The following is a 144,179-nucleotide window of genomic DNA, read 5'->3' as shown; positions in this document are numbered from 1 at the left end:
TCAACGAAGCTGATGGTTCACAACTATCTTTCCAGGTTTTAATAATGTGTTGGACAGTTTTTAACCCAATTCTAGTGATTTCAGCAATCTCCTTAGTTGTTTTCTGTGCTCGATGCAGGCCAGTAATTTGCCCCTTCTGAAACACAGTAACATATTTTCCATGACCACGGGATATGTCTTCCGACATGGTTGTTAAAGGTCCAATCATAGGCTTTTAAGTATCTGCTTATTTTAATTCAAATGCCAAATTATTATTTTTTTGGCCAGGCAGTGTATATAAACTCAGCAAAAAAAGAAACATCCCTTTTTCAGATCTTTATTGTAAAGGGTTTAAACATAGGCATGCTGCATGGAGGCATGAGAACTGCAAAAGTGGCAAGGACAATAAATTGCAATTTCTGTACTGAGAGAGCTACAGGGAGACAGGAAGGACAGCTGATCATCCTCGCAGTGGCAGACCATGTGTAACAACAGGAACAGGATGGCAACAACAACTTCCTGAGTTACACCAGGAATGCAAAATCCCTCCATCAGTGGTCAGACTGTCTGCAATAGGCTGAGAGAGGCCAGACTGAGGGCTTGTAGGCCTGTTGTAAGGCAGGTCCTTACCCGACATCACCAGCAACAACGTCACCTATGGGCACAAACCCACCTTGGCTGGACCAGACAGGACTGGCAAAAAGTACTCTTCAATGACGAGTCACAGTTTTGTTTCACTAGGGGTGATGTTCAGACGGTTTTATCATCGAAGGAATGAGTGTTACACTGAGGCCTGCACTCTGGAGCGGGTTCGATTTTGAGATGGAGGGCCTGTCACGGTCTGGGGTGTCACAGCATCATCGGACTGAGCTTGTTGTCATTGCAGGCAATCTCAACGCTGTATGTTACAGGGAAGACATCCTCCTCCCTCATGTGGTACCCCTCCTGCAGGCTCATCCTGACATGACCCTCCAGCATGACAATGCCACCAGCCATACTGGCTCATTCTGTGCATGATTCCCTGGAATATCAGTGTTCTGCCATGGTCAGCGAAAAGCCCAGATCTCAATCCCATTGAGCACGTCTGGGACCTGTTGGATTGAAGGGATAGGGCCATTCCCCTCAGAAATGTCCGGGAACTTGCAAGTGCCTTGTTGGATGAGTGGGGTAACATCTCACAGCAAGAACTGGCAAATCTGGTCCAGTCCATGAGGAGGAGATGCACTGCAGTACTTAATGCAGCTGATGGCCACACCAGATACTGACTGTTACTTTTGATTTTTTACGCCCCCTTTGTTCAGGGACACATTATTAAATTTCTGTTAGTCACATGTCTGTAAAGCTTGTTCAGTTTATGTCTTAGTTGTTGAATCTTTTTATGTTCATACAAATATTCACACATGTTAAGTTTGCTGAAAATAAAAGCAGTCGAATGTGAGGGGAAATTTCTTTTTTTGCTGAGTTTACATAACCAGGTTTGGGGAGTAATGGAATACATGTAATGGGATTATGTATTTAAAATACAAAGTATAAGTAACTGTATTCCACTAGTTGCAATTTAAATCATTGGTAATTAGAGTACAGTTACATTCAAAAAGTATTTTGATTACTGAAGAGATTACTTTGTATTTTATTGTCATTTGTTTAATTTAATATTTAGTCCTTTCAGATGGAAAACATTTATACAGATAAATTATGTGATCCAAAGTGCATTTGAACAGCGGTGAAACACTTTCTTATGATGTGTTACATTCATACGAGCAGACAGAGAAGTAAGTTTGAAGGAAGTTTGGAGCAGAAAAAATAGAAATAAACCTTGTGTAAATTATCAGCTTTACGCTAAGCTAAAATGCTATTTCTAGCCATTTTACATGCATGCGTTACCAGCACAATCATATTTTTTTATCAAGAAAATTCACGTTGGATTATAATTTCTTTTTTTCTAGTAAGAACTTTGATATTAGGGCAAAAATCGTATTCTTGATAATACATTTTGTATTTTTTTCATGTAAAAATATCTATAAATCCTTAAAACAAGATCAATTTGATATGTCTTGTTTTAGAAACATCACTGCATAAGATATTTAGGTTTTTCAGAGAATGTATTTTTAATGTGTATTTTGTTTTACTGTACTGGCAGAGTTTTTATAGTCAAAACAAGTGAAAAAATCTAAAGTATTTAGAATCTGTTACTGACCTTGAGTAATCTAACGGAATACGTTACAAATTACATTTTACAGCATGTATTCTGTAATCTGTAGTGGAATACATTTCAAAAGTAACACTCCCAACCCTGTCTATACCTATATAGAACTCCCTGTTAATGCCTTTGAAAGAACAGTCTTGCAAATATAAACCCAGTGTTAATTTTCATTAAATATTTTAGACCATCATCAACACAGAATGTACTGTGCACTGGACCAAAACATTCTCACAAAAGGACATAGCAGTTGCACAAATGTACCAGAAGGGGTCTCTATGTGATTACCTCATTCCTGGGGCTCTGGAAAAGGATGACAGCTAGACAGCACCCTGAGTAGGTTTTGTGAACTGAACCGCTGTCAAAGGCACTTTTATTATTTATTTTCCATATAGTGACTTTATGCCATACCAGGTTTCTGCACAGTTCCCCACACCAACCCCCATCGCTGTGCGCTAGTCACTCCTATTTTGCCCCTTTGGGCTCACACATGCCCATTCAACCCTACGCCCACTCACAGAGGAATGCTTGTGTGTGGGTGCATGCAAAGGGTACAATGCAAAAAAAACTCCATCCCGTTTTCCAGTACAAATACCAAAACTTCCTTAAAACTAGATACATTTACCTAGAAGCATAACTGCTTAAGATATTAAGATATTATATATATATATATATATATATATATATATATATATATATATATATATATATATATATATATATATATATATTTTTTGAGAATATATCTTTAATTAAAGGGACAGTTAACTCAAAATTAAAATTCTGTAAGTATTTACACTCCATCATGTTATTCATACCCGTTTGATATTCTTTCTTCCATGGAACACAAAAGGAGATGTTTGGCAGAATGTTAGGGACTGACAGCCTCAGTCACTTTTCATTTTGATAGGATGGAAGAAAAAAAGATGCAAAGAAAGCAAATGGTGACTGAACATTTTGTGTAACATCTAATTTTTGTTTTCCATGGAAGAAAGTCATACCTGTTTGAAACAACTCTAAAGAGAGCAAGTAATTTAAGAATTTTAATTTTGGGTTGATTTATCCATTTATGTTTGATTACCCTTGAATTTCTTTTGTTTTTTCTTTTAATCATAAACCTAACAAAAATTTTTGAGGTTAATGCTTGAAAATAGATGGGCTAAGGTTGTCATGACATGTTGTGTAGAATAGTTTAAAATCGTTTTAAATGGTTGAAGTTTAAAAGTTATAGAGGCCTTAAGCACAGACAGTCAGACAGTTTCATCAGTAAGTGGTTGTAAGTTTGTTCTGGATGGTTGCTAGATGTTGCCACGCTGTTTTCATTGGTTTATAGGTGTTGTTAGGATTTTCTAGTGGTTCTGTCTGTTGCTAGGCATTGCTATGGTGTTCTAGCTAGTTGTTAGAGTTTTACCCGCTAGCTAGCTACTCGATTGTTCCTTATGGGAAAATCATAATTCCAATCAGTAAGAAAAGACATAGCGACCCGTGTCAGAACAGTCTAAAGGTCTGTGCCAATTTTGTTGGATGTAGCTTGAAAGCTTTAGGAGGATAATGGTCTTGGTTTAGGACTTTGGAAAAAACCCTTAGCCCAGTATATAGAATATTAGTATTTTGGCTTTGTCAAGGCAAAATAACAACTATAAATATTTGATAAAATTATATATTCTCTGAAAATATATTTTAGAACACAATTTAGCTTCTCAAATTAAATGTATCTTGTTTTAAAAATGTTGAAAAAAAAAAAAATCAATATACAAACAAATAGCAAGAAAATGAGAAAAGATGGGACCAAAGAGGGGAAGAAAAAGCAGTGAAATTGGTGAATGTTTTAAGTCAATAAGAACAAACGCAGGGTTTTCTGTATATCCCTGTTCAGTGACTCATGCAGCGCCTGAGCTTGTTTTGTCATGCGCAGAAATGGACCCGCAGGTTATGCTGCATCACACTGCACACACATGGGCTTTTTTTCTGATGGAAAACAGTGTATTTTTATTGCATACAGTCTTATTCTTTGTATACTGTAAATTTTATATTATTAGGTGTATATTGTATATTGTGTTGTGTAACAAGATGTGTAAACTGTGTTATGTGTAAATCAGATGTTTATTGTAATTAACATTCTGCTATGTTTCTTGGAACTGCACCCAAGGCTTTCAACCACTGTTGCACTTGTGTATATAGTTGAGTGACAATAAAGGGATTTGATTTAGTTAAAGATACACATATGTAAAAAGGGACCAAAAATATTGTTCACTGTTAGTTCATGAACATTAACTAATATTAAAGTATAAAATTATATGGACATCCCAGCGGGTCCAAAGGGGGCGCTATATATTAAAAACTAAATATGCTTAAAACATTAAAGTCCTCGTATACATAAGTCAGATATATGAGGTATCATTTGAAAGATTAGAATCTGAACTTTTAATAAATAACCATCACTTCTGCATTAATGTTACACAAAATAACAAAATAAGACCTCAAAACATATGCGGCACGAATTAGTGCCCCTAGAGGTAATGTGGTAGGAATATTTATATGAAAATAAAAGTTTTTTACAAAACACCTTAAAGGACAAGTTATATAACAAATGAAAGCTCTCATTCTTAGGACTGTGACTATACGTGTGATTATATGTGACTATAGTTTATTTTGTTGCCCTACCACATTTCAAACGATTTTCAAAATAATTCACTAGTCCACTCAGAGGCCGAGATATTCAATGAAACAACGAGGGTGGTGTATGAACAGAAAATTAGACTGAACGTCTATGGACGAGCACATCCGTTAGGGCTCAAATGCGTTAGAGCGCCACCTACATTTCATATCTGTACATTGTGATGGAATGTGATAAAAAAATATATTTTTTTCTATGGCTTGCTGCCATCTAGTGGAATTAAATAAGATTTCAAAATGAGGTAGAGTGACCAGAACCAGAATGACATGAAAAATAAATCAATAAGAAAGAAAGATTACCAAGGAATGCCGTCAAAGAAATACCAAGGAATAGCCACCTTATTTGGTATGCAAGGCTGGAGATTTCCAAACGGGATGCTAACAACCTTGAACGCACAAGCACACACACGTAACCTACCCTTATGCACAGCTATGCATGATGTATAAAGGTTTGGCACTGTGTGGGAGTCATTCAAACTCAGTCCACACAAGCCAGGGCAGGTGGTGTTGACAGAGGACATAATGACCCCTCTTTAGGCACAGGTGGCCTGGAGCAAGGCCTCTCCTCACTGGGTATCCTACAATAAAAGGGTGGAGGATGAGGCCATTACTATTTCAATCAACCCCAAAGAACAAGCTGCCCTAGGATACCATACATCCAGAACCACGGAGCAAATGCTTACCAAACCGTGGGTGGTGAACCGTGCAGTTTGTTTTTTTACAGAGAACCGTCAAGACAGTTCTGTAGATTCTCTGGAACACCATACATCATTTTGATGGGACACCAGTAATATGAACACTGGGAAGGGTAGCCCATTAAAAGTTTTACCCTTCTGTTTTTGTAAGTCATTCAGAAAATACTTTGTATTTACACAAAACCTTGCAGTAATTTAGCTCTATAAAGGCCAAAGTATACTTTGTATAAAAGTGTACCCCAAGAATACATCCAAACAAGGATACGTGTTTTCCAGGTGCTGCGCACAGTGCGTGCAACGCAAATTCTGTCATCAGCACAGTACACGCGTATTGTCCACGTGCAGCCCAGTTTTTGTAGACATGCAGACAGTCCGTGTCTTTTCGTGCCTGGTGTTTACTATGCTATGGCTTAGTTCTAATGGTTTGTATTCCACTCTAATGCTATATCGTATTGTATTAAAGGGGTCATGACATGAGAAACCAAATTTGCCTTGATCTTTTGGTATATAAGAGGTCTTTGTATCATTAAAACGTCCTGCAAGTTTAATATTTTAAGACGTCCTCCCCATTCTAAACGAATCATTTATTTAATCAAGCTCAAAATACAGCTCGTTCTGGATTCATGGTTAGAAGTGACGTGTCGGTTAGAAGTGACGTAACAGCGTTTGCATATGACCGCCTCCAGCACAAGATAATTACGCTTTAAGCGCAAGACAACTACGCTCATTTCAGTATCGCCGTCGCCTCACAAGTGTTCAGTCGATGGACAGCGAGCTCTGACAGAGACTACTTGTGCACAGGAAAATTACGATGCCACACAGATGTGCTGTTCCTGGCTGTGGTCAAACAAAACCTCTGAATAAGCTGCCGAAAGATCCAGACGTCAGGGAAAAATGGATGCAGTTTATTTTTTGCGGACGTCCCAGTCACGGCAGTGTTAACTTAAGCGTTTGTTCTGTACATTTTAAGGATGACTGTTTTGAGAACAAATCTCAATATGATGCTGGCTTTGCCAGAAAACTGTTGCTCAAAGATAAGTCCGTGCCGACTATTCTGGGAACAACGACGACGCTAAACTGTAAGTAATCTATTTTAAACTTTAAACTACTTTTTAAAGCGCAATTTCATTCATTATGAATAATCACAGTGTTTTTACTTAGTTTACTTGCATATTGTTCTGGCTGGGGGCGTCAATAATTGATACATAGGCACTGACGTTAGCCAATCATAACAGTGGCCGTTAACACTGAAGTCTTAAATGGAAAACGCCCCCAAAACAGACTGTTTGAATCAGAGGATGAGAAACAGGGTGGGAAAAGGTCATAAATCACTAGATTTTAAAAGTTTTTCTTAAAAAAAACTATATTAATACTATAATTGCACCTAAGGGAACATAATAATACAATAAAAAAACCCATGTCATGACCCCTTTAAGGTTAGGGTACACTTTGTTTTTCCGCATGCCATTCCACTCTAGCACAAAGGCTGTTATAGTATACTATGGACGCAATTGACACATGCTCACCACGATTTCTTTGTGATACACTTTTAAAATCAACAGTAGGCACATGCACCGACGAAGCTGAAAAAGGCACGGACTGTCAGTGCTTACAGTGCTGAGGAGGAAATTTGCGTCATGTGCACTGTGCATGAGATGTACCATGAGGGAAAACTGAAGTATACTCTGGCCTTTAGGTGGCAGAAAACTTAAACCCAGCTGTCTGCCCTTCCATTAGTACTCACGCATCGCATCGCTGTACATTTGCAAAACGTTGAATCTGCTCATCTTTTTTGCATCGCCTTTCTTGCATCGTCCCAATTCGCCTCAACTCTTATCTAAAAAAAAAATATATATATACTGTATATATCCAGTTCCTTTGTTTTAGCAATGGGAACACCCATTATTGATGGTTCTACACACCCGCTCCTTCTTGCATGTTTGTGTATTAAATACTTGGTCAAATTTGATAAGAATTCTGAAGATTTTCATCCAATATTAGTGCAGAAAATACAAAACGGAGACAAATTCTGTTTGGGCCTAGTCATATGTAAAATTGAGCTTGTTTATATTGACGTCCTTACACTGATAATGCTTACACGACAACGTGTGTGTTAATGTGAATGCCTTAAACGGGGTAAGGTCTTAGGTTTCAGCATAACCTATCAGCACAGGTAGATTTTTGCCCATTTCCCTGATTTTGCGTTGCATGTAAACACCTTTACCTGCTTCCCTACCTTAAATTTTGACATCGAAAGCAGAGAATAATCCAATAATTTGAAGTCTTGCGTAAAAACGTTTTTCTTACGTCATACATTTCTTTTAATAAGCTGATTTCTGGTAGTCATCAGGTTATTGGTGTGCACATAAACATGCTCAATGAAAAGAACATTTAGCAGTTTAGCATCTTTAGCATTTTAGAGTAAAACTTGAGCGAAAACATGGAATGTGATACTCTATATTTAAGGTAACTTTAATTAATATACATAACAAATGTCTGAGTGTAAACTGTGTCCTTTGTATCCCTATCTTCCTCCTTACCTCTGCCAAGATGAATTTTTACAGCTGCTTTAATATACATAACGATGAGTCAAAGCTAAGCTGGTAAAACACACGTTCAGCCCTTGATTAACATCAAGCATATAAATCCATGTTTCGAGAGAGTCTATTTTTTCCCACTCACTTCATGCCTACTCAAATTGAAAGTGCCTTAAAAGACTGTGCGCATCTCTTTGGCGGAGGCCGGACACCTCAGCCAGACGCTTGCTTTCAAAAAACAGGTGACGCCAGTTAACGAGGGGAAAGAGAGGGAGCAGCACTCCGCTTAGGGCACCGAGCGCTGGGTGTAGGCGGGATGGTGCTGCATGGGTGTTTCTGTGCAAAGGGCAACGTCTGCGCGGAGACGATTCAGCAGCCATGAGCCTTGTCACCTTTGAGCTGGACGTTCATGGTGGCTACCGCCCACTCCCCATTCGCAACCCCCCCTGTTTTCACACTCCAACTTGGGCTCTGAATGTGTGTGTCTGTACTGTACTCAACCACCCCCAGAGAGGCTGCTGGAATCAGTATGTATGTCTGGCTGGGAGAGAGAAAACAGTACAATTGTCTGACTGAACTTGAGTCACTTAAAATCGCCTGAATTGTTGATGCATTTCAGATTTAGAAAAGGGAACTCTCACGTGCCTGTGGTTGCAAACATGAAAAGGTCATGCGGTGGTTTCTGCATGTATAAAGATGGCCCACTGACCTTCTAGTATGAGTCTAAATACATTTTTTCAACCTGGTCTCATTTTAGCAAAATAATTTTTACATGCCTCGTTGAACATATTGTGACAGTTTCCTGGTAAAATGAACATAAGAGGCGTTACAACAATAATGACTTTCATGTGAGTCGACATGTATGCCAAAAGTGTCATAGAAGCACCACAGAATGACGTTTTTTTTTTTTTCAGCAAACCCGTATTTTTTTTTTTTACACTATCGGATAAGTTTAGGTTTAAGGTTTAGGGTAGAGGGGTACATTTTTGTTCATTTAGAACTTGATAGAGCATTAAATTACAAAATTAACTCGCTTTTAGTGCCACTCAGTGGCACACCTCGGAAATGCTGCAATTTGTGTAAGAAACCACGTAACATCATTTTGCAAAAATTATCACCAGTCACAAATTTTCATGAGATCAGGCTGAGATTTTTTTCAAATCAATGTGGCTTAGTAGTTCTCAACGTTTTGTTCTCAGTTCTCAGATTTTACATTGGACATCAATGTTGTATTTTCAAAGATGAGGAAATGTCATGTGACCTGCCCATGTTGGCATCTGCTTAGTTTGACAAGCTTCTACAGAATGACAGATGAAAATGCGGCAAAATACCAAAGAGCTTGTTTGGATGAACAACTTTTGTTATAAAAAATACTGGAAGCATGTTCACCCAAAAATTTAATTTTTTGAAGAACATCTCATCTCTGTAGGTCCATACAATGTAAGTGAATGATGGATAGAACTTTGAAGTTCCAAAACGCACATAAAGGCAGCATAAAAGTAATTCATACGACTCCAGTGGTTTACTCTATGTCTTCAGAAGTGATATGATAGGTGTGGGTGAGAAACAGATCCATATTTAAGTAATTTTTTTACTATAGATTCTCCTCTCTGCGCAGTAGTTGGTGATATGCACGGAGAATACAAATTGCCAATAACACTAGAAGAAGAATGCGAAAGTGTGGATTGATCATAAAAAAGTATTGATCTGTTTCTCATCCAAACATCTCTCATATCGCTTCAGAAGATGTGGATTTAACCACTGGAGTCTTATTGATTAATTTTCAAGCAGTCTTTATCTCCTTTTAGGACCTTCAAAATGTTGGTCATCATTCACTTGCATTGTATTGGTCAGAAAAGACCAAATGGGTCAAGACCCACCAGTTCAAAACCACTGCCTTACAATTTATATCCTAATGGCAGATTTGAAAGTACTGCGGGTCGGAAGTCATACACAATGGGAAGAAGCCGGGACCAAGGAGCACATAGAACTCCATGACCCATTCTTCAGTGAGAATTATGCAACAGGTCGGCAGACAATGACATTTGAATGTGCTGACTCTCTTGCAGGCAGAACGCACGTGTATGTGATGGAAAAAGATGACCTTCTCGATAGAGGCACTGTTAACACCGCATTCTGCATTCCTGCCACTGCAAGTAGACTCACTTTCTTTCTATCTGCCAAATGTTTCTCTTTAAAGGGATAGTTCAAACTAAACAAAAAATTCTGTTAAAATTGACTCACCTTTAAGTTCTGAACACAAATGACTTTCTTTCAAAACAAGTTATACATGCACTTGCGGTACTGAAATGTTTATCTGAAGGCGTATGCTTAAAGGTTTGAAATGAGTTTTGTAGACAAAAATATATTTCTGCCACCATATTAATTTATTTCATTATAAAACTAAAATTGAATAATAAAAAAAAGTTTTGAAATGGATGACTTGGACCGAATAATAAAGAAAAGCAGCCAATAAGTGCCCAACATAGATGGGAACTCCTTCAATACTGTTTAAAAAGCATCCCAGGGTGATTCCTCAAGAAGTTGGTTGAGAAAATGTCAAGAGTACATGTCTGCAAAATCTAGGCAAAGGGCGACTACTTTGAAGATGCTAAAATATAACATTGTTTTGATTTATTTGGGATTTTGTTAAGTCACAACATAATTCCCATAGTTCCATTTATGTTATTCCATAGTTTTGATGACTTTAATATTATTAAATATTAAAGTTTAACTTCATTAAATATTAAATAAGTGTATATGGTATATTTGTATATAAAGTATGTATAACTTATTATAGTATGCTGTAAATTATCTATGCTGTGTAAATGTATTATATTGTGTGGCCAGCTTAGAAATGAAAACAACAAAAAAACAACCAAATGTAGACATTCTTTTGACTTATAATGAACCAAAACATACAATAATACGATGAATAAGAAGCACTCTCCAAAATGTCACCTCTCAAAGACTGCTATTGAGTTGTATTTTCCTCAAAAATTCAGTGTGTACTTTCTATTTTAACTCCCTGACTTTAATTTCCAAGTCTAAGTCCTTAAATGGGAATAATATGCATTTAAAAAAAAGGAATTTTAGGATGGTTGAATGTCATTCTTGAACTTGGTGAGTGGGATTGAAGCCCACTTCCAGTACGACGTCCATGTAAACACAGCACGTCAGTGTGAAAGAATGCAGGGGGTGCACGGGGCCCTGGGGATGGGGCCAGGGGGCAAAAGAGTAGGAGGAAGTCTGTCAAACAGAAGAGGGGGTGTAGCGCCTGTGGGCAGAAAGACAGAGCGAAAGGGGAAGAACGCAGAGGAGTAAAAAGGTAGCCTCGAAAAAAATAAAAGAAACAAGAGAAAGAAAGAATCCATGTGAAGAAGGCTGTCTGGCTGAGGAAGAGGCCCTAAACTTCAAAAGCCAGTCGAGGTTTTGCTGTTTTAATTATTTAGTGGTGGTGCCCTGCTGAAAACAATTAAAGAAGACCTTCAGAAGACTCTGCTGATCCCTGGTCAGGCCCTCTGTTGCCTGTGATGAAGGACAGGGCTGCTGGAGCATGGAAAACTCAGGCCAACATCCTGCAAACATAAATGACCCTGTCCAAGCAACTGCTTGTTGGTTCTTTCCAGACGCAATGGTTTAAATATTAAAGACAAACATTGGGTTCGTGAGCTCCGCATTCTCTGGACGCCATGTCAGGGTGTTAAAAGCATATATTTGTAGCGCTGCATTTAGCGTTTTTTTCAGTATGCAGTTGTCATTAATGCAAAGACAGGACCCAAACGCAGAGGTAAAAAACAGGGAATTTATTAAATAAAAAAAAGGAAAACTCAAACTCCCACAAGGGGGGAAAACAATAAACATAAACTACCCCGAAGGGGAAAAAACTAAGGAAATATATGTACAGGCTGAGGCAGGGGAAACAGGAAACTGGACCGACCGGACCAAGGTAGGGATGGGAATAAAAAACAGGACAAACAGACCAACAAGACGGGACCAACTGGAGGATTAAAGAATGACTGGATGCAACAGCACACAAGACAGGAAACAAGATGAACCGGCCTTGGACAGCAAACACGAGGAGACTAAAATAGGGAGAGAAATCAAACGGGTTAACAGGGGATAGGTGAGGCAAATTAACTAATAATAAGCAAACAAGGAGGTGGATATGACGTAAGACAGATAATAAAACATCGTTTAATATGTTTTTTAAGCTATTTAAATGATGGGGACACTACAAATGTCCTCATAAACCACATTTATAGCACACATACATACCCACACACACACACGCACACAATGTATATATATAATATCATCCAATATGAGTGTATAACACATTTTAAGCCTGATCTCATGAAATATGTGTGACAATGACAACATTTTTGCAAACCTAAATGAGGTGCTTCATTACACGTTTGGCTGCAGTTTCCTAGTGAAATGTCCAGCAGGGGGTGCCAAAAGCTAGTGAAATTAAGCTGTAATCAGAGGAGGTGTTTAAGGTTAATTTTATGAATGTTTAAATTAGTAAAACTTACCTCCCTAACCGGAAACTTTAACATAAACTTACCAACAGTTTCTTAAAATATAAATAAATATGAACAAAACAGACATCCATACACTTAACCAACACCTAACCAAATGTGTTTTAAAAGCAAATTCGAAATGAAAAGCACATTTACTGAAGCAACCACGTCATATTGTGTCGCTTCTGTGGCACATTCGCTTCAAGCGTCCTTGGCTGGGCTTGAGGCTCGGTCTCAGAGTTCAAAGTCCAACACTCTATCAGGTGAGCTACTGTAGAAGTTCATCACATTGGAATAAGTGTGTAAATGTAGGTTGGTCTGTAATACAATCATTAAAATGATATAATATCATATCGAAAAATAAGTGTTTGTTTACAGCCATAGCACCCGTGATTTGTGTAAAAATGAATAAAACATCCAGTTGTTTTAGTGACTCTAGTGTTATTTTCACCAGGAAACTGCAGCAAACGTTGAAAGCAGCAGGTAAAACTTAGTTTGCAGAAATTTAGCTATAGTAACATTCATTCTATAAGACTAGGTTGTACATTTTAACAAATTAAAATCCATTCTGCAGAATTCCCTAGATTTTCCCAACCCTTACAAAAATTGAGAGTTCATGGCAAATTTCCAAACTGATAATCTTCACACGGAAATGAGCTTTGCGGCAAATTGTCCATTGTTGTCAAATGTTTGCTGCAGGTTCACCACTATCGGTAAAGAGCTGCAAACTTCTGGCAAACAGTTGCGGCAAATCACAAGCTAATTTGCATGTCAAAATAAGGAGGGCACATTTGCAGCAAGTTTGCGGCTAGTTTGCCAGAATTCTAGATTTTTTTGCAAGGAAAAGAAGCAAAACAGAAAATCCAAAAAAGATTCAGTCTTGACTTACTTATGACACATTGTCCTTATCCAAACAGAATCAGAAAATCGCCTCTTCATAATAGAATCTCTTCTCTAGAATACGTTTATTTCAATTGGACAGCATTTTCCAAACTACGGGAAGAGTGACTGGCAGTAGTGAATCATAAGCTGTGCGGGCCAGCTCATAAAAAGCAAGTCAGGAATACGTGATTGAGGCCTCAAATGTGTAAGAACTGAAAAGTGTATGAAATGGTTGGCGTGCCCTTGACTACAACAGTTCAGATTGTATGTGTGTGTGTGTGTGTGTGTGTGTGTGTGTGTGTTTGTGAGTCATACATTGTTAAAGTTGTTGAGCTGCAGCATTAGTCATCATCAAGGAGTAATCTTGATCTGTTGGGTTGCCTGGTCTCCAGTGGAGGAGGGAATTGAGGCAAAAGGAGGGAAAGAGAGAATTAAACCCATTCACCTTTCCTCCTGCTGTCCCGTGACTGGAAGATATAAGGGGGAGTTTTGTAGACAAAGAGGAAATGAAAACAAGGCTTGTGGCAGATGAAAGGAATAGTTAATCCAGAAATTAAAATCTGTCATCTTTTACTCATACTCATCTCATTCCAAACAAGTATGTTGTTATTTTTTGGGTGAACTATCCCTTTAAGTATTGGGTTGCATATTTGGTGTGTGTGTGAGAGGAGGTTGGATGTCTCTCATCCATGTCTGTTTCCGTGTCCATGGCATGTTCCTACAGTTTGTGAGCATTTGACTGTGTGAAAGGGTGTAAATGCCTGCGGTCTGCCCATTCCTGTTTGGGGCATGACAGGATGTTCATGTGACTGGTGTGTGTGTGGGCGGGTGTTACTCTGTACTGTGTGGGTTTATGGGTGTGGGTTGTGATTATAGCCATATCATGCCAAGAACTCACAGCACTCCAGTTTGACACAACAACAACAAACCGACAGCAGATGCAAGCAAACTGATAGGAACATGTCTTTCTCTCTCTCTCTCTCTCTCTCTCTCTCTCTCTCTCTCACACACACACACACACACACACACACACACACACACACACACACACACACTTGGTGCAGCTATCATTACGAGGACTCTCCATAAACATAATGATTTTTATAATGTATGAACTATAGATTCTATTCCCTAACCCTACCACTAAACTTTCTGCATTTTTCATTTTCAATAAAACATAGTTTTTAAGCGATTTGAATTATGGGGATACTAGAAATGTCCTCATAAACCACATTTATAGCATAATACCCATGTAATTACCAGTTTGTAACCTAAAAACAAGTCCTCGTAAACCACTTAAACCTGCCCACACACACACACACACACACACACACACTCGTATATTGATCATTTATTCACCCTAATAGTAATAAGTGAAAAATCAGAGATGAGGCACTTTTTAGTGGTTTAGTGTGGGAAACGGTTGATTGGAGGTGTCCACCATTGTGAATTCCCCTAATTAAGCATTCAGTCATGGCAAACACCCACATTAAAACACCTTTAGAAGATATGCCATTGTATATGAAGCATGAGTGTAACGGTTACCCTGTCTTGTCTCACTGTTGCCCTTTGTTTGTAATTTTGTCACTTTTGTTATTCCTTAGTTTTCACTTTTGTCACCCTTGTACCTCCATAGTCAGTGACGTGCGGTCTGGGTAGGCAAACTAGGCACTGCCTACCCTGCCAAAATTCAAAAATAAAATGTTTATTAAATAATAAACTTGTATTTGTATTTTTACTTTTTATTCTTGTGATTTTTATATATGCAATATGTGTGTTATTACAATTGTTTAGACGTTATGATGACAAATGTAGCAGTTACGCATAATAATCAACTAAAAACAAATGGTAGAATAAGCAGTGCTTTTACGGTCCATTCATTGCAGATGACAAGCGGAAAACCCATGTTGCGCATGCGCGCCGATCCTGTATTCTTTAACATGTACGTCAAAAAGCACAAATCTGCTGTGCCTTTTGACGTAAATATGTTATGCCCGTAATCATCTCCGTTACGTATCAGACATGGACCAATTCAAATCGAGATATTCCTGGACATTTGCGTAGCTAACGTCATTACACAACAGCTAGCGTACATGCCTAATCCCGCCAAAATCAAAATCAAAATAACAGCACCGGCCGTAATCACGGAATTAAGACATTTTTCCAAACTCGATTTTAATTCAAAATATGAGTTAATTGCAAGAGGGAGGTCTACGCCAGCCTTAGATGGACTAGTACAGCAAATGGGCCCAAAAATTATCCGATCATTTCAAACTGATTGCCTGTAAAGAGCGAGTTTTACAAAGCTGTGATCGGCGTCTTCACGAGGAAAGAGCGGCGGATGGATTTTATGTACAAGTAATCTACCGATTGGTGAGTCAAAAACTATTTTGGGCTTAATATTGAATTGATAAATGTGGTTGAATTAATGCAAGCCATTTGCCTTCATATTCTATTGAGCAGTGTGTGATTTTACTTTTGCTGACTGACAAACATAATTGGCCGCTGTGATATTTCTATATAGCATTGCTTGTTCCACCACCACGTAATGACTGTTTTTAAGGTGACAATCTGTTACACATTTGAAGATTTACTGTATCTTGAAGATTGTTGTATTGTATCTTCTGTTATAAAGATGAAGATTGCACATAAAAAAAATAAGCACATAATGTTGTAAAAATAAACAACTTATGTTCTGTTATATGTTCTGTGTTTTGACAACTGAATTTTGTATAATAATATCAAATGAAGATATATTAACAAAATCGTGTATATTATATATAAAACATATATAAAATACATATACATTTCTTGATATGTACACGATATACATCCTGATTTGTACATTTCTTGATATGCCGCACTTGTGCGTAATGTTCACTGTTATTACGTATTATTAGCTTAAACAATAAATCAGGTAATCTGGCTTTCATAACTCAGTGCCTAGCCTCTTTAAGACATCACCGCACGTCACTGTCCATAGTCTTGTTTTCCCTCGTGTTCACTGTTCATTGTTTTCACCTGCCCTTGTTAATTTGCCTTTGGTTTCTGTTAATCACCTTGTCACCTAGTTTGTGTTCTGTTTGTTCATTGGCCCCTTTTTCTCACGTTTTTGTATTTATATCCTGGTTTTTGGTTTAGTCCTTGTCTGTCGTTGAATGTTGTTGCACGTGAATGTTATGGTTGGTTCTCCTGCCTGTGGATGTTTTTCATGCTCATGTTGTTTTCCCCTCGTGGATATTCCTGTTTGTTTGCCCTCACTTTGTTTTATAATAAAGAACCTGCTTTTGGATCCGCACCTCCTCGTCTGCCTTCACTCCTGCATTCGTTACAGAACGACAGACCACACTATGGATCCAGCGGTTCAGCAAGCGAACTACCAGCTGCTTTGCCTAAAGCAAGAGGACCGACTGATGGAGGACCACATCCGTGGCTTCCTTGAGCTGGCAAACATCTCCGACTTCCCGGACTCGGCCTTGGTGGTTTTCTTCTGGGGTAACCTGAACCCCTCACTGAAGGAGCGGTTGCCACCGGCGACACGCGGCTGGACGCTCTGTGATTTTGTGGCGGAGACGCTGCTGGTATGCGGCTCGCCACTTACTGTGGATGTTGTGGATGAGGATCCTGCCTCCCCTCCCACGGCGGTGACCCTCCAGTCGTCCCTAGCTCTCCCTGTCACGCCAGCCCCTACGGTCAGTGTGCAAACCCCCACGCCTGTTGCCGTCATCGAGCCTGCACGGTCCACTTCGTCTGCCCGGAGGAGGGAGAGAAGACGGGCTTCCGCCTCCTGGCCCGCGCCAGCCCCGGTCTGCGAGCTAAAGCCCACGCATGTCACTGTGAGCGAGCCTGAGTCCTCGTCAGCAACGATGAGCGAGCTAGAGCCCACGCATGTCACTGTGAGCGAGCCTGAGTCCTCGTCAGCCACGGTGAGCGAGCTAGAGCCCACGCATGTCACTGTGAGCGAGCCTGAGCCCTCGACCGTCCCCGAGCCAGTGCCTGTAGCCTCGACCGTCCCTGAGCCAGCGCCTGTAGCCTCGACCGTCCCTGAGCCATCGCCTGTAGCCTCGACCGTCCCTGAGCCATCGCCTGTAGCCTCGACCGTCCCTGAGCCATCGCCTGTAGCCTCGACCGTCCCTGAGCCATCGCCTGTAGCCTCGACCTTCCAAGAGCCAGCGTCAGTAGCCAGGTCCGTCCAAGAGCCAGCGCCAGTGGTCGTGCCCATCCTAGAGCCAGCACCTCTCGAGCCTTCCAGGGCTCCTCCTCCCGAGTCTTCCAGGGCTCTGCCTCCCAAGTCTCTCAAGTCTCTCGAGTCTTCTAGGGCTCCTCCTCCTGAGCTTTACAGAGCTCCGCCTTCCGAGTTTCCCGAGCTTTCCAGAGCTCCGCCTTCCGAGCTTTCCAGAGCTCCGCCTTCCGAGTTTCCCGAGCTTTCCAGAGCTCCACCCTCCGAGCTTCCCAGAGCTCCACCTCTCAAGCCTCTCGAGCCTCCCAGGGCTCCGCCCCTCAAGCCTCTCGAGCCTCCCAGGGCTCCGCCTCTCAAGTCTCTCGAGCCTCCCAGGGCTCCGCCTCTCAAGTCTCTCGAGTCTTCCAGGGCTCCGTCTCTCAAGCCTCCCGAGATTTCCAGAGCTCCGCCCTCCGAGCTTCCCAGAGCTCCGCCTCTCAAGTCTCTCGAGCCTTCCAGGGCTTTGCCTCTCGAGCCTACCAGGGCTCCGCCCCTCAAGCCTCTCGAGCCTTCCAGGGCTCCGCCCCTCAAGCCTCAAGCCTTCCAGGGCCCCGCCTCTCGAGCCTTCCAGGGCTCCGCCCCTCAAGCCTCTCGAGCCTTCCAGGGCTCCGCCCCTCAAGCCTCTCAAGCCTTCCAGGCCCCCACCTCTCGAGCCTTCCAGGGCTCCGCCCCTCAAGCCTCTCGAGCCTTCCAGGGCTCCGCCCCTCAAGCCTCTCGAGCCTACCATGGCTCCGCCCCTCAAGCCTCTCGAGCCCACCAGGGCTCCGCCCCTCAAGCCTCTCGAGCCTTCCAGGGCACCGCCCCTCAAGCCTCTCGGGCCTTCCAGGACTCTGCCTCTCGGGCCTTCCAGGGCTCCGCCTCCAGAGCCTCCTACGGCTCCGCCTCTTGAGCCACCCGAGCCTTCGACGGCTCCGCCCTCAGAGCTTCCCGAGCCTCCTGCGGCTCCGCCTCCAGAGCCTCCTGCGGCTCCGCCTCCAGAGCCTTCCTCGGCTCCGTCTCCTGATCCTTCCTCAGCTCCGTCCCCGGAGCTTTCCAGGCCTCCGCCTCTAGAACTGCCTACGGCGCCACCGCCCTCGGCTCCACCTCCTGAGCCATCCTCGGCTCCACCTCCTAGGCCTTCCTCTGCTCCGTCTCCTGAGCCTTCCTCTGAGCCTCCAGAGCCTCCCTCAGCCCCGCCTCCAGAGCCTCCCTCAGCAACGCCTCCAGAGCCTCCCTCAGCCCCGCCTCCTGAGCCTCCCTCAGCCCGGCCTCCTGAGCCTCCCTCAGCCCCGCCTCCTGAGCCTCCCTCAGCTCCGCCTCCTGAGCCCCCAGAGCCTCCCTCAGCTCCGCCTCCTGAGCTCCCAGAGCCTCCCCCAGCTCTGCCTCCTGCTCCTCCAGAGCTTTCCATGGGTCCGCCTCCCTTGGCTCCGCCTCCTGGGCCTCCAGAACCTCCCACAGCTTCGTCTCCAGAGCCCCTCTCAGCTCCGACTCCAGGACCTGCCCCTGTCCTGAGGTTGCCTCCCAGGCCTCCTGGACCTGTCCCTGTCCGATGGCAACCTCCCAGGCCCCCCAAACCGGCCCCTGCTCTGCGGCCATCTCCCAGTCCACCTAAAACCGCCCCTACCCGGTGGAAGCTTCCTAGGCCACCCGACCTGGTTCCCAGCACACACCCCCAGAGACTGCTAATCTGCCCTCTCGCCCTCCTTTGTCTGTCTCCGTGTCCCTTGTGCCCCCCTTGGCCTGCCTGCCTGCCCCTTGTTGCTCCCTGGACTGCCTGCCTGCCCCTCGTCGCCCCCCGGACTGCCGGTCTGCCTCTTGTTGCCCCCTGGACTGCCTGTCTGCCCTTTGTGCCCCCTGTCATTTGTCAGTTGTTCTTCCTGTTTTTTGTTTTGTTGATCGTCTGGTATCCGATCCTTGAGGGGGGGCTATGTAACGGTTACCCTGTCTTGTCTCACTGTTGCCCTTTGTTTGTAATTTTGTCACTTTTGTTATTCCTTAGTTTTCACTTTTGTCACCCTTGTACCTCCATAGTCTTGTTTTCCCTCGTGTTCACTGTTCATTGTTTTCACCTGCCCTTGTTAATTTGCCTTTGGTTTCTGTTAATCACCTTGTCACCTAGTTTGTGTTCTGTTTGTTCATTGGCCCCTTTTTCCCATGTTTTTGTATTTATATCCTGGTTTTTGGTTTAGTCCTTGTCTGTCGTTGAATGTTGTTGCACGTGAATGTTATGGTTGTTTCTCCTGCCTGTGGATGTTTTTCATGTTCATGTTGTTTTCCCCTCGTGGATATTTCTTTGTTCCTGTTTGTTTGCCCTCACTTTGATTTATAATAAAGAACCTGCTTTTGGATCCGCACCTCCTCGTCTGCCTTCACTCCTGCATTCGTTACAATGAGTAACTCCTTTTGTTGATGCCACAAGAGTACATCGTGATGCCATCCCAATGATGACACAATGATTCTGTGGCTTCGCTGCCACAGAAGTTTAAAATTTGTGGGACAGTTTGGGAAATCCTAATCCGGGTCATCCCGCGCACTCTGGAAAAAGCAGCCTGCATTATTCCTGTTTTGCATGCCTGCTGTGAGAAGCTTCTCACTTCAGAATCACATTAAAACAGCCTTGCATTGTCGTTTTCATATGTCCAAGCTATATAGAGACTTACTGTATATGTCATCACTAATGAATCAGTCTGGTCTAGTCATTTATCTAGTCCAGATTTAGAGTGGTTGAGAAATGTTTGAAAACCTTTGGCTGACTTTGCTAATTGCTAGCTTTTATTGCTAGCTGATCACAAAATCCATATATAAGCTCTGTTCTAAAACATAGTGAGCTGGCTTGCTGTTTGTTGCCCATATAGGCAGCTCCCAATGGCTAAAGTATACTTCGGTTTGATGTGAACGCTAAGCGTCTGCGTACAGGATGTGTTACGCAAATGTAATTTTGAGCACTTTTTTTTTTAAAGGCACGTACTTTGAACGTGCAGTATGCACATGCGCCTGGAATTATTTGCACTAATTAGTGGGTCCACAAGGTGTCAACACTCACAGTTGAGTTGTTGCTGTCACAACGAAGTGCTAGAAGATGTAATTGCTGGTAAACAACAGGAGACGAAGGTGAAAACAACAACCGTGGATATGCACATCAAGAGTGCATGTGTGAGCATTTGTATAACTCGAGTCTAAAGGATTTAAAGACACATTTATAGGTCTAAACTCTTGAAGAGACATAGTACAGTATCTCATAGCAGTCATGGCTCACATGTGCCAACCAACTGTGTATGTGCGCACAGTCAAATGGAGTATACTTTGAAAGGCTGAGCGGTACGCGGAGACACGCTGGAGACTCCACTCGCTATTGATGTTAAGGCGAGGTTATACTTAATTTTTCTGCATGCTGTTTTCTGCATGTGCTCTAGCTTTTCAAATTATTCTCTTTTGACTGAGCTAATGGCGAAATTTATGTCTCGCGGACCCGGGTTGGGAAAACCAAAGTATATTTTTGCCTGAATAGAGATTAGAGTTAGCATGTTGCTAAGCTAATTCTGTGATATTCCAATAAGCATACAATGTATTGCCAAGCACACACATATTGTGTAACATACTACATTTGTACATTAAACTATTCATTTCGAGATTCGAGCATTGTATTTTTATTTTCACTGAGCGTGGTGAAGTCCATTTGCAGCTTGTCCTGATTATGATAGCTCTTTGAAGACTGTAATAAAGCATGTTATGTTGACAGGTGTCAAAGGACAAATGCAACCACACCTACAAGAGTCTATTTCTGGACCTAAACTCATCCATATTTGGAACTGTGAGGCATAAACAAACATCCCAAAGGTCTTGTATTGACCCAGATGAAGTATAGGTTTGAAATCTGTCTACTTCTGTTTCAGTAGCAAAAAAAGCTTTTTCATCAGAAACAAAATGTTGGGAGACACATGTATGTGAGACATACTGTAGCCACTGGTTTGTCTTACTGTATGAAATATGTCTTTGCATGTATGTGTATATTTAGCTAAATATATAATTTGCAGCCCTTTGAGAGTTCACATAAGTCACATAACAGCTGGCAAAATGAAGTCCATGCTGTTCACACTATTCCAGAAAATGAGGTCTGTTTCAAGTCAAGTCAAGTCAAGTTGTTTTTATTTATCATTTCATGTACATTGAAATGCGGAAAGGGATGTTTCTGCCAAAAATTTTAATCCTGTTTTCATTTAGTCACCTTCATGTAATTTCAAACACTAAGACTTTCTTTTCTTCAATGGAACACCAAACTTTCATCGTATGGAAAAAAGATCAAATGAAAATTAAAGGTATGTTTGCTCTTGTTGCACAAAGCACTGAAGTCCTATGAAGATGAATAACAAACTTAGGCCATGTCCACATGAATCTGTTACCATTTGAAAACACAGTTTTCAGTTTCTTAACGTTATTGTTTTCAAAGGTTTGTGGTAATATAGAGCATATTCAAAAGTCATAATTTTTGGTGGAGAAAAACGCTGTTCTAGTGTGGATAAGAGGCGTAAACATAGCTAAATTCATGCATTTTCAAATAAAAACACACAAGTGCGGACATGGCCTCAGTAAAAGATTGTTATATATATATATATATATATATATATATATATATATATATATATATATGTAACAGTTTTGAAACGACATACATTTAAAGGTGCTGTAAGCGATTTTTGCCATTTTGTAATTTCCAAAAGCTGAGTCATTGGATTAGCCCCACCCCCTTTTTTCCAAAACCCTGCACTCCAAAGATTTACATTTACATTTATACATTTGGTAGACGCTTTTATCCAAAGTGACTTACAGTGCACTTATTACAGGGACAATCCCCCTGGAGCAACCTGGAGTTAAGTGCCTTGCTCAAGGACACATAGGTGGTGGCTGTGAGAATTGAACCAGCAACCTTCTGATTACCAGTTATGTTCTCTAGCCCACTATGCCACCACAACTCAAAGATACCTAATGAGCTTTGATACCAACACCAAGCAAAGGCAGTTGTCAAAAACAACAGCAGCAAAATAGCGCCTTCAACTGATAACTGTTATGCACGTGGCATAAAAATGGCATTAAGCCCCAATAATTCACTGCAACTACAATACTATGAGAGAATGATTGACAGGCACAAAGCGTCAGAGACCGTATACACATTTTTTTTGCTGTTTACAGAGTCTAATGCCGTCACAGAGACTGGTGAAATATCTCAGGACACTTATTTCAGTAATATCTTTCATGGTGTTGGAAAATCTTTTGCATACCTTTCCATGTAAAAAGAAAATGGCTTACAGCACCTTTAACATAAATAATTGCAATATTATCATAATGCGAACCAGATATCCACAAACAATAGTTTATGGCAAGATCCCTGCTGATGCCCACCCCTAAAGATGAGTAGTGACAATATAGCATCCTCACTTTAAGGAAAGTGATATTGCAGTAAGTGACAGAGTGCTATTTCCAAACTGCGACTCGGCATGTCCCATTGGTAGAGTATTACTGGAAAGATGCTTGATCATGACTGGACTTGCTGTAAGGGGCATGTGATTGGCAGTGCCTCGGGTTGGTCATCTCGGAGGGTTAGGGTAAATGATGAGAGTAACATGTTCTTCCTTTGAGTCACGTCAAAAACAGTGTGGTCTGAATGCAATGTCATGCTTTCTGACTTAGTCTCCAGTCTGTTTCCTGCTTCCTGTGTTCTTTGCATGTATTGCAGGTTGCGACACGCTCACCTCAAATAGTGCATTCACACCATGGAAACACATGGAAAAAAACAATGTTTTTTGGTTTCCCAGGAACTTTCTTGAAACTAAAGGAATAGTTATTATTGAATGCTATGAAACTATTTTGTTTGCTCAGTTTCCTCATCCAAGGCACAAAAGGGCATATTTTCCCAAAGATTTCTTGCGTCATTGGTCTCAAATCCTCAAACTTAGCCTAGCTAATTCACAACTGTTGTGTGTACAAGAGGTTACTATTGTTGAGACGTCCACTAATCGTCCAAAAAATGACCTGTTTATTAGAGAAGTTTTCTAGTTTATCTAGAATTTTTCATCAATTGTATTTTTTATATTGTTAGGCGTGTAAAAAATAGTTACCAAAATTGTTTTAAAAGGTGTCACAAGTGTCTTGCAATCTGTTTCATTCTATTTGACCAAATTATCTGTTTATGAATGCAAGAATGTATCTTATGTAAATGCCCTCTAAAGCCTAATTTTATAGAATGGAAGAAGCCAGACTTTTTTCTAGTAAATGAACTAAACTCGTAAACAGCTTAACAAAGTTTCCGTTTGGCTGATAAGTTTTGGAAGCCGTGATGGCACAGAGAATCACCTGCCTGGATGTGTAGTAGCCATACTGCGACATACAAATGACCAATCGCAGTTCGTTATTATTTTACTAACCAAATATCACTAAACTAACATCTTAGCATAACAAAAACATAAGTCATTTCGTCATACTTTTATTGATGAATTAAAAGAAGCCTGTTCACCCATTAAATATTGATTTAAACTTTAAGAATCTTGTCCGATTGAGTGTAACCCAAGATTAAAGACCACTTACAGGGTTAGTTGTTCAGGCAACCCATCTACTGACTTCGAAAATATTTTGTTTGCATATCTCTAATTGTGAGAGGTTTGGTGGTGTTTATTTGGGAAGATGCAACTTTCCTTGACCCTCTGTGAAGTCCAAGATTGCTATGCTTCCTTTGGCTGTGGATGACACTCTTTTACCGAAAAGCTGTGGCTCAGCGTATTCTCTCAACCTTGAAATGGCAATTACCTATGATCAGTACATTAATTAATTAAGGGTCTCCATGGGTGAATAATGGTAAGATTTTTCGACACCCTCTACGTGCTACATGTGATGATGTTAGTCCACTAGCCTTTCATAAACCACAAAAAACTTGAAAGGAATAAGAGGCAAGACAGTGATCATGAACCAAGGTCCCGATATACTTTCAGAGAAGTTCTTCTTTTTTTAGGGGTAAAAAGAATTCACAAAAATCCTGTTTTCATTTACTCACCTTCATGTCATTTCAAACACTAAGACTTTATTTTCTTAAATGGAATACAAAATACATGAACTTTTATCGTATGGAAAAAAGATGCAATGAAAGTGAAAGGTGACCGAGTCTAATGAGAATTTATATGTTTGCACTTGTTGCAAAAAGCATTGAAGTCCTATGACGATGAATGACAAACAAATTAGGCCAAGCATGTGATTGGCAGTGCCTCGTGTTGGTCATCCAGGAGGGTTAGGGTAAATGATGAGAGTTACACGTTCTTCCTTTGAGTCACGTCAAAAACAGTGTGGTCTGAATGCAATGCCATGCTTTCTGACTGAGTCTCCAGTCTGTTTCCCGCTTACTGTGTTCTTTGCATGTATTGCAGGTTGTGACACGCTCACCCCAAATAGTGCATTCACACTATGGAAACACATGGAAAAAAACAATGTTGTTTGGTTTCCCAGGAAATTCTTGAAACTAAAGGAACAGTTATTCTATCAGAAAGACTCGCAGACTTGAGTGAAATTTAAGATTCCATTTATTTGATGAATGTAAAACAGAAATGTAATGACTCTCTTTGGCGTAGGCCCCGTCTGGCGGTCCGAAGAGGTTGTACTTGGAACTGTCATATCCTGCCAGACATAGGAGGCAGGGGTGAGGCGCCTACCCCTTGCGGGATGGGACTCGACTGGTGGTTGTGGGGTGGTGGAGGTTGCCATGTTAGCACACTGAAACAGCAATGTGATTGTGAGTAGACTTATAAAGCATTGGCTTACATGTGACTAGCTAGGAGTTACCTAGCTAATGGTGCAATGATGTACAGCTGCTAGACTTTCCGCTAGAACTATGCTGCATATACATTTATTGTGCACAACTATTTTGTTTGCTCAGTTTCGTTATCCAAGAATTTAGTGGCACAAAAGGGCATATTTTCCCAAAGTGTTCTTGCGTCATTGGTCTCAAATCCTCAAACTTAGCCTAGCAAATTCACAAATGTTGTGCGTTCGAGCGGTTATGATGGCTGAGAAGTCCACTAATCGTCCAACAACTGACCTGTTTATTAGAGAGTTTTACTAGTTTATCTAGAATTTTTCATCAATTTTATTGTCAAAAATATAAAAAGGTGTCGCAAGTGTCTTGCAATCTGTTTCATTCTTTTTGACCAAATTATCTGTTTATGAATGCAAGAATGTGTCTTATGTAAATGCCCCCTAAAGCCTAATTTATAGAATGGAAGAAGCCAAACTTTTTTCTAGTAAATGAACTAAACTAATTAAACAAACTAAACTCGTAAACAGCTTAACAAAGTTTCCGTTTGGCAGATAAGTTTTGGAAGCCGTGATGGCACAGAGAATCACCTGCCTGGATGTGTAGGAGCCATATTGAGACATACAAACGACCAATCGCAGTTTGTTATGATTTTACTAACTAAATATCACTAAACTAACACCTAAGCATAACAAAAACATAAGTAATTTCATCATAACTTTTAAAATAATTTAAAAAAAAGCCTGTTCACCCATTAAATATCGATTAGCCTTAAGAAACATGTCCGATTGAGTGTAACCCAAGATTAAAGAACAGGGCTTAAAGACCACTTACAGGATTAGTTGTTCAGGCAACCCATCTACTAGATGACTTTGAAAATACTATTTAAAATACAAGTACTATTTGCTGTAGAAAATGTTTAATTTGTCTCGTTTAGATACTGAATTCATGACACAAATGCGCTAACGCACTATACGTGGCCATAATATGCACCGATTACACTCTATGATTGTAATTTATGATGACACTGAGACTACCGCAAAGATAAGATCATAAAAGTGTTAATATTCAGAATAAAGACAAAAGAATGGTGATAAGATTTCGTACTTGTGGCAGATGTGTGAATGGCTTTTGCTGCAGATGGCACATGAATGAATGGACACTTCCCAATTGAGTATTTGAATAGATTTGATTCCTTTTGTAGACTAATTAATACATAGTATTACATGGTAACATGTATAACATGGTCTTTCACGCTGGTGTGTTCAAGTTGAATACTGACTGAAAAACATTTAAAAAAACATAGATTTATGGCAATAAAAACAGACAACTCCCTTCTTTTTAAATGTTTGTGGGTTGCTTTGGTATGGTGCTGTTTCTCATGAACAGCATAAAGGACAAATACCATCAACATGGTGTGACCTCTTAACCCCATAGTAGGAAGGAAAGTGGGAGAGAGGGATGGCGCTAGAGATGAAGAAATGGAATGGTTGACAGAGGAAGGACAACACACTTGGCTTTCCCTCCATGGATGGAATTATGGCTCAGCAGGATGAGTGGGTGTTAGAGTAGGATTAGAACATCATCCATTTGTTCTCTTTTGTTTCTCACTCTCCCTTTCTATCCTTCCCCCTCTTTGACCCATATGCCTTTGTTCTGCTTTACGTCTCTTACAGGAGTGTAGAATGTCAAATTAACTTTTTGTCAGCATGGATAATCAAGATTTATTTTAAAGTGGTCCATGTATTTATCATATTTCTGCAAATTTGTAATCCAACCATATACATGGTATAGGATCAAATGGCATCAACTGTCACTAATGTTTATCATATGTGTATCCAAATTGCAAGATTAGCTATAATTCACCTCATGACATGGACCAAAGAACATCTATGTGGTAAAGGAGGCTCCAATATCATTATGAATGATCTTTTAGGCTGTTCATTGTTGTTACTGGAGGTCTCTTCATGATTCACAATTAAACTTTTCATAGCATTCCAGACTGAAGATTAGCCAGTTGCATCAGCTCTCGCAAAGTTAAGCCGAAAATAAAGCGATGTACACAGGACTCACATTTACATCATAATACTATTAAAATACCACTTATATGAAAACAATTACGCTGGTCTTTTCAGTAGGATATTGAATATAACTTGTATTTTCATTACTGTCCTGTTCTGCCATTCTGATGCTTGTGCTACTCACAGAGTTATATCAGTTCAATATAATAGGTTGAAACTCAATTTTTAGACAGTCTCACAGATGTATTAAATTAGCGCTGTCGATTTAACGCGTTAATTCAGTGCGATTAATTTTACAAAAAAATAGTGCGTTAAAAAAAATAACGCAATTAATCGCACTTCCCCCAGACCATAATAAGGAAGAGTCCTGAGAAATGCAAGCTTGTAGTACCACCTGTTTACTCCAGAGGGCAGTAAGAGAAATTTCAGCTGTATGAGCAACACGCAGTTTATACAGTGAAGAAAACAACAGTTCAATAGGCAGAACAACACAGACATGCGTAAGGTTCTTGCGTTCAAAACACTTGAAGGAGCGTAAATGCGAACTAAGAGATCTCAAGATGTGTTTAAAGATTGAGTATTAAAATATATTTAACTGCACACAGTGACCTAAACATTTTATGTTTATGATGCAACGCACCCGAGACGCTACACAAGCATATCTGACGCAGGGTGAGGCTGGTTTGAGATGGTGCAAAATTTGGAAGTTACCCATAAATATATAATCACGAATAAAACAAAGACATTTCCTTCAAACTTATTCATAAGTACTACCCCACTAATTATTTTCATGTAGAGAGATTTAATTGTGATGTCGATATATTCTGTACATTTTGTGGTCTGCAGGCGGAATTTTTTTTAAATTTATTTTGGAGTTGTCTCTACTCGACTTGTTTTTGGTCTGATTTCTGCAAGATTGTTAGAGATATTTTTCCCAGCTTTCAACTTTGTTTTGAAAATATTTTATACATTTTTTTTAGCTATGTCATGTCTCTTCATAAGGAATATTATTTGATTAATGTTCTGCTTTTGTTGGCAAAGTTTAGTTTTCATAAATGTAAGTATGGTGGTTATAAAGCCTTAGTTTAAATTTTTAATTCAGAGGTTCAGCAATACCTAATAACAATTTCCAATTTGAGTAACAAGAAAGCTATAAAGTGTATTGAAATATGTAAACAATTTGATATTTTTATTAAACTGTTTATTTATTTATTTTCCTTTTTGTTGTTGTTTGTTTTAATATACCTCTTGGCTCTAGATGTAAAAGTTTGGTAAGCATTAATAAAAAATTAAAAACAAATGTCTGACGCAGGAGTAACAGTTGACGGTCCTTAAACAAGCCCTCATAATAACTCTCGAACTGATTGACAAATTCACTTGTGAAATGGATTGCTGTGAATTGTATGCCAATGATTGACTTATGATCAATAATATTGTAGTAAACGATACATTGTATTCTAAAGCCGCTTTTTGTCTTATTAATGATGAACTCTTCTGCCACAAGAATGTAATGCATTTTAATTATCTGAATTTTTATATATATATATATATATATATATATATATATATATATATATATATTTTTAAATATTTAAAGATAACTGTGTATAATTATATATTGATATAAATATGTATAATCATTCTATATTGAATTATTGTTATATGAGGGGCTTTCTCAGCAAATATATGTATATGCTATTAATCGCGATTAATTAATCGGGACACCATGTAATTAATTTGATAAAAAAAAATTACATGCAATGTTAACTAAAAAATATGGATATTTTTTTACAATACAGTAATGAAAAATAGATTTATTTGCATTACATTAATGAGAATTTGGGGGGGTGGGTGTGTAGGTATGTGGCGGGGGTTGTGCTGGAATTTGTTACAATGCAAAGCATTTTTTTTTTATAGTTTTCAACATGATTCATTTTGCGTAATGAATAAAGAAATTATGTTTCACCCTTATGTACACCTTTATAATACATTCATTTACACTATTAATTCAGCAAGAGGAGGTTGGAAGTTCAGATGAAATCGGTCTATAAGACGGCGTTTTAGTGCCTTGTCAATGAGCGAGAAGCGATCGACTGAGCGGGGAGGGGAGATATGCGTGAAATGAGTGTGAAGCGACCATCTGTGTTCCGCAACTGCTTTTGGGTCCTTGAATAACGTATAATGTGCGAGTAAGGGCAACGGTGGAATTTCTGGTGCCCTCCTAGGGTAAGATGGTGCCCCCCTAGGGAGTTGGTGCCCTACACAGACCGCATAGTCTGCTTATAGATTACTATATATTGATTACTAAAATTGGAACCACTGCCCCCAGTGGCTAAAGCTGAAATTGGAGTTGAGCATGTTGGCACGTGTGCGCACCAGTTTCAGGGTGAAACGTCCACTGAGTGGCGTCAAAATCGAGTTGTGATGCGAATTGTTTTTATTTGTAAATTATGTAATACAGTCAACAGAATTGCATATTTTATTAATCATACACTCTAACCCAGACCCCAACCCTAAACCTACCCCTACAAACTTGCCTCAAATTTGCTGATCGTTATTTTCACATGCAAATTTGCATTTGATTCGCCACAGATGTTTGCCAGAAGTTTGCAGCTCTTTGCTGGTAGTGGTGAACCTCTGGCAAACATTTTGCAACACTGGACAATTTGCTGCAAGTTTGCCGCAAAAGCTCATTTGCATGTGAAAATTATCAGTAGCAAATTTGCCATGAACTCTCGATTGACGTAAGGGTAACTGTCAGTGTAGTAATCGTTTAATTTTAAAGTGAAAATGCAACCTCCGAATCACGCTCATCATTGTTGTTGTTAACTTGAATACTTCCTGGTTCCTATGGGACTAGATCTTGTGTCTTGTGTTGTACAATGTGCTATCAGAAGCATCACAGGTTAATGAAAATATCTGATGGGAAATGGTGCTTGTTAGCATTTCAGCAGCATGTGGTCAATTTCAGGATACCGGAACATTCTGTAGCACCATGCCGATTTTCTTGTGTGATCATGTTGAAGCTCATCATATTCTAGTAATCCTCCCATATTTAAACTTATTTCCTTTATTATTTACATATTGCTGTCTCTATCATCCATTCTCCTGCCTAACTTCCAAATTCCATCAAAATTTGTTCCCGCAGTTCCTAATAGTAGCAGCTTTCCCACGATCTCCATTGTTTTGCATTCATATTAAGTCATTACTTCTGTCTCCAGTTGTGTCGTATTTGACATCAGTCACCATTGTAACACTCTAAAATGTTTAATAACAGTTTCTGCTTTCCACTGCTTGTTCTAACACATGTTGTCTCGGAGACACACAGACATTGCCCCCGTATCCCCCGGAGTCTTTGCTCCGAACACGCAAGGAGTAAGAAAGCATTGATTTCTTCCCTATCAGTCAGAGTAAAGTCTTTTTTTCACTTGAAACTAAAACTTAATTATTTATTTCCTCATTCAATTTGTATTGTGCTCTCCTGGTGGAAAAAATAATGCTTCCTCAATTAGATCCCAGATCTTCAGTTGAATGTGACTGAGCATCACAAGGCATGAAGTGTGACAAAGAGCCACACACAGAGAAGGGAATTAGATCATGTAATCTGAACTTCTGGCACTGGTGTAACTATAACTAACCGTATTACACACTGACCATCTGTAGCGATCACGTTCTAGTGGTTGACATTGGACTAACGTCTAAAGAGGAGAGGAATAATGCTTTTAAAAGAGAACCCAGAGGATGATGTTAATGTAAATTGGGTGCTCTTTCATAGCAGAGGAGACTAAGGAATTTCTCAATTGTTTACGTTAACCATCAACTTTGTCTCAGATATAAAAACAGAAAAAAAATAGGAATAAAAATAGACCAAAAAAATGAGTGTTAACATACACTCATACAGAAGTGTTATAACACTCATGTTTATAACTTTATCTTGGAAGATTTTGATTACACATCTTAGAGTTCATATCACAATCTCTGAATTTGTACATGGAAATAAAAAAGGCAATTTGCCAAATGATGACATTTCAGAGATAGAACAGAAATAAATGGAATTCTTGCAAATGGTGTGTTTACACATACTTTTTAGATGCATAAATGCAACGTTATATCTTTAACTATATATTCAATACAATTTCTGAACAAACAAAAAATGCTTTTATCATTTATTTTTATAAAATGCATATTCACTCTCTGAGCACTATATTAGGAACACCTGAACACCTACTTATTCATGCAATTGTCTAATCAGCCATGTGGCAGCAGTGTAGTGCATAAAATCATGCAGATACAGGTCAGTAACGTCATTTAATGTTCACATCAACCATCAGAATGAGGAAAAAGTGTGGCATGATTGTTGGTGCCAGTTGGGCTGGTTTGAGTATTTCTGTAACTGCTGATCTCCTGGGTTTTCATGCACAACAGTCTCTAGAATTGACTATGAATGGTGCCAAAAACAAAAAACATCCAGTGAACGGCAGTTCTGCTGACGGAAATGCCTTGTTGATGAGAGGACAACGGATTGGTTCGAGCTGATAGAAAAGCTACGGCAATTAAATCAACCAATTGTATTGAGCAGAATAGCATCTCAGAATGCACAACACGTCGAACCTTGATGTAGATGGGCCACAACAGCAGAAGACCACGTTGGGCACTTTATGAGGACTATAGTGTTCCTAATAAAGTGCTCGGTGAGTGTATTTTATATATTTTTAACTATACACTGCTGTTAAAAATTTGGGGTCACTTGACTGAAATGTTCCTCATGATCTTAAAAACCTTTTGATCTGAAGGCGTATGCGTAAATGTTTCAAATGAGTTTTGTAGACCAAAATATATTTGTGCCAACATATTAATTGATTTCATTAAAAAACTAAAATTGTATTTAAAAAATGAAACGTTTTTTGAAATGGATGACTTTGACCGAATAATAAAGAAAAAAAATGGAACCGGATCTGAATAAGAACCGGTTCTCAGTTCCCAATCATAATGGTAATAAACACAAACAAAAACATTTAAACCAGGATGTCAGCTGCCTTGGGGAAGAAGGGTAGAATTAAAAAAGAAAAATATTGTGGGTGGATGGTGAAGGACACGAGAGAAAGAGCTTGTCTGCTCACCCACATGGTTTAGCCAAAGCGTTTCAAGTGTCCCTGTGTTCACCTGACAAGCAACATTTGGATAGCTAACCGCTGAGTGATCAGAGCCAGAGAGCCTCCTTTGACCGCTGCAGGTGCTTGGGTGATGTGGTCAGGTGTGCATAACTGTAAGAGGATGAAGTGGATGAGGATAGAGAAAGAGAGAGGAAGCAACGACTAATGGTGACTGAGAAACAGCAATGGCTCTCCAGGCAAGAGATGAAATATTTGCAATTCTGTCTGGTCCCTGGGCTGCAGGCCTACACTCCATTTATATGGAAATGAGTTTGTCTTTGCAAAGGTGGGGATGGAGAAAGAGACAGAGAAAGAGAGAGGGTGTAGGATCTGAGGAGTCACTCTGATTTATTGTTATACGCTTACGTCGTCTTGGATAATTCTAGAATTTCAGCTTAAAGCTGCGGTCACATTAGGTTTTGAGTTTGCAAAAATATTTCAGACAGCGCAATGTTTAGTATATGATGTCATGCTCGAGGGCTTCTGGTTTTAATAAATACTACATCACAAATAAAAAATAATGTTATATTCAAAATGGTCAAATATTTTGTCTACTCATTTTCCTACAGCAATAAAAACACACAGCTTTGAAATATGTGTTCTTTGAATTGATCCAAGAGGTCAGCGTGTGACTTTCCATCATCTTATCACACATCTTTTGCAGGTCGGAGTTCGCCAGACTTAGTTTCATGCAAAATGTTTGTGTTTCTTCGTAATCTGCCATAAAAATGTAATAACTTGCTCCAACTCTGAAAAGTACCTTAGAGGACAGGGTGGGAATTTTTTGTACTGAAATATTTTTGCATTCCCTCGCAGTAAGTTTTGTTTGCCCTAACAAAAAATGTTTCATTCTCTCACAGTAGTTTGCTTTCCCTCGCAATAGTTCTGCATTCCCTCGCAATAGTTCTGCATTCCCTCGCAATAGTTCCGTGTTCCCTCGCAATAGTTCTGCATTCCCTCGCAATAGTTCTGTGTTCCCTCGCAATAGTTCTGCATTCCCTTGCAATAGTTCTGTGTTCCCTCGCAATAGTTCTGCGTTCCCTCGCAATAAGTTTTGTGTTCCCTTGCAATAGTTCTGTGTTCCCTCGCAATGGTTCTGCATTCCCTCGCAATAGTTCTGTGTTCCCTCGCAATAGTTCTGTGTTCCCTCGCAATAGTTCTGCGTTCCCTCGCAATAAATTTTGTGTTCCCTTGCAATAGTTCTGTGTTCCCTCGCAATAGTTCTGTGTTCCCTCGCAATAGTTATGCGTTCCCTCGCAATAGTTCTGTGTTCCCTCGCAATAGTTCTGCATTCCCTTGCAATAGTTCTGTGTTCCCTCGCAATAGTTCTGCGTTCCCTCGCAATAAGTTTTGTGTTCCCTTGCAATAGTTCTGCGTTCCCTCGCAATAAGTTTTGTGTTCCCTTGCAATAGTTCTGTGTTCCCTCGCAATAGTTCTGCGTTCCCTCGCAATAAGTTTTGTGTTCCCTTGCAATAGTTCTGCGTTCCCTCGCAATAGTTGTGTTCACTCGCAATAGTTCTGTGTTCCCTCGCAATAGTTTTGTGTTCCCTTGCAATAGTTCTGCGTTCCCTCGCAATAGTTTTGTGTTCCCTCGCAATAGTTCTGTGTTCCCTCGCAATAGTTCTGTGTTCCCTTGCAATAGTTCTGCGTTCCCTCGCAATAAGTTTTGTGTTCCCTTGCAACAGTTGCATTCCCTTACAATAAGTCTGGCGTGCCCTTGCAATAGTTTGAATTCCCTTGCAATAAGTTTTGTGTCCCCTAGCAACAGTTTTGCCTTCACTCACAATCAATTTGGCATGCCCTCGCAATAGTTCTGCATGCCCTCTCAATAGTTCTGCATTCCCTTACAATAAGTTTGGCGTGCCCTTGCAATAGTTTTGCATTCCCTAACAATACTTTTTGTGTTCCCTAGCAACAGTTTTGCGTTCACTCACAATAAGTTTGGCGTGCCCTCGCAATAGTTATGCATTACCTCGCAATACGTTTTGTGTTCCCTTGCAATAGTTTTGCATTCACCAACAATTAGTTTGGGGGGACCTTGCATTAGTTTGTGTGCCCTCGCATTAATTTTGCATTCCCGAGCAACAAGTTTTGTGTTCCCTCTCAATAGTTCTGCATTCCCTCGCAATACTTTTGCGTTCCTTTCCAATAAACTTTGCGTGCCTTCGCAATAGTTTGCGTTCCCAGTAAGTTTAGCTTTCCTTCGCAATATTTTTGCATTCCCTCACAAATACCACTACTATAAATACCTTATTTTAACTATGGTTTTACTACAGTAATATTGTAGACTGTAGTAACCATATTTTTTGGCAGGAATCATGGTTTCATTATAGTAATATTATAGTAACCATGTCTGTTAGGCTTACCTTTTTTTTTCCATCTTTCTTTTTTATTTTTTGGGAAAAAAATCATGGTTTTAACACTGAATACTGTATCCATATTATAACCATGGTTTTACTATAGATTAACCATGCTAATTATTTTGGTTACTATGGTTTTACTTTAACATACCATTTGTAGTAAAACTATAAAAACCAAAAAATTATAATTTCATTTATATAGTTTTGATTTTCCTGTATTATTAATATGGTGTTAAGGTTAAAATATGGTTACTACAGTAAAACAATGGTAAATTTATTGCGAGGAAATGCAAAACTTATTGCTGGGGAATGCAAAACTTTCAGAAAAAAATAATTCCAACCCTGTCCTCAAAGGGGCTCTGTAGAAAATGCATCCCTATTTGGTTGATACCACCAGTCCCTCTTATATTTCAACCCCTCCCCTCCTGTAACAGAGATTGCTTTCATATTCAATTCCTCATAGATAAAATCAAGTCCTGCCCTATATTCACATTGAATATCCTCTTTCACTCAGAAATACTGTTGATGACTGTTTACACTTTGAGCTGTTTTTGACCACCATCTTTAATGCCATCCCGTTTCAAACAGATTATCCAAAACACATTTTAGTACCAGGTTTTAAAGGAATAGTTCTCCCAAAAATGAAAGTTCCCTCATTATTCACTTACCCTGATGCCATCCCACACTGTCTTTCTTCAGCAGAACACAAAGAAGATTTTTAGAAGAAGACAGAGCTCTGTTAGTTCATTTTAATGCAAGTACATGGGTGCCAGCACTTTGATGGTCCAAAAGTCATATTTAGGCAGCATTAAAGTAATCCACATTACTCCAGTAAAAAATAAATCGATAATTAAAACATGATTAACTTTTAAAAAGCACTTCCTGCCAGCAGCTGATGTGAAGTGGCGAGTTAATTTGAGAATTCCGAAGCGGTGTTTAACAGTAGAAAGAACGTCACTCGAGAGTTTGGCCATTTCAAACAGCATGAGAGCCCTGGATGGAAGCGCAGATATAAAATTAAAAATGCTTTAATTACTGACATAATCACTTCGGAAGACATTCAATGATCAACTGGAGTCGTGTGGATTACTTTTATGCTGTCTAAATGTGACTTTAGGACCGTAAAAGTTCTGGCACCCATGTACTTGCATTATAAGGAGCTGACAGAGCTCTGTCTTCTAAAAATCTTCATTTGTGTTCTGCTGAAGAAAGACAGTCATACATATCTGGGATGGCATCAGGGTAAGTGAATAATGAGAGAATTTTCATTTTTGGGTGAACTACTGGCCTTTGATGCCATGTTGTCATGATGCCACACATAGCATGTGCCTCTGGTGTGGACATCATCTGGAGTCTCCAGCTTTCACAGTACTCTTGATGAACCAACAACGTCCCTCACCTCCAGGCCTTACAGTGGCACTGCTGGATAATCAGCAGATGTTCAATAAAGTCTGCGTTCCAGATCAGTCCATTTTCAGTCTGCTCCAGAGCCCAGTCGAATCTCTCTGGAGCGTTCATGTCCAGCTGCTCCTCTGTGATGCCCAGGGCAGCATTGCTAGTACCAAAGCCGAAGTGCACTCTCTTTTCATACATTCAAGCTTTAGTCGGGTGTACACTGTATGATTTTTCTCTCATGATTGTTGCTTGTCAGATTGTATGATATGACCCAAGTGAGATCTTGAGGAAAAGCCAAGGCATATTGTATGACATCAGTCTTTTATGTCAGATAGTACAATATAGGCTACATCATCTTCACTTTTGCTCACCATTGACAGTGTTAACCAGCGTTAAGTCACCATTCCACATTCCTTATGACATCCATTGAATTTACACGAGAAACTGAAATGGAATTGATTGTCAAACTAAGCAATTCAAGAGTACGACAACAGAAATCTTTTACGATGCCACAAAATGGTCTCAGAAGGCAAAATCATGGCAAAAATTGCACAGTGTGCATCCAGCTTTAGTCACGACACCAGGACCCACAAGACCACATTGGATGAGTCATGTGAGGGTTAGTTACAGTCATGCTCAAACCGAGAGGCAGAACACATCACTTAGGAGTCAAACTCATGCAAGGTTGAGTTTCGACGTTCATGTTAACATGAGAAAGGAGCCCCACCGGGGGGGCTTTGTTTGACTTCAGAGTTTAAACGTCCTCAGGGTGGTCTCGCAGTTATTGTTTGTTCATGGAAACACGGTCTGTCTTGTGCACTGCCTCATAATCTGTGCCTCAGTGCTTTTTTGAAAGGATGAGAGTGTTTGTTTTTGCTCTTCACAAAGAAGGCTCGTTTTTGTACGAGAACAAGGCCCTTTCTTTTGCTGATCTGGTTTCCACTGAATCTTTCTCACTTCAATGGAGATGTATTGGTGAAAGTCACTTCTTCACCCTGATCTCAGATTGGTTTTGAGATTACCTTCACAATGGTTTTCATTAAGGTTTCTCTGGAGATGCTGATCTCGGATCCGAAAAGGAGTGAGGAGCTTTTCACCGCCATAGAGACAGATGTGACATTCTGGATTAACAACGAATAAACACACTCATGTCATGTGTTGAACCAGAATGAGCCAGAGAGACCACACAAGAATTCAGAAATTAAAGGGACTGTTCACCTAAAAATGAAAATACTCTCATCATCTTCAGAAGCGATATGATAGGTGTGGGTGAGAAACAGATCAAAATGTAAGTCCTTTTTCAGTATAAATCTCCACTTTTACTTTTTTCTTCTTTTGTTTTTGCCATTTCGCATTCTTTGTGCACATCGCCACCTACTGGGCAAGGCAGAGAATTTATACTAAAAATGCAAATACCAGCAGAGAACTTTGCACATAAAGTAACATGTGTTTTAGCTTTGTGGCCATTTATATTTAAATGTACTCTCTAAAACATTTTAAATGTACTCCTTATATTCTAGGAAAACAAAAATATATAGATAATTCTTGTATCATCTATGCATGTGCATATACACCCTTTTATCCAATCAAATATTCTCTAGAATGACAAAAGTATATTTATATTATCCTCCTAATTATCCTAGATATATTATCATAAACCAATTAGCATACTGTAGAAATTATAGCAAGTAGCAAATCATGATTGTTTGTGTGTGTTGGTTGTTTCGCTTGTATTAATGCTCATACTTTTTCCATTTACTAGGTTTCATTTTCCAATCATCAATTGATTGTAAAAGAAGTGGCTTTGTGTGGTTTTGCCTTGCCATGACATGAACAAAAGGCTATTGGCTATTTAAAAAATAAGGGACAAGCCCTTCAGTATGTCCTTCCCCACATTCCTCTTTCAGTAGGCAATGCAGTGGTATTGATTAGTATTCAGTAGCCTTGGTTCAAGTGAGAATTCTGTGGTTGATCTTAAGCATACCCATTGCTTGGACCTATATTTCTCCCTGCAGAAATCAATACATTACTTCTTTATCACATAACATTTGGGGTTAGAATATTTTCAATAGATACCTGAGTTCACTCCGTGTGCACATATCAATTTCAGATAGGACTCACCATATGAATGCAATCTTTAATATTGATCAGATGGTCAATATTAAACCATCACCAAAAGAGAATGCACAAAGGCATCAAATACAGTCTATTCAAGCCCTAAAGGTGTTTACACATTTACTATTTCTATTTAAAATCAAGCTTTACAAATATAACAAACACATAACTATTCTTGCTTCCAATCCATCTTTGTAGCAATAATTATTGTTTTTGTATCAGAGGCACATCTTAAATGTGTGCATTACCCTGGACATTTTGGCCATGCTCTCTGTAAAAGCTGGATTCTCATTCGTATTCTGGTGGAATTCTCTGGCAGTGGAAGTGCCCCAGCTCTGCAGTCACTCAGAGCATCCGTGGTCACATGGGCTGCCTGGATCCAACAAAGTACAGGGCGGGGGATGAAGACAAGGAGAGGGCTGGGGGAGGGATGGTGAGAAGGGGGTAGAGGGGATGAGATGCTCAAAATGGAAAAGAAAGAGACAGTCCCTGCTGGAAAATCCATCTTAAATTGATAGATGTGTTTTGGAAGATGGTAGCTTGTTTCTTACTGGTTCAAGCTGGTCATTAGCTGGTCCAGGCTGGCAGACCTTATTAGACCTGCAACACACCATCTACCAGCTGGTCATACCAGTTAAAGGGGGGTCAAGGAGGTTTCTGGAACATGGTAACTGGTTTCTAGCTAGTCTAAGCATGTCCAAGCTGGTCATTAGCTGGTCGAAGCTTGTCCAAGCTGGTCCTGGCTGATAGACTATATTAGACCAGCAATACACTACCAGCTAGTCAAACCAGCTAAAGATATTCAAGCGGGATTCTGGAACATGGTAGTTGGTTTTTAGCTGGTTTAAGCTTGTTCAGGTTGTTCATTATCTTCTTGATATTAAGCTTATTGACAAATTGACAGCTGGTTTTTGGAACATGGTAGCTGGTTTCTAGCTGGCCTAGGCTAGTCAGTAGCTGGTTAGTAGCTAATCCAGTATGGTAGACCATCTAAGACAAGCAACACACCAGCTACCAGCTGGTCATACCAGCTAAAGGTGGTCAAGCTGGTTTTTGGAATATGGTAGCTCGTTTCTAGCTGGTCGAAGCTAATCATTAGCTTGTCCAAGTTGGTAAATTGACTATATTGGACCAGCAACAGACTAGCTACCAGCTGGTCATATCAGCTTAAGGTGGTCAGGCTGGTTTTTGGAACATGGTTGCTGGTCAAACAGCTAATAACCAGCTTGCACCAACAAGAAATCAACTACCATGTTCTAAAACACAGCTCAAGGGGGTGTCAATAAAAGAAAGGGTTTAGGGAATACAAAGAAAGATAGCTGAGCAGAAATAGTAAAATGAGTGAGTGAAAACAAATTACATTTGTGTTGGCCTTAATGTGCAGTGGGGTCTAACTTAAATTGAATGAATTGCATGCATCACATGCTAACCTCAAGCTTCTGCTACTGAACAATTAAGGCCCAAACCTGTGTGTATTCTGTGTTTCTTTTTCCTTCTCTCCCCATCTCTCCTACTCGCTCTCCCCCTCCCTTCTGTTGTCAGAGAGAGAGAGGTGTGTGGGCAGCATTGTGATAGGAATAGATGTTCCCCTAAGCGAGACCTGCAAAAGCCATTTGAAATGTGCTCGATGGAGAACAGTAGGTAAGAGAGTGGGCTGCCTGCTTTTTTGCACTCTCTCTCTCTCTCTCTCCTTCCCTCTTTATATCTCTAACCCCCCGTTGTTCCCTTCTGCCTCTCCCTTCGCTGTCCTCTTTTTCACCCTCTCTCCTACATCGAGGCGTTCTGCCACTTAAACGTTCCTCCATCTCAGGTGGCACTGCCGTCCCGCCCCACCCCACTCGTTTGCCCTTTCTCTGTCTATCCCTGTCTATCACACACACACACACACACACTCCACCTCCTCCACTTTCTTTCACTTTCTTTTCTTTTTTATCTGGGCACGCATTCCTTTCCACCCACACTCGACATATTCTCTAAATTATTTCAAGTGTCTGGGCCCCAAGCCTTTTCGAACAGAAGTGCATACACACATTTACACACACAAAGCTTGGAAGAAAAAATGGGTTCTTGAAGCCTTTTCTAGTATTAACCCCATTTACTGCAGTCCTCGGCTTCACAATGTCTCTTGGTAAAACTGACGATAATAAAGACCCAGAATTCAGTGACTGAAACGATGCTTTTTAAAGTTCCCATGAATTGGCTTAAAGTTTTCCTTCCTGTGTTGATATATTTATTATTGAAATTGAAGTTGGGGTGGGGCATATCCTTTTTTTAAATAACCAGTAAGTTATGCTTTAGTTCACTGAACCATGATTTGCTAGTCAGTTGCAGGTGGTATGAGGGAAAGGGACATTCTCATTCTAGAGAACATTTGATTGGACAAAAATTGTGTAGTGTAAGATTAGTCATCAGTATTTTGCTCTGAGAAAGACTGTAAATTTAAAATGTGTAAATCTGCTATAAGTGACAATTTATAAACAAAATAATTGGGAGCAACTTACTGCATACTGCACAGTATACACTAGTACTAAACAGAACTACTAATTAAAAAACAAATAGTATGCAAATATTATGACCTAATAATAATGAGTCAAGAAAAACACTTTAAACAATTGTGGCTATTACGTTTAGTTTATTCGTCACACTGGAAATAGAAGGTCAAGTTGAGGGCATTGCATTGTGCAATATGGCACTGTGTGCTCTGTTGTATACTGCATATTTTGAGAAATATAGGAGGTCATCCTAATGTTCCATGAACACCAAAAAGTTATTTATTATGCACAGCAAACATGCTACACACTGCAAAATGTGTAAGAGTAGTATTGTAGAATCCAATTCCAAATTTAGCCAATGCTTAGTAAATGTCTTGCTTTGACATTGAGTTTATTGAGTTTCCACATTTCCCCAGTGTTGCATAATTGTTCTTTTATATGCTTTCTCAAACAGTTCCTTACTTTCTCTAATTTTCTATTTTCATCTAGGTTATAATTGAGATTTTGAAGTTTCCATGAATAATGCACAATGCAATGCTAACATACTATGCACTCAGCCTATAATTTAAGCTATAATTTATGAACTATTAAGAAACCCTATTTTACGTCAACAAAAATACCTCTCAGACCCCTTTTCTTTTCCCTTTCTGCACGTGATTTCATTCTCCTTTCAAGCTAAATACAATTTTTGCTCCTTCTGTCTGTCACTGAGATTACATGCATGTGTGACAGAGTCCTTTTGGTTGAAAGGAACAACACAGAAACTGGGATAAGCACCAGTGCCAGACAGGGGATTTCACTCAGACTCCCTTTGCTCAACAATGAAGCCCACATCCCACTTCCTTAAGAGTCAAAGCATTCTGGGTGTTGTGTACAATGTGGCGATGTTCAGTTCATTTTGGAAAACGCTGTATTCTATGACATTACTACATATATATGTAGTATATACACTTAAAAGAATAGTTCACCCAATAATGAAAATGTGCTGATCATTTACTGACCCTCAGGCCATTCAAGACTTATCTGATTTTCTTTCTTCATCAAAGCAGAATTTAAGATTTCATTTCAGGCCTCCTCTTTTAAACAATGCAAGTGAATGTACTCCATTTTTTTACGGTCCAAAATGCATATTTAGGGTGCATCAAATTAATCCACACGACTCCAGTTGACAAAAACATTTCCGCTGAACCCAAACGGTTGATTATTTTTAGGAACAAAACAATACTTACATACTTTTTAACTACAAATGTACAAATGGGGATTGCCTCTCTTGATATCTGGCAACCCCAAATATGTCGAAATCTAATTCTGATTGGCAAATTGTGGTTAAAGTCTGTTGTTTATCAAACATAGAGAATTAAAATATTTTATTTGCTTGATTAGTTCTTAGTAATACATGACACAATTAATCTAAACGGGATGGTAAGGGGATTGGTGGTTTTACAATGGGGATGCTTTTTGTGATTTCTTTCAACAAGGGGACCTTCTCAGCTCGAGCCCCAATTCTGAGATGCTATTCTGCTCACTATTGCACAGATCGGTTATCTGAGTTAGCTAGAAATACTCAAACCAGCCCGTCTGGCACCAACAATCATGCCACGGTCAAAATAACTGATACATTTTTTCCCCATTCTGATGGTTGATGTGAACATTATCTGAAGCTCCTGACCCATATCTGCATGATTTTATATATTACACTGCTGCCACGAGATTGGCTGATTAGATAATCACATGAACAAGTAGGTTAAGTGCTCAGTCAGTGTATATACAGAACAATACAGTATATATTGACATTTTGATATATACTGTATGTATTTTGAAAATCATTTACATTTACTACTTTGAAGAATATTCTGGTCACTCTTTTCCTAATAACAAAAGTTAATGAGGTATGGGGCTAGTTTCAAAAAAGCACCATTAAAAGTTGTCCATATGTACAACTTGTGTATATAGCTTTGTGTGTAACTGGCCGAAATGTAAGTAGCGATGCCTGATTTGTGACACATTTGTTTCTTTGAGTCCGATATTTTCAGTGAATCACTTGATCCAGTTCCAAAAACTAATCTTGATGATTTGTTTACAAATCAGACTGATTCGGTTCTCAAGTGAGGGTGAGTAAATGTTGCCAAAAGACTTTTTATTTTGGGGTAAACTATCCCTTTAACAGTCATTTTGATTATTCATATCTTTGAAGAACAGTAGCAAGGCAAAGTAACAAATGTCTTTAATTTAATATCAGTTCATTTTCTATTAATGTTCTCAGGTAATGAGGATTGGCACTGTGCTGGTTTGTGACTGAAAACAGCAATTGTTGGACTTTCACAGCAGAAGTGATGTGACAGAATTAAGATATTGAATTACATGGTTGTGATTAGTCTGCATGAAACAATCACATTTCAATGACACAATCAAAATAATATGCTTTTCCGAAGACTATGTGCATCAGTTGTCGGCATCTCGCATACTGTAGAGAACTGATTGTCAACAACAACTCCAAGCCTACAAACTTATCCCAGATTGCCATTTAAACCTCTAAATTTAACTAACATAATCAAAAGCCTGTTTAAAATGGAGCACAAAAGGTTGGGCTTGGACTTGGTGCAAGGAAACTTAAAAAATAAAGGTGAGTAAATAATGATAGAATTTACATTTTCAGATTACTTCCCCTTTAATACAGTTGTTCCTTCCCTTTCTTTTCACTTCACTCTTTCCCCACCTCAGCCGCAGTGTTTAGTTTCACGTCATGTAAGAATTCACCACAACCCTCCCTGGAGGATGAGTCTGTTTACACTTCACACCAAAGGCACTTTGGTACAACCCTGACAACTCTCTGAACATCGGTAAACGTGTATACGCAAAGCTGAATGACGACTTATCAGTATGTGATGTTTGTTTGGTAAATAAAGCAGTTCTGTGGCGGGAACCTTCTAAGGAGCCTTGTACTCGCCATTACCATTGAGAAAAAAAGTATATATATGTGGTCATGGGACACTTTAAGTATTGCTGACTAGTCCGTTGCCAGGCTTGTTGGAGAACATCACTCAGATGTTAGTAATAATGGTTGGAAAAGATTTGGTGGAGAAAAGAAAACGAGACTGCTTCTAATGATCTAACAACAACAAAACGTTTGATTTTGTTTTCCTTACTATCTGCAGCTCCTCTCGCGTTTCCGAACAAAAATAAATCCTTGTTAGCGAAGTTTGTCTAGCAAAATACACAAGGCCAATCCTCCAATCAGCCTGTGATGTTTTGAAAAATAAACAAAGGAGACATGTTGAACTCCTAAAAGGCGCAGGTTTTGTCACATGTAAGTCAGGGGTTGAGTTTGAAAAGGCTTTGCTTCATGGTTGACTGGTCTTGTGTGGCTGACTGCCCAATGATAAAAACACACTACACACTCACAAAGGAGAGGTCTGAGAAGTGGGCAAACAGATGACTGCTCTTTCAAAAAGGTTGAAGGGGCCATTTCACTGAAGCTGTGCTCCAGGAACCAGCTTGAAGGTCAAACCGAAATGGCTATGTGCCGGCTGCTAACGCCTGTGGTGTGTGGTCAGCAGTATTGCTCCCATTCAGGGCTTCACACAAAGGGAATCGCCTGAGCTTCCTGTGCTGGGGACAGTACCAATTTCTGCACATCAGTCTTTTTTGCTTCGCAGGTTGAGGGTGCATTGTTCTGGCGGCCTTTCTCAGCCTCTGTGGGTTGATGTGTCAGCGGATGAAGCGCTCAGATTTTGGCGCACATGGCTAGAAAGGTCAGTATCTAACAGGAAATGGCCTTCATCTACATGTGCAGTGAGCATTGCTTTGTTCTAGAGTGTGCTACATTTTGTACCCAGACTACAGCTCTGTCGAAACCAGCACATGTTGAGGTTTGGATAATGGTCACCTGCATGAGGTACTCGTGCTTTTTAACTAGCTTTTAAAATTTTTCCATTTCAATATTTTCATTAGTTTGCACACTATAGAAACTTTAGTTTGAGTTTTTTTTCAGTGTTTTGTAGTTACAGTTTAGCTTTAACTTGTAGTATTTTACTAACATAAGTATTTTACAAGTATTTTAGGTAACGCATTAACTGATATTGTTTAATTATGTTACAACTGTTATATTTAATGAAGCAAGTTGTAAATGGTTAAAAACTAAACTTACACCCTGTCTTCATCAGACGCATCGCGCGGACAGTAAACGGGTGTCTAGTTCCATTTTGAACTGCACACGCTGGTACTACTACTACCAACAACACACATAAATGGTTTCGAACATTCGTTTCGACATGAATTGATGGTTATTTATTTAAATTTAGTCATTTTTGGAGTCATGAAAATATATTATTGTTTGAATTTTTCCAATTATTTTATGAACAAAATTATGAACAAAATGAATAAAAATTTTAAGGCTAAAGTGAGTCATTTCTGTGCCACCAAACAGAATTGTAGAAATAAACATTCTTTTTCAAAAAGCTGTCAGAATACGGCCATCTTATGTTGATCAAAAAAGCAGACAGTCGCACCCCCAACTCATGCCATTGTTTGAGTCCATGTCCTTGTGTCCAGCTGGATGGGTTACTCAAAACAAACAGAATAATGTTTTTAGTGCCATAGTGTTTACCGTTTTTGAGAAAAGGAACCTAGGAATTGCTTTCTTGCAGTTATCTCTGCATATTAAGCTGGGATAGGAGAAAGTATTTCAACACCACAAAAGTTTCACACTTCAGCTTAAACAATTAGAAGGACTGTAATGAACCACCCTGGAACATTATGGTCATTAATACTGGTTTGAGCTTGTCTTCTCAGCAGTGAGTATAGATACCACAGCACGAGTGAATGTTTATCTTTACTATATCTGACCCAAGGCCTATTATGTAAATTGCACAACTCACGTTAGTGCCACGTCACGGCTGTCCTTGGCTTGCAATAATGGCCAATTACATGCGGCGTGTCCCGCTTATCTGCCTACGGGCTGTTTTAGCTTCACTGCATGTCACCGCTGCATGCCACACTTTTCATTCCCTTTTTGAACAGACACTTTTAATGCGATGGCTTTTCTCCCAGGCTTGGCATACCAGCAGCTTCCTCCTATATCGCCACTGGCCAGATTCCCAGCCTGTGTACTCTGGCAGAGTGGCCCTGAAGCGTCAGCCGCTTCCTTGCTAAAGTAGCAGCCAAAACCGTTAGTCACCAGACCCGCTGTGACACAGTGATGGCTGAAAGGGCCCGGGGCCAGGCCTGAAGAGGTGGCTGCTTGCGTGTGTAGTCGGTATGTGTATATGTATGGCTGATTTCTGGAGGAGAACACTTTGCATGGAAAACACCTATATCGTAATTTTTTCAGAAGCTGGGCTTAAATGGGGCCAGTGAATAATGAGTGGCTTTCAACAACTGGTTGTCCTATAACCGGTCGGCAAGGTGAGATTGATTCAAAGTATGGATGTCTAAACTGGTTTATGCAGGTTTTGTGCTGGTCTATCTAGTGGAGCATGTCGAAAATTCTGCAGCTGAAATTGGTTTGCGCATAGTGAAATTTGAACCACTGTCCTGAGTGGCTGAAGCTGGAAGAATTGTTGAACGTATGGGCACGTGTGAGCTCCAGTTTCCTGGGAGAAATGTCCACCAGTGGCACTAAAAGTGAGTTGTTTTTATAGTTGTAAATAATGCCATACAGTCAACAGGAATACAAAATTATGAACCCAAACCCCAACTCTAAACTATCACTGGAGTAAAAATAAATTTTCAAGTGAAAATGCTACCTCCAAATCACGCTAACCATTATTTTATTTTTTAGGTTTTATTTTTTTGACAATATTCACATTTATTAGGCAGGTTAATGGAGAGAGACAGGAAATGACTAAGGAGAAGAGGGGGATCAGGATTGGGAAAGGACCTTGAGCTGGGTCGCCCAGGATGCTACTGCACTATATATCTGAGCACTCGGCCACAGGGCTATGGTTCTCACATGCTCACAATAGTTTGCGCAATTACTTCCTGGTTTCCATGTCCCAATGTCTTGAAGGTTGGTTGTGCAATGCAGTATCATGTAGAGCCACAGGAAAATGAAACACTTTTGAATTGATGCAAAAACATCTGATGGGCGAAGGCACTGGTAAGTAATTTGAGTACATCTCAGGGTACATGAATATTCAGAAGCAACAATCGCCATACCATCTCAACCCAGCCAACCCATTAGACCTCACGATGGCTTTGAAATCCAACCTGCATCTGATGTGAGCACTTTGTAACAGCAAAGCTGCAACTTCCTCTGTGATGCATTATGACAGTAAAAATGAGAAGGAAGAAAAACAGAAATGAAGCAAAGCAACACACTCAGTCAGTCACCTTCAGACGCTGTATATCAACAAAGTCAAAAGAACAGAATCATATGAAGGGACTGGGTGGTTTGTTATGACACCAAACAAGGGGCCTTCTGGAAAAACAGATAAAAGTGGAAACCAGAGACGTAGAAACACAGAAACAAAGAATAAATAACATCAAGCAGTTAGAATAATATCCACCTATAAATTCTCAGCGCGTTCTTGCTAATTTATGTTAGCAATAATATACAGTATAACTGGCATGAATTTTATGTATTTGGTCCAAATAAAAGGGGTTTCAAACAAAACATAAGGAAACTTTCCTTGACAAGCAAAACTGACTGATTGTGAGTACTAACTGTTGCTTTTTGTTCTCAGAAATACTGGCAACCGCATTATGTAAAACCTTTTAAGGTTTCATAATATCCTGTTTGTCTTTAGGGGATTGTTCACCCAAAAATGAAAATTCTGTTATAATTTACTTGCCCCCATGTTGTTCCTTACACATATGACTTTCTTTCTTCTCCACAACACAAAAGGAAACATTTTTATGATATTAAAATTGCAATTACAGTCCATATATTCCATAAAATGGCAGTTGTTGGGGATTTTAAAGCTTAAAAAAGGACCCAAAACCATCATAAAATTAGTCCATGTGGCTTGTGTGTCATTTTGCATGTCTTCTAAAGGCATACTGACTCTAACCCTGAAATTGAAGTGATTTTTCAGTGAAGATCTGACATACATTGCACATTCATGCACACTTTGAGAGAAATGTGTGTTCAAGCAAGAACTTGAGTTGTGTAGCACTCAGGAAGGGATGCAGGGGCGTAACTACAGCTAGGGCAGGGTGGGCAACTGCCCTAGAGCCCAGGGTGAGAGGGGGCCTGCAACAGTTGACCAAAAGGAACCATAAAAATGACTGCGGGCCCGACAGGTGACGATAAATGACCAGGGGCCCCAAGGAATGGGCCCGACAGGTTTTTTGCACTGGGTATAAGTTACGCCACTGAAGGGACGTCATCTTATTTCACCACAAAATCACTGAAAATGTGTATTTAGATAAAATTTGTGCCATACAGGTGGTTTATGACAGAATTTTAATATTTAGGTGAACTTTCCCTTTAAAAACACATTGTGTTAACTGCCATCAACCACAAAAGGAATTGTTTTTATCACAATATTCTTCAACATACAAACCAAAAAAAACTAACTCTTAAAAAACACACAGCTTCCTTAAACACAGCATAAAAAAAGCTTCCGAGACCTTATTTTTATTGTGTATTTACGATTTCACACTGTCGTTAGATATCCAAATGTTAGGTGGGTAAATTAGTGGGACAGTGTATAATGACTTTCTTGAGAGTGTGTTTAAGGTCAGGACCCTTGCATGTGTTTACACAGCTGCCAGGGGGACATCACGGAAGCAAGACACAGGGAAGTTTATGTAAGGCTTGCCTGGGCTCAGGGTCAGGGGCAGTCATGCAATGTGTGTGTTTGTTTTGTTTTTTCTTCCTGCATGCAGATATTAATGTGAATTCTGGCTGTTCAGTACCTTCATAATAGACATCAACTCTGTGTTGGCTTCGTGGCTTGGCTGATTTGAGCATTTATGTTGCAGGACCAAAGTGTTTGAGGATGTGTGAGTGTTTGTAAGGTTGTGTTAGTGTTAGGGATTGCCAAACCACATCATGGGGGTAGGGCTGCGCTGCTACCTGCATGTCTAGGCTCCATTGTCCAGATCATTGCCTCAGCACTGTTACTGATACAGCTCAATCAGCAACACTTGTCCTTCCCCAACTTCTTGTAGGTGTCTGTCTATATTAGAATATCTGGTCTGTGAGATGAAAAATAACCACTGAGTGGGTCATCCAATGATTGCTAAAGCAGAAATTGATATTAGCATAACAAAAAGTTCAGCAGCTATATCCTTACAAAAAAATCTAGAGTTCTGGGCAATCTAGCCGCAAACTTGCTACTTATTATTTCATAAACGTTATCCGAAATGCTCGTCGGTAATCACACAATGTTCCATGCATCATTATCTCAATCATAACAGCAGGCTGTCCAGCGATCTGTTCAGACGCATCAATGATCAACGTGACACGCTGTAATTATCTTTAAGCTTCATAAATGCTTGATTTTTGGAGTTGGTTTATCATACAGATGTCACGCTGTGATGAGGCTCACCTATGTGAAATTGTCCATGAAGAGACAAGCTGATATGTCCTATATCTCCTGATCAACTTTGCCTCAATTGACATTTTGCTCCCATTGTCTTTGGCTGCCTATGAAGGTAATGGATGGGACAATTCAGGTCTTGGCAGTGATGACATTTGGATGAATGGAGCAAGCTTTGCTTTGGAGAAGTGTTTCCTGTGCTTTTGGACTTCTCACCACCATGAAAAGCAAAACAAACCTTCAAGATATGCTCAGTCAAATAATGGTCTTCTGGAAGTCAGTGTAGAAACCAGCAAGAGGAACAATAGAAAGTTAGGAGAGAGGAGGAGACAACATTATTTTGCAGCTAATGGAACATATAGTGTCTCGAGATGTGTTTTAAAAGCTGAAGTTCTTGTAACTTAACACTGCATTTTAAAAACGAGATGCTGAAACAGCGCTTTACACTGTTTTTTTTCAAAGCGCTTTACACTGTTACTCATTCTCCCATTCATACACACACACACCAATGATGGTAGAGCTGCCATGCAAGACACTAGCCTGCCATTGGGAGCAACTTGGTTCAGTGTCTTGCCCAAGGACACTTCAGCATGTGGAGTCATGTGGGCCAGGAATCAAACCGCCAACCCTGCGATTAGTGGTCGACCCGCTCTACCACCTGAGCCACAGCCACCCCAATGTTAATCCATATTCAAGCATGGGAAGCATGCTGTTTTAATAACATTTAATATTATAAGCAATTTCTGTAATTTTTCACAGATAGGTTAAAAGAATAGTTCACCCAAAAATGAAAATTCTGTCATCATTTAATTACCCTCCACTTCCAAACGTGTATTTGGAAGTTGCCTACCAGCTTATGGCCTATAAAGGAAGGAAGCCATTTGAGTCCATGTATTACAGTGATTCTACCATTTTATTCTATTATAGTATGACTTACGTTTCTTCTGTGGCACTCATATCCTCATTGCATTTTCAATGCCATTTGAACTTTCTTTGCACCTCTACTCTCTTAAAGGGGACCTATTATGCAAAATTCACTTTTACATGGCGTTTGAACATAAATGTGTGTTGGCAGCGTGTGCACTCAACCACCCTATAATGATATAAATCCACCCAGTCCTTTTTTCAATTCCAATTAATCACAAGAATTGTCTCAGAACAAGTCGTTCTCAGCTTCTGTACAAAGTGATGTCACATTGTACAGGCAATTAATTAATACACAACCAATTAATAAGTGAACATTACGCAACATGTTCAACATGCTTGTTTGTGTGTGTTGTTTCGTTATAGCGCATAGCGAACATTGTAACAGTATTTGTGTGTGTGTGTGTGTTGCTCATCCATCATTGCAAAACAGCTGAAAAAACTCTACAACAAATAAATAGATTTATCAAATAACCATTCGGAAAGTTCCTGGCTCATTCTCAAAGTTGTTAATTCTGACGAAGTCGCTCCCTCATCAGTGTCTGACTCCGGTTCAAACATATAGGGCTGAACGCCACTATTTTCACTGTCAGTAATATTGCTTACGATGTCTAGTTATCCGAATCATAGAGGTCAAAACTCCACCCTATTCTGGATACGGGGCGGGGAGCACCAGCTCATTTGCATTTAAAGACACACAGCTCGTTTTTATTCCCACCCAAAAATTGCCATTTTCAACATGGTATGATTAATGATCTGTAGAGTATTTTGAGCTGAAACTTCGTAGACACATTCTGGGGACACCAAAGATTTAAATTACATCTTGTGAAAAGGGGCATAATAGGTGCCCTTTAAAGAATAAGCTATATCATGTTTATCATGTTCACACTTTGTGTAAGTGTGAGGACAAGTACCCCCAGGGTTTTCACCTTTAGTTTAACGTAGAGTAGGGTATTTTTTTTGGAGATACTTGTGAGTCATGTGACCACTAGTACATGGCGACTGGAGATACTGAAGTGAAATATTAACATGAAATGGTGTTTGTAACTGATTTTACTTCTGTTATGTGTTGTATTTGTATGTGAAACAGGATATTCAAAGAGTAAAACATTTAGGGCAGGGCTTCAACTGTAAATAAAAAATGGTGACATCAACTGTTAAGCAGATACTTTTTTAAGAGCCAGAGCAAGTTTTATTTTAATACAAGGCCAACTTTTTTCTATTCAGAATAATGTACACCGATGAATTGTTCACAATGGGAATGTGCATTAAGAAAGTGCAGTTTTCTTTTTTGTGTTGATGTATTGGCTTAAAACAAGAAGTTGGGGTGCAACAAATAACATATACAATATGCTGATATCTACCAAAAATCAGCTTGTTTGTATCTGACAAATAAAAAATAAATAAATGTGTTTACATGAGACTTGACCTCAAGACATTGTTGGCTAATTCAGCATAATCTGTATAAGCTTCTGCATGTAAAAGCACTCAATGTTTTGCTAATTGCTAGTCAGTTGCAGCCAGGTAGTATTAGGGAAGAACATTCTTATACCTGAGATCATTTGACTGGCTGAAAATCTCCGTAGGGCATGATGAGTCATCAATATTTCTGTTTCTGTTATGAATATTAGCTGCTTAAAAAAATAATTTTGTCAACGAGTACACTAGCATACAAATGTAAGTTCACATGGACTAAAAACGACAAAACTTCCATTTTGAATGTCTTCAGCACTGGATTACTCTGTCTCTATTGTGTAATAATTCACTGAGATGTTATTTCACCCACATACTATGTGCCGCTTGTTTACCTCAAGCCGCCTTAGTGTAGCATTCCTTTGTTGTCTCTTTTGAAAGGGAATCTAAATGGCTGCATTTCAGAATTAGAGACAGGGATTTGTTTAGAACAGCATGAGATAGATGGCAGTGCTGTGTTCCGTATGCCTCAGCTCCTCGGCTGTGCACTCACCGTGAGGTGATGCTTCCCTTTATGACGCACTAGCCCGCACACTGACGTGCTCCATGAGATTACAGTCACTGAGGTAAATGGAAGAAAGAACGCCAGGCAATGTCAACAACAGAGTGTGTAGGCGTGGGTACACACACAGGTGAATATATATGCACACACACACACACACACACACACACACACACACACACACACACACAAATAGGACTGTGAACTCTACAAAAGGAAGCATAACAATAAACCCATCTTTTGATAACTTTTCCTTTCCATTCTCCCTCCAAAAACGACTCACCGCACTAGATGTGAAAATGTCAAGGGAATTAGCTGCCACTGAATTTATTAACCGGCACCCACGAATGAAGCACTGACACTGATAGGGAGAGGACAGGCACACACAGGTTAAAGAAGTGCACTTAACCTCACCTTCAAAGAAAATAAAACCTCTCCACTCCTTCCTGTGGGTGGGGGTAGAACAAAATTTTTTCTAGTGCCGCTCTTTGTAAATACTTACGTGGAAGTCCATCTTTTACATCACAATAGCAATCCTTACTGCACGCTTACTGTTGTTACAACATCACACTGACAAATGCTAAATGTTTACTCTACATTCAAGTTGAACAGTGTCTTTTGATTAAAAGTGTATGAGTTACACGCAGGTGTTAAATGCTTACTTATATACATGTATTACCCAAGTTTTCAGTGGTTTCTATCTATCTGGTGCCCTGAGTGACAGATGAGTTCTGTTCGGTATCGCATAATTTTTTATGCTAAAATTTACTATACCAATCTAAAATAACCCAATCACATCGGTTTTTATAGACAGAGTTTTTAAAGAATGTTGTCAACTCAACTACAAGCAACTGAAACAGTTCCTTCAGTTTCCTGTCAAAATAAAAGCTTCTGCCAAAATAAAGACTTGAGGGTTTAACTATTCTGCATTGCATTACCACAAGCTAGATAAGAAATTATTAAAGAAATAAATTGGTAACACTTTACAATAAGGCACCATTTATAAACATTAGTTAATTCATTACACTTACAAAAAAATCTAAACTAGCCGCAAATTTGCAGCTTGTTATTTTCACATGCAAATGAGCTTTTGATTCTCTGCAAGTGTTTACCAGAACTTTGCAGTTCTTTGCTGGTAGTGGTAAACATCTGGTAAACCTTTGGCAACAATGGACAATTTACCGCAATTTTACCGCAAAACTCATTTGAATGTGAAAATTATCAGTTGTGAATTTGCGGCAATTTTGCATAAAATTTTCGATGAACTCTGGATTTTCGTTAGGGTAGGTATCATGAACAAATAATGAACAATATATTTTACGGCATTTATAAATTTTTGTTTACATTAGTTAATATAAATACACATGTTCATTGTTAGTTCATGTTAGTTTATAGTTCATTAACTTATTTTAACATATACAAATTTTGATTTAAAAAATGTAGTAGGATATGTTGAAATTAATATTAACCAAGACAAATAAATGCTGTAAAATAATTGCTCATTGTTAATTAATGTTAACTAGGGGTGTAACGGTTCACTCATCTCACGATATGGTTTGGTTCATGATACTGGACTCATGGTCAAAATAAGCCTGAATCAAGAAAAGTTAAGATTGAAAGTTTGTTTTATTATTATTATTACTTTATAGTCATATGCAAAACAGTTTGTTTTCCATTCATTAGGCTCTTAATAGTTTATAGTAGGTCATATCTTTAAATATCTGAAGGTAAACAGGGCCAGTTTGTTAGAACAGGAGGAAATCTTTGTCTATAATTTGGCCAAAATTCATGAAGGTCCAGATTTGAAACCTCTTCATTCTACAATTTGTATTTGCCCATATGAATGTTTAGCCTGTCATAGTTCTTCCACTGTTTAATTGTCATTGGTAGCCAAATAATAGGGCCATAACCACAATGGATGCTCCTTATCATTACCTTAGTAAGGTCAGTGTAGCTAGTCTTTCTACAAAAATGTATAGCCTAAACATTTACATAAAATACTTTAAATAATATAAAAATGAAGATTCCTCCTAATGGATTTAATATGAAACTCTAACTTTTATATCATTGTGTTATTGCAGAATAAACATGATACATTTTAGTAAGGGTGATGATTTGCATTTTAAAAAGCCTAATAAGTGATGGTTGTGATGAGGAGGAGGGCGTGGCCGGGCCGAGAGGATTCACGCCCAGCGCTGAGTTGCCCAGTCTGCAAAAGAGAGATAAAAGTAGGAACCGCTGCCATTCGCCAGGGGACAGAGGAGCCACTATCGGCCGCCAGGAGGTGGAATCCAGTGCCATCACCTGGTGTCATGAAGGATCACTGGGTAGTTGGCTGAGGACCGAATGGTGCCGTGGTCGGGACGTTTTTTTTCTTTTCTTTTTTCTTTCGCTCTTCCTCTCTATCTCTCCCGCTAAATTTCTCTCTCCCCTCCCTTCACCTCATCCTACCCAGGTACTCGGGAGTTGGGGAAGACCAGCCGGCGACGGAATGGCCAAAGGGGAGGCGGGAGAAACTCAGACTGTAGGATTCCCTGGCCTGAATCAGGAGGTGCGGGTATATGACGAGGAGGGGGGCATGGCCGGGCCGAGAGGATTCACGGCCGGCACTGATTTGCCCAATCAGCGGGAGAGACATAAAAGGAGGAGTCAGGGACGCCAGAGAGAGAGAGAGAGAGAGAGAGAGAGAGAGAGACGCACGCAACAGTGTTTTGTGTGCGTGCTTTTGTTATGTTTCAATTCAGTGTTTTATGTTGAATGAAAGTATTTTTATTGTTAATCCGGTTCTTGCTTCCTTCTTTCCTGATGAACGTGAGGCTTTTCTGCCACAATGGTGAGGCATGGTGTTGTCTCCTCTATCAGTGCTGTTTATAATGAAGGGGCTATCTAACAGTTTGAGAGGTTTAACTTCTTCCCCAGCGATTTAAATGAGATGATTCTCTGTAGAATTCATATTAAATGCATTCGTTTTGTGGTGTCTACGCACCAAGATTTTGAATGTGTGTTGAGTCGCACGCTCTGCCTTACCCCAGAACCACAGTGTCTCCTGTGGCTTTCCTGTGATTCAACTTGTCACGCAAATTGTTAAGCTAATATATAGTTATAATTTGCAATGGCAAAAATGGTTTTAAATTAGAAACATGCAAAACAAACATTTTCTCAAGCGAACTGTCGACTTTCAAACCCCAATGTATATGCTCAAGTGTTTAAAATGCACCCACTTCAACATGTTTATTTTGACCAAGAACAAGCCTGATAGGCTATGATTTGAGCCGTGTAGAAGCATGTGATGTGGAGGTGGAGGGGGCGTATAGGGAAAGCGGTCAAGGAGGGTTGAGGAGAGTGTGAGTTTGCATCAGACTCTGCTTTTTACAGTCGGATATTCAAACGCTTTGTCCTAATGTAGCTCTGTGAAAATTGACTCAGACTGAGGGCTGTGTAGGCAACTTCCTGGCCTGAACTCCACTCAATACACCCACACACCCAGCCGGCTCTTTTTAGATACTCAACATTAGGTCTGGCCAAGATTCATCGCCGAGTGTGGACTGGAGGAGACGGAGGTAGGCTGGAAGTGTTGTGAATAACTTTCATTGTCCCGAATGAGTGCTTTGCAGCTCTTCCAGCATAGTGCAAAAAGCAACAAAGAGCTAAAGCACAAGTAGATGAAATTCCATTGACTTGGAGATTTAAAATGTCCCTATATAAACACGATTTCAACAGTGCAAAGCTATGCGTAGTGAAATATTTTGTGGAAAAAAGGAGATGTGTGTCATTGTTTTGATACAAATACTTTGTCCAATCCTAACATACTATGCAGATACAACTAAGACTGGTTCGAGCTGAAAGAAAGGCTACGTTAACTCAGATAACCACTCTGTACAAATGTAGTGAGCAGAATAGCATCTGAGAATGCACAACATGTCGAACCTTGAGGCTACAACAACAGAATACCACATCGGGCATCAAATAATGTTCCTAATAATGTGCTAAGTGAGTGTTGTCGAAATTATCCCTAGGCTAGTCAGATAAAAATAAAATAGTGATACAGCATGTAAAACATCTTTTCGGAAAACGACTTTGTTCCCTGTTAAAAATAAATTTATAAAATAAAACCTTAAACCAACCTAAGATGTTTTGTTTGTCTTAGCTTGTCTAGCTTGTCAACCAACCTGGCCAAGATGGCCTTCAGCTTGAAAAGGCCACAAGCCATCCTGACAGCACACGCACATCATCCAGACATCTATTTAATGTGTGTGTTTACATCTGAAAGACTTATTTTTCATGTTGTTTCCTCATATGCAGTACGTATATAAGACGTATGTCAATAAGTATGTCTCGGATGTTGATAATACATTAATTTAGTATGTTTGAAAATCTGGTCTTTTTAAGAAGTTTAGCAGATGTTAATTATGTTCTGATGCTTTCCAGATAAAAAGTTCTAAATTAGAAATCTTAGCGATATGCTTTACTCTAAAACCAGCCAACTGACCAAAGGCTGGGAGACCAGCTAAGACCAGCAAACCAATGTATGCTGGTTATAGCATTTTCTTTTCTGCAGGGTTATTATTACACAAGGTTGACATCACATTTAAAAGGATAATGTGCACCAGACTAAAGATTCAGAAGAATTGCTTAATAAGCTGTAATTTTCTTTAGTGTACCAATAAGCAGTTATGACATCAAGGGCAGGTACTGTTTACTTTTGGCGAGAAAGAAGGAAATGTCACAATATTCCCAGAATATAATGTGTCATTAAGCTACATGCTGTGTATTCAGATGGCTTGTTGCGTAAGTGCACCTAAGTGCAGTACTGATTGTTTCTGCACCCCTATTTTTATCTGGTAAGACAGTCAGCCTGGCAGTGAGATAGAGAAGGACTCAGCTCGGCACCACTGGTGAAATGCTCTGCTTCCTCAAAGACTAGAGAGAGAAGGACAATGCCCACTTCTGGATCAAAAGGAGCATTTTAGTCCTCTAATCAAGAGGACTTCTAACAGTCCTCTTTAGAGGGGCTCAAATGAAAAGATTCATTGAATTAAGGTGTTGTGTTAATGGAACAGATGTACTTCAGCATGAATAGAGGAGCGCACACATTCACAATGTTAGTTCTTCAACTGATATTCAGAGATTAATTTAAAGGGAAACATCTCAGGTGGAGAGCTATATAGAATGGAATCTGCTCAGAATGTTAGGGGAAAATGGTTTTGGTCCCACTGTTTAATAGGTGTCTTTAACTATTTTGTACTAACATTAAAATACATAGAATATAATTTATTTATTGTGTAACTACATGTTGTTCTGCAAAATTCTTACAAGATTCAGATTTGCGAGGATCGGGGTTAGGCTTAGGGTGTAGGGCAAGGATTGGGGTAGGGTATGATTTACGTTTAAGGGTGTAGGGCAAGGATTGGGTTAGGGTTATGTTTTGGGTGTAAGGCAAGGGTTGGGGTAGGGTCAAGTTTAGGGTTTAAGGCAAGCGTTTTGGTGAAGTTAGGTTTACGGTTAGGGAGTTGGGGAAGGGTTAGGGTTAGGTTTAGGGTGTAAGACAAGGATTGGGGTAGGGTATGATTTAGGGTTAAGGGTGTAGGGCAAGGATTGGGTTAGTGTTATGTTTACGGTGTAAGGCAAGTGTTGGGGTAGGGACAGGTTTAGGGGGTAGGGAAAGAGTTGGGGTAGGGTCAAGTTTAGGGTTTAAGGCAAGGGTTGTGGTGAAGTTAGGTTTACGGTTAGGGAGTTGGGGAAGGGTTGGGGTAGGGTTAGGTTTAGGGTGTAAGACAAGGATTGGGGTAGGGTATGATTTAGGGTTAAGGGTGTAGGGCAGGGTTGGGTTAGGTTAGGGTTATGTTTAGGGTGTAAGGTAAGTGTTGGGGTAGGGTTAGGTTTAGGGCATTGGGGAAGGGTTGGGGTAGGGTTAGGTTTAGGGGTTATGGATAAGGTTAAACATCTAAGGATATATTTAGGTTATGGATAAGGTTAAACATCTAACTACAGATATAATTAAATTCAGGTACTTTAAATGTAAGTACAATGCAACAACACATATGTACTTAATAAGTACATTGTTTCAAATGCTTAAGTACAAGTAGTTATAGACACCTAATATAAAGTGGGAATGGTTGCATACTCAAATGTAGAAAAAATATGAGACAATAGAATTCAAATAAACAAAATGTATAGATCATGTGGTGCGTTTTGGTCATTATTCTATTCACATGATAATACAAAACCAAGCCATGAAATAAATTTGCATGCAAAAGTAATGTGAATGATGTGTGTTATCTCCATGGATCCATTTTGGCACAAGTTTCATGTTCATCTTTGTGCGTCTGTAGTTTGCAGTCTGATTATGAAAGCCTATGTAGCTTTGAGCCAAGTCATTTGGAAACTACCCCTCTACCGTCATCCCCCACACAGATCTGTGACTGCAGATGCTCGGGTGAATAGAGGCAGCATCAGAACAAAAGGGACAAAAAATACATAAAGCTGTACATATATATATAAAACATAGCCAAGATATACTACAATTATACATATTTATGGTACAATAGGGTGCAAATAGGCCTATATATGTTATAGAGTGTATATGGGGTTGCAAATGTATAGTCATCATACTCATGTTTGTGCGGTAGTTGTTTTTGAGTCTGGTCCTTATGAAAGCATAATGTGTAGCCTACTGTAGCCTACATAGGATGGGATAGGATACATGCTGAACAAAAGCATGAATAAGCACGATGGCATACACATTTACAGAGAGGGATCCCCTTTCTTCTAGCTCGTGCCGACTGCTTCTCCGCTGTTGCCAGGCAACGGCAGTCGCGGCCCTTTGTGCACCCGAGGTGCTTGACACCAGAGCAAGTTGCCCGTCTGGCTCCTCAGCTGTCATTTGAAATGTAAAGCAAATGAAAAAAGACACATTGGCATTCTCAGTTAGCACAGCAAGGACGTCTGAAAACATCTTGTGATCCTCTTTCTGTTCTTTTTAAAAACAGCATTAGTCATGAAAGTAATCGGGGTGTTGTTGTTTTTTTCTAAAGGTGGTGAATGTGCTGCTTGCCTGGGTGACTACAAAGGGATTTTTTATGGGGTGTTTTTGACAATGTAATGAGATCTGACATGCTTTTATGTGTCATTTTAAACACCTTTTGCAATATTCAGTTATGTCTTCAGCATACCCATCTTCAGTGTACACATAATGTAGGAATGCTAAAGGTCTTGATTAAACAAGACTTGGTTAAAGATAAATCCTTATCCAAACAATTGCAACAGGAAGCACTTACTGGTTCTCAACTGGTTTTGCTTCAGGAACCAGATTTTATTGGCCGGGTCTAAGGGGGTGGTGGTTGGGGAGGCTGCCTCCGATATTTGCCTCAAGCCCTCCCCCCAGAAACTTCTGATGCCCCTGCCCTGACTGATAGCAAAATGATCAAGGAGAACTCTGACCCCCAGAATAACAGCGAAACGATCAATGTTGCCCCCCCAATCATACAAGTGCCCAACCAAAGATCGCATCCAAGCCCTGATTTGACATCAAATGGCAAACATTCCATTAATGTATTTAATGTATTCTGGGTGGTATTTTTTTTACCTTGCATACTTTTGTCCTTAGTTTTCAGGGATGAGCCAAATATACCAAGTAACATGGATTTCAACCATGGAGAGAATTCACTCAACAGTTGCTGCACTTTTGCGTGTGGTATATCAGTGCAAAAAACCTTATTCACTAACCACATGCAATCTAATGTAAGCTTCCACAATCACAACTGAAATTGACCTGCATCTTGATTATTTAAATTAATTAATTGTCATTTTTTTCTATGAGAACAGGCCTCCTTTCTATGCAAATTATTCTTACTATTAGAGATGTCAAAATTAACCTAATTAATCTGTGCTTGTTTTGTACATACAAATAGCTGTTGTGTGTGCATGTGCGTCAGTGTAATGACCCGGATGGACACATCGCAAAGGTTCCAACTTAACCTAACCCTAACCCTAACCTAAGTCTTAACTATCACAAAAACACAAAATGAGATGTCTGCAGCACTTTTCATGTGGAGAACAAAGTGACGCTTGATGCTAATGTTGACGTCCTGGCGCAAATCATGAACGCAGCTTCACGATTGCTGTAAAGAAGTAAATGGCCACAGTCTACCGGCAGATTAATATTGTGGAGGATGAGAGTTTAAGAGATTTAATGCCCATTGCAATGAATATGCAACCAATTGGGGGACTAGTTCTTTCAATTAGTCAAACTCACACTTTGGGAAATGTTACTTGAATTGGTGCTATTCTAGTGAATTTCTGCCTTTATACTGTGGAAGGCTTTGTTTGGAAAATGTAAATAAAGCATTATATTGTTACATAAGATGGAAATAAATGTATTTTGAGAAGAAAATATGTATATATAGTCACATTTCTGCACTTTCAAAATCTGCAATTAATCGCGATTAACTATGAAAAATAGAGAGCTGAATCGAGATCGTCCGTTCTGATTTTGCTGGACCTTTCTGCTGCCTTTGACACAGTCAACCATCAGATCCTACTCTCCACCCTCTCTAAACTGGGTATCACTGGAACTGTGCTTGACTGGTTCAACTCTTATCTCTCAGAAAGGTCCTTTGAGGTAGCATGGAGAGGGGAAGTATCCAAGCCACACAAGTTACTTACTGGGGTACCTCAGGGATCAGTGCTTGGGCCACTTCTCTTCTCCATATACACAACATCACTGGGACCCATCATCCAGTCACATGGTTTCTCTTACCACTGCTACGCTGATGACACGCAACTCTACCTGTCTTTCCAGCCCAACGACACCACAGTGACCGTTCGAATTGCTGCCTGTCTGGCAGACATCTCGGCCTGGATGAAGGAACACCACCTTCAACTCAACCCTGCCAAGACCGAACTCCTTGTCTTTCCAGCCAACCCGGCTGTTGAACACAACATCACCGTGTAGCTGGGTCCAACTACAGTTTCGCCTTCCAAAACGGTCAGAAATCTAGGGGTAACCATTGATGATGAGCTAAATTTCACAGACCACATTTCAAAAACTGCAAGATCTTGTATATTTACACTCTACAATATCAGGAAGATAAGACCCTTCCTCTCTGTACATGCCACACAACTGCTCGTTCAGTCCCTTGTCATAACTAGACTGGACTACTGTAACGCTCTCATTGCAGGCCTTCCTGCATGTGCTATTAGACCTCTCCAAATGATACAGAATGCAGCAGCACGTCTGGTCTTTAATGAACCAAAGAGAGCACATGTTACACCACTCTTTGTCTCTCTCCACTGGCTGCCGGCTCATGCCCGTTTTAAATTCAAGGCCCTGATGCTGGCATATAAAACAGTCACTGGGTCTGCTCCAGCATACCTTAAAACATTTATGCAGAGCTACGTTCCCACCAGAAGCCTGCGGTCGGCTAAGGAACGTCGCCTTGTCGTACCAAAACAAAGAGGCACCAAAACACTTTCCCGGACTTTCAGTTTCATCATACCACGGTGGTGGAATGACCTTCCCAACTCAATCCGGGAAGCTAACTCACTCTCTATCTTCAAAAAGCGGCTAAAAACACATCTTTTCCAAAAGCACTTAACCGGTCAATAAAAAAAAAAAAAAATATATATATATATATATATATATATATATTTACATTTCTTGTTGCACTTAAATCTGTTTTGTATACTATTATGATGATAGTGAAACTTTGTAATATGGCACTTTTTTTTGTACCACTGTCTCCCTAAGATGATTCGCTGATGTTCTTCCTCTTTTGTAAGTCGCTTTGGATAAAAGCGTCTGCCAAATGAATAAATGTAAATGTAAATGTAAAAATATCGACTGACAGCACCACTTATTGTGATTCATTCACAAAAATTGCCTGCCACAATTAACATTGCGCTATTAAAATAAATTTTATTTGAAAGAAAAGTGTGCATTTTATAACGATCATATCAACATTGATTCATCAAATAATAAACAAAATGGTGGAGACGAGCATTATAAACAAATGGAGAAGGGTGTTATAATCTGGCATATATTCAGATGCACAATGTAGTCAAGCGCACTTCGGCATGTGATTCAGATGTCGGGATCACAGTGGTCTGTGTTGCTGTTCAGTCCTGCCAGAGTATATCAGATAACGGTGGTCCTTCCTCTATATAGCGCACAGAATTGGCCTGCATGATCAGAAATGTGTGAGAAAATTGCAATCAGTAGCGACTTTGTGGGCGCATTTGCACCATTGCCTAATCTGCATAATTCCTTTAGTGAATCAGGGGCTATTCCAGTCCCGGCTCTTTTACTCATTTCACTTTTAATTGGATATCATCAACAAAAGATTTGCATTTAGCATTGGTTTTCCTTGCTGTCTGCAACCCTATCAGAAGAGACCCATTGAGACTGATCTACTGGACATATAATTTCAATCGCAAATGCTTGTTCAACTTGTGAAATTTCATGGGCTAATGATACTAGGGTGTGATGGGGTCACAAAGCAACAATTAAAATGCAAAAAGAAAACCCAGCATATGTAAGGATAGTTGTGGTAGCATGAATGCAGTCACTTATGCATTTAATCAACAGACTCATTCAGTATCAACAGACACATGCACTTAAAAAGTTGTTTAGTTTGACTGTAATCATTCAAGTCCAATTTTTGCATAGTCAGACTAACAGATCTAGATACTGCAATTGCAGCTCGACTTCATCCAGAATTTATACACCTAAATCGGACCACAATTGGCCTTGCCGTTGTCCGTATTCACGTTCCAAAAGACAGAAGTGGCTAACGACGTGCATTTAACCAGGCATATTTGTCGACATTCCTTCAAATATTTAGTTACTCGTTGTGTCATGTATACTTTGGCTTGACTATGCATAAAGTTTCATTGTTTCTGATGCCTACAAAATACACCATCACTAAAATGTACAGATCATACAAAACCCTGTTCAAACAATTTTGCTACTCTGGAAAGAACAAATTTTATGAGGTCAGGGTCAAAGCCCCCAGAAGACTTCCCCTTTGCACATATGGACCAAGGCAGGGGTCAGGAGCAAAGCTGGTTTTAATCATCAGGGATGGCAGGGAGTTGGTTTCCTCTAATGTTTGAACGTAAAGGTGATTTAAGCAAAACAACTAAACAAGGAAGCTGCACATTCCTCCCTCTATGCTAATAGATCTTCAGAGAATCCGACCTCCCCTTTCGGCCTCCTACCACCTTGCAAAATGTTTACATACGTCCACTTGCAGTAATCATTATATAAAACTGCCATTGCTTATTTTTGTATAGTACTGATGAAGATGAAGTCAATCTTTTGCATTTGGATGTGGTTAAAATGTGCAACAAAATTTTCACCAAAGACAATTGCAAAAATATCTGAAATGGAAAGCTCAGTATATTTTGAATTTTTTTGGTTGAGAAATCATATGAATTCCACATACTGATCCACCTCAAATGATTTAGTGGTTGTCCATACATTTCAGAATGCAGAATGTAGAACAAATGTTTTCATGTGTAGTCTCTCAGGCTGTTGGATTGTTTCCAGTAGAAGTTAATAGTGGACAGGATATGCAATATCTCTTAAGAAATGGGAAACAGGCTTGCTTGAGCAAAACCAGAGACTCTAGTGAACTAAATTGAAGGAAAGTAGCTCGTAAACGTGAAGGATGGATTACAAGGATCAGAGGTCTGCACAATAGATAGTATGGAGTATGGAGTGTGAAGATTGATTGGTGTATTTTGCCGCAGTCATTTCTCAGTCAAGTCCTTTATATTTATCAGATGCATTTGGAGGGTACTGGCAAAATCCATTAAATAATGAAGACTGGGAGGTAAAAAGCTTTCACGGTTTGCATTTAAAAAGTACAGATTTGGCTAGCCTCACCCCCTGAGGTGTGGCCAAGTCCCTATCTCATCCCTGCAGAAGTCGAAACGACAAACCACCTCCTCTGCACCCTCCTGCATGCTAGGGGCAGTGGCACCTCCTTCATTCTTCTCAACTACATTACCTTCCCCCTGACATTTATTCAAGTTCCCTCTTCATCATCCGATCATCTGTGGGTTCCATTTTGGATGACTAGGGAATGTCAAAATTATTGGTATTTATGGTGATAAGTCGTGTGGGCCAGGATTCGAACCACCAACCCTGCGATTAGTGGCCAACCCGCTCTACCAACTGAGCCACAACTGCCCACGAGTACATTGTGTACGTTTGCCTCGTGATGTACGCTCAGGTTTCGTTTAGTGTCAGGTTTTGTTTAGCATTGCTATGCATTCTCTCATCTTGTTTGTCGGTTGCCATGGGCGTATATTGCCTTATTGTCTTGGCGATGTACGCTCATGCCATTCGGGTGTTTTGTTGTCTTGTGAGAACACGTGGCTTTGATTTGTTTCTGTATCGCCGCGTGTCTTTCAGTCTTACGTCATACCCCGCCTTCTTGTTTGCCCATTATTAGTTTAGTCACACCTGCCCTGTCTTGTTAACCTGTTGATTTCTCTCCCTATTTTAGTCTCCTTATGTTTGCTGTCCAGTGCCAGTTCGTCTTGTTTCCTGTCTTGTTGGTTCTCTCATGTCGGTCCTGTCTGTCGGTCTGTTTCCTCCTTCCCTGGTTCCTGTAGCCCAGTCCGGTCGGTCCTGTTCCCTGTTTCCCCTGCCTAGATTATTTACTTTGTGTTTTTCCCCTTCAGGGAAGTTTATGTTTATCCGGCAGCTTTCGAATGCTCGCATGCAGCACTCATGCCTTGCAGACATGCACCTCTAAGTCCAATTGTCCATCTTGGCGAGGTATTTATGTAACCACTTACAGGTCATGGCTAGATAACTTTAGTATTTTTAATAGCCATCTACAATCTTTCATGAACACAAAGATAAGCATAAAAAGAAAAAGGGAAAAAATTAAACAATGCAGCTAATTTTCATAAAATATCTGTATTATTCCATTACTTATAATGCACTGAAGACTATGCAAATTAGTTTTATTTTACATTTAATTAAATGTAAATTACATTCTTTCAATTTTTGAATGTTTACTTGAATACTTGATACTGCTGTTAGATACCTGAAAAACACCACTTACTTAGACCACATCCACGCCCATACATTTTAGTTTGAAAGCTCATGCTGTCAGTCGATAAATGTTTTAATGAGTGAAATTTGACTCATTAATTTTTTCCTGTCAAAATGCATTTATTTGCTTTTAAGGAAAGAAAACAGAACAATATATAACAACATAATGATGAACATTTTCCAAACAAAACCTTCCACAGTATAAAGATAGAAATGCACTAAATAGTACCGATTTAAGTAACATTAAATGTTTCCCAAAATCTAAGTGGGAGGATGACTAATTAAAATAAATAGCCCCTCCATACGGTTCATCCTCTACAATATTATTCAGCTGGCAGACTGTGGCTATCTGCTTTGCCACAGCAATCTTAAAGCCGCATTCTTCATTCATGTCAAGCGGCGCTTTGAACTTACCATGAAAAGTGCTGCAGATAAAATTAGTTAAGACATGACGTGCTTCTGTGGTAATTAAATTGCACATAACAGGCTGAAAAGTACTTGAATTCTATCACAAGTACCATCGTTTGGTACAACACATAGTGTTAAGAGGTCCTTTCTCCATCATTTGATCACTGACACTGAATCTCTGTTGTGTGTGTGTTGTGGTGTTTGCGCCAGTGTTATGACTCCAGGCAGAGATTTCGACATGACACAAAGGTTCCGCCCTGATCCGACTCGTGTTTATGCTGGTTTATGCTTTATCAATGGTAAATGAATTAATTGCAATAGAACTTTTGCAATTAATCATATGCGATAACGTGTTAATTTTGACAGCTCTATTGAAAACATTGATTTCGCTGCGTTTATGCAACTCATCAACACTAGAATGGTGTTTTCCTTCACCAAAAGATTTGACTTTTGAAAATGCTCTCCATCACCGCGTAGTTTGGATGCCACACGTGTCATTTTCATTGTGGCTAAAGGAATATTCCATGTTCAATACAAGTTAAGCTCACGGAAGTGAATGGGGCCAATCCATAAACGTTAAAATACATGCTGTTTAAAAAGAATAGTCACAAAACGTAAACAATATGCACGTTAACATAATTTTTAGTGTGATAAAATGTATTGCTTCGAAGTTATATCCAATTTTACAATGTCATTGGCATGACGATGTAACAGTGTAAATAAACACTAAAACCGTAAAACGACTGTTAAAATTTGATTAAAAAAATTTTATATATCAAACAATACACAAGTTTTAACAGAAGAATTTATTTGTGTTTTTTATAAAATTAAAAGCTTTGCATTTCTGCCTTTAAACTATCCAAAAATTGGGCCCATTCTCTATTGTAAGTGCCTCACTGTAACGTATATATATATATATATTTTTTTTTTTTGCGAGTCAAAATAATTTTTTTGGTAATCAACACACTGTCGATTGAGCTTAACCTGTATTTATCCTGGAAAATCTCTTTAATTTTTAAGCAAAATTTGATTAAGTCAGAAGTACTTAAAGGCTACATGACATTGTTTTAAGTTAATTTATTATTTACATTAATATTTAACTTTGTGTTCAGTGGCATATACATTTTATTTTCAGTGGTATTAAAATTGGAATCAAGAATGTTTAAATTTTATTGGAATTTGTACTGACTGCTTAAATTTGGAAGTCAACATACATTTAGATTCATTTGTTATATATATTTACATATATATACGTATATACAGTATATAACTTTTTTGTGTTCCATAGCATTGCAGGCGACGGTGTGTGTACATTAATAGAAAGTGATGGTTTATTTTTTTAGGACACTGTATGTTTCTCTGCCTGCCGTGTTTAGTGTGTGACCCCCATACTGTTTTTTGAACGTTGAGAAAAGGTTGTACTGAGGTTAAATAAGCAACAGAATCCAGAGAGGCGCAGGGGGGAATAACCAGTGAACAAACAATTGGTATTTAGACTGGCTGGCCTATGGTTTTCCAAGCACATCTCCAACATTAGGGCAATGTTTGTTTGCCTATAATACAAGGATGAGGCTCGGCATGGTCTCTTTCCTTCATTTCTGAGAGACACAGAGAGAAAGAGAAAGAGAGACAGAGAAAAAGAGACTGGGAGAAAATGCCTCTGGGATATCCAAGTTTCTCTCCTCTGCATTTTAACAATGCAGCTGCCCACAGAATCACGAGTGGCCTCGGGGCACAGCGAAAGGATGGGAACATTCCCCTAGAGGCCTGTGAGGTGGGCAGCAGACACAGCAAATAAATAACTCACACTTCTCATGTGTACAAGGCTCGGTACGGCCCTTAAGGATGGTCTCTCTCTCCAAAAAGTCTCCAAAAAACAGCAGTGCCACCCCCATATAAAAGTCTCCCAAGACAGAGATCAAAGGGTGCCAGCATGCAATCTTTGTCATTCTCTCTCTGTAGCCCACACCATGGTGCAGATTCTTGTTTTCAGGGGCTTTTTTCAACAATAAGAAGAGCACAACAACAATGAACAATGTGGGATCTGTCGCATGTACTTGTCCCGAGGGGGCTTCAACTTCAAGACGGGAAATTTCATTAGGAGTGAGGAGGAAACTGCACAGATAAACATTGTTCAAAGAGTCATGTAATGCCACAAAAGTGTATTCCTGCAACTTTTGAGAAAGTTGGACAGCTGCTTTGAAAAGGGTTTTGTAAAATGTGTGTGCAAGCGCTAGTTTTGGCTCACTCTTCTGGGCGCACAATCGCTGCAACCTTTCTGCAAAATCTTTGAACACATTTGAGTTGACCCATTCTTTGCATTTATGCCAGTTGACCAATAAAGACATCTATATAGTTGAATGTACCAGAGCTGTATGTTATCTATAAAACATTTCATTTAGATGTCCTAATCGTTGCAGTGAAATATAAATTTGCCATAAACATATACGTTGTGGAAACATTCAATTCATACTATGCCCAGAACAAAATGTTATTGCTCAAGAGGTTGCTCTTTGTAAGGAGCCCCTTAAAGAATGGGGCGGGATGTTTTTTTCTGAAATAGTTTTGGGTGCCAGCGCAATAAGTTTTGTGTTGAAATGCAATAGTTTGCATTCCCTCGCAATAGTTTTGTGTTCCCTCACAATAAATGTAACATGGTTTAACTACAGAAACCATATTTTAACCATGATACTTGTAGTGAAACCATAGTGATAATACAGGAAAACGTCTAGGTTACTGTTGTAACCTCCATTCCCTGATGGAGGGAATGAGACATTGTGTCGAGTGAAGCACAATGTCTCATTGCGACAGTCCCCAAGCGATACTTGGGGACTGTCTTCAAAGCCTCGGTTACCTCTGAACTTGAAAAGGCCAATGAGAATTTGGCAGACAGAATTTGCGGGGGAATCATGCATCTGTTCATTCAGGTTTTGCACTGAGGAGCCGAGAATAAGGTTCGGCCGTTACAGTGGCTCGGTTCAGCATTGTGGCCGGGGGGACACAACGTCTTGTTCCCTCCATCAGGGAATGGAGGTTACAACAGTAACCTAGACATTCCCCGTCTGTCGCACACTTCGACTTTGTGTCGAGTGAAGCGACACTAGGGGTCCCTACTCAATCATGCCATGCACTGAACCGTGTACGTGCGCTGCTGATGCAGATGCGGGCAGGCAGTTGCGTGCCAAAGCAACAGGCTGCGTAAGACGTACCCTTCCCCAATGCCCCATAAAAAATCATCAAAAACGTTTTAGGTTCCCGGCATCCTGGATGGAGGGAACAAAGCGATGTGCCAAGCATTTCTCACATAGAATAAAAGCGGCTGGGGTCATCTTAATGCTATCACACGCATTGGGGAAGGCGTTCTTTTCCAACTCCTATTCTTTCAGGGGGAAAATACCCCGCGGAGACCACCACCTGCCCATGCTGGGGGGAGGTAAAGAGTGGCAAAATACGTCACATGGGTTTTCAGACCACACGTGGAAATGGCGCGGTGATAGATCCTACCTGCTGCGAGGGAGGAGTTGCTACAAACATGGCGACGGGGGGGCAGTGGTGACTACCCAAGGGAGACGCGGGTCCGTCAGTACACACATGGGGATTAATCCACAAAGGTCCATCCTGTGGAGCACCTATTCCAGTACAGAATAATTCTAGTACCCGTAGTGGGTCTGGTCGGGGAATTCCTCTGCTGAAATCACGGACCAGAGGGCTAGGGAAGAAGAACATCCAGGGAGCGCGAATCTAGTGGACTCTCCTGGGGGAAAAGAGCGCACGTGATCACCTGAGTGGATGGGGAAAGGCGCTATGTGTAAGCTGAAACACCCGGTCAGATGTTCTGCATTCCCGAGTTCTACGTGCTCAGACCTGAGAGAACACGGGACGAAACCGACTAAGCCCTGAGATTGTAAAATCTCGTAAAGGTATTGGGTGTTGCCCAGTCCACTGCTCTGCAAATGTCTGCTAGGGAGGTGCTGTTGGCCAGTGCCCACGAGAATGCCCCGCAAGGGAATCTCTGAAAGCCTGAAAGGACCATGGAGAGATCCATGAGGGGAACAGGCATGGCCTGGGAGGGTTCAGCCTCTGGGCACCTCTAAGGAACCTGATAATCAGATTGTGCTTCCCTAGGGACTTACCGTCCACTCATTTCAACCATTTACAGTTAGTACACAGTGAAACGAAACAACATTCCTCCGGGACCATGATGTTACATAAAATCAACATAAAACAAAATAAAACAAACATGGAACTACATGAGACTACACAGAACTAAAAGACCTACACATTTCTACATAAGTGCATGTGCAAACGTGTGCAAATAGTACAAGGCGGTATAATAATAATAATAATGGCTGAAACAGGACAATAGGCACAGTAAGTGACAGTGAAGCGCCAAGCAGTATACAGTTCTAGTGTGAAATTGTCAGATAAAACAGATAAAAAGATATTACAATATAATAGAAAATGCAGTGAATGTAAACATAACATACTATGACAGTATTTAGCATACAAGCTTATACTGTACATGGACATAGCAGTTATTGGGGTAGCAGCCAGGTAGAAGTACAATATTTTATGAATACAGTAGCAGCAAAATATACAGTAGCATTTGGTCTGAATGGCCCTTTTGGATTCCAGAACTATATTAGCTATAATGGCATTTAGTGCTATTCCGACAAATGTAGGCGATTCACTGTTCACATGGTTGTGAATCAGAAAACCACACACAGGCCCATTCAGCACTAGCCATCTTATGTATGAGTTAATATTTGATCTGACACAGAAACTAGTGTGTTTACATCTATAGGCCTTAATTAGCAAACAACAGTACACTAATGTGACATTAAAAGTATAGTACAAGACAGTGACATGTAAAAAAAAGCATACTGTCTGGGCAATTTTCATGGCATGAACTATGTACAGACTTCCGTGAGTGCACTCATCGCTTCTTATTATACCAGTAATAACCCTTAGGTGCTTACTTGTCATTTAGCAGATGCTTTATGTCCTAAGAGACTAATATTATGCTAATTGCATGGGCAGTCCCCTTGGATCAATTTGAGAACAGATTCTTGCTCAAAGGCACACAATGATGATAGAGTACTTCCTTGAGCTAAAAATATCAAGTTAATAACAGAACATTTAATACATTAAATGTATTTATAGTTGCCTGATCAGGAAGCTAATTGTATGCTATGCTCACTAACTTCTAAAGTGCTGCTATACTTTAACCAACCCTTACAGTTTAAACCACTGGTGGGTTGCAACCCCAAAATGGGTCACAGGTCTGTTTTTCTAGGGTCATGAACAGCAGGAAACAAACAAAGCTAAACCATATAGTTAGGAGTCATTCATAACAAAGGCGTTTTTTATCAAAAGCACTATCTGTGCTGTTTTTCAGTCGTTTTTCAATATTAACATGCAGACATCTTTCAATATTAACATCTTTCACCATTGTGCAAGAATGTGTCAAGTCAAAAATAACTTTAAAAAGAACTTTAGCTTTATAAAATGCATCTTGAGACACCTCTTTTAGCACATAGCACAAGGGGGAGCTCCGTGTGAATGGCCTCTTAGGATATAAAAAATTAATAGGCTTATTAACTTTTTTGTTGTTGACATTAAAGTCAGTTTGCCCAATCAAATGCAAATTAATTTGTGACTTGGTAGAAGCTAGTCAAATCAGGTATCAATATGGACTGATTGCTTAACATTCTCAAAAACCATAAACAAAACTGCGCAATTTAAAAAAACTGCATATTTTACAATAGAAGCCTCACAGAAAGTGTAATAGTTTTAATGGGAATTGTATTGGTTTTCAAAAAAACTATAAAAATCCCTGTGTGTCTCTACTGGTTATATGTTCACTTCTATTGGTGGCATGTTATGTCTATTTGAAATCATATGAGACCATTTGCTTATCTGTTATGGAAATCCTTACAAACCATTAAATCTTAATGGAATATGCCCAAAACACACTATACTTGTAATGATTTTTGTGGTGGAAACCATTAGAATTGTATATAAATATACACAGGGTTGGGGAGTAATGGAATGACGTTTTAAAAATACTAAACATTAGTATTTTATTATAAGTATTTAACTACAGATACAATTTAAATCGTTGGTAATTAGAATACAGTTACATTCAAAAATTATTTTGATAACTGAAGAGATTATCATTGTCACTTGTTCCATTTAATATTTAGTCAATTCAGTTTGAAAACATTTATCAATATATATGATGCGATTTGAACAGCAGTGAATCACTCTCATGATTTGTTTCACTCATACGAGCGCTTTCACACAGTTGTGAGTGAAAATGTGGATATGACATCAATGAAGAACTTTCCCTAGGGAGCTTAATAGAGGAGCTACATAATGTTTCTACAGCTTAACAAAAAACAGTTTGAAACACTTTGACAGATGAAAAATAAATGCAATAAATACATGATTACATGAGTTGTCAAGGTTTTTTTGCAGTTAGAGTATTTTTAACAAGAAATGCTAACCAATGTAGCCATTAACATTGTATAGAAAGATACAAATAATATATTTTCTGCCTCATTCTTTGAACAGAATCCACATATGATCAGAAAAGGATGTCGTTGTGTACACTCTGTGGGGTTTTGAAGTTTGGAGCAGAAAATATAGTTAATCTTGTGTAAATAGTCATGTGAACATTTAGCTTTATGCTAAGCTAAAATGCTATTTCTTGCCTTTACATGCCTGTTAGCCGGCATGATTATATTATATAATGAATTCTATGAAGAAAATTCATGTTTTTCTCTAGTAAGACCTTTGATATAAGAGCAAAAATACCTACTGAAAAAAAATATTCTAAATGAAAATGTAAATATTGTTTTTCTGTAAAAATATCCAAAAATACTAAAAACAAGATATATTTACTTGAGTAGCAAAACTATATAAGATATTTAGGCTTTTTTCAGATAATGTATTTTTTTACAGTGAAATGTATTTTCTTACTTTGTTTACTTGTTTATAGTCAAAACAAGTGAAAAATTTGCCAGTGCTGAAGAAGTAATCCAAAGTATTTAGATTATGATACTTACTTTATGTAATCTAAGGAATCAATTACAAACTACATTTTACAGCATGCATTCTGTAATCTGTAGTGGAATACTTTTTAAAAGTAACCCTACCAACCCTGTATATATGTATACAGTATATTTACATTTATGCATTTGGCAGACGCTTTTATCCAAAGCGACTTACAGTGCACTTATTACAGGGATAATCCCCCCAGAGCAACCTGGAGTTATGTGCCTTGCTCAAGGGCCCAACAGTGGCATCTTGGTGGTGCTGGGGCTTGAACCCCCAACCTTCTGGTCAGTAACCCTGAGCCCCAACCACTGAGCCACCACTGCCCCAGTTGAGAACTACTGGCGCAAACCAAATCAAGGAGTGTATTCCTCTTGGGTTTTGGTCCAGCTATAGAACAGGGACTCTAAGAAGCCACAGACATGGTCATGGTCCACAGAAACACTTTAACAGCCTGAAATATTGGTACCCATGAGACTGCAAGCGCCCACAAAAGAAGCCTTGGCGTCCACTGGAAAACAAAAAAGCTACAATAAAAGTCGACCCAGAACAGTGTAAGTAGTTTTAAAAGATTTAGAAGAACTCCTCATTGTGGCCCAGTTTACACTTGGTTTTCACATCCCTCTCGTGTGATCTGACCACAAGTGGTCAGCCGAGACATATTGCACTTATAGCTTTTCCAGACTTGTAGACTGGATGCGTATTTTCTTTTAAAGCCAACAAAGATCATGGCCTCTTGTAAGCATATTCTCCTGTTAAACAAAGGGGCTAATAAGCCTTCCAGAAACTCTGCCTAGAAACTGCTCCCCACAACCCATGCTAATAACAAATGACTAGGGTCATCCCCACACTGGCACAGCAGAAGCCTTCTAGTCCTCCAAACAATTGAATTCATCAAACCAAGGGCATCACTCATGTTGCAGAAGCTGGAAAGGTGGCCACTGTACTTAAGATGTTCTCCAAGGTAAATATGGACAGATTTTGTTGTCCTGGCCTGCTCCTTCACGATCATGCATGAAATGGTCAAATGTAATAAGCAATGCGCATTTTTCAGAAGATTTTAGTTTTGAAAAGGATGGTTCACCCAAATATGAAAATTCTGTAATTTTCTCTCATTGTAATTTTTTCAACCATTCCTCTCCAACCACATGTAATAGAGACCACTTTTCTTGATCCAATAAATTCTCATTTAATAAAATTCAGCCTACTTTTAATTCTCATTGAATATTCAGTTCCACGTGAAAATATGTCACGTTACAGAAGTAAAATGGGTTACGAATGCCATTTTTTTATGTTGAAAAAATAGTGTCACATTAAGCAAATAAAGAGAAAGATCTGTTTACATTTGTTAAGTAATTTCTTCCCTTGTATTTTCTGCACACCCTGTTCTTCCTTACAGTCCAGCAAAAAAAAAAGTGAATGTTCCCTTAGGAAGTTCCTTATGAACCGAAGCCAAGTTTGACACCTTGAAACATCATGACGCACGCAAATGTTTGAACATTCTTTTACACAAACCAGATCAAAAGAATGTGAGGATTGGATGATTAGTTATTTTTTTACAAATTGTTTACAAATTTTGAGTGACAAGTGTAAGCTATGACAAAATGTTGACCTTTTTGATAAATTTACAGAAAGATGGCACAACCAAATTTTTCAAGCATTTACATTTATGCATTTGGCAGACACTTTTATCCAAAGTGACTTACAGTGCCCTTATTACAGGGACAATCCCCCCGGAGCAACCTGGAGTTAAGTGCTTTGCTCAAGGACACAATGGTGGTGGCTGTGGGGATCAAACCAGCAACCTTCTGATTACCAGTTCAGTGCTTTAGTCCACCACTTATTAAAATAATAAAACAATAAACCATCCAGAAATTCTTCCAGTTCACTTCTATTGTAAGTGCCTCACTGTAAATTCAGTGTTTGGTTGGTTTAAATCAATGGAGGGGCAAATTATCTTGTGATAATCAACATGTCACAAATGCTGTCCAATGGGCTTAACTTGTATTGAACCCAGAATATTCCTTAAAGTATATTCCCTAATATTCCCTACTACCTTTTCAGGCCACTGTATTTCTTAAAATATATTTGTCTTGTTATTAACATAGTAAGTTACAATAAATAAATACAAACACTTTAAGTATAGAAAAAGATAGAATAGCTATCAATTTCATAATTACTACATCGACCACAGATCACATAGGGCTCCATTATGTGGCATCAAATAAAATGAAGTTCATGAAGAAAACTCACAGCCTTCGGCAAAGTACACAGAGCAAGTGACAGCCGAAATAATGAGGACAGAGCATTCCCTTATGTACACAACACAATGGATTCATGCACACATGCAAAAATTTAATAAAAAAATCGACACACACTGTACCCCTATGCTTGCCTAATCAATTCAGCGGAGCATGCCTTCTCTGAAACATCTCCAAATTCAGAGGAGTGGCTTTCCCTTATTTGTGCTTGCGTGTTTGGAAAAGCCTGGACACTCGTTAATGTACGTAATTTACCATTACTTTTATCCTGATGGAATCTTAATTGTGCTTTTACAGTGCCTTCTAAGAGCCATTCATCAGCGTCACAACCACACACCCATTCACAGGTGCGCACACACAGACACAAGCACAAGCTTAATGACATTTCCCTGAAATCAAAGCGAATGTGCTGTTTTTATTTTGAATTTGCGAGCCCTCTATTAGTATTGATCTGTACCTCGCCATGCCCTAGCAAAGCTGAAAATATCACAGTTCATGTGTTGTTTTAAATCTTTATCCATGTTTATTTGTGAATTTATTGCCAATCGATTTTAAAACTTGCACCACACTTTTATTCCCCCGGCTAAATCTGAATAGTTTTCAATGCTGGTCTAGGCTGGTTTATGCTTCCTTATGCTCAGAAGCCAGCGTTTTGCTAAGCAGTTGCTAGGGTGTCCAGGAAGGTGTTCATTTTTTGAAGTCTTCTAAGGGACCGTTCACAAAGGAAACATACTTGTGTCAGTTTTAAGCTGTTTTAATACATCAAGGCATGATTTTCTGTAAAGAAACTGTGCAAACCACTGTATGTCTTAATTGTAACACATTTAAATAGATAAAAAGCACTGTAATATCAATATACAGCCCTACAGAATACAAGGATGTTTCCTGTGTGAACGATCCCTTAGAAAACATTAACAAATATTTGTAACTACTGAATGAAAGATGTTTACGGTTATGTAACGGTAGGTGGGTTAAATGTCTGTGAAAGTCAAACTTGGCCATATTTGTTCTGACTTTTTCCCAGTGGGCCGACGCAATTAGGGGCCGATCAGGGGTAGACTGGGCATCGAAAGAACCCAGCGGGCCGGTGGGTTGGCCGCGAAACAGACCGAATGGGCCACGATAAGCTAAAATGAGCCGCCAAGTTATGCAATCCCGGGCCTATTTCTCTTCCCAGTCCAGCCCTGCTTCAGACCTATAAACAGTTTTCCTGGGACTTGACATGGATCAAAAGTCATTTTCGATGTTTTTCTTGCTATTGTTTCATGGGTGTTTTTCCATTCACCGGCATTGCTTTCTCTCGCAGATGGCGGCTGTGTGGAAAACATTGACGCCACAGAGAAAGATCAGTAGAAGGTGTGAAAGGCAAGGGTAGAAACAGGCGATGTCTCCGCCTTCTTGGAGAGCAAAGCAAGGGCTAAAGAGGTCCAGCTGATCCAAGTCATAGATTTCATCGATCTCAACGGTTGCCATTTACAGTTGCCATCAAACCATCGGTAGGTTGCTTGCCACTGGAAAGCCCTTTTCCTTCCCTGGACCGCATCGTGTGACCCTCCTGTCATTGCAACCCTGAGGGCTATCATGGTTACAATCAGGCCTGTGCCTGTTCCTCTCCCTTCTAATGTTCCTCCCGCCCTGACTGCACACCTGTTTTAAAGCACAGACAAGAACAAACAGTCTTCTGTGTATGCTGTACTGAGAGTCAGTGCATTGCTCAAATGCTTGTTGTTCTTGTCTGCCTGCCTGGCCCACCTACATTTTGTGCGCACAGCATCTGCCGGGCTGTAGATCAGGCCTAACAGCACTTCCTGAATTCTTTGATGCTGCATTTTAACCTCCCTGCACTGGTACTGCAGGTGTCCTCGGGGTGGAGCGGTATTCTTTTATGCAAGTAAATATTTTCTCAAATGAGTAAAAACTATGTGGTATTGTTGCGCAATGACAGACAAATCCCACTCATCCTCATGAGGCTGTTTTTAGTTATATGCGTTATAAGCAGCCACTTAGGGCCACCGATCCACCTGGGTGCCCCACAAAGCAAGGTTTTTATTTATTTATTTTAAATACACTCACTGAGCACTTTATTAGGAACACTATGGTCCTAATAAAGTGCCCAACGTGGTCTTCTGCTGTTGTGGTCCAACTGTCTCAATGTTCAGCATATTGTGCATTCTGAGATGCTATTCTACTCAATACAAATGCATCCAATCAGGTTTAGGCATACCTGAAACCAACATAATTATACAGAGCTTCCAGTTCCAAGGCGATTATCAACAAGTCGTTCAAGAAGCCCACAGGCTAGTCGAATGAAAATATTCAAATATGTAGTTTACCCTTAATTAATATGAATGATCAGTGTCTCTTAGTACACTTAGTAACCACCTGCTCAAATGAAAGAAGACTTGGTAGTGGAGACCTCTGTGGGCTTTTGTTGCCCTTGAAATGGCCCTTGAAAGAATGCTTTGTACGAGGCCTAAAAGAGCCAACTGTTTCTTTGCGTAAGGACACCCCCACCACTACCGCACCCCACCCAATAAAAAAAGAGGGGGCATGGGAGGTTGGGGAGGTGGATGTGCTGTAAACTGGTCATGTATTAATTCACGCTATCTGGTTGCCCGGTTTCTTGTTTTACAAAAAGCTAGCAAAAGACAGATTGGTTATCAGGACCAGCTGTCCTGGGCACAGCCGCTCTGCTCTCTAGGAGGCCGGCGGACTTGTAGACACAGGCCAGGAGCAGATGGACAGAGTCCAGGATCAATCCAGTGAATCGAGAGACGCCATCTTGACGTATGGGTGGTTGGGTGAAAAGGTGAATTAGAGTGAATGTGACAGAAATAAGAGGATATAGAGAGAGAGGCACTGATGTCACTACCTATGCATTTCAATAGGGGGCATGAGATGTCAACAGAGGTCATTGTGCTAGATGTATACAGTAGTTTAAATTTTTTTTGCAGGTTTTTGGTTTTCAATGATCTGATATTACCGTATAGAACAGTCCACAATTTCAATATCTTCTTGATTCCTTTGGCCTGGGACATTTTGGTTGTGGGGGATAGGATTTTCCATATTTCATTGATAGACACAGAGGTAAAGAAAGATTTGAACTTGTTTCGTGGTCTCCCATGAGCACCTGCACAGCTCAATATCTCAAAGCACTTGCACTGACATAAGGCCAGCATGAAAACTATGGGAAAAAAGGCCTGCATCTTCTTGCATTGTCGTTTCTTTTTTCACCCTTTCTTTTTGTAAGTGAATACAGAACACCATCCATCTTGGATAGTCACTAATTTGGATCACAGACAGAGGGACTGGTTTAGAGCAGTGGGGGCTAATTCGGTCTGTAGTCCATCCGTCTTCCTGCATGGAAATGTCGCCTCCATACACAATAAGTGCCTGGCTCAGACCCTGGAACTCCCCACACCAGGAAAAGACAACATATATGACTGGCTTTAGCCCTGTCTGTTCTCCCTCCCCCCTTTGTAGTAGCATCTGTTTTGTGTTAGCCTGTTAGCTGCAACTGCCCAGAATCATCCAGTTTAGCTAATGTTAGCTATAATGCAGACAAGTAAAACATGTCTAGTTGTTCAGGTATATTTCTTAAAGACTGCATGGGAAAAATGTTGAGCTTTGTTGCTTTTAGTGCATGCCTATTACACTCTTTTAGCATGTATATTTACACATTTACATTTTAGAGTCTTTTTCTTCAAGAAAATGGAACAAAAATATTGATGACTCATGTTGCACAAGAGATTATTGTCTAGTCAAACGCTCTATAATGAGAATGTCCCTCTCCCTACACTGAGTTGCAATTAGATGTGTTTGGAATGGAATACTAGCTTACTACTTACTGAATGCTGCACAGTATGGACTGTAACCTGCCTGTGAAAGTGATTCAGTTAGGATTATTCCACAGTAGTTTCCAACATATCTGTCACATAAGGTTGCCAACTGGCCCTGCATTGTCTGCAAGATTCCCTGCATTGTAGGGCTGCATCTAACGATTATTTTTGTTGTTGATTAATCTATCGATTATTTCTTCGATTAGTCGACTAATCTAACGATTATTTTTCCGATTAATCTAATGCATATTTTTGGGATTAGCCGATTTATCCATTGGTAAACTTTCCAATAAATAATAAGTACAACTTCTACATTAGTATTTCAAACTTTTATTAATTCATTTTCTGAAATTTTTTTTGTATCTGTCCCTATTCAAATAAACAATAAATAAATAAATACACTAGATTACAGCATAGGCTACTGTTAATATGTAAATATAACATTATTGTTTGTTTTTAAAGTCTACATTAGAGACATCTTGCGGGACGGATTTCTCCCTTAATAATTCCTAAAAAGCGGACATCTCTGTTATTATCAATGAAACTGACTGCACAATGAATCTTTCATTATATCGATTTGCCAGTATGCAGAATTCAGCACTGAACAAAAAGTCCATTTTGAGCGGTGAGGAGATTCCATCTTAAATGCTTCTGATTGGCCATTGCGTTCAAGAAATCAACACATATGTCTGTGATTGGCTACATTGTTAAGCGCTGCAACATGTTATACATAGAAGCGATTTACAGGCCAGGGTCTATCTATTTCGTTTTAGTTGTTCTTGTTGCTTTTGTGCAACAGATGAATGACAATTTATTTGTTTTGAGATGTTCAATTTATAGATTTCTATTTTGCGGGAGTCCCTGAATCGTTTTATTCTCCCATAACCAGCACACACACGAGTGCATTACGCCAGCGCCCGGCCATCAGATCCCGTGCCGCACTCTGTTGTGTTGGGTCCGCGGAGTGCATGTCTCTAGTCTACATGTGCATACACAACTTTTAAAAGCGGGCAATTTAAATGCACTGAAGGCTTCGTTGACAGATTTAAGTTGAAGTTATAAATGAAAGTCCATTTTATTGTGCCGAATGGGCCAATAAATTACATCTGCACCGTTAGCAATTAACACTATTAACTAGCACACAAGCTGTAATAGCTGAAAAAGAAGGTATGACCGCAACAACAACTCCAAAAACTCACTGTAATAAAGCCTACTACTACCCAGCTGGCTCGTCGTTTTGAGTTCAGCAGAGTCACAAGATGTTTCCTTTTAAGATGCTCGTTCATAGCAGTTGTGCTGCCATGGTATGACATTTCCGCTTTGCATAGTGAACAAAGCACCTTTCTGTTCGGCTGTAGTTTAAAGTATTCCCATACTTTGGATGATCGTGGTCTGGCTTTATGTGATAAAGCCAGATTGTCATTTTCACCATGAGCTGGAGCAGAAGCCGCCATTACTCGATATTTAAACGTAAATAATGAATGTGACGCGTCGACGCATTTCATTCGTGTCGACGTATTTTCATAGTCGACGTAATCGATGACATCGACGCGTCGTTGCGGCCCTACTGCATTGTCCTGCAAGATCTCTCTTATGGCATCCTATTGTCCAGTGTTAGACATTAAGGGGGGCTCTGGGCAAAAATGCCAACAAAAAGTGCGCCCACACAAAAAAGTGCTGAATGGGGTTTCGACCAGGGCACCATACAAGCTAGAACCGCTTCTGCATTTGGCAGTTTGATCAAGTAATGATTGAATAAAGAGATCCTGGGAGATATTACTTCATACATTTTTATACTGAAAATGTCCATAGTATGCATACTATATACTGCAGCAATAGTAAGACTAGTATGTTAGTATGCAATTTCGAACATAGCCATGGTTAATGGCTGTGAAATATCTAAAGCCTATTGGCTATTTAGACAGAGGGACAAGTCCTTCAATATATCAAAAGGTCATAAGTTAAAACCAGACAGAAAATGATATTTGTCAAGGCATTTCAAAGGGACTTTAAACTACTGCATTGTAATACAACACACTCAGGCTGAGAGCTTACAAGTTAGAAGGAAAATATGCTATGATTCACTTTTTATGTGTGACTTGTTACAACAAGTTACAAACTTGGCAACTGGTCACTGGTGTGACTGAGAAATATCATTTGTGAGTCTGAAGTCAGAGGGAATGCACTAATGTGCATGACTTCCTGTGAGGGTAATGAGTACCTACAGTTCCCTGCTGGGAGAGGAAGTAGAGTGTAAATAGAGGGTTTCCCACCTCGGCAGCACAGCCGTTGTCTTTGAGATAAGAATGTAAATTTCACAATGGCTGCCATCAAGAGATTCCAGCCTCATGTTCTCTACCAGGCGCTTGACTGCCTGTTAAAATATATTTTGGGTTTGCCTGCCTGCCTAGTGGGGGATTCTACTATTTTAAAACTGGTGCATGCATGAGCTGATGACAATAGTTATAGTTTCATAGTCTATGAAAAAAGTACTGCTCTTGTTCAAGTGGAGACGTATTCACCAATCCAAAAATCCATTTGAATAGAACACTTAAGATACTAAAAATGTTCAGTGTGTAATTTTCATTCTCAAAATACTTTCTCCTATCCCAGCTTAATATGCAATGACAACTATTAGTAAGCCATTAGTGGTTTGATTTCATGAAAAGTGTAAATACTGTGGAGTTTGGGGCAGGACAATATGTTTGTATTACAGCTGTCAGAATTTATGCATTAACGCATGCGATTAATTAAAAAGGTTTAATGCATTAATTTTCAAGATTAACCCATTTACAGTTAATACAGCATAAACACTTGTGTGAAGGGTGGAACCTCTGTAATGTGTCTGCCCGGAGTCATTACACTTCACAAACAGACAGAGCGCCAGAGGTCTTCTAACAAGATGAGCCTACAAGCTTAGCATACATTAGCATAATGCAGCAGTACCATTGACATTCTATGGGCTGTACTGTCATAATACTCTCCTATGATAGAACCGCGGAGGTTTTTATCTCAGTAAATAAAAGAATCTCTGACATCACTTCCCTGTCAGTGATAAAATGATCACTCTTAAAGAGCTCTTAGCGCTATTTAATGTACAAAACAAGCCCTGATGGGACTTGTAATGCGCATTTAAATTACCACAGAAGCAAGTCAAGTCTTAACTATCACCAAAATGCAGAAAGGCACATTTTTGTCTGGAAGCCCTTTTCAAGGTGAGTTCAAAGCTCAGGGATTGACACTCTGACGTGAATCATGAACGCAGCTTCAAGATTGCTTTAACAAAGCAGATAGCCTAATCTGTCTTCCGGCAGATTAGTATTGCTGAGGATGAAAGTTTAAAAGATTGAACTCCCATTGCAATGAATATGCAACCTATGGGGAAACTGTTTCTTTCAATGAGTCAACCTCCCAATTACACTTTGGGAAACATTTAATGTTACTCGAATTGGTGCTGTTTTAGTGAAATGTCTTGTGAAATAGGCTTTGTTTGGAAAATGTTAATAAAGCATTATATTGTTATATATAGTTGTATTATTATATTTGTTTTCTTTCCTAATATGGAAATAAATGCATTTTGACAAAAAAATAAGCACTTTCAAAATGTGCGATTAATCACGATTAACTGCCAAAAAAAAATTATGCGATTAATCGTGATTTTAAAAAAAAATCCAGCTGACAGCACTAGTTTTTATCCATTGGCAGACAAGGAAGTGTGTGGGAAATCTGTTTTAAAACATAATTTTTGCAGTTCCATTTAGTGAGACTGGTGGCACAGAAATCACACACTTCACCTTTAACAAAAGTGATATTATACATAAAGTTAAGCAGCACTAAATTAAATTGCAAAGATTTGTAAAGCTCAATTTTTACCCCTCGGCGAATTAATCTTTGCTGCTTATTAAAATGGCAGCCTATTATGATATAGGGGCCTTTTCAAACAAGTAAAAAGAGTAAGCTGGCGCTGCTACAACACCAAAAAGATCCTTTGTGAATTGATTCAGCTCTTTTGAATATTTAAAGGTAATGTAATGGCTTGGTGTGACAAACCAGACCCAAATCTCAATTTACACTGTCAAGCAGTCATTGATTTAATTTTGGGATTTATAGAAAAATTACTCTTTTCTGGAGGCAAGGACAAACGATAGTGGAGCAGTGATCTGGACAAATGCACTGTGAGATTTTCGTTCTGCTTTTTACATTTCAAAGCATCTAACAATCTCATTTAAATTATTTACTAGGCCCTGTGATGGAGAGCCCAGCAGAAAGGTATTGATTGGACTGATTTAGGACCTGCTGCTCGGCTAAATGCAATTCTCTGCTGCGCTGATACGTGTGTGGGAGGTCTGGCCATCTCGGACTCCATCGTAAAACTGCATCAATCAATCAGTATTTAATAAGGTAGGGGTGTGAAAACCTGCTCTTGTTATTTAGCTAAACACAGCAAGCTAAATGGCTATAGTGGTACAGTCATTTTCTTTTTGATAATTGCACATTCTCACCACAGAAAAGATTGTAGACTCCAAAGCCTACCCATATAGCATACGTAAATCTCTGAAATGTTTGAAAAGTAAAACACGCACTGAAAGTGACCTGCATCATGCCGTCAACCTGTTCCCAGCTCATGACGATGGGGAAAGCGAGAGGGCTGTATTTGGATTATCTGCCATTTGGATTTAAATAAGCAGATCCTTAAGAGCATATGATTGGCTCATTATTGCAGTGATTACTTTTTCAGCTGGCAACAATTCCTTTAACCCTAACTGATGCAGTGTGTAGCTTTTCATTTCTTCATCAACCATGTCAAAAAACGTATCCTGTGGTCGTGGAATGGATGTTACTGTGTTTCAGAAGGGGCAAATTATTGGCCTGCTTCAAGCAAAGAAAACAACTAAGGAGATTGCTGAAATCACTGGAATTGGGTTAAGAACTGTTCAACGCATTAATGAAACCTGGAAAGATAGTGATGAACCGTCAGCTTTGCCGAAGAAATGTGGTCTAAAAAAATCTTGAATGATCGTGATTGGAGATCACTAAAGCGCTTCGTGAAGTCACATTGTAAAAAAATCCACATTTTAGTGAGGCTAATTGGAAAAAAATTACTTCAATTTGCTAGGGAGCAGAAAGATTGGACTGTGAAGCAATGGAAAATGGTCACGTGATCTGATGAGTCCAGATTTATCCTATTCCAAAGCGATGGTTTGGTGAAAAAAAAACAGGGTAAGAAGGTAAGCACATGAAGTGATGCACCCGTCATGCATAGTGCCCAATGTACAAGCCTCTGGAGGCAGAGTTATGATCTGGGGTTGCTTCAATTGCTCAGGTCTAGGCTCAACAACGTTATGCGGTTATAAAATGAAGACTACCTGAATGTAATGAGTGGCCAGGTTATCCCATCAATGGATTTTTTCTTATCCTGGTGACACAGGCATATTCCAGGATGACAGTGCCAAGACTCATCAGGCTCAAATTGTGAAAGAGTGGTTCAGGGAGCATGAGGAATCATTTTCACACATGATTTGGCCACCACAGAGTCCTGACATTAACATCATTGAAAGTCTTTGGGATGTGCCGGAGAAGAATTTACAGGGTGGTCTGCCTCTCCCATAAAACATTTATGCAACTCTGGGCGGACATAAATGTTATAACGTTGCATAAGTTTGTTGAAACAATGCCACGACGAATGCATGCCGTAATCAAAGCTAAAGTCGGTCCAACAAAATATTAGAGTATGCTACTTTGTTTTGGCCAAGCAGTGAAAAGGAGAGGTTTCCCTCATTGGAGCTGCCATGTTAGAATCACATGAACAGCAGAATACTACTTGCAGTAACATACTGTTATGAAAAATTTGAATATAATAAAGTGTTTCAAGATTCATGCGCTCACAATGAACACAATCACTGTCAGCGAGCACTGTGTCAGCGTGAGCTCAGCACCGGCAATAACAGTGCTCATAATGAATGGGAAAACCCACTTGATGTGGGGGACAGGAGGCAAGCAAGGCTCAAATACAGGAGTGATAGAGGATACACTGTTCGTCAGAGCACATGCAGGGAGGTACAAAATTATCCATTCACTGTTAAAATGTTTCAACAACGAAGCAAAGATTCGTGCGTCCAGAGCACGAGAGAGGAAATAGCGACCCAGAGGATAAAAATTCTGATGAAGTGGCGCTGTGCATGAGTTTATTGGGCTTCAGAAATCATCACTCCTGGGAAGAGTTTCCCATAGTGTCAGCTACTTATGCAGCGTCGAAGTGACCATCTTGAAAGAGAACAATACTCTAATAAACACTCACATGGGAGACTCGACACACAATTGATTTTAATAAAGTTTGACACAAGCATGTTGCTAAGTTAGTAACTCTTACAAGCATAAAATACATAACACACACAAATTTTGGGTAAAACAGTCAAAGTTGAATTAGTTTTGTATTAGTTTTTATCAACAATTATTGGTGTTTAATTACGTTATTTTTTTGAATATTTAGGTTATAATTAGGTATCTTTAGCTTACACAAAAGTGCATGTAATGCTGCCTTTGAACTGAAAAGAAGATATTTTAGAAGGTAGCAATTATGTTGCATTCTCTTTGGAACAGCCTTTGCATCAGGTGCTATAATGCCTTAAAATCCTTTCTATGTAAGCAGCTCACTAGGTTTCAGAACAGAACCTGGAACAGAGACCCTACAATTCTCTGACATACTTCAACCTAAGCTTCAGTGAAACAGAGCTGATATTTCTGTAAGGGCACTTTGAGATACCAATTCCATTATTACCGAATAGGAGTGCACAGTGAGGGGATGCAATTGATGATTAAGAGAATAGCCAGCATGGGTCAAAGGATCATCTGTCTCTCTGTTCTCAGGCCAATGTGTACAGATCAATACATAATATCTTACAAATTCAATTCGACTTGGATCAACCCAAAGAGGCGGGAGCCTTGCTCTGTGATTTGTAGACAGCTTCAGAGCAAATCCTGATGAACAGTATGGATTGAGTGCATTTGTGTGCTTGTATGTGTGTGTAATGCATTACTTGGGTGTGTAAATAGGCTTGTGGCATATGGACAATTTGAGTAATGGATAGAGAGGGAACTATAGTACAGCATTAATCAAAAACACTCATATTCAATGTTGGGGAACGTTACAATAACATAATGGGTCACAATATTGTATGCAATGACATATAAGCTATAACACGAAAAGGTGTGTTCCTCGACTTTTTAATGCTGAGAGTCATGAAAAGAGTATTTGACACAATTGCGGGTAACAGTGTATCACACCCGAATGTTCCATTATTGAAAAAATATTTTTGATAGTTTTCGTATACTTGTTTTTATAATAACTGCACATTTTTTGGAGGGCACACCAGCTCAAATTTTTTAACCAAAATCGCACACCTGCGAGCTCCAGGGCAGAGCAAATGATTTATTATTATTTTGTCCAAATGAATACATCTCAATTCCAGCACTCAAATTTACTTTGTTCACCATGAGTATTTTGAGATATTTAAAACAAAAAAAAACTTGCTCTCTGTATGTCACTGATAACCATGACACACACTATATAGAACTACAATGCACATCATGCTCACACAAGTCCTACAATTATTATTATTTTTTTTAAATTGAACATTACTTGGAAAAAAGTAATCTGATTATTCCTATCAGGTAGACTTGTAGACTTTAGTGAAATTTAAGATGACATTTATTTGATGAATATAAAACAGAAAAGTAATGTCTCGCTTTGGCGTAGGCCCCGTCTGGCGGTCCGAAGAAGTTATACTCGGAACCGTCATATCCTGCCGGAGATAGGAGGCAGGGGCGAGGAGCCTACCCCCGTGCAGGACGGGACTCAACTGGTGGTGGTGGGGTGGTGGAGGTTGCCGTGTTAGCACACTGAAACAGCAATGTGATAGATTGTGAGCAGACTTATAAAGCAATGGCTTACATGTTATTGGCTGGGAATTACCCTGCTAATGGTGCGATGATGTATAGCTGCTAGTCTTCCTGCAAGAACTACACAATGCTTACATGTACTGCATGTTACATGTAACACGTTTCCCCAAATGCTGCTCCTACTCACAAATACATTGATTATTCCCATATGAATATCATAAAGAGATTAAATATAAACTGCACTGCTGTGCTGGAGAGTTCCTGTTTCTAACTTCCTTTTTAATCACCCCAAACATGCCTGTTTTACATTATTTCCAGACTGACACAGATCTTGAAGATAGAAAATGTAAGAGAGGAATTATTTGTGTAAATTCTTGTGTTGCTATGTTCTATTAATGCTCTCGATGCAGCTAGTTTTCAGTCAAATCCAATTACACGGTTAAAGAAACCAATGTAACGAAACTGAATGAGGGTAAAGACATTGCAGCAAGGTCAACTGAAAATGCACGCATACAGTATATGTGTCTATAATGTAATGTGCGTGTCAGTGTGTGTGTAAATGTGAAACTGGCTGGCTTCCAACAAAGTGCATGTAGAGCTTTTTTGGGCTTAAATGACGGGGCCGCTTTTTCTCTGAAGCTGTGCTCTGCAATATTTACCAGAAACAGTTTCAAAAACCTTCTTCTAATCATGTGTACAACATGAGCGAGAGAGAGAGAAACCATGTGCACAGTTATCAGCGCAATTACAAGTATGGCACTGCTTGGGTTCACAGAAACTGAATCGAGTCATTTCATAAATAGCCATGTCTATGTGATTTGCATTTCTTGTGGTTAAAGCAGTAAAATGATAATTGTCGGCATTGCTTGTGATCTGCTGACAAGACCAGTCAAGACCAACATCAGTTTTCTACGATGTTCCAAGCTAGTTTAGAACTGGTGGACTGGTCTAGCTGGCTTGCTCTGCATTAGAATAAATGGGCTTTCTTGTTGCCGTTTGCATGGGAGTTGTTTCTGCATTTTTGTTCCAAGGTTAAAGGCACATACATTTGAGTCTACCCAACTGACGTCTTGCAATCGATTGAAAAGAGAGGCTCTTGACCAGGCAACACACCTTCTCCCATAAGTCTCAGAGCACAGACTCTGCAACCCATCGGTCACACTGATCGCCAATATCTGAAAGACCTCTCCACATTCTGCACCAGCCCGCTAAACAAAATCCCTATTGATTAAACCTCCCCCCTTTTTAAAGAAAGGCTAAAACAGCACTCCGGGAGACTTGACTGATCCCTCTCTGAACAATTAAATCCAACTGAGAAGTGTTTATTTTGATGCCTGGTGAATGTTCCTGATGCCAAAGACCTTTCTTCTAGTCCATGGGGACTGAAAACTATATGATAGATATTCAGTCTCTGGAGAAGCCATGACTGAAAGTGTTAGGGATGGGCATGAATACTGGAGAAGACAGCAACAATAATTGTGTGATGTGATTTTTTAAAATATTCCTCAAAACGTTATTTTCGCTTTGTGATTAGCGATGGTGATTTTTTTTGGCCGTATCTTGTGTGTGATAGGTTAGAGTTGGGATAAAACGGGGTATGCAGAGTATTGGGGTGCCACACAAAGGGAGTGCTGAATCAATTCCAAAGGGGGTCGTGTGTATGTTGGGGGGGGGGGGTTGGTGCACAGAAGGCAAACCTTAAAGGGGCGCCAATTTTGAACTTGCATACAACCACGGAAATAGGTAGCTGTGTCCCTTGCAGTAACTACGCCAACACTGAATGTGAGAAAAATAGCGTAAAGCTTTTTTTGTTGTATAGAGATACATGGCAATGCTCTGAATGTGATGTGCATGAATCTGAGTCAAACCCCTTTGTCACAGGACACCTCATAGTCTAACACCGCACCACAAAGGTTTGAGGCTTTCTACACTGGACACGTAGAAGCAAATATTCTAAAAAGATTACATGCACGGTCAATCAACTGTCTATAAATTGTCGGCACGACGCAAGCAGCGTGGTTGTCACATCCAGTGAAGGAGGCATTGCTGATTATAGTTCAACCTGGCCTCACTATACCTACATATTTGCATAATTTTTACATGGCTCATTTTACGTATCACATCAGTTTCCTGGTGAAATACACACTAGAGATGCTACAACAACAATCACTTTTATTTACTTTCGCAAAAATCATGAGTATAACCAACTACATGCACATTATAAGGTTGTTCATGTTTGGTTAAAATTGTGCAGTAGCTTAGCTGATAGAGCATTACATTAGCAACGCAAAGGGCCATGTACAATTCCTGAAGACCACGCGAGTCAACACGAGAATCAAAAGTGTCATAGAAGCGCCACAAAATGACGTGGTTGTATTTTTCATCTCATATTTGCTTTTTATGACACTATCTGTTAGGTTTAGGTTTAGGGAGGTGGAGGTTGTTGATTTAGAACTCGATAGAGCATTAACCTTATCCTGTTTGTGAGAACATTTAACTCTCTTTTAGCACCACACAGTGGAAAATTCACCACTGAAATGCTGCAATACATGAAGTTAACCATGTTTGAAACAAAATTAGCTTCAGTCATGATGTTTGCATGAGATCAGGCTGTTATAATGGGTGCGATTTGCTCCATTCTTGCACTCAACTAAAAAGTATGCAGCATATTACAATGGAAAATAACAAAACGCAGGGGTTTTGAGATGCATTTCTTATATTGATTGTTTTCAAACGGATTTCCCAAACACTCCCCCTGACTTTCATTGGTCAGCCAATAGAGCTGTTCAGCTTATAGTCCAAAAACTTGGAAGATAATTCGTCATGGGTTCTCTTTGGATTTTCCTATGAGATTTTATAACAGGGTTTTTGAACATATGAGGAAAATAAGGTCTGTTGTAAGCATTACTTGACGATACGTTGACGTTCTGTTCTACAAGATAAATGACACGCAGTCATATCTGAAAGGTAATTTTGAAGCTGTTTTGAATTACATCACTTCAAAATTCACGTTTGAGGTATGAAAGTGTGTAATTTATGCTGTAGAACAAAACGTCCACATATCGTCAATTAATGTTTACCACAGACCTTATTTAAAAATAAATCCCAAAAAAACATTATAAAACCCATAGGAAAATCCTGAGGGAATCCATGGCAATTTAGACTTCCAAGTTCGCCAACAAATTGACGTCATGGCTGAACAGCTCTATTGGTCTTTAACAAAGAACAGTGAGAAGTAAATGCAATGACCAAAAACTCCTTCTGACAAATGCGTACATAGACCAACAATGAACTATTATCCCATTCAACATAACCTCAAGAATTCGGCTTATTTATCTTGTACATAAGCAGTAAAAATAACATAAATGCACATCCCTAGAAAGAAGGTCATCAAAGAAATAGATATAACAAAAGCGGCTATTTAAAATAACTCCTTCTAATCAGAATTGTGGCTGAGGCCATGTATGATACAATTTTCAAGGATTCCTCTAAATGAAGAGGAGATCATGCAAAGGTGGAGGCACCGTATGCATACACATACATCTATAAAATGCCCACAGAAGGAACATATTTCTGTATTACACAAGTTATCCTAGAGCTACCCTTTAAAAGTGTGCACATCCCATGTTTTCGTACGGATGAGATTTTTGAAGGTATCAAATTATTTTGACAGCTGATTATGCCACAAATCTATTCAACACCAGGTTTGTTTAATTTGATACTCATAGTACTCATAAACACAGAGAGAGAGAGAGTCAGAGAGGCTGGTCTGTTTATGAAACAGCATATACATCCTCGTCTACGTGTTAGTATAAAGGCCGAAGTAAACCTTAATTTCCCACATGCCGCTACCTCTACACAGTGCACACTTGATGCAAATTTCGTCACCAGCAAAGTATGTGTGGAATGTCCGTGTGCAAACTCGGTTTTCTAGAAAAATGGACAGTCCAAGTCTTTGTGCCAAATATGTTCTGAACATTTGCTATTAGAATAAATTACTTACTTCAAATGTCAGGTTTGCTATTAAGTATTTTATCTGTTTATCGTGTGGGAGGTGGCTGCTGGGTTCTTCATACATCAAGCCAGAATATTTTTTAGTATGTCACTTAAGCCCCAAATCATTACACAAACACACAAACACATAGAGCACCTGTACATAGTACCTCATCAGCGGATTTTAGTGAGCTCAAGTGGGTGGGTGGTGGTTCGCATGGGAAACAGAGTTGTCCTCGCAATTATCAAGCAGAAGAGGCATAACCGGTGGGGGTGGATAACGAAGATGGGGGGTTGTAAAGCTGATACATAAACATAAGCTGAATTCCAGACAGTCATGCTCGCTGATACAGACAGTGAGTTACAGCGGGCCCCATGGTGATGACACTACTTTGGTCACCTTCTCTCTCTCTCTCTCTCTGCTTTGCTTTCAGTCAGTAACATATATGCACACAACAAAACAAATCACACCTCATCGCAATACCCAGAAGAGTGTGCCCAGATGACATTTCTTTGACTGCAGCATGAAAGGAAACCACTGACTCATATAATTAATTCAGATTGAGGGTCATCTACAAGAATCTAGAGTGAAAAAGTCCAGAGGAATTACGATCATGATTGCAGCATTCCATGCACTACAAAAAAAAATTGACACCATATATACTTATAATTCTGTCAAATTGCATTTATTTCCATTTTAGGAAAGAAAACAAAACCATTAGTATCAATAAAATGCTTTATTAATATTATTTTCCAAACAAAACCTTTCACAGTATAAAGATAGAAATGCATCATGGATTCAAGTAACATTATACATTCCCCAAAGTCTAATTGGGAGGTTGACTTAATCAAAGAATTAGTCCCCATAGGCTGCGTATTCATTCATAATTTTATTAATTTAATATTTCGGTATTCATAATTTTACATTTAAAATATTAATCTCATAACATTATTTATGCATTTGCAACTGCTGTGTAAATGCATTTATTCCTGCTCTGTAAAAATACACCTACAGTAATTGCCACTTCAGATGCAGCTTTGTGCCACCTTTACTGTGTAAACATGGCTTCAGTCCCCATAGGTTTAGTATTCACTGCAATGGGCTTTAAATAAATTCTTAAACTTTCATCCTTCACTAAATTAATCTGCCGGTAGACTGCGACTTTCTGCTTTCCTACAGCAATCATGAAGCTGCGTTCATGATTCACATCAGAGCGTCAACGCCAGCGTCCAGCACTGCTTTGAAATCCATGGGACAAAGTGGAGTGATGTTAAGACTTGCCGTGCTTCAGTGGTAATTAGAATGCACCTAACATAGGCTGAAAATGCTTTAAATGTTTTTAATTAATTGCATGCGATTAACATATTAATTCCGACAGCTCTAATATATATTAAGTATATACATATAGTTGAAGTCATAAGTTTACATGCACCTTTGTCAAATACATTTAAACTAAGTTTTTCACAATTCCTGACATTTAATTGAAGAAAACATTCCCTGTTTTAGGTCAGTTAGGATCACTACTTTATTCTAAGAATGTCACATTTCAGAATAATAGTAGAGAGAATTATTTATTTCAGCTTTTATTTCTTTCATCACATTCCCAGTGGGTCAGAAGTTTACATACGCTTAACAGGGTCAAACATTTTGGGTAGCCTTCCACAAGCTTGCTCACACATGCCTTTTCAATTCTGCCCACAAATGTTCTACTGGATTGAGGTCAGGGCTTTGTGATGGCCACTCCAATACCTTGACTTTGTTGTCCTTAAGAAATGTTGCCACAACTTTGGAGGTATGCTTCGGGTCATTGTCCATTTGGAAGCCCCATTTGCGACCGAGCTTTAACTTCCTGGCAGATGTCTTGAGATGTTGCTTCAATATATACACATACTATTCCTTCCTCATGATGCTTTCTATTTTGTGAAATGTGCAGGTCCCTCCTTCAGCAAAGCACCCCCACAACATGATGCTTCCACCCCTATGCTTCACGGTTGGGATGGTGTTCTTCGGCTTGCAAGCCTCACCCATTTTTCCTCCTAACATAATGATGGTAATTATGGTTCCAGATTTTGTTTCATCAGACGAGAGGACATTTCTCCAAGAAGTAAGATCTTTGTCCCCATGTGCACCTGCAAACTGTAGTCTGGCTTTTTTATGGTGGTTTTGGAGCATTGGCTTCTTCCTTGCTGAACAGCCTTTCAGGTTATGTCGATATAGGACTCGTTTTACTGTGGATATAGATACTTCACAAGGTCCTTTGCTGGTGTTCTGGGATTGATTTGTCATGGAAAGACATTGGTACTTTTATTCACCAAAGTGGCATTCAACTGATCACAATGTATAGTCAGGACATAAATAACGTAATTTTTTTTTAACTATTTCAAATAGTTCCCATTAAAAACTCCTCCACGTGCAGCAATGACAGTTTTGCAGTTCTTGGCATTCTAGCTGTCAGTTTGTCCAGATACTCAAGTGACATTTCACCCCACACTTCCTGTAACACTTGCCATAGATGTGGCTGTCTTGTCGGGGATTTCTCACACACCTTACAGTCTAGCTGATCCCACAAAAGCTCAATGGGGTTTAGATCCATAACACTCTTTTCCAATTATCTGTTGTCTAATGTCTGTGTTTCTTTGCCCACTCTAACCTTTTCTTTTCTTTGCTATTCTTCCCATAAGACCTGCACCCCTGAGTCTTCTCTTTACTGTTTACTGTGTACATGAAACTGGTGTTGAGCAGGTAGAATTCAATGAAGCTGTCAGCTAAGGATATTTGAGGCATCTATTTCTCAAACTAGAGACTCTGATGTATTTATCCTCTTGTTTAGTTGTACATCTGGACTTCCACATCTCTTTCTGTCCTTGTTAGAGCAAGTTGTCCTTTGTCTTTGAAGACTACAGTTTTCAATTTCAAGCATTGTAAAGACTTAATTCCTAAAAAAATGATTGACTGATGAGTCTCTAGAGAAAGCTGTTTCTTTTTAGCCATTTTTTACCTAATATTGACCTTAAGACATGCCAGTCTATTGCATACTGTGGCAACTCAAAAACAAACACAAAGACAATGTTAAGCTTCATTTAAAAAAACAAATAGCTTTCAACTGTGTTTGATATAATGGCAAGTGATTTTCTCATGATTACTCAAGGATAAGTTGTTGGAGTGATAGCTGCTGGAAATGGGGCCCATCTAGATTTGATAAAAAATTACTTTTTTCAAATAGTAATGGTGCTGTTTTTTTACATCAGTAATGTCCTGAATATACTTTGTGATAAGCTGAATGCCACTTTGGTGAATTAAAGTATCAATTTACTTCCGAAACAACAAAATCTTTACATTATTCCAAAGTTTTGGTCACCAGTATATAATAATAAATTACACATATATTTAACAAATGAATAAATAATGTAAAACGGTAACTACTGTACTTTAATAAGACATATTCTCTGAAAACAAGCCAACTTACACAATATTGCCTCTCAAGTGAATTTATCTTGTTTTTTAAATACGTTTAGTTAATTTTACCAGAAAACAATACATATTATAATTATTTGCAGTTTGCATAACACTTCAGACCTTCTTTCAGAATAAACTGAATAAACTTGGCAGCAAAGGTCAGATGTAGGTCGGAGAAGAAAAGTCACTGGTCTGTACTTAAGAACAGGCTTCACTCAGGTCCTGCTTATTGATCTAGGCTGCAAATAGCCTTCAGTGTCTTTATGGCACTAGCGCTATAAAATTAGCAAGCAAACACACAAAGACACTGGTGAAGATGACATTTATATCCGCCTTTCTTTATGGCCACATTATAATAGACAGCTTTGTAAAAAATAAACTTTTGCAATACAGTGGTGTGAAATTATATTACAATGACTGCTGTCAGTTCATTAATCCAAGAATGCTGTTAAACATCTCCTTTTTGTGTTCCACGGAAGAAAGTCAGTCATACGGGGTTGAAACAACAACATGAGACAATTTTGGGTAAACTATCCATTTAAATGACTGACGTTGACCCAAAAAAAAAAAAAAAGTGTTTTCTAAGAATACAGTTCCTTTACAAACATTGGGCCATGGCTCTTGTGAAGCATGTCTGAGAGAGCACTCTAAAGTTCATCCCCTCCTTTGTTTATTTTATGTCTTCGGCAGCTGTTCTCACTCGCTCTCTCTGTACGCGAAATGACGTCAAAAGACAGCGAATGGCAAAAACTCCACCAGGACTCTTTCTTTCAGTTAGTTACCATAGCAGCCGTTCCCACTTCCTGCCAGTGTGAGGTTTCCTGTGTTCATTCATTTCTTTGTGTCTCGCTATTTTTTTTTCAGCTGAACTTAAAGTGCTCTGTTTACAGTACCATAAAAGCATCTCGGCACACATTGAGTTGAAGGACTCTGGCTGAATGAAATCTTGTGCTGTTTCAAATTCGGCCACAACATCTATGATGTTCATTGGCATGAATAACATTAACAACAACATTTTATATTTGCTGGAGAAAATGTTAGCTAAGGTGTTCTGAGTGGTTGCTAGGGCAGTGCTAGGATGGTCTGGGTGGCTGGTTGCGCACAACAAGATACATTTTTTTTTTAAAAAACAAAACAAAAAGTGATTCATGCTTGTTTGTGCACAAGTTGTGCTAAGTATAATGCCAGGGCTTTGTTAAATGGTTGCTAAGGTGTTCAGAGACGTTGCAAGGTGGCTACTTTCTGGCCCAAGTCAAAAAAACCCACCCCAAGTCTCTACGATATTCAGTTTAGCACATATACAGTAGGTCAATGGTATTTTTCATAAGTCTGATTAAGGGCTGAATGTTTACTTGTTTAGGTGTTAGCACAAATGCTACTGAACTAAAAAAAGGAATTAGCACAAAGCAAAATCTATTAGAACATGGAAGAGTATGGTCGTATTGTTATTTTGTATTATTTATCACTGTTTTTATTATTTAATGCCAATAACTGAGTTAAAAGCATCACTTATTAAGACTGACTACCATCCCTGGAGTTGCAAGTTTGAATCCAGGGTGTGCTGACTGACTCCAGCCAGGCCTTCTAACCAACGTAATTGTCCCAGTTGCTAAGAAGGTTAGAGTCACATGGGTTACCCTCCTCGTGGTCGCAATACAGTGGTTCAAATTTCCCATTAACTATACATTTTTGTAAGGGCTGTAAAGCCCTGATCTGATTACTTCAAAAAGTAATAGCACACCTCTCTTTGACAAACAAAACAATTTGACGTAACATTCATGTCCACCGCACAAACTATGTGACAATAATTGTGCACCTACATTTAATTCTTACGGTTAGAGGTTTGTTTAAAGTAAGAGCAACAGTGATGCTAGCCTTTCTTCATAATCACAACTCTTCTCGTGTGACCTGCAGCCCACTCTTATTAGACCTGACACATCTAGAACATTTAAAACAATTACACCCTTCAAGCACAGTGCAAGGGACAGCACCTTTTGCACAATACAGGTCATCCCCTGATATCTATTATGCAGATGAGGAAACCGTTTCATGCTAACCTGAATGGCGAAGCACTTTATGACAGCCACAAGGGGCTCTCTAATCAACACCTGCACGTTTGCATTAGTAGCTTCGCTTTCCCAAGGCCACAGGATTCAGCTGCACAGATAAAGGGTTTACATTATTACACAAGCCTTACAAGTGAAGGCGCTGCTGGAGATGCTTCCGTTGCAGGTATGCGTGGGTTGGTTGTATTTTCCACTCAGTCAAACCTCAAGCATGCTGAAGTCTCACCGTGAAGCGTGAGACTGCAACCACAGCAGGTGTTAGTTAACATGGTTGCACTAGGTCTCCTGGATTTCTGGGTGCTGTTTGTTAGTATTTTGCAGGAGTGTTCCCTTGGTATTTTCCACTCTGTCAAACCTCAGTGATGTCAGAAATCTCACTGTAAGGCACAGTTAGTTAAAGTGTGTAATTTCTAAGATGTTTTCATGTTTTCTCCTATCCCAACTTAGTATGCAGAGACAACGGCAAGTAAGCCATTCGTAGGTTGATTTCCTCTAAATATTTAACACTGTGGCTCTTGGTGATGCTAGTGGCGTAGAAATTATACATATTAGATTTATAGACCCTATGAAATTACTTGACAAGCGCCGTTTTCTTTTCTTATGTTCACATATTTCCTATTGAAACATGAAGTTTTGACAGGACATATTGAAGGACCAATGTTTTTTAATTTTTTTAAATAGCCAGCAGAGTTTAGTTACGTCACAGCCATGGCCTCTGATTTACTACTTACTAGTCGGTTGCAGGTGGTATTAGGGGGCCTTTGAATGGACAAAAATAAGTGTAGTGCAAGATGAGTCATCAATATTTCTGGTCAGTTTACCTGGTAGAGAATGAATGTATATTTTATGTGCATATCTGCTAAAAAGCGAATTTGTCAATATTTTGGAGCACACAAGCATATAGATGTCTTCAATGCTTAAACACATGGTCTAACAGAAAAAACTCTTTAATCTGGAATTTGTGTTGTTCGGTGGTATTTTCTAGTCTTTGCAGGTGTGTTTGCTTGGTGTCTGAATAGAGAAGGCGAAAGTTATTAGGTTCCTTTCAGCTGGCACCATCCCAAACATGAAATGCCAAGTGTCTTTAAATGGCACTTGTGCCATCTATCAAGGACATCAGCTGTTCTTCACCAAGTAATAATGTCCTATAAGTTATACTGCTGATCTGAGACCATTTTAGCCCTCTTCTTGGTATTTGCTGGAGCTGACATTTAATCAGAGAAAGTTTATCCAGAATCAGGGGCTGCTTCTAGGAGCCAACGTTTGGAGACCCTTCAAGAGATTGGTTGCATTCCCACCTGTTTAGGACCACAAGGCTGCCTTGGCCTTTTTCGGGCACAATAAATCATGCCATTTGTGGAGCAGGTCTTTAGAGCCCTAGAGCTGCAACACGAAACACAATTAGATTTGACAGCCTATAATTAGACCACAGATCATTTGGTGTGATTCTGGCAGAGCCCTGCAATGCAACGAAGAACAGGTTACCCTGCAATAAAGACCAACATAGACCAGCCTGACTGGTTTATGCTGGTTTTTGTTGGTCTAGCTGATGGGCCAGCACAGCTTTGCTGTTCACCAGCAAAAAAATGCTGGTCGAACTGCATGGTCTTCTGTTGAAGCTGGTTGACCAAGGAACTCTTGTTGTTTGAGCTAGTTAAAAAGCTTGGTAGGGACACCAACATACAAGCAATCCATGATGGGACCATCATACAAACTGGTCACCAGAGATGTTGAGCTGTGACCCAGCTGACGCACTATACCACAATACCAAATGACACACTATGCACTCAGGCATCTAGTGTATGAAAATTTTGATATGGTTGTATCGTCTCAAATTAAACACTAACATTGTTTTACTACATGGAGGGATTCATACATTTCAGCTGTCAGAGGTGACGTTTAGAACACGTGATCCCTTACAAAAATCGAGAGTTCTGGTGAACTTGCTACAAATTTGCCACAAATCTGCCACTCATTATTTTCACATGCAAAAAGGTTTGCTGCAGGTTCACCACTAACAGTGAAGAGCTGTAAATTTCTGGCAAATATCTGCATTGAATCGCAAGTTAATTTGCGAAATGTGAAAATAATGAGTAGAAAATTCGCAGTAAGTTTGCAGCAAGTTTGTCAGCACTCTAGATTAGGGATGTGATGCCGCTAGCTTTAGCAAGTTAGCCAACCTCAGTTCAACCCTTATATCTCAAATAATGTACATATTCACACAGTGTGGGGTGTTGGTAGAACATTCAACTCACATTTGTAAGGCGCTCAACTTTTTTCATAGAACTTTTTTTTTTTTTGTACACTACAAAATACCCCATTTTGTAGTGTACAAAAAAAAAAAAGTTCTATGAAAAAGTTGACACTTGTTAAAGACACTTGTTAAAGGTCACTGGTATACAATGCCTCATGAGGGGCATGAAAAGCATTGTACTAGAAAGACGAGGATAGACCAAACTTACCAAGTTCGCCCTACATAGGAGTGACAGACCAAAAATAAATCTCCTGACATTAATTATACAAACCATTTATTAGATCTCTTTCAACCAAAGCACTAATTGTAAATGAAATTATTACAGATCATAGTTTGGCTGTGCTCTTTTTGACTGAAACCTGACTAAACCGGATGAATATATTAGTTTAAATGAATCTACTCCCCCAGGTTATTGTTATAAAAATGAGCCTCTTCTGAAGGGTCGAGGAGGAGGTGTTGCTACAATTTACAGTGAAGTTTTTGGTTTTACTCAGAGGACAGGATATAAGTTTTAAATATAAGTCTTTTGAACTAATAATTCATGTACAAGAGACAAGCATTGTCGGACTGCATGTATTAGGTCACCAGAAGCTGTTTTTTGCAAGACGAGCTGGTTCCATGCTACAGGAAATCTCACTGTTAATTCACCATGGTGGTGAACCAGGGTTAGAGGTTAACCCTGATGTTGTGACTGGACAACTGGAAAAGCATGAGAACCTTCTAGAACAGATTCCTGTAGTCTGCAAACAGTAAAGAAAGACAGAAAGCAAAACTACGATGATATTAAAGGTTTATTTAATCCCAGCAGCTGCATAAATAAGCTGAACTGTTCTCCATTCTTCTCTTTCAACAACGCAGGAGACTGACTGACGTGGACGGAGAGCAAAACAGTGCATGTCAAGATGGTACATGAGGGTTTTTACTTTGTGTACCCACAAATCAACCCTTTGTAAACATACTGCAAGGCACTTATGATATATTTCAGTCAGTTATTGAGCAGTTAATTCTGTATTTATCCTTAAAATAAAATGACTGTTAATATCTCCAAAAACATTTGCTACATCCCTGGGCAAAATGCATCTACACATAAACCTACTCAAAGCAAAAAAAAATTATCATTCAACTAATTCATTGACTTACTATATATACAAATGTCACTGCTGTCACATGACCCGACTCAGCTGTGTCACAGTAGCACAGTGGATCCGTCTTCATAACTCAACCTCAAGATCTTCAGTTTGTGGTTTAGGTCCATGGCCACAGGCCCATCTTTGTTCCTCATTGCTCAGTTTCGTTTTAAATGCGCATCGCCGTGCTAACTGCAGTTTTTGTCTCACCAGCTTGTTGTGGAGACAGATGCAAAGCTAAGACAATGCAGAAAAGGCTTGACTGCTTCTGGGAAACTCGTCTGACTTAAGGGTTTTAGCATTACTGGAAACTTTAAAGGTTAGACTTCCAGCTTTGCTTGAGCAGCAGTTCTTTCTGTTATAGCACAAGACATACACTGCTTGCAACTCTTGGACTCAAGTTTTATAGATAGCTGTGCATCTGCAAGTCTCATAAATGGCTAATGACAGTTTTACATGCAAGTTGCATGTCAGGAGAAATGTAGGTAAGCTTGCTAATGTCAGAGAGGCTAGAACACCCACACTAATTGCATAATGGTAGCATACACTTCAATTCTTTTTGAATTTAATATTTTATTAGTTAGTGACTTTGTCTTTTAAGAAACATGATTTCAGAATAGATGAATCATTTATATCACTGATAAATGAGGGAATGAATCAGCATCTGAAGTTTAAGGTAGCTTTTTTGAGACATCACACAGGTCACATAAACTACAACACACAGAGACTGATATCATACTAGATATCATATAGAGACTGTGTCTGTTCCCTGAACTACCAAACACAAACATTTCACTAAATCATCTCGGGAAAAAAATAAAAATGTTTTTTTTTTTATTAATGTCAAACTTGTAAAAAATTAAATACAAATTAAGATAAACATCATATAAAGATAGGGCTACTAAATATTCTCTTTCAATCAAATCACCAATTGTAAATGAAATTATTACAGATAGTTTGGATGTGCTCTGTTTGACTGAAACCTGGCTAAAATTGGATGAATATATTAGTTTAAATTAATCTACTCCACCAGGTTATTGTTATAAAAATGAGCCTCATCTGAAGGGTCAATGAGGAGGTGTTGCTACAATTTACAGTGATGTTTTTGATGTTACTCAGAGGACAAGATATCATTTTAAGTCTTTTGAAATAATAATGGTTAATGTGACACCGTCAGATATAAAAAAAACAACAACAATGGAGTCTTTTACCCTTGCTACAGTATATAGATCACCCGGGCAGTATTCTGATTTCCTTGGTGAATTTCCAAATTTTTTCAGATCAAGTAGTTATTGTGGATAGAGCTTCACTTGTTGGTGACTTCAACATTCACATTGAAAATGACACATTGGGATTAGCATTTATCAATATTCTCAACTCGATTGGAGTCAGACAAAAAGTGACAGGACAAACACATAACCATAATCATATGCTAGATTTCATTCTGTAATATGGAGTTAATTTTGATACTATACAAATTCTACCGCAGAGAGATTACATCTCAGATCATTAACTCATCTCTTGTATGCTGCAATCAACTAATGTTACTCAATCTACACCATGCTATTGTTCAGGTAGAACAATTATTTTGAACACTAAAGATAGCTTCACTAATAATCTTCCAGATCTATCTCATACACTCAGTAAGCCCCAAAGTCTAGAAGAAATTGATGAAATAACAAAAAATATTAATATTCTTCTCTAACACTCTTGATAGTGTCGCCCTCCTTCGATTAAAGAGAATTAAAGAAAAAAGGCCTGCACAATGATCACTCGGAAAATGGAGCTCAAGTGGAAGAATACAAAAATAGAGGTATTTTGTGGTGCATGGAAGGATAGTGTCTGTAGCTACAGACAGGCACTAAAAGCTGTTAGGTCAGCATATTTTAGCAAACTCATAGAAAATAACCACAACAATCCTAGGTGTTTATTCAGTACTGTGGCAAAATTGGTTAGGAATAAAGCCTCAACTGAACCAGATATTCTGTCGCAGCACAATAATAATGAGAAATAAAAATGGAAATAATCAGAAATAAAATTTGAATTCTGCAATAATCTGTCACAGTACCTCAGAAAACAGTGTCTCGTAATTATCCTCAAGTGCAATCCTTCGCTGTCATATCATGCAGAGGTAACTAAATTTATCAAAACATCAAAAGCCACAACATGTATGTTAGATCCAACTAAGCTCTTAAAAGAGGTATTGTAATCTCAGAACCTCTTTTTAAAATTATTAACTCCTCGCTATCCTAAGGACATGTCCCAAGAAACTTTAAAATGGCAGTTATCAAACCATTTATTAAGAAGCCACAACTTGATCCTGGAGAATTGGCTAATTATAGGCCGATTTCACATCTCTTATGTCGAAAATACTAGAAAAGGTTGTGTGCTCCCAATTTTGATAATTTCTACAGAGAAATAGTATATATGAACAATTTCAGTCAGTATTTAGTCCACAACACAGTACAGAGACTTCACTTATCAGATTTATGAATTACTTGCTCTTGTCATCTGATCGTGGCTGTATTTCTCTTCTAGTGCTTTTAGATCTTAGTGCTGCCTTTGACATGATAGATCAAGATATTTCATATACTTGAATAGGCTTGATAATTAAAAAAAAAATGTATTGAAAAATTCTGTTAACTTCATAAAAAGCTTTAAATGGTCTAGCTCCACAGTATGTAAGTGACCTTCTACCATGCTATATTCCATTACATTCATTACATTCGCAAAACTCTGGCCTGTTAACAGTTCCTAGAATTTTTAAATCCACAAAAGGAAGTAGATCGTTTTCCTATTTGGCTCCTAAACTATGGAATAGTCTCCCTAACACTCTTTGGGACCCAGACACTCTCAATGAGTTTAAATCTAGACTAAAGACTCATCTATTTAGCGAGGCATACACATAATTTATTCTTCACCACACAATTAGGCTGCTTTATTTAGGTCTGCCAGAACCTTAAACATTTATCATGATCTATAACTCTAAAAAAACTGAATGGCATCTATGCTAATATCATTCTATTTGTTTCTACGTCTCAACCTCGGGACTCCTATCCTGAGGTCACCAGAACCGGCTGCACCCAGCTCCATTCCTGCTTGGTATTTGTCTCCACTGCTACATGTCTCTGAATGATGACGACAAAATGCAGGCGGTGCCAGCCAGACATCACTTCAGTCTATTACGATGGACATCAGAGGATGAACTGATGCCAACTCCAACCATAAGACATGGGATAATTCATATGCCATTGCTTGAACCTTGGATTTAGGATAGACCTCATCTAAATTACAGGCCGGTTGAACTGAGAAGCACCTCACTGATCTCTGCCTGCATCACCTTGGTCTACTGATGGACTGCAATCTTGAAATGGAAGACATAGACTGTCAATTAATCACCAACAAAAGCCTTCATCAGCCAAATAACAAAAGAAAATTGCATCTATGTGAACATCTCCAGTTAATCCAGGATGGACTTCAAAGACATTAGTCATATTAATCTTACAGTTCATACAAAATCTTTGTTTTAAACACTGGCCCTTAAAATTTACTTAGTGTAATAATTGTAAACCATGACTTGCACTTTACATAAGTAATATTGGCATTATATTCATGATGTTAGCCAGAGGTGAACTGGCCCCCACAGTGAGTCTGGTTTCTCCCAAAGTTATTTTTCTCCATTAACCAACATCTTATGGAGTTTTGTGTTCCTTGCCAGTCGTCTTCAGCTTGCTCACTGGAGTAATAAATACAATTATTATTTAATTACTTATTTTTATACACACATCATAATTGTATTTAATCAAACTACACAATGATGATTCTAAGACTATAGATATTACGATTTCATTTTCTGTTAATGCATGATTTTTTGTAAAGCTGCTTTGAAACGATGTGTGTTGTGAAAGGCACTATACAAATAGAAATGACTTGACTTTGATTGAAGCAAGATCTAACACAAAAATAGAGTGAAAGTGAAAGCTAGTTTTGATACAGGTTCACGGATAACTTATGATTTTAAAAAGGAATAGGTCACCCAATCATGAAAATCTTGTAATTATTTACTCACCATCATGCCGCGATTGCTGATTTCTGTACAATAAGTTGATGGTGACTCACTTTATAGCTTAAAAAAGCACCCAAATGTGTCATAAATGTAGTGCATGCAACATATTCAGAATTTTCTAAGTCACCTGAATGCATACAATTTACATTGTTTGATAATCAGACCAAAATTTAAACAGCTATTGACTCTAAAATCAAATCATTGATCAACGGATGTAAACAGAGAAAAAACCCCAATATGGCAATACAAATCAAACCTCACTGGTTTTTGCGTGTCTCATGACCTAACTTGGTTAATGACTTGAAGTTCAAACAGAGACTATTTAGTAGAGATAGGCCACTTCTATTAAAATGAATGGGAGACATTGGAACACCCAGTCAACGGATGTAGAAAGGAAGTCCTGCCTTACAGGTAAAAGAGCCAATCCCCTTTAGATACAGACATCGCCTATCAATCAACTCGAGAAAGCGTATGAGCATTAGCTATACAAGCCGGGAAAATGTGTTATTTTTTGCGTAATCTGAGGTAAAGAAGCGCAATTTATGATACCAGTGTTGTTAGATTTTACTGCAGATTTGAAATATGTTCTTTGATCGTAATCTTGATCAATCATTTTGGAGATTTCGGTGTTTCCCCATTCAAGTAGATTGGAGCTGCACTGTCATGACTGGACATATCTTCTTGAGAAGCTTATTTGCCGTTCCAAATAAGGCCGCCAGTGGACTGACTTGCTAGAAAGACTTTGGTTCAAATTTTAAGAGTGAATCGGTTCATTTGGACATTTCATGTAAATTAAATGGTTAAAAGTCAATTCACTAATATGTAGCATTGGGAAGTTCATTTTAGTGAATAAATTCGTTCGGACGGTTCTAGTAAATTAACTAGCTCAAATAAACAATTCCCTGATTCAGTGCCCCTGCACAGAAGTCTCTTTGTTTCTTGTTTTGAAGCTAAATATTTAGATAACTGCTGCTATTGATCACTATATGTTTTATTTGTTGTATTTTGTATACATTGCTATGTTCAATTTAATGTGCACATCATTGAGATATACTTTTTGTGCCACACCATAGTACTGTTCTGAATCTGAACTGTGTTTACATTATGTTTTATGAGCTGATCAGACGCAACATTAAAGTGTCGCCAAAAAAGCGCCAACTCAAAATAGCATTCTGAGATGATATACTTCTCACCACAATTGTACAGAGCGGTTATCTGAGTTACTGTACACTTTGTCAGTTCGAACCAGTCTGGCCATTCTCTGTTGACCTCGCTCATCAACAAGGCATTTCTGTCCACAGAACTGCCGCTCACTGGATGATTTTGTTTTTGGTACAATTCTGTGTAAACTCTAGAGACTGTTGTGTGTGAAAATCCCAGGAGATCAGCAGTTACAGACATACTCAAACCAGCCCATCTGGCACCAACAATCATGCCATGGTGGAAATCACTGAGATCACATTTTATCCCCATTCTGATGGTTGATGTGAACATCAACTGAAGCTCCTCACCCATATCTGCATGATTTTATGCATTGCACTGCTGCCACACGATTGGCTGATTTGATAATCGCATGATCATGTAGGTATACAGGTGTACCTAATAATGTGCTCGGTGAGTGTATATTTATAGAACTTGTGATTGCAGAATTAAATATTATCTGATAGTTGTAGATTTAAAAAGATTTGCCTTCTTCAGTACAGTAGCTTCAATGTAATAAGCCACTTTAAAAGAGTAGCTTGACTGTACCAACACTGCAATATGTGTGCATTAATCCATGAAAGTCTTCGAGTAAGCGTTCCTTATTTTACATATTAAATTTAAGTTCTGCTAAAAACACATGCCGAGATAAAAGGTTTTATAATTGTGTTTGGTATTGCAGATAGCAAAGACCCAGAGGGAAGTCACCCACATACTATTTCTGAGATGACCCCACTTACTGCAAGCGATTTTAAATAGAAAACTTGGAATTAGCTTGCATGATCTGTGCTAGCAGTGTAGCTCATTTGAAAACCATTTTAAACTCCGTTGTTCTTATCCTCTCTTGCTTTTATTTTTCTGCAGATGGCTTCCTCTTATGTTTCGAGATATTTTATTTTTTGGTTTCTACGAGAAAGTTGGAGCTTTGAGGACTACTTCTCCTTAAAACAGCATGTGTCTGCTCGGCACTTGCCTACTGTAACAGCCAGTCCTCCGCTCACCCTCAATCTGTCATCTCGTCTCATCTTAGCTCTCGGGAGGAAAACGGACTGCTTTACAGATGGAGGAGCGTCGGAGTCTCATCCTCCGTCACTCCGGCTCTGATCTGGCCCCCCTGCGCTCGAGCGAACAGTCGACACATATAAATCTGTACGCTTTAAAGCTAGCTTTCATCATCTCCATGAAACCATGCAGCCGCTCTGAGACTTTGCACAATGCAGTAGGCCCTACGCAGTAGACATTAGACAGATATTGGGGTACCAAATATAAAAATCTGAGTATTATCATCCATTGAATATACCATATCAGCCAAACAATAATATGAATATTTATAGAGATGTCATAGATTATTTTTCATACTAACTGCATATTTAAAGTGTGGTCCTAAAGCATGAGACCCCTATATTTTGGGAATTTTTCTAATTTAATAGAAATACATTAATTATAAATTATATTTTCAGCATAACAATTTGAGTGAAAAGTTAAATTGAAGAATTTACATGAATTGCAAAATATCTTAGTGTTCGGTATTTCAAATTTTTGCTTTAATTTCAGCAAGCAGTCAAGCTGGCATGGACTTTTTGTGCAAGTTTGTGTAAAAACCTGATGATCCATGTTCTCCCAGCATGATTTGAGAATGTTCCAAAGAGATTCTTGTGTGCTTCACTGGAAGCAAGACTATCTTTTGTACACAAGAACTAAATCACAAATTTGTTTATAAGACTAGTGACATAAAATTGTGGTTTTATATCAATTTAAAAAATATTCAAAATATTAAAATGTTTATTTTCAGGTTTGAATTGAAATTGCATCCCAGAGTTTTGGTCTCAGAGTTTTACATGCTTCATGCAGATAGAAAATGGTTTGAGAATGTAAATCATAAATTTCACACATACACACACACACACAAAAAAAAAAAAAAAAAAAATCAGATTTTTCTTTTTCAATTTATTACCTAAAAAAAAGAAAATGTCCTATCACAAGTCACACTGAAATGTATTGCTTAAGAAAAAAATATATTTAGATATTTTTTTTTTTTTTACTTGATTATTTCCATTATATTCCACAAAAACAAAACAGGGCACACCAACGCCCTTTTCCGCCATCTGCCCACTTTTAAAAAAATGCACAAAGAAATACATATTTCACAGTTACCATTTGGTTTCATAAATTAATACAGTCACACATGTGCTACACCGGTCTATAGCTAGAACATTGTAAATAGTTTTTTTTTTTACTCTTGTAATCAGTTTTCATTGGCTACAAGAAATAACAGGCAACTTAAATGATGTGATCAGAACTCCAACAAACTATTGAAAATGCCCCCTTCCCTCCCCTCCCTCCACAATTCCCCCATCCTAAAACGCAGATCATCTCCTATGGTTTTTTTTTTTTCAGTTTTATTTTTTTATTGTTACCGTTTTACATATAGGTGAGGCACACACAGAGTATATTTCATACATATATAAAAATTAAATAATTTTTTAGGGGGAAGGGAGAAATCGTCCAATGAAATAGTTTGTCTGAGAAGAAGGGAAGTGCATGATGTCACGTGTCCTTAAAGGACGCCTCAATCGAGAATAGGGCACTTTGTTGCTGTATCACTGCAGTTGAAACCTCCGTTTTCAATTAAATTTGTTGCTTTTCAGCTTCTTTGTAGGACAGTAGGGTTCAAGGGACGTATTCAAACAAAACGGAACACACTGATGGAACCTGAAAGCCATTTTCTCCAACCTCCAGGAAGTACTGAACACTTTTAACAAACAATACCATGAACCAGAGCTCTAACATTAAAGGGATAGTTCACCCAAATTCTCTCATGGGGAGTAAATGATGACAGAATTTCCATTTTTGGGTGAACTATTCATTTTGAAAACCAGCATAAATGGAAATAATTTGTTCAGATTTTTTTTTGTACACACTCAAAAGGGCAACAATTTAAGGCACAGAAGCCTTGACATTATAGAGCCTCCACCTCCTAAACACAGAAAATTGCCCAATGAAAAATATAATAAAACGCAGGACAAAAACAGAAACATCCCTATGTTGTCCACCGCTCTGCAAGTGTTTCAAGAATGAATGTTAAGGCCACTTGAACACAAAAAAAAGGAAAAAAGACAAGGTTCCCTTCAGGTAGGTAATCTCTTTGCAAACTCATCGAGTGCAATCATGGTGTGGTTTCATGTTTATTTCCAAATAGTCATTCTAGGATCGAAAGTTGGTTGCCAACATCCCTGTTAGTCCGCATCTGGACAGGTTGATGGGAGCGGGGTTTTGCTCTGTGGATCCCTTGTATGTTGGGAGTAGAAAATGTTCCATTGTTCCTTATAGCTTGTTGCCACAGTCCAGGAATGATCCAATGTACACCAAGTAGAATTCCATTCCCGTTTTGGTTTGCGGCTGATATGTAACATCATGTTTTTAATTAGAAATCCAGAGCAGCTGGGCAAATATCAATTTTTTAATTTTTCACAAATTCATGCTTGTATATCTAATCTTTCAGCACCAGTTTCTCAGTATTGGTATTATTTTCTACAAAAAAAAATCAGGAATTTACACTTTTGCATGCAAAAAAAGTTCCATATAGCAGCAGAACTGTCTGTCTGTGGAACGCCTGATTGAAAATGTCAGTGCATCTATGTATGAGGCACTATTGAGAATGTAAAGATGGGGATACGCTCTGGTCACAGGCCTGTTGAACATCGGTTCTGAATAAGTTACAGTAAACTGCAAAAGACTGGCTAAACTACCGAATATGTGTATAATAGAGAAAGTCTTGTTTAAATGAAAATATTATTGGAAATTTGTGAAGTGTTTAAGGGTTAGTTCACTCAAATTTTACTTTTATCATCACATACCCTGATAGAGTTCCAAACCCGTATTACAATTTTTTTTCTGTAGACTGTTAAGGACTTACAACCTCAGCCACCACTGACTTTCATTGTAAGGGGACAAAAGATGCAATGAAAGTGAATAGTGACTGAGGCTCTGACTTTTGCATTCCACAGGAGAACGAATGTAATTCGGGTTCGGAAAGTAAATTATGAAAGTCCGTCTTTGTTGGTATGTATATATGCTGGTACTTCAAGTTAATCGGATAAAACGCTTGAACAGCAGGTTGTTTTAGTCATATGCATACAGGAGAGATTCCACTTTGGCAGAGTTAGCCATTATAATGCACATTTGTAAACTATTCCTCTGGCACCCCACCACTTTCTCTATTATACACATTTAGACAGAGGAACAGTGTGTATTTATATTATTATATCCGTTTTCAGATTCTATTCACAGCTTGACTGAAGCCTTGATGAGAAACTGTTGTTTACTTTTTTTTTTTATCTGGAGGTATAAAATGTAATTCTTTATATATACTTAACAACTGACTTTACAAGCCTTGAATCACATCTTCATTCACAACAGCATATTATTGTCTTGTTTCATGTTTTAGTTTCCTACTTCAAACCTCTGACTCTACACTGAGCTGTTGTTGAGAGAGGTTTTTTTTTATATTTGTATATATACTAAACATGCACTGTGCCATCTCTTGGTTATGTTTTGATACTGTCCATTTCAAACCACAGGTGTGTGCAAATGAACCTTCCTCATCAACAAGATAAAAACCTGAATGCTTCGTGGGTAATGCTACATATTTTTTTCAGAAATCATCATGATTCAAGAAAAACAGGAAAGAAAAACAAAAGATAACCCCTTTCAAATGAATGCCCATTTGGAACAACAACAAAAAAAAAGGATCAGTATATGATTTGTCTGTTCATCGTGCCTGTACTTGGCCTGTATGTATTTCCACCTACTTTCCCCTTAAGGAAAAAAAAAAAAAAAAAAAAGGAAAAGAGAAAAACATCCCAACACCGATGACGTCTGCTATGCTCATTTTTGTTTACTTCTTGGACTGTCTTGAGTCCAAATTGTCTATTCATCAGTTCAATACATATCCAAACATCACAATTTGAAAATTCAGTCTGTTCCAAGATCGTAGTCTATCAATGACGTAAGATAAAAAGTCAGTGAAACTTCCTTTGTGTAATGTCTTTGTGGTCACAAAATAGATGAGAAGCCTACACGATTCTGAATGCGTCCTCAAATACTCCTCTCTAAAGTGTAAGCCCGGATCCTATATGCCAATTTCCAATCTCAATGTAGATGGCGAAATCTCTTCTGCTTCAGGCCATGATGAATTCTGATTTCATGTCAGCCTTGACATCGGGCTTCCACACGGAGTCCTCAAAGTCCAAGTCCAGGGAACCTTCACTGGACATACTGCTGTTACTGTTGCTGCGTCCGGCCTTACGGTTGGGTAGCCAGTGGTACGGGGCACGAGAGTCTCGCCGGGCCTTCCTGCGCAGACGCTTCTGTTGCATTAGCAGCTGCAGGCGTTCCACCTTGCAGCGTGTGGCCCGGTTCTCTGTCTGACGCAGCCGGTCACCTGAACACAAAGAAAGATCAAAAGTTAGAAATGGGCCGGTTATCACTAGGTGTGACTCCACATTTTAATCCAGGCTGGTTTAAATAGGCAAGTGCTGGTTTGCACCAGCAGGGTCTTTCTGGCAAAGCTGGTTGACCAAGAAAGCATTGAGGATTAAAGGGATAGTAAACATTTGGAGTTCTGTCATTATTTACACAGAGTCAGGGTAAGCACTGGTGCAATACACATATTTGGTTAAGGACAGAATGACTCATGGCTTTGGATTCAGATTCCTGATCCTGCTCACTGCTTTCAAAGGCTGGTTGCTGCATAAAACAAAACTCCAGTCAGAGTGATGACACGGATGTTCATAAAAAGACATGCTGTGATTTCCCAATCTCTTTCTCTCTTTCCCACTGACATAACCCTCCACTGATGTCTCATTTCAGAAGAGAACATCCCAGTATGTGGCAACAAGTCCTCTCCGCTCCCCTATCAGAAACAGTTTGTTCAAAACGTCCTGGCAGGTATGCGCTTGAGATATGCAAGGGGAGAAGTGCACTCTCACAAAGGAACCCACTTGCCTGTTAGAAGGCCAACGCCCACGCGTACATGCGCACATAAATTCCCAAGTGATACAATCTTGACTTTGTTGGTTCTTTTGCAGGAAGCAAATATCTTGCAGTTTCTAATCCCATTCCATCTCAGAACTTAATACTACAGTTCTAGTGGCTAATGTGCCTATTAAAGTGAAAAAAGTGGGGTTTTCTTTGCCCTGGTCGTCAGACCGAGCTACTTCACTGCTCAACCCTAAACCTTACATTTAGAAATAAATTCAAGGGAATGGAAGAGAAAAAGAAACCACAATCTATTTGCCAGCTCCATTAGGATCTATCCCAGAATTAAATAATGAAATAGCCAGCTAGAATGTCAATAACACTGAGCATAGACTATCTTTCATCGGGTGTGCTTTGCCACACACACACCAGCAGCAGTAGCTTTTAACATGGATCGATGGCAAATTAAAAAGGCCTATTGATTAAACCTTAGCTCTAGCGCAGCAATCCATCTCCAGGCGAGGACACTGCTATTGGCTTTCAATAGAAAATGCAAGCGAATGGAAATTGTAAGCGAAGTGAGCCCCCCCCCCCCCCATTTCTTTTCCTGGCATGAGCTCATTGAACGAGTAATCACCCACCCAACCCCCCAATTGAGACCCCCCAACCCCCATACACATGCTACAACCCTCCCCATTGCCTCTGGAGAGAAAGAGACAAGGGGGTAGAGAGAGAGAGAGAGAGAGAGAGAGAGAGAGAGAGAGAGAGAGAGAGATAGGCATGCTGCGGAATTCCACCCAGAGCAATTACAAGAGAGCACAAGGAGACCAGATGCATATTCTTGCTTCCTAATCAATTTCATCCACCTCTCTATGTAAAAATGAAATCAGGATTTTGTGTGGGTTAAACTTGCTCTATAATACCTTTTTGGGGAGGGTGGTTCGAGCCGTCTACAGAAGGATTTGAGCTATAAAATGTAAATGGTAATTTTAATCATTTGGATATTAAGAAAGTACAGGCTGTTAATAAAAAAAAAAAAAAAAAAGAGAGATGATTCAGCACTAGTTCCTTCCATCTCAAACCCAGTTAGATAAATAAGATTTGTTGCCTGCTCTGGCTCCCAATGGTGTTTTAGCTCGAGTAAAGATGTACTGGTCTTATAGGACTTGACAGGTTATGAAGACCACCTTAAGGTCTTTGTTCATCCCCCACAACTAAACTCCTATGCACAAGCTCCCATCAAGTGTTCACCCTCTTAATGTATATAGAGATAAACCATTAGAGTTCATCCAGAAAGGATTTCCACTCTAATGCTCAACAGAGGGCTTTTTTCCATTCATCTGCCCTTTCTAACAGTCTCGATGCTACTATAGGCATCAAAAGTAGGGCAGTCACCCTCACCTTGCACCAACTGGGGATAGTGAAGAGAGAGAAAAAAAAAAAAAAAAACTCACTGCATGAGGCTGCACACCCCAAGGGACAAAGGTACAAAATCAAAAAAAAAAGATAAGGAGAGGAAAAAAAAGCAGAGGAGCTCATTAGTAGCACTGGGCACGGCATGCCACTGTTGAGGTATTGTACAAAGCTCACAATAGCCTCAAAGACATTAAGGCAGACCCTTGCTACTAAGCCAAGTTTTTTTCGGAGCCTCACTAGGGCTTTTTGTTCTTTGTGAGAATCCTTGGCCCCTGCCAATGTCCTTTCCCACACATGCCCACTCACGCCAAAGTTGCCCTTGAAAAAGGGACCCAGGGACACTGTAAAAACATATGCCCACTGCACAGCATGGAACTGTACTTAACCTACAATATCACCCACTTGCGAACATCCCCCATAATTTTAAGGCCCCTGATGAATGTGGTTGCCCGAGGGGAGACTCAACATTCCGTTTTTAGGTTTATTATTAGGCTGTGGCTGGGCCAGCCAAGCATAAAACCTCTGAACAGATCTGTTAGGTTTTTATGAGAAAAAAATATTGGGGTGGAGGTTGCTGGGTCAAAAGGCTGGGATACGCATAGGCAGAACTAGCAGTGCAAATGATCTACCTCTCTGTCCCTTTGTAATCATAACACCCCCCCCCCCTCCCCACAGGTTTGGACTTTCACACACAGTGGGGTGGGTGGACAAGAACAGAGAATTATTTTGCTGCCAGCATTTGCAAAAGCACAGCACACGGTGGACAGGGAGAGCAAGGGAGTGGAGAGATCAAAAAAGCTCCTCCCCCTCTGTACCCCTCCCTCCCACCCCTAGTCCTCCCACTTCGCCCAACCTAAGCCCCTATGCCAACGATGCATTGTCTCTCAGTTAGTTGTGTGCTGCACTGTCCTCAGCATTCACTCCACATTCTCAGGCCCGCGGCACACATTAGGGGGGTTGGAGCAAAACAAGGATTATGACAAACAGGGGACAAATTAAGCCCAGCCCACCTATTGCTCAGCAGCTGTTCACCCCACACATGACATATTCACCTGCCTATCCTTTCTGCCCCCCCTCCCTCCACTGCCCGCATCCACCCACACCCCTCATCCTCAATATTGCCCTGTGACTGAGGCCTCAGAGGGACATAAAGAGAGAAATAGGCAAATGAAAACAAGCCACAGAGGATGAAAGAGATTACACAGAAAATCCCTCTGGAATCTAAAAAGTAGCAGCGTGCTGCTGAACAAAACCTGCCGTTCGGGAGGCAATTTCTGAGGTTGTATGACTGGCTTGGCTCATGCTTTTTAAAGGGAAAGGGGCTGATGTATGAGAATGTATTGATCCCTGCATCAAGGGAGTAGAATTTAGACCAAGTGCTGATGGCCACGTGAGCGGACAAATGGAAAGGAGATGCAAAGGGGGAAGAGAGGAGGAGGATTAAGAATGAGGACAGAGAGAAGGAGAGAAAGAGGGCAGAGAGTAATCGCGAGTTAGGAGGGAGGGATTTTTATACAATCAATGAGGCTGTTGGCCTGTCTGCAGGTATTAGGCCAGTTGAGCAGGGTTTTGGGTAAACATAAAGCCCAACCCGATGTGTCGTCCCACACTACAGCAATCAGGCAGACACTATGAGCTTCCCTTTGCCATTGATTCATTAAAGATCAGCTTAATTAATACTTGTCTTTGACTTGTTTGTTTCCCTTGATATGTTCTATGATCTTTTTGAGTTTGGGTGCTCCAATCACTCAGCATCAAGGGGAAATGCATTGGCAGCAAAAGAGGTTGCTGCACAGCAGTATGTCAGCATCTATAGCAGTATATTAATCTCCTTTCCTCAAAAGACTGACACACAGCGACGAATGCTTTAGCTTGTGCTGACCAAGATACGCCTCAGCCTCAACAGAATTACCTGCTTTCACCTGTGAGAACAAAATCAGTCTTTTAGAATAGCTTCCCCAAGCCCTAGTAATGCTCATGTCCAGATGTACTGTGATCAGTAGGTGCTCCTGTGCCAAGCTAACTCTAGCTCACTCCTGTAGAGCTGGGATGGACACCAGTGCTGCCTCTGGGTACTGCCTCTGGGTACAGAGCATCTTAGAGTGGATACACAGCACAGGAGACCCATTGTGTTGAGCCATCTGCACCCCCAGCTAATCCAGGGGAGCGGTCAAAAACTGACATCTCCATTGCTTCTCTAATATGGTGGCGTCAATGACCCTGCAGGGAGTTCAGGTTTCAAATGACTGTAATTTGCAAACTAGGAGCTATAATGGCATCGGATATGGCTCGCCACCTCCCCGCCTGATGAGTAGGTATGAAGTCAGCCTGGGGGGTTTCTTACATGCTTGTTGGCGGCAGAGCATGTAGGGGGAATTCATTATTTAACCTGGGTTGAACTGGACATGTCTGAGCACCACAGTGACATGGTGAGAGCCCTAGGTCGCTTGATCAAGCAGAACGTGATCTGCAAAAAGGCAAAACTGTCTCTTTTTGGTTTAGGAAAATAACTTGGCGGTGCCTAAACACCAGGGAGCACAGGACAAAGAGGGCTGGGATCTTGACATTTCACATGCCCATAACAGTACATAGCAGCCGGGGACATTTGCTTTTAGTCAGATTAAATGAGCGAAAGGAGGAATTTGAGCTGTATTTTTTTACAGCACCCTTCCTCATTCTCTCCCTGCAAAAATATAGCTCCACCCAGACTCTATTCTACAGCCCAAACTAAACTAACCTGAGCTGACAGTGCAGACTGAAGAGGGGAGAATACATTCTTTCACCATCCCCCCAAGCCGCCATTTGGTCACCCTTTTTCCTCCCTCGGTTCAGTGCAGCAGCCAGGCAATACCAAATCTAAAGGGTAGCACTAAACCTAAAGCCTAAAAGCTTTTATTCTTTGACTCTCTCTTTCTCTTGCTCTGTAATGATGAGAAAAGACCAGGGCAATGCACAACTGGACTAGGTCAAACAAAGGAGTTGCTTGCAGTGGTCCAGGGGGGCTAGGAGACCCTGGTGAGCACAGGAGTTTGAGTCAAGAATGGCTAACCCTCTTTGTGGGCAACCCCCCCCCACCCCTCCCTCTCCCAACCCTCACCACAAACACTGACCACTGCCTGTCAAAGCCAACAGTCTAGAATAATCCAAGAACAGTGCACATAGATGAATGTCTAAATGGGTGTGATGGGGTTTCAGGTTTGTTTGGTCTGCAATCACATTAAGTAGACAGTACAACGTGCAATGATGATACTCTGCATTTACTCTGAAGTACATGACATTTATGAAAGTGTCCCTCATCCAGATGTCACAGAATATATCAGAATATGAATGAGCTTTAGAAATATGGAGTCTGTCCCATGTTTTAGTCCATCCTCTATGCAAAATTTATAAGATTGTTAAGTTGACAAGTCAAAACAAGTTTTAGCCACCTTTCCTGTATCACTCTCTCACAACTTAATCTCTCCTTAAACCTCATAAACATGGTGAAAAGAAAGGCAGTTTAGTCCAGAAAATAGCCACTGCTCCCTTCCCTTTTTCTCCTCTCGCCCAAGAGGAAGCACCAATTAATCAGTGGGCAGTTGCTGGCCGGATATAAACAACAATTTTATGAATGGACTCAGTATTTTCCCCCGCCTCCTCCTGCTGACTTTGAAATACAATGGCAATTCTCTTCCGAGCTCATATTTCTTTTATAAATCTCTATTTAAAGACTACAAAGAAAACAAGTGGCCATTGACTAGCCCTGGCCATGAGAACTGAAATGGCTTTTGCAGATGAGGTAGAGTGTTGAACAGCAAGAGGGGAACCAGTAGGATGGCCTGTTGACTGCAGAACAAAGACCAAAAGGAGCTAATGACAGAGGGTAGGGTGGGTGGAAGAGGGGGAGGCAGGGTAAACCCACTGGACAAGTATGTACTCCCTCAAAAATATGTAAGATTCCTAACCCATCATGAAAATAGAGTGACCGAAATTATTCCACCCCAGTAGTTGATGATATGGTTTCATATTGTGCGGCGTAAGCTTGGTATGCTTTTAATCTAGTCTAGATAGATAGCAGGCCTGCGTTTTGAACAGTGCTAGGATGATATATCTTCATTATCTCTCTCTACTCTCCAACAGCGGTGTTTCATGACAGAGCAGTTCAATTTCCTCCTCTGCGCTGAAGCGAGCTACCCCAGATAATCAGTTTTTACCAGACAGAGCAGGGTACCTGCCACACGTCTGTGAGTGCTATCTCGCCACGCTATCTCTCTCACTCTGGCTCTCTGCCTTCTTCCTCCTGGTAATGGAGTAGTCCACCCCCATTCTTTGCCTCTTAGAGGAAAGTGGACACCATCAGCACAGAGACAAAGCCATGCATGATGTGGCTGCTGGAGCATTACTACAGAGGCCTGAAAGAACAAGTCTGCAGAGAGAAGGTACTGGGGCCATATTATAGAAACATCCTAAGGGGCCATTAACAGAAGACACATTCTTGCACTAAAATAAACTAGGTGCAGCACAACAAATGGAAAGAATACCTGTGTCTAGTGTAGGGCTGCAACTAACGATTATTTTTATAATCAACTAATCTAATGATTATTCAACTATTCGGGCGATTATTTCAACAATTAGCATTAGTTCTTAACCGATTATTCAGCTTGTGCCCAACTTAAAAGTTTGCATTAAACGTGCTTACTAACAATAAAAGAGGACAAAATCATCTTTAAAAAATACCCCTAAATGACAATCATTGCATTAAAGGGGAAAAACTACTTGTTTTTTTATTGTTTCATTAAAATTTTCACAGCAAAAAATCCTATCGTTATTAAGTGTTTTTGTCTTGTTTTCCATTTAACATTATCTAAAAATCCTTAAAACAAGAAACATTTACTTGAGAAGCAACATAAGATCTTTAGACTTGCTTTATTAGACTGTATCTTAAATATAAGTGTATTTTGATAAGTATATTTTTCTGCCAGTGCAGTAAAGAAAAAATATACTTGTATTAACATAAATGTCCTAAAAGCAAGTCTAAATATCATATTTGTTGCTTCGCAGGTAAATGTATCTTGTTTTAAGGATTTTTTGATATTTTAAAATATTTAAATATTAAAATTAATTTAAAAAAAAAATATTTTGCAGTATATCTGCTAAAGTAAATGTACGTAAGGAATTTTAGATATTTATATTAGAAAACAAACCAAAAAAGACAAATCAAAAAAATATTTTTTGCATTGTATAATGGGACAAGATTACACCCTCTCACCTTTTTGTTCACATGATTTCGAACCATCGTTAACTCACAAAAAAACAAACTCTTCTTTATAGAGCTGCATATCGTGATTTTACCATAAGATACACACTGTGACACTCATATTATAATTCACTATGTCGCAAGCAATCATTATAAACAAAATCTAGCTGCAGCAAGTGTGCGCCAGTGATGAGCATCTCCACATGAGACATTGTATCAGCCGGGAGAAGTTTGAAACTCTCTTGCGCTGTTTTTCACGCGACTCATAAGCAGCTCTGACTGCACAGACAAATGCCAGTTTCGGAGTTTGTGCTTATTTATACAGCCTGCTTCCTTATTATTTGAACTTTAATAAAGGATGCATTAAATACAGTATATAATGGCACAGTGTTTCCTTTTTATTCGCTCTGACAGGCAAGTTTTGCACAAGTGGAACACCAAGTACGGCTCTGCTTTATTTCACGACGACACTGCTTCTGTATTTACTTATTTAGCATTTTTGTATTATAATACTCTGCGATCTACATCACTTTAATCTCTTTGGAAAGTTTGGAGTGCATCTGGACTGTGAGCTGTTCTTTCTTCCTCTCCTCAATCAAGTGCTGCTCTCAAAATATTCAAAAGATCTCATGTTGTTAAATGAAATCAGACAAATATTCGATTTTTGGAAACAAAAATTATTTCTGTCCGAACAGCCCCAAACTCTAGAATCCTATTCTATCTGTTAATTGACCATGCATTGTCAGAATATAGAACTTAACTTAAACTTAACTAAATCTTAAATTAAGATACATAGTTTCTATAATATGGTCCCAGGATCTAAAGTTTTCCCCCCTCCCCATTCAACATCTTCACACTTCCTTATACTTCCACCCCTATCTTGCACCTATTGAACTATCATAAAGCATTGGATGTGAATCCTGAAACCCTTAGATGCATCCTGAATCCTAAATACATTTGGCTACAGTATACTTTCCAGAAAATAGACAGCTAATGCAGCAAAACTCACCTGGAGGTTTGCACATGCGGATCTGGCTCTGGCACTGCACCAGTGGGTGGAGGGTAGGCTGGGTGACAGAGGGTACCGTGGTGGGCAGGCCAGACAGACCCGGGGTGTTGGGGGGTGAGGGAGGAGGTGAGGGTGCTGGAGAGCTGGGGCTGCTGCACTGGGTCTGATAGCGGAGCTGCGTGAGTGATGGAGGCATGCCCTGGTAGTGCCGGGTGGCACTCAGAAGGTCATTCAAAATTTGAAGGATGGTGCCGATGTCCCGACGGGGACGCCCAGTGCTGTCCTGACAATTGGGATGTAAAGTGCCTTGGGGAAGGAGAATTAATATAGATGTTAGTACAATACGGAAGCCCCATGCTTATTATGCATAGTCCACAAATAAAGAGAAGTAAACAATATTATTTAAACTACCTGAAAATGTCCCAGAAAAGACTCCTGGAGCATGGTTCACAAAACTTTCAATGATAGCACCAGGTTTGCGGGACCGTGAGGGAGTGTTACAGTTGCCAGGTGTCTTTGCAGGGCAGTTAGCCTGTGACAGACACAAACCAGTGGTATTACATTTATGCATTTGGCAGACGCTTTTATCCAAAGCGACTTACAGTGCATTTATTACAGGGACAATCCCCCCGGAGCAACCTGGATTAAGTGTCTTGCTCAAGGACACAATGGTTGTGGCTGTGGGGATCGAACCAGCGACCTTCTGATTACCAGTTATGTGCTTTAGTCCACTATGCCACCAACACTCTCTGGTATGGTTGATACATACTACCAATCTAACATTGCTTTATTATATTGGTGGAACTGCAGGATTGGATTATGTAAGATATACTGCCCCAAATAATAGTGGCTCACCTCTGGACAGGAAGTTGCAGGGCTGAGATTGCTTGGAGAGGTCGAACAAGCTGAAGATGGCTGCTTGTTGTGAAGAATGCTGCCTGGGAGTGGTGAGGGGTGTGGTGGAGGGCTACAGTGCTCTGAGGCAGAGGTGGGATATACAGGAACTGAGGGAATAGTGGATGGTGGAAAGGCTGTTGGGTTGGATGGGAGTGTTGTGTTGAGATGGTGAGGGTTTGGGTGTGGGTGATGGTGGTTGTTGTGTGAAACCCTGGCCGACCCAGAGGCAGAGCTAGAAGCTCCATGCGAGTGTCCTGTTGTGCCCTCTGAACTCCCATGTGATACGAGATGCCGATGCTGTAACTGCGGGCCACCCACATGCTGCGCTGCCAACTGCAGTTGGACAAACATCATATGATCGCCTACTCGCAGAGCCAGGGTTAAAGGAGACCGGCCAGACAGGAAGTCACTGACCTATGGACAGTAAATGAAAAAGCTTTTGTGATTCCATTGTACTCCTCTAAACTGGAAACTAATTTGGCAACATGACTGAATGAGTGAAAAATTGTGAACGCCTTATGAAAAAGCATAAGTAATACAAAAGACAAACGCACACGCACACCGAATCACTCTCCCGGTCATGAACTCTACCATTCAGCACACCCACAAAGCACAAACGTCTGGCCCCAGGCCTGAAAAATCAACCATAGAAACAGGATGCAGACCCACTCTCCACACACTCACATAATAGCTAATTGTTTGAGAGGCTGGACCGGAAAGACTTGCCCATTTTAGGAGTACCCAGAATAGGAAGTTGAACCAAGCTCTGGGGCTCTCCAACCCCTAAATAACAATGCGAGAAGTGAAGAAGGCTTGTCTTGAATTGGCTCTCTAAACAGTCGAAATAGCCTCCCTATTGTTTTATCTCAATCCTCAGACTCGCTTTGTTGCATCTGCCATATTCTAGATGTGGTTAAAAGGCAGGCTGGTCTTTAAAGGGACAGTTCACCCAAAATAGAAATGCATCATAAAAAAAAAAAAAATTAGGTCATCATGTAATTTCAAACTTTTTACAAGTTGATGTACAAAGAACAACCAAATGCACTGGATAAAAAAAAAAAAAAAAGAGAATGAAATCAATGAAGATTCCCAAACGATCTATTCTGTATCGGAGGGTGCTTGTGCTGGCTGACCTGTTGTTAACCTTTCGAATCACTGGGGTCTACCCTCTACCGGTTTTCCTCTCTCCATCTCAGCTCTCTTGCAGATCTATTTTTCCATCAAGCAGCCACTCTTCCACTAAAGTGACCTTTACCACTCTGTGCATTTCACTAACAGACCCCAAGAGCCAAACATGAAAACCTTTATTCCATCTTAGAGATGAATATAGTTAAAAAAATCCCTCTTGATATCCATGTATAAATGAGCTATTAAAAAAATACAATAAAAAGCACTTGAGTGCTCTGTCTGGTTTCGTGGAAAACCCTATGTAAAGGCCAATTGTGAAATCTGTGGCTCACTCTAGTGCATTACGGTGAATCCCACCCCTTACTGACAGCTGTCTTGCGAGTGATGTTGATTTGCATCTAACCACACAATTCAGACTCCTTCAAAAGGTCCCTGTCATTACTCCGTTTCCATTAGTATATGGCAGAGCGACTCTGTAGTAGGATAAAGGCTTTGATTGTCTGCACCAAGGAGGGCACTGAACATCAAGGCACTAATAATTAAAACCTGTAATCAGTTCCATATATTTGGGTCTGTGAATCATGAAGCAGTGTGCCAGACCCCTACATTAGCCTTGCAGATCAGTCATCTTCAAGCCCAGGCATCTCACTGACTCACTCCAAGCCCAGACTCATCCCACATAATGAGAGAGTGCGTGAACCCCCACAAACCAGTAAAAGTGCCTCTAAAAGGGGAGGACATAGGGTACAAAGACATTCCCCACAGCAGCCATCAGTTTGAGTCATACATACCTTTGACAATACATACGTCAACCCACACGCTTTTGGAGTATTAAAACAAATGACCACAAAGACAAAGTGGGTTTATGCATTCACAGTCTTCTCCTGCTCTGTTGGTGACTAAGGAATGTGTGCAAAATTATACATTGTATGTTGTTTCTGTGGTGTCTGAAGTGCCTGTGAACTGGCTTGACAAGCACAGATTTCTTTGCAGTGTTGACATATTTCTTATTAAAACAGGAATTTGGGGTAGGAAAAACCAAGGGCTGGTCCATTTATTTAAACCAGCCAATAGCCTTTAGTTTGTTATGTCACTGCCTTGTGGCCAGAAATGCAAATTACGCCTAGAACAGTTGTGGGTGTAACAGGGGTTCTTTAGAATCTGTCAGTGTGTGGAGCCTGAAGTTGCTAAATGTACTCTGTAGCATCTACAGTGGTTCAGGTACTCAAAAGCAACCACAAGACTATGTTCGCACACATCTCTTTGTTCTAAAGGCAACTGGCTCCTGCAGTGTCAAGGCAGACAGTTCAAGTTCTACAGAGAGCTCTTGACATTGGCTTGGAAATGCCCTTGTAGTCAGATGCCTACCTGGGTCAACCGTTTCTGCCCTAATTAAATAGAAAAAGGACAAACTGCAGATCACATTTTCCGATGAGCAGGCCTACATTGAGTCTGCATGTGCAGAACTCTGCAGAAAGCTTCACAGGTTTGTCATCACTGAGGATCTAAGAGTCCCCGCCCCTGGCCTGTTAATTACATTTTTGGCTAATTTGATTACGTGTTTAGTAATCAATAAGAATGTAGTAATCTCAGCTCTGTTCAACAACAATTTGTATTTGCATGGAGAAGCTTGTTCAAGTGCTTCACTCACAATGCTAATGAATGTGCAATGGATGTATACATTTTCAATGAATAATTACCTAAATTGTAGGTTCTCTCTATTTCAGGTTAAATTTACATATGCAAATATGATACGCAAGATCCATGAACTACTTAAGAAAATTTGGGGTGTTTTTTAAGACATAAAGTGAGGCACTATCCACTGCCATTTCATTAAAAAGACAGACTGGGATTCTTTTTAAATGGGCTTGAACTACATAACCACTATGCAAATTTCCCCCAAAATCAGTGCAGAAAATTTGAAAATGTCTACAGATTCTGTCTATGCCTGCTCACAGGTCACTCAAAGGTTACAAAGGCAGATATGAATGTACTGTATTGTCTTCGACAACAAGTAACTATTAACAAGAATTGCACCCTTATGGGTGAACCAACACTGCTTTAAAAGAATAGCTCTTACATTCCTTTATCTTTACACTGCAGTGGGCTATGGTTGCTATGCAGTGAAAAGCAAGTGAAGGAGAGAGAAAGAAAACATGATAAGGGGAGACAGGGGAGGAGGGCTGGGGGAGAAACCTTGTAGCGAGAGTGAGGGGGTGGGGTAAGGTGGGGGGTGTCAGCAGTGAGGATGCCGGTGGATGCTGATGAAATATTCAGTGAACGTACGCCTTTGGCTCCTTCCGTTCCCCCTCCCAACTCTATAGCTGACAGTTTTATTTATTGGGGTCCCTGCTGTTAAAGGAACTCATTTGCAAGTGTTTCTTCTGTAGCATGGAAGATGCAGGGCAGGAGCTCGGAACAGCACCAAGTTGATGTTTAGCTGCAGGCTGAAAACTCCCACCTTTGAAGGGGTCAAATCAGAAAACAGCCTCTTTCAATACCATGTATGACTAAAAGATGACTGGTCACCTATCAAAACCCACACCATCAACTGGCAGGTTTTGATCGCACTTAGTTGACCATCGATACAATCCTCACAGACACACGTAGGGGGTGGATGAAATATAAAGATCTTTTAAATAATTAAAAAGCTAGCACATCTTTCTCCAAATCATTAGAAGGCTTCCTTCAAAGATCCAATTTGAGAGGTTTGACATAGTAAAGGTCTACATAGAGATGGACATGGATTGAATGCTGAAGATTCAGCAGGTAAAGGCTGAATTTGATCAGTCCTGAACACCAGGACCAAAACCATTTGAGACCCTGAAGCAATTCACTTTAGACTTTGCTTTCAGCTTCTATGGTGTCCACTTTTCCTCAAGCTCTGAGTGACCATCAAAAATATGCACTGTGAAAGCGTAATGCCTTTTTTCCCCAGATGACCAAACAGATTAGTCTGGATAGGCGAGAGACTGATTCAAAACAGACGTGTCACACTTTACAGCCAACATGAGTCAAAATATCTACAATCATGGAACAATGCTAAAAACAGAAATAGCTCAGTACAGAAGAGGAGTCCGAACCTAATTAAAAAAGGCTGTTGGCTTGGTTATCGGCAAATGAGAACATCTACAAAGGCCCCACCCCCTCTCATTTTCAGTTCAGTCACGAAACCAAGCACTTCAATCACAAAAGTGGTTGGGAATCAGGAAGTCACAAATCTGTGTGATTGCCCATGTCAACTTAGTCCCACTTGGATCGGGAGTGTTCTTTGTGCAAACACACATACAAACAGCCCTTATCGCTGATCAGGGTAACGCTGGTAAATGAATCACCCCACCAATGTGCCAGCTGTTCACACAACACACCAATCCCTGCCTTTTCAAATATTTGCTAAATCAAAAAATTAATTCTGGATATGGAACGAAGGTAATCTATTTCCTTCAGAGCATGCCACTAGGCATGATGCGTCATCTCTCCGCCTCCATTTTCATCTTCAATCTATATCTGGTTTCTGACTCATCACCGTCCTTCCTGATAATCAAATACACACTTCAGACCCTCATGAAATGTGACATCACTGTGGCCAGCTCTCTGCTTTGGCCTCTTTGACAAATTCAGTTGTATTTCCATCCCTTTCTCCCACAGGGAGGGGGAGGTGGAAATGAGGATATGGGTGGCTGAGAGGCGACTCGCTCTATATTGTTGGATCCCGTTATTTGCATCTTTCCATTTTCAGACACAATGACAGGCACACAGGCCCGATTCTAAAGTGGGTAGGTGGGTGTTTGGAGGGTGGAGAGTTATGACAGGAAAACATCTCTAGTGTGGCACTGAGACCAGGCACTTACTTGTAGAAACAATTTGCTTTGTTATTCCCCAGGGACAAAGAAAGCGATCTACCTGCCTTTAAAGGCGGGTTAGCGAAGAAACTGCTAATTAACTAACTCTGTTGCCGGAAGAATCAGACACTAGTCATTATTTTTACTTGATGGGCAGGGTTACTTGCAACAAAGCACTGATGAAATACAAAAGTGGCATTTTAATGCTTAAGAAGATGATTGATCCATCAACTATGGTGCAGAGAAATGCATTTTTCAATTAACAGAATTCTCTTAAAGCCAAAGGAGCTCAAACTGAGAACCTCCATGTCATTCCATTCTTCCAGTTTACCGACGGAGAGGGTAAAACTGGAGACTACGTACAGACGTGGAAAACCCCAAAGGCTTTAAATTAAAGACGAGAAAAAGCAGTGAGGCTGAAGTAACAAGGGTAAAATGATTGCTAGCCTTCCCTTTCCATAAAACACTCCATCTGGTTACAAGGAATCTGAGATAGATCTTTCCCTGGAAACCATCTTAGAACTCCACTACTGCAGCTCTTGGAATTCTGCTAAATATGTGGTTGTGAACTGTAACTTTATGAATATCTTTTCTTACAGACAACCTTTTCTCCTCCCTCTGTTCAAGCAACATATATTGGAACATATATTGACAGGATGGGTAGGTATCGCGGAGCACAGATCGCATCGTAAGGCCAAAGTATACTTTGGTTTTCTAAGTGCTGGTATCTCTCACGCACAGCGCAAATGATGCAAAATTCGTCATCAGCACAGAACCGCACATACTGCCTAGTTTTTCTAGATACGAGGACAGTCCGTCTCTCTGTGCTTTGTCAGAACATGCACCTGCCATTGACTGTACTAAAGAGCATTACAAAGCAGTCATAGTGTGCAATACCCATATGAGCTCACGGTCAAAATAGTATACTTCGCTCAACCGTCATCGAGATGGAACGGCACACGGAACAAAGCATATCCTAGCCTTTAGAGTTGTTGCATAAGAGTGCTCATCTAAAAGGCATATTAACGCACAATTGTGTTGACTAATTTCAGTTCTGAAAGAGGAATAGGTTTCATATTTGACAATGTTACTGACTCAGTTCTTGCCTGTAACTGTGAAGTTACAAATAATATATGACTAAAAATGAAGCAACATGATTTAAAAAAAAAAAAGGACCCTTTCATGCAAGACCAGATGGCACACTTAGCTGCCTACAATAGAACATTAGATCAGAGAAAAGTGCAAATTAACATTTGCATGTAACTGCAAAAAGACATTTTGTGACAGGAAAGGCCATAAGCAAGAACCAAGCTGCTTTTAACTGGCTAAAAGCTTTTCTATAGAAACAGGAGACACTGCAGCTGCAAGGAGAAGGCATATTGAATGATAAGAGTGGTGCACTATCCTGTCTACCCTCCCCCTTATACCCACACAACCTCTTCTATGTCATCACTACAGATCAGCTCTTTCCTCTCTTACACAAGCACACTCATATCTCCACACACACACACACACACACACACACACACACACACACACACACACACACACACACACACACACACACACAACCCCCCCCCCAGGAATTCCCAAAATATCTGCTAGAGCTATAATATTCAAAATATCATTATCTATCTATATTATACATACTATTATATATTTTCAATAAAAATAACAAATTTAGCAGCAAGGTCCCCTCTTTCAGAATTTCATCTGTACATTTTCTGTGCGTTTTGTCAACTTTAAAGTGCAGAGCATTGACATTTTAATCCCACTCTTAAAGGAATAGTTGACCTCAAAATTAAAATTCTGTCATTACTCATTCACTTTCATGTTTTTGCAAACCCATATGGCTTTTTCTTAACATAAAAGATGATGTTAGGCAAAATTATAGTCTCATTCACCATTCACTTTCATTGTATGGAAAAAAGATAGTGAATGAAAGATTTGTGACTGAGATCACATTCAGCCAGGCATCTCTTTTTGTGTTAAACAGATGAGAGAAATTCAACATGTGGTCGAGTAATCATGACAGAATATTAATTTTGGGTGAACTATCCTTTTAACTACCTATAAAAGTATTTGTTAAAGGTATTTGCCAAGAACAACAATATAAATGTTAGTCAGCATCTCCCTCAATTTCTGTGCATTTCAATTGTATATGAAAGATATTATGGCCACAAACTACACAGCAACATAATGATAGTCTGACACATAAAATTGTAGTTTCAGATATTCATTCAAATGAAAGGTGAAATGTGGGTCTGAATGAAGTGGCTACTAGGTGGGGCTTACCTCACATATGTTGCCTGGAAACTGGAAGGTGTTTCTTAAAATATGCATGGCAAGTTTTTGGAGATCTTAAAGTTAAAATCTTAGGAGGGCAACATCTATCCCATAACCCTATGTGTCAGCACAACATCTTGACAAGTAGAAAGTTAAAAAACATACAAACGATCCTTTGGGGTGTTCATCACCGCCCTAGCAATTAGGATGAGTGTGCACACAACTGTGCAATGTAATAGGCCACTGTGTAATTCAAACATTTACTTATTAGAATGAAACCTTACCTGTTTTTCGGTCAAGCTCTCCAGTGCCTGCATTACTGACTGCTCGGGTCTTGATGCTTGAGACTTGAGAAAGAGACATTATGGCAGAGTAAACGTTAGGGCTACACAATTAATTGGATAATTAATAAAAAATAACAGCTACCACAATAACTAATCATGAAAAGTGTCAATTATAGCAGTCCATGTTGGTCTATCTCATATTTCGTAAAAATTGTTTTATTTAATTTTCTACTTAAGTGTATTTTTTGCAGCAGTTGAGCATTGTAACCAATCACGGACAAGTCCGTTGCTAATTTCTGTGTATTATTTATTCCAAATTTGAATAACAGTTTTGTTTTTCATGCTTCTAAGTAAGACAATGAGCAGTTGACTAACAAAAATTAATTCAAAAACTGTTCTCGGATTGTTTTGGATGTTTGGCTTACATTAAATAAATGGCATGCAGTTAGTCGACCCAAAATAATTATTTTAATGAACATTTTATTTATCTAAATTAATCACAATATAAATTTCAAGGGAAATATTTGACAATTATGTTTTTGTTATAATCGAGCAGCCCAAGTAAGTCTCATACAATCTCTACAATGGCATGCAGGACCAAAGATAAATGTTGTATCGGCCATACTCCTTACCATTAGGCCTGCTTCAACTGTTGGAACCAGCGTTAACTTGCTCCTATCGGTTATACCCCAATCTTGAAGCTTTCCTGAACTCAGGCGTCTAAAGAGGAGAAAGAGACAGATATTAGACTTCAAATCTCCCAATATGGAGGGGAAAAACACATCTAAGAGATTGTACAGTTTATGTTATAAACCCATACGACTTTCCTTCTTCTGTCAAACACAAAAGGAGATGTTGTTAGCAGGTTATTGTCAGTCACCATGCATTTTAATTGCATCTTTTTTCCATACAATGAAGGTTAAAGGAGCCTGACATCTCTAAACCTGATCTAAATATACTGTGGCAAGGAGAAGGGTGGGGCCAGGCCGGGATGACACAGCCCAGCTCCTAATCAGGCTAATCAAGCCGACAAGAGGGATAAAGGCAGCCGGAGGCGACAGTCCGGGAGAGAGAGAGCTACAGGCAGCTGCCCTGTATGTGTGTATGTCTTTTGTCTTTAGGGTTTCATTTATCATTAAATTATTTATTGTCAAGCCAGTTCTCGTCTCCTCCTTTCCTTTTTACCCCGCATTACATATACATTTAAGTATACAAAATAAAGTGTATTTCTAATAGACTAATCACTGTTAATATGAATAGTTATCTCTTTTAAGTTTACTCAACTTAAGCTTTATTTTTTCAATATTCATACTCATTTTTATTAAGTTACCGCTACTCTCGAAATCCTAAAGTTTTCATTAATAAAAACATTTAAGTGGTCCGAATTAGTTGAAATGTCACATTTTGGAATCATAACTAAAATAATAATAATAATATATATATATTTCTTTAAACTTTGGCTTTGAGTACTACCAACTCAAAATTATCAAATACAAAATTGCGGCTTTGTGAAATTAATGTAAAGCCCTTGCGCTTAAATAAATGATGCATGTCTGGGCAAATCAAAGGAACTTATGTAGAAAAATAACTGAGATTCCAGTCGAAATTTCCCTTATACTGCATAAGACATGCTATATCTCAATCAATTTAAATAATTAAATAAAAACAATGATACTTTAAATCACAAAGGATTCAAATTTACTTGTAACTAGTCAGTGTTACTTAAAAAAATAAGGAAGTTTATTTAAAAAAAATAAAATTAAAACATGCGAGCCAAGTGCCTTTTAAACAAATCGAAGTATGATCAACTAATTAGATTTTACAGTGTAGGTATGTAGCCACCTACAACAACAGATGGAAATCACAAAGGGTGTTTAATCAGCTCTGACTTTGGACAATCTCGAAAAGTGCTTGTTCAGTTGAAAAACACCTGCATAAAGCCAAATGTTACAAAAGGATGGTCTAAATATACATTTAAACCCACAAATCCCTAAATAAAATCTGTCCTACTGGCATTAATGTGTACACATGTGCTTGGACTAAATGTCACCACCTCCTGCCGAACAAAGGCACTGAGCACTTGGCCTGGAGGCTTAACCAAACAAGAGGAGATTAAGCGACTCTCTTAGTTTTTAAAAGGATGATGTAATTTGGTGCTGATTACTTGTGAGGGCTTTTCAATCGGCCCAATTCAAAGCACAAACAATGCAACTGTTAGGGTCATTTGCAAGTGACAAAGAGCTTCTCACTCACCTTCCAGCTCCACCACCCATGTGTAATTGTTAGGCAATGTGCAAACTGCACTGAAACTAACATTGCGCCTCTTTTTCTTTAACATGCAGTTAGAATATTGTAACACTCAAACCAGTGTGACTCCCACCAGGAATCCTTTATGCATCAGCATCCAGTTTAAAATGATAATTACAAATGCCATGCATCTTGTAATCAAGCAAAGCAGCCAGTTTAATCAAGAGATTATGACCTTTTATTCATATGTAGTAGTCTGCACACTTCTGAGCCATTACAAACCATAGAAACTGAAACGTTTAACATTTACCCATGTTTCCATTGATCATGGTATAAACAATGGTTTGGGGGGGGGTTGTACTTGCTTGTTTTGATTATTGGTTGGTTACCTTCCCCCATTCCCCCCGAAATCTACGCCCCAGGTTGCAGGTGAAATAATGTGATGCAGGTTGCTTGTGCAAACCATGCACATTGTAATGAATTCAACAACACATAATCAAGTGCACACATAGATCACTTTCATTTTTGCATCAAAGAGGCTGTGGGCTGCCAAAGCACAATAAAATACCATTATAGAGCTCCAAGATGCAGGTGTCTGCAGTCTGGGGTGGCTTAAAATCTCCATTAGGAAGCATATGATTAACTGCCCTGCCAAAACACACTCTGTGACCTCCTCTTAGCCCTCTTTCCCATTGTTAAAAACACCTAACAGTGCACGAGATTAGACAGTCGTCAGCAATACTCACGTTTCTTTGTGCAGCAGAGCGAGCCTTTCTTTGGGCACTTTCAGTTTTTGAGAAAGTCTTCTTTTTAGTCCTTCCACGGTCTCTTCTACGGGAAGGGAGAGCTCGAAGCGTGTGCCGGTGGTGGAGTGGATGTACAAATTCATGGGGGGCTCACCGGTGACGCTCTCACAGGACGGCGCAGCTCCGCGAGTGCTGCAGCTCCGGGCGCTCGGATGCTGGTCCATTCGATAGCCTGCGTTATAGAGGAGAGAGGGTCTATGGATGCCGGACGAACAGTGCTGGGTATCTCACTTGGGTCCCGTTGTTTGTTTATTATTATTATTATTATTATTATTATATGGGGGAGAATATCTTTGTGAAGTCTCTTGGAAAATATTCCCAGTTGATTTCCCAATGAGTATTCCTATTTGGTGACGTTACGATCCTCCAATTCAATAACACAGAAGCTATCAATTATTTAATTCTTGGCTACTGAGCAAACAACCCGCTGCTTTACCTCTGGTAAATAAAATACTTATTCTGTAAACTAGTCCTCTTTCGGTGGCAGTGCTCGCGAATGGACAAGTCTAACACCGACTGTGTGACGCCTTTAAAGCACAGCCCTCATAGCGAAGAGAAACTCCGCTGAAACGCGCATAATAATGACCGTTGTTTCACCGTTTCTCGCTTCCACTGTGCTTTGATTCATCCACAAAAGTTCTGCCGTTCTGCCCTTACAGAGGAGGCACACGTAATGACGTCTTTGTGTGTAGCCAATGGGAGGGCGGGCTGCTCACTCACGTGGAGAGGAAGCCACACCCCCTATCTCTCCCCCACATCGCTTTCTTCATTGAGGACGAATCCAATCTGAGTGGGCGAGGTTTAAATGCCGTTGGGAAATATGATTCTATCGAATCGGTTCGTTTGATTCATCACTCAAAAGTATTCCCAGAACGCGACAAGCGGCGGTTAAATGAATGTGGCTGTTGTCGCCGTGCTGTTCGATGAAGTTATATATTTTAAAGTGATAGTTCATCCAAAAAGTCTCCCTCATGCATTACAAATGTATATGACTTTATTTATTTTGCTGAACACAAACGAAGATGTTTCTGTTGGTCCATAAAATGCAAGTGAATAGTGGCCAGAACTTTGAAGGTCCAAAAAGCATATAAAAGTAGCATAAAAGTAATCCATATGACTCTAGTGATTAAATCCATATAGTCAGAAGCGATTTGATTCACTTGCATTGAAAGATCTGAGATATTCTTAAAAAAAAAAAAAATCTTAATTTGCGTTTAACAGAAGAAAGAAAGTCACACATCTGCGATGGAGTAAATGAGGAGAAATTTTTCATTTTGGGGTGAACATTTAAGGTTGAATTGGTTGTAATTCGTTTAATTTCATCACTCTACTTGAGATTCTGATAAAATGTTCCAACCTTCAAACATCTGAAAATACACTGCGTCAAATGTTATTTTGTTTATATAGTTCCAGTTTACAACTGAACTCTCTCATCGAGTTCTCACGTGGTAGTTCAGTGATCCACGAACGCTTCACGAATCATTGAACGGAATCGGTTCTCGCGAATCACGAGGTGTGAACGGCTTAAAACACTGGAGTTCCAGCCATTCATGATATAAACTGTCAGAAAGTCACCCAAATATCTACTACTGTATATATCGGTTAACGATTTTGTGCGCATTATCAACAATATAAAATTTATTGTTACAGATGTATATTGCATATAGTTTATCGTTTCTTGTTTCTGTTATTTTTGTATATTTCTTATTATTGTCACTGCTTTTGTTGTGTGTAATATTATACGTAAACAAATTCATGCCAGTAACACTTATAGTACTATGAAATTAAACATTGATCGCATTGCACAAAAAAAATATTTTCCATACATTGATTTAAGCATATATGTCAATATACATTTTATACGCATTTAGCATACGTTTGAAAGCACGTTTTACGGTTATCGTTATCTCTATTCAAAATAGCGCCCGTAAAAGACAGTATGCTCTTAAGGAAACGTCGCGTCCCAGCCATAGAGTAAAATAACTATCCCTTGGGGCGACACACAAATTGACACTTACGTCAATGGCCATGATCTCGTGCCAAATATGCTGTAAGCTACAGTCTGCACACGTCTGCAGGTTGAAGACCAGCTCTGATATAACACATCTTATCTCTGTTCGGCTATCGAACATTGTACCGACTGACAAAAATAACTTGTATGTGATTGCATTGCGAAATGCATGTCTCGCGCTACAAACATTGGCATTATAATGTGTATTTTGATCTGATCACTTTTAGTTGTAGGAAACCAGCAAAATACTCGAGCGCCTACCAGTGGTGAAAAGAGGCATCGTTCACATCGAGTTCCTAATCGTGATAAATCCATAACAACATATTTTTAGTATAATGTACAAATACTTATAAAAATAGGAAGCTTACAGACACTTGTTTTTGTTTTACATTATATTTAAATTTCCAAATGTAAATAGTGCCAGTTAATCCACGTGCTCAACACAAGCAGAAACATAAGGAAATATATATATATTTGTTATATCGGTGAAATCAATCGCGTTTAAAGTATCCAGAATATGCCCTATTATACTAACTAAATGTTATAAAATATTTTTTAAATGAAAAAAAAAATTAACAGAACTTATGTCATTAGCAATCCTGACAAAACTGAAAGCCAAAAATGTGAATTTGACTCAATTATGAAAGGACAACAAACCAAAAGCTTCTGCATAGAAAGTTCGGCGCATTTCTCAAAATGTAGCCTAACACTCTGACACTTACCAATTATTGTGGCGAAAACCTCAAAGTTTCGCGACAATGTCTCAGAATCCCCCACAATGTTTCCTAGTTTTGGCATGTATAGAGTGATTTATTAAATAGTTTATATTTGTCCAAAAAAAAAAAAAAAGATGTCCAGGAAGTCTACTACTATAAATTGTGTAGCCCGCGTGCTGTGTCAATTCAATCAGTAGTCCTTGTGCAGACACCGGCTTAAATCCCAAGTCTATCCTAATGTTCCTTCCTTCTATCCGAAACTACACCGTGTGACAGCATTCATGCGTCGGAGGTGAAGTATTACACCTCTTTACAAAGCTGTTCACAATGGGTGGAGTCTGGGCTTCTTGCGGTGTCAGCATGTGATTTAAGGTGGAATAATTCAGACGTCGGGTGTTTCTAGAAAGGAACCGTCAGGCAGGGTAAATCTCGCGATAGTTCAATTTGTTGTTATTAATATTAGGGTTAGGGGTATGTTTAGGAGTAAGGTTACGTTTATAGTTAGAGCTAGTGGTTGGGGTACATATAGGGGTTATGTGGGACCCCAAATAAACACAACAAACAGTGTATTTGATGTCGCGTGCGACTCTCGCGAGACTTTCCCCAGGCCGACGGTTCCTCCCTAGACAAACGTAGACGTCCTCGATGTGTCATTTTTTTGAATTTTTAAAAAATGATTTTACATGAATTTCATAACACTGTGTTCATTTTTATCAGTAGTTCCTCTCAGGTAAAATTTAAGAGTGTTAACGAGACTTTTTTGGTTGACGGAATACTGAAATAGCGAAATTATACGATCCGAGCCACCTTAACTACTGTAAACGTGGATAAGGCCTTTGATGTAGAAGGGGTGTAACGATGTTATGACGACATAAAGAGGTAACTGGGCAACCAGTCCAGGAAAACACATTGCTTGGATACGAGAGAAGCGGACGGTAAACAACAACTTATGTAGACGTTTAATCTCAGGAAGTTTGTGACGCCTCTTGAATATATCAGTAGGGATATCCAGTGTCACAAAAAATATGGGAAATGTATGGCGAGATGGTGAAATAACTACTTATATTTCAACACATACAACTATACACGTCATATGTAATATGACTGTTCATACTGGCACACTGTAGGCCTGTGTGGGGTATGTTGTCACAATGGAACCTGCTTAACAGCCTCTGAGCAAAATGTAAACAAGAATGGAACCAAACTAATTCCATTGTTTTGTTCAACAAATATTGTAATTAATAAATTGTCTGAATATAATATTTAAAATACACAACAACATGCCCCAACATGGCAATACCCTTATCCTTGATTTAATTAGCCAGATACAGTTAATAAATGTCTGATCTACCCGTATATTCTTAAAAAATAAAGAAGCGCTTGGCTATTACGTTTTATTATTAGTCATAGATCATAGCATTTACAACTGTAAACACATTAGTTAGGATTAGTTTAATCCAAAACATTCTAAAATACAGCAATATCTTATTGTTTAATATACTCCCAGAAACATTCAGTTTCACACCTAGCCTCGCCATTTTTTGGAAGCACTGACGCACCAAGGTGGAGGCCATAAACCTGAACCTAATTTACAATTTCTATATGAATAATTAAAAAATGCAGACACTAAGTGATGTAGATATTAAGCTGCACTCCCACCCTAAAGTGAAGTAGGTTGAGGAGGCTTTTGCTCCAGCCAATTGTACTGCATTCAGTTGAATCAATTAGCCGCATTCATGTCAGAACTATTTAAATCCAATGGGCCAAGAAAGGGAAGTATTAGAACATGCCTGTGTCAGTGCTTATGGCCATGGTTCGCAGGTTTGTTATCAGAAAGTTAGGGATAGATGAGTACTGTGGGAATACAGCAATTACACAAGAGCCATTTTCACAATCACAATGTTACACCCAAGTCAGGTGAAGAGGTTATGAAGCTATAAAGTTAAGAAGTATACACTGCATACTCACTTTGGCAGGTGTATTTATTCACAAAAACAAAAGTATTCATTGAGTTGCCTATATTGACTGAGACAGTGAGTGTGTTTACATGCACAGTAATATGCTGATAACAATAAAAAATGAGTTTATTAAAAAAAAAAAACTTCCAGCGTAAGAACGGTTTAAGCAACCAATCGGCTCACGTAGATTCATTGCATGTAAACAACTTTACAACAGTTCTTACCAGCTTAAACATGACTGTTTACGTTTTGACATCAAAAGCGGAGTTGAAAAGGCCTAGTGCACTTAATTATCTCAGATTGTGTTTTAGATAAAGCTATGATAGGGAGAGGTTGTTTGCTAAAATCATGGCTAAGGCCACGTCCAAACTAATACGATTTTGCTTGAACAAAAATCTTTTTCTCTACGTTTTGGCCTTCCACTGAGATGGCGTTTTTGTCCAGCAAAAACTGAGCTTTTCGAAAACGCTCTCCCAAGGGAAAACGGAAAAGGGAAAATTGATATATCTGAAAACAATTACGTATTTTTGTCATGTGACAGTCATGTGATCCATTCAGCCCAAAACAATCAAGATGGCGGCCCATGCTGTATCGGCATTGTTGTGACTGCAATTCACTTTTATAGCATTGCTAAAGTAAACTGTTACTTTGTACAGCCTTCACATTGCATTCCTTCAAAGGCGACCGGAAGTTTACTCGGAATTGCTGTCCGGTGACAGAACACAAAGACAATTGCGTTTCAGACCGTACACGGAATGACAATTTTTCGCATTTCGCACCTTTTGAAATAATTGTTTTAAGTGGGTTTTATTCCATTTTTTCTTTACCCATGATGGTAAACGTATAGTGTGTCACCTATTCCTTACAAAAGCATTCTAATGTGATAATTTGGTACTCAAGAAAATGTTCTTATTATTAGAATAATTGAAAATGGTTGCGCTACCATGTGGAAATCACAATACATGGGTTTTTACCCATTTGCTGAAGTATTGATTTCTTATAAGTTGCTTTACACTTGCAAATCAAATGTTTAAAGTTTTAAAAATAGTCTAAAGTCTATAGATTTAGGGAGATGAAGGCTATTCCATGCATTACTGTTTTGAAAAAAATTATCTCATACCAGGATAAAGAGTGAAGTGGACAGCCAGAATAACACAAGACTCCACACAAGTCCTAAACTAGCAGCTTCTAAATGCCAAAGACCTGCATTGCTGCAATAGAAATAGCCATTTGTAACATTGTAAATGTCTCTAAATCGTATCTAAACCACATAATGTGTATTGTGACTGACACTCATTCCTATTTCAAGTTTATTCTCATTCACGTATGTATTTTGGCTATTAAGTTAACATACTGTACAAAACTAATATAATGCAATATCATAGAGGTAATTTATCCTTCAAATATGGAATGAGATTAACTGTTATCAACTCCTACATGCCAACTGAATAAAATACGGCAAAAAATGAACATTTCACACATTGATATAATTATAAATATGATTGATTCAAACACTAAAATTGGTTAATCTGTATATTTATTATTATATTACCATTGTAATAATAAAGTCTTAATTAACATTTTGGTTATTTAACATATTGAGATATTATTAAGTCAATTGTAGCATTTGGATACATAATTTTTGTGATTTCTCATACCTTCATTATATAACATCAATCCCTTTTGCACTTTTAGCCTCTAGCTAAAAAACAGGGCAGGGAAGTATAGTACAGCACCATGAGCGAGAGTGTTACCCACTAGAACAGTTTATTTTGAACAGTTATGGAATTTACAGCGCAAGTATAATACCAAACTGATGTGGATTGACAGAAGTGGAGAACCCAACTGTGCGTGTGATGGTGTGAGGAACTGGACTGTGGGAAAATAAATTATGGTCAGTGAAAAATCAAAAGAAGATCCCAATGTATATAATTGTAACTATATCAGATATTATTAATAAAAGACGGGAACTCGTTGCGTGGGCATTTTTTGCCTACAATATTTGAATTTCAGGAATATTTCAATATATTTTTGTACATTTTGGTGGCATTTCTGCCCAGAGTGCCCGGTAATTTCCGAGACTATTGACATTGTATCTTTCTTAGGTATATAAAATGTTTGTTTTAGACATATAGTAGCAAGTAAACAAGTTATCCCCACATATATGTCAAACTACATTGTTAATATTAAACATTGCCTACCTTAAAAGCGAGTGAATTTTGATCTGTGGTTAAACGTGTTCAGACAGTTCCCTCATAACTGAATTACCGGAATGCAGAAAAATCACTGAATGCAGAAAATCACCATATTACAGTTTTTTTTAGGTGAAAAGGGAAGAAAGCATTGGAGAAGCTAGAGAAGAGAGGACACCGGCAGCAGTTTATGCAATCTGCTGTGTTCATGATGCTGTGCCCTGCGGCCTTCCATCATGCTGCTGACAGCGCATTTAGTTTATAAACAGATTTAGCACTTAGAACTTTCTTCTACCCAAAAATTCTGAAACATAATGTGTTTGTTTTTTTTTTACTTTGTAATTGTGGTGAAAAATAACTGTAGCGAAGTATAATACTTAATTTTTAATCAACTCAAGTAAAAGTAAAAGTACTATTATTTATTTATACTTGAAAAAAATGTGTGGACTTTTCAGGCGGTCCCTTACCACACCCTCCACATTATTAGAAAGTTTTAGCACAATGTTTGGATTTTTACCCACCCTAGACACAATTTTCAACTTATATCAATGAATAATTAGCGATCTGGAATGATTTCTCTGTGACGCCATCTGGCCAGGCTTGATGGCGTCAAATCAGGACAAATCGCATCCCATATTGATTCGATAGGGACGCATCATTTCATCTTTAAATATGAGGCGATCCCTTATTTTACAGGACGGGTGGCTGGTTTGAATATTTCTGTAACTGCTGACTCCTGGGATTTTCACATGCAACAGTCTCTAGAGATTAATCAGTTTGGTGCCAAAAACAAAAAACATCCGGTAAGCGGCAGTTCTGTGGACGGAAACGCCTTGTTGATAAGAGAGGTCAACGGAAAATGGCCAGACTGGTTCGAGCTAACAGAAAGGCTACGGTAACTCAGATAATCACTCTGTACAATTGTACTGATCAGAATAGCATCTCAGAATGCACAACACATCGAACCTTGAGGTGGATGGTCTACAACAGCAGAAGACCACATCAGGCACTTCATTTGGACCATAGTGTTCCTAATAAAGTGTTCAGTGTGTATAGTGATGAAATAATGTTGTGATAAATATTTTGCTGTTATGCACAACAAAGCCGTTTTGGCATAATAAGTGTTGCCATAGAAACAAATAACTTCTGAGGTCCGAGGATGTGAACAGCACCGAGTAAAATCTCCAAGTCGCCATCTTGTAATTACAGTCATTCTAATACGACAATAATGCAGCATTAGTTTAACTTTTTCAAACCATTTATTAAAACTGAGTTCATCTGAATATCCCATACCATTAGCAAAGAAATGATAAGCAATGTACAGGACAGTTAAAAGTAGGCCTAGATATACTATTGTTACATCTATATGGTAGCTTTACCCTTCTTTTAGTTTACATTACGATATATCCCAAAATGCTGCTAATACCTCAATTAACTGATGTAAATAATGCCTTCCTTATTTTTTTAAATGATATGGTCAATCTGTAGCTAATCATGAGCCCACAGATGCAGATATTTTATCTTTTGTTATAGGCCTAAGTAGCTTAGTCATATTGTTTTTTTTATTGACTTGCATAAGTAACCACCTGCAGAACCTGACCACACTGTTATAAATGAACCAGTTCTCAAAGGCACTTCAGTATGGAAACTTAGAGCTGGCACTTTAACAGAATTTGTCCCTCAAACGCATAGTCCACCCAAAAGTGATGACAATCGTTTTTCATTTTTGATTGGTTAGATCTTACAGGCACAACCCATGTGCTAAATTGAAAGAGTATTGGTTTTCATTAATCCACATTTCATTTAATATTATGCAAAATCACATAGTGAAGTAGGAGCAAACAGAATATCACATGTATCTTTGTGGGCCTCATGCTCTGGAAGGTTTGTTTGTTCTCAACAAACCCTCGTTATCCACCACCCACTCACCAGCCCACACTCAAACACACATTCTCCCATGTACTCTTGATGTCCTGCAGTCTTAATCCTGGGTTGACTTGGATTAGCAACTTCCCACGTTAGGCTAATTTAATCAGAACACGGCCCCTGGAGACAGGCAATGCACGGGGGCTGCGTGGCACACTGACGTTTCACCTGTATCTGCTCTTTAGCCAGCTGTGGTAATCTAATCATTCATATTGTGGGTTACTCTGGCCCTTTTAACTGCAGCCAAATTGTTCCATCTGTGACGTAGGAGGCTTTGTCATCTTGCGTCCGATCAGACATTAAAAATAGAACCTTACACTTCACAAGAATGCCATTAATTCCTGTTGCTCTCAGAGCAGCAGTCTCTCTCGTCTGCTCGCTGGCTCTTCCTGGCCAATATGCCTGTTGCTTATTTCCTCATTTCACATTGTCAGTCGAGTTCACCACAAAGAGTTCAATTGTGTCTGCAGTAAAGCATTTACATGTGGGCCAATGAGATTGTTTACTTTGTGACTTTCCACCCAGCGGCAATGTGAATCAGCTTATGACCTCTATGAAGTGGAGGTGTTCTTGGAGAAGGCTGAATTATTCTAGGACTAAAACATTGATTGTTTCCTAGACACAAGTTAACCATGATCCTGAACTAAACTGCACTGTTAGTGGAGATTGATCACTAAAAATGGACTTTATGTTGCTTGATTAGTCATTTCAGAAATACCACAGCAATATTAAAAGTATTTTATAATTATTTCGTAAGATTTGATCAAGGTTTTTAAGACTCAAGAATTGGTCAAGTTAATAGTGTAAAACACTGAAATTATTAAAACAATACATATTTTAAAGTTGAATCTAAGATTCTTGTGTGGGCAGTGAGCCAGTGCTCATACTAGGAAATCTGGGTGTACCTATATCACTTAAAAGTGTCATTTGTTTAAGCAAATAAATTCTCCTCTTTGCCTCTCAGTTCCTCATGTGTTGATAGGCGAACAGCTGCAAAAGCATTACAAGGCAAGAATTTTAGAATATGTTTTTGGTTGGAAAAGCATAGATTTTGTCATCCATACTGGAATAACATTTTCCTCCACTAAAATGGAGAATTTTGAAAAATGTCTCTACCACTGCACACTTTACAAAACGACAAGGTTAGGAAACCGAAAATGGAGCTTTCAAACTTAAACAGATTAGTGTGTATGTGGACCGAATCTAAAGCTGCATTCCAGACATCTCGGAACTATGGATTTTCCCATCTCCGACTTGAAAATAATGACTGGAACACCACTTGAAGTCGGACATCTGACTAACCCTGATTTCAGCAAGTAGCGTAATTTTTCAAGATGACGCTACCTCGGAGCATAAACCGGAGCTGGGTTTTGTGAAGCATACATACAAACTTTTAATTATTTCCACTGTCTGTATATGCAATATGCAATAAATGTACAAGAAGATGTTTCAGTCAGTGCCTCTGTAAGCATCTGGAAGACTGTGCATGTGTTTAGGCATGCTCATGTGACCGTGATGTGTTATTGACTGGAACGCACTGAGGTCAGAAGTGGGAAATTTCATCTCGAATATTCCCATCTCTGACTTCGTCTGAAACTTAGCATAATGTCCACGTCTACACTAACACATTTTCGTTAGAAAATACAGTCATTTAGCTATTTTTATGCCTCTCATCCACAAAAGAACAACCTTTTCCTCCACTGAAAACTTCCAATTTCCATTCCAAATCTCCAGTTCCCTATACTTTGGAAAACTATGATGTTAGGAAACTGATAAACTGAGTTTTGAAATGAAAATGGATTAGTGTCGGTGTGGCCTAAGTAGAATTACACAAATTAAAAAAGGATAAGGCCACAACCACAAACTGTTTCTATCAACAAGCGTGCACTAATGTTACATAAAATAGTCTACAGCCGTGGCCAAACGTATTGGCAATGACATACATTTTGTTTGACAAAGATGGCTGCTTCAGTATTTGTAGATAATTAGACACGTTTCTATGGTATTCTGGGAAACAATGATAAGCATTTCATGAGTTTAAAGGCTTTTATTGGCAAAAACGTTCAATATATGCAAAGAGTCAATATTTACAGTGTTGACCCTTTTTCTTCATAACCTCTCCCAATTCGCTCTGGCATGCTGGATATCAGCTTCTGGGCCAAATCCTGACTGATGGCGATCCTTTCTTGCCTTATTAGTGCTCGGAGTTGATCACAATTTGTGGGCTTCTGCTTGTCCACTCGCCTTTTGGGGATTGACCACAGGTTCTCTATAGGATTAAGATCCGGGGAGTTGCCTGGCCACGGATCCATGTAATGATCTCCGAGCCACTTCATTATCACTCTTGCCTTGTGACATGGTGCTCCATCAGGCTGGAAAATGCATAGATCATCACCAAATTGCTCCTGGATCATTGGGAGAGGAGAAGTTGCTCTTGCAGGATGTTTTGATACCATTCTTTATTCATTGCAGTGTTTTTGGGCAGAATTGTGAGAGAGCCCACTCCCTTGGATGAAAAGCAACCCCACACATGGATAAGATATTAACCCTAATGCTTTTTCTGAATGTTTGATATGATACACATTGTATAAATATTATTTTCTATTTATCTGTGAATTAATTTGAACTGTTATTGTGAATCGTGCAATATGTTGAAATGAAACAGTAACTAATATCAGAATATCCAATTTTCGGTTGGAAGAAGAGCACACCTGTAAACCTGTAAGATCCTCTGAATACCTTTCAGTTAATAACTCTTGAAGCTGTGAGCCAAACAGAGACTGATGGCTTGGAGTCCATGTTTAGTCACGTCAGTGTATCATTGCAGATTATTTTAAATGTGCAGCAGGTCAACTAGTTCCTCCCAGATAATTACAGGGAGAGGTCTATTTTTATATACCTGTTAACATATCTGGCACGAAGCACACAAGGATATGTTTACTTGCAATGCTAATATGGCTTATCACAGTTATCTCATTGTGATCCTGACACAATTAATAGTATCAGTTGTTCTTCAAATTGCGTGTGTATCTGAACATTTATGAATTTTCATTGGTGCATCACTTGTTGGCAGGATTGGAAGGGTTACTTTTGAAATGTATTCCACTACAGATTACAGAATACATGTTGAAAAATGTAATTTGTAACATATTACGTTAGATTACTCAAGGTCAGTAACAGATTCTAAATACTTTGGATTACTTCTTCAGCACTGGTAGATTTTTTCCCTTGTTTTGACTATAAAAACTGTCAGTACAGTAAGACAAAATACACATAAAAAATATATTCTCTGAAAAACCTAAATATCTTATGCAGTGTTGTTTCTAAAACAAGATCAATCAAACTGATCTTGTTTTAAGGATTCTTTGATAGTTTTATAAGAAAACAATACAAAGATTATTATCAAGAATAACATTTCTGCCCTAATATCAAAGTTCTTACTAGAAAAAATTAATTATGATCCAACTTGATAAAAAAAATTATTGTGCTGGTAACGTGCATGTAAAATGGCTAGAAATAGCATTTTAGCTTAGCGTAAAGCTGACAATGAAATACAATTACTTATATTTTGTATTTTAAATACGAATTCCAGTTACTCCCCAACCCTGCTTGTTGGTAAATTTACAAGTAGAGAACATCACAAATTGAAGTGTTCTTTACATTAGTACACTGTTACTGCACACTGAGTGAGGTGTCATTACTGAAACATCTTGATGCTAACCCACACCAGCAACCTTCTCTGTATTACATGTAGCAGCTTCCCATAGTCTGAAAACCTAGAGTAGTCTTGGAGGTGATCTATTTGGGGATTTGTTCTGACTTGAACCCGGTATTTTCTGAACACGTAATTCACCATATCAGCAGTCTCCCGTGACAAAATGCATACAGTGTAATACCAAAGCTTTACAGCTACTTTGCTCTGTTCAGTGATCAGTAACTTATTAAATCACGTCTAGTTCTTCCACAGTGCATGAGGTATGTTTTTGTCTCAGAAACCCTTAAAACTGAACAGGCTTCTTTTATTTCGGCTAAAAATTAGGACGAAATGTATTGATGTTTTGTTCGGCTAAGGTGGTTGTTGATATTTCTCCTGTTTGTGCAGATCCCTGAAATTCTTTACCTAGGATAATTCGGCTCTTTGAAGAGCATTGATTCGTTAAAATGAATCATGGGTTTGGTTTGGATGTTGCTATGTTTTTTTACAATCACACGTGCAGGTTAGGAGATTATTGGTAGCTAGGCACTATCTTTACATAAAAAATGTATAACCTCCTGTCTTTCCGAGATGGTTCAAAACTACACTTTTTTTATGATAGTCAGCACAAACATGACAACATTGTCATGTGTGGAGATAAATTTAAGTGTTTATGTAATCTGATCAGCTAACTTTATCTTGATCAATTGAATTGCTTTCTGAATGGATATGCACATTGCATTTATACTTGACCAAGTAAACGTGTACCAGATAAACTTATTAGAACCCAATCAGTTATTTTCTCAATAATGCAATGGTAGCTTGAAAGTGCTTCTGAATGGGATGTGTGCTTACCAAAATGTAAAACAATGCCCCCAGCGGCCGAAGTTGGAAGTGACGTTGAACGTATGGATTATTTTGAAGTCCAGTTTCCTTATGAAATGTCCACTGAGAGGCACCAAAAGCGAGTTGTATTTTTAGTTGTAAAGGTTGTAGTACAGGCAAAATGAATGCATATTGTATTAACTCTATGCTGGTCCATATGTCTGTGTAGGTGGGAGCGTCAGGTCACCGCCCACTCCCAACCCAACCCTAAACCGAACCATCAAAGGAGAGATAATCCAACAGAAAATCTAACCTCTGAATCACGCTCACCATTGTTTAAATGAACGCTTCCTGTCTATGAAGCTGCTCATCAGTTCGTGATCACACTTATATTGATGCAAGCATTTCTAATGGGGGATGGCACTTTTCAGTAATGCAGCTGAATAGGGTCGATTTCAGGGTGCATGAACATTTGGAAGGAAAATGCAGATTTCCTGTGTAATCATGTTGGTCTCAAACCATCTTGAAGGGCATTTACACTTGGTCTATTCATGATTAAATAGCTTATCAGTATCCAATCAGTAAAAACTCATGAAGTGACCAATTGTAAATATCCCCAATAG

At 39.4% G+C, this 144,179-nt stretch overlaps 1 protein-coding gene and 1 long non-coding RNA gene across 2 annotated transcripts; one reads left to right on the top strand and one right to left on the bottom strand.

Moving 5' to 3' along the window:
• Positions 1-55,846: 55,846 nt before the first annotated feature.
• Positions 55,847-92,966, top strand: LOC127641166 (uncharacterized). Its single transcript, XR_007970148.1, has 3 exons — positions 55,847-55,966; positions 83,284-83,443; positions 92,869-92,966. It is a non-coding gene; the product is annotated as an uncharacterized LOC127641166 (long non-coding RNA).
• Positions 92,967-106,944: 13,978 nt separating this feature from the next.
• On the bottom strand, positions 106,945-133,225 carry midn (midnolin). The gene is made up of 8 exons (XM_052123971.1): positions 132,968-133,225; positions 130,175-130,406; positions 127,814-127,901; positions 127,182-127,244; positions 119,600-120,055; positions 119,156-119,276; positions 118,745-119,050; positions 106,945-110,547 (listed from the first exon to the last, which is right to left on the bottom strand). The coding sequence occupies exons 1-8, from the start codon at positions 133,041-133,043 to the stop codon at positions 110,285-110,287; spliced, it is 1,605 nt and encodes a 534-aa protein (XP_051979931.1). The 5' UTR covers positions 133,044-133,225; the 3' UTR covers positions 106,945-110,284.
• Between the last annotated feature and the right edge of the window lie 10,954 nt (positions 133,226-144,179).

The sequence above is a fragment of the Xyrauchen texanus genome, chromosome 50 (genome assembly GCF_025860055.1).
Source record: "Xyrauchen texanus isolate HMW12.3.18 chromosome 50, RBS_HiC_50CHRs, whole genome shotgun sequence".
In the NCBI taxonomy this organism is placed as follows: domain Eukaryota; kingdom Metazoa; phylum Chordata; class Actinopteri; order Cypriniformes; family Catostomidae; genus Xyrauchen; species Xyrauchen texanus.
The sequence above is the reverse complement of the archived record's forward strand: the minus strand, read 5'-3'. Positions and strand labels throughout refer to the sequence as shown.

What these genes read in the sequence shown, in the direction of transcription:
- midn (XM_052123971.1), bottom strand. Translation starts at nt 133,043, where the DNA reads ATGCCAAAACTAGGAAACATTGTGGGGGATTCTGAGACATTGTCGCGA. An exon ending in CAGTTGAAGCAGGCCTAATG is followed by an intron (nt 127,245 to 127,813) that starts GTAAGGAGTATG and finishes CTCTTTCTCAAG; the next exon opens with TCTCAAGCATCAAGACCCGA. An exon ending in AGAGCTTGACCGAAAAACAG is followed by an intron (nt 120,056 to 127,181) that starts GTAAGGTTTCAT and finishes TACTGTCCATAG; the next exon opens with GTCAGTGACTTCCTGTCTGG.